Source organism: Chionomys nivalis, chromosome 11 (genome assembly GCF_950005125.1).
Source record: "Chionomys nivalis chromosome 11, mChiNiv1.1, whole genome shotgun sequence".
Taxonomy (NCBI): domain Eukaryota; kingdom Metazoa; phylum Chordata; class Mammalia; order Rodentia; family Cricetidae; genus Chionomys; species Chionomys nivalis.
The window spans coordinates 29,292,848-29,419,883 of NC_080096.1; the positions used below are offsets into that span (position 1 = coordinate 29,292,848).

The window sequence follows — 127,036 nt, forward strand, 5'->3', positions numbered from 1 at the left end:
AATGGTTGTGAGCTGCCATGTGGTTGCTGGGAATTGAACTTGGGACCTCTGGAAGAGCAGCCAGTACACTTAACCCCTGAACTATCTCTCTAGGCACAATGCTTTAAAATTTATGATTCTTTCAAAGAAAATAAATGTCCTGACCACATTTTAACATTCATTCTTGGGGCTGAAGAGATGCCTCTAGGGTTAAGAGCACTTACTGATTTTGCAGAGGACCAGAGTTCAGTTCCCAGCGCTCCTATTGGTCAGCTCACAACTGCCTGTAACTCCAGCTCCAAGTTATCTGACATCCCCTGGTCTCTTCAGGGACCCCCATACTCAGGTGCATGTATGCAAACACACACTCACACACATAAATAAAAAATAAATCTTAAAAAACACCATTCTTCATTTGGTTTTGCATTAGCACCTTAAGTACTTCATTCTGGGCTAGGTGGAGGGGGGCACAGGGGTTTTCGAGGTCACAGACATACACTAGAGGAACCTGGAATGTTAAGCACACAGGGTTGCTCCTTCGTGGGACCAAATGCAAAGCCTGTTTTCCACCCAGAAGCCTGGCGTGGACATGCTTTCTAGACTGGTGACCTTTGCCCACATGTGGCCAAAGATTTTCTGGCAGCGGACCCTTCTCCAGACCCTTCTTGTAAATTTGCTTTGCTTGGTCAATCTACAGGACCTATCTTTATGGAAGGTTGAACTTATATGCGTACTTTACAAAGAGTTTCAGTGTAGTAATTTCTCATCTGTATTTTGCTTACTTTCTTCCTCAGTGAGATTTAGGTATGTCTGCTCTGCACTCAGGATTGAGTTAATCGTCCCAAGAATAGTTTTCACCAGATTGTACATGCTTAAATGTCTCTAAAATAAAACTGCTTGGGATCAGACTCCCAAAGTTTGAACCAACATTTAGCTACTGAGTCATGTTGTGCTGAATTGCTTGTTTTCTTGCCTCTCTGCTCATTCTCTCTGTTATCTGTGATGGTCACAGATACCCCTGAAGCTAGGGCCCATAGCTCAATGGTAGAACACTTGCCTATCATATATGCAGCCCTAGGCTTGATGCCCAGCACCAATAAAACAAAACAAAATAAAGCTATCACTTTTTCAAGGTAGTCAGAATGGTTCTTATACAATAGCAGCAAGAATATAATTCTCTGGGGGCATAGTAGCACAGGACACTAATCCCAGAACCTGAGGAGCAGAAGCAGAAGTATCTCAGTGAATTCGTGGCCAACCTGATCTACACAGCAAGTTCCAAGCCAGCCAAAGTTATAAGTAAGACCCTGTCAAAGGAAAAGAAGGAGTAGAAGAAATAAAAGAATATAATTCAGCAATTATTGAAGAGTAACACTCAAAAAAGAAAGAAAGAAAAGAAAAAGAAAACATTTTTAGCCAGTATAGTGGTACACACTTTTAATCTCAGCACTCAGGAGGTAGAGGCAGGTGGATCTGAGTTTGAGGACAGCTTAGTCTACAAAGAGAGTTCCAGAACAGCCAGAGCTACATAGAGAAACCATATCCTGAAAAACAAAAATATAAATTAAAAATAAATGAAGAAGAAGAAGAGGAGGATAGGAGAAGGAGTAAGACTCATTGTATGTATGGTGGTACAGTCCTATAATCCCAGAACTCATGGTAGAGGGAGGAGGATCCAGGGCTCAAGGTTATCTTCAATTATATAGTGATTTTGAGGCAAACCTGGGCTACCTGCAACCATATCTCAAAAAAAAAAAAAAAAAAAAAAACAAGTAAAGAAGGGGCTAGTGATATATAGCTCAGTTTGTAGAGTGCTTGCCTAGCATGCACAAAGTCAGGAGTTCAACCCTCAGCACAGCTTTGAAAGCAAGATGTTATTAGGCATCTCTGTAATTCCAGCACTCAGAAGGCAGCAGCAGGAGCCTCAGAAGTTCAAGGTCATCTTCAACTAGATAGATTTTGAGGCCAACCCAAGCAACCCAAGCTACATGAGATGTCTAAAAAGAGAAAGGGGAAAAAAGCTAATTGTAATCTATAATTATTTTCATGCTTATTTATTCTAGTTTACTTATTATTGCATATGACAGAAGGCTAGGACCTGCCTATGCCAGGAGGCACACGTGAAAGTCAAGGGACAACTTTGTGGTTCTTTCTTTCCCCTCCATTGGGTGTGTGTGCGTTCTTGTCTGTGTGGATGTGTGTGTGCATGCCTGTGCGTGTCCAGAGACCAGAGCAGGGCATCATGTGTTTTCTGCTGCTTTCTGTCCAACCTTCTGAGGCAGGGTCTCTCCCTGTGGTTTGTGTTTTCTTGGCTAGGTTGGAAGCCAGTAAGCCTCAGTCACCCTCCTGTCTCCAAGTTTTCAGAGCTGGGTTTGTAAGCAAGCACAGGATATCTGCTTTGTTTTATGGACGCTGTGATGCCAACTCTAGTCCTCAGGATTATACAGGCGCTGTCAACTGCTGAGCCAATTCTCCAGTCCCTATTCTTAGGTTTTAATTTTGTGTCTAAAAATTTTAAAATGTACTTATTCATCCGTTCATCCGTTCATCCATTCATTTGTGTGTATGTGCGCGCGCGTGCATGTGTGCGTGCGTGCGTGTGTGTGTGTGTGTGTGTGTACGCGCGTGTGTGTGTACGCGTGTGTGCGCCACAGCACCAGTGTGAAAGTCAGAAGACAACTGGGGGAGGAGGGGGTCATTCTCTTCCTCCACCATGTGGATCCCATGGATGAAACTCAACTCATCAGTCTTCGTAGTGAGTACCTCTATCTGCTCGACCATCTCACTGACCCATTGGGTTGATTTTAAAATGGAGTCTTTAGCCGGGCAGTGGTGGCGCACGCCTTTAATCCCAGCACTCAGGAGGCAGAAGCAGGCGGATCTCTGTGAGTTCGAGGCCAGCCTGGTCTACAAGAGCTAGTTCCAGGACAGGAACCAAAAGCTACAGAGAAACCCTGTCTCGAAAAAAAAAAAAAGGAGTCTTAATTCTGCGCAGTTCAGTTACAAGCGTTCCAGGCACGCACACACTTTCAGTAATGGGAAGCTTTATAACTTAGTTGTATTTCATAAATTTTTTTAAAAAGTTCCTCAATAGCCAACAAACCTTAAAAACTAAAATTTATAGCTGGGTGTGGCGGTGCATGCCTTTAATCCCAGCACTTGTGAGGCAGCTGCAGGGGAATCTCTGTGAGTTCAAAGCCAACCTAGTCTACAGAGCGAGTTTCAGGACAGCTAAGGCTACACAGAGAAATTCTGTCTCGAAAAAAACAAAAGAAAAAAGAAAAAAAATACCCACAAAATTCTTAAGCCAGTCTACTTGCAAAAATAATTAATTAATTAAATTATTTAAATTAATGGGGCAAACAGAGTCTGCAGAGTTTTCAGAGCAGGAAATTGCGGGAAACAGGGCTGCAGGACTGACCTGTTGTCTTCTTTAAAGTGGAATTCATCGGCCGAGCTTAAAGAACACTTTAAAACTACCAAGTGACATTTTCTGATTTGACAGTAATAGTGTTTTGTGAGTGAAAATGAATGTTAGGTTTAAAACAGCGATAGGAACTCTGGGGGATGAGAAATCAAAGGCTTGCGGCTGGCCACAAGACAGTGGAGCCCACTGATAAGAGGAAGGACAGGCCGGGGGGGGGGGGGGGGGGGGCGGGGGTAAGCAAATCTGGTCTTGGCCGGCTCTGATTACACCTGCAGCCTCACCTGTTCCAGGCAGAGAACCTCCCTCCCACAGGCAAGGAGCTAGATCCATGGTAACCTAGGAAACCACAACCGCATCTTGGTAACTGTATCTGTTGTCGGTCAGGTGGCTCCTTTGTGGTTGAACGTCCTTGAAGCTACAGTGAGGCTGTTCCCACCAGAGCAGAAACCAACACATGCAGGCATCCTCCCACATGTGTGCAGTCACGAGGGATCTGCACCCTCAAAAGGCCTGACTCCGTTGTAATATCATTTGCACCCCTCACCTTGTGTGGAGATCATAGTAGGAATTCCCTAAAAGATCTGACCCACTATATTTTGGACAGAAGAAGGGGTCATGTTACTCTATGACTACGCTACTTACCTCATAAATCGTCATACCAAATTCCTTAGCACCCACAATGCAGAGCCCTTTCAGGTCCCCACTTGGGGGCAGTCCATGCCAGTCTGGTTTTAGAGTTCTTGCTTTACTTAGCTTGGCTGCTGCAACTTTGCTACATAAACTTCTGCTCAAACTGTCTCTGTCTCTTGACTGAATTCATTTCTTCAAAAAGATAAAAACCTAGGGCTGGTAAGAAGGTTTGGCAAGCCTAACAACCTTACTCTGTCCCTGAAACTCATGTAAAAAGGGTGAGGCAGAGGTACGTATCTATAATTCCAGGACCCCTGTGGTGTGAGATGTGGGGTGGAAACAAGGAGATGGACCTGGAGTCTCAACTAGCTTAGAATATGCCACCATGGCAGAAGCAAGAAAAACCCTGCCTCAAAGACAAGGTAGAAGGAAAGAGCTGGTTCTCAAAGGTTGTCCTCTGCCCCCACCACTAATACACACACATGATGATGATGATGGTGATGATGATGATGATGGTATGATGATGGTGATGATGGTGATGGTGATGATGGTGATGATGATGATGATGGTGATGATTGTCATGGGGATGATGATGATGGTGATGATGATGATGGTATGATGATGGTGATGATGGTGATGGTGATGATGATGATGGTGATGATTGTCATGGGGATGATGATGATGGTGATGATGATGATGGTATGATGATGGTAATGATGGTGATGATGGTGATAGTGATGATGGTGATGATTGTCATGGGGATGATGGTGATGGTAGTGGTGATTGTCATGGAAATGATGATGGTGGTGGTGGTGGTGATGATGATGATGATGTTGATAAGAATTTTAAAATGGGTTTCAAATGTTTTAGACAGAGTTTCACTATGTAGACCAGAATGGTCTCAAACTTACAGAGTTCTTCCCTTTTGCTCCTTCTCATTCAATGTGGGGATTAAAAGCATGTGCCACCATATCCAGATGAATTTCTTTTAAAATAGAAGCCAAGTTTAATTCCCAGCAACCACTTGATGGCTCACAACCATCTGTAATAAGATCTGGCATCTTCTTCTGGCCTGCAGGCATACATATAGACAGACAGTGTATATATAATAAATAATTTTCTTTAAAAAAATGAAAGAAACCCTGTTTTGAAAAAAAAGTGAAACCTTGCCTCAAAATAAATAAATAACATTCTTTGAAAAAATAGCCAGGCGATGGTAAGCGCATGCCTTTAATCCCAGTGCTCAGGAGGCAGAAGTAGGCAAATCTCTGTGAGTTTGAGGCCAGCCTTGTCTACAAGATCTAGTTCCGGTACAGTTAGGACTGTCTTGAAAAACAAAATCATCATCATCATCATCATCATCATCATCATCATCATCATCATCCACAATAGAACAGTCTTTTTGAATCTGAACTACAAGAGTGCCTCACCTGTGATCCCAGCACCGGGGACCCCGGTGGAAGCAGGAATTTGCTATAGTCTGCCACATTTCTTTCATGTTAAACTCCTGGGGGAACCAGTTAGTGAACTAGTTGCTGATAACTAGGTCACCAAGAAATCAAGCTGGCAAGTATGGTACTCGGACTTACGCATAGGAAGCATCCTTGCTCCCTCAACAGAGCCCTAGTGCATGTGGGTCATAGCAGGGGACTTTGTTTGGTTGATTGGTTGGTTGGGTTTTCAAGACAGGGTTTCTCTGTAACTTTGGAGCCTCTCCTGGAACTAGTTATTTTATTTTATTTTATTTTATTTTTATTGATATTTATTGAGCTCTACATTTTTCTCTGCTCCCCTCCCTACCTCTCCCCTCCCCCTTCAATCCTCCCTCAAGGTCTCCATGCTCCCAATTTACGCAGGAGATCTTGTCTTTTTATACTTTCTACTTCCCATGTAGATTAGATCTATGTAAGTTTCTCTTAGTGTCCACATTGTTGTCTAAGTTCTCTGCGATTGTGGTTTGTAGGCTGACTTTCTTTGCTTTATGTTTAAAAACCACCTATGAGTGAGTATATGTGATAATTGTCTTTCTGTGTCTGGGTTACCTCACTCAAAATAATGTTTTCTAGTTCCATCCATTTTCCTGAAAAATCCAAGCTGTATAAGAATGAAAATAGACCCATTTCTATCACCATGCACAAAACTCAAGTCCAAATGGATTAAAGACCTCAACATAAAGCCAGCCACACTGAACCTTATAGAAGAGAAAGTGAGAAGTACATTTGAACGCATTGGCACAGGGAACCACTTCCTAAGTAGAACCCCAGCAGCACAGAAACTGAGAGAAACAATTAATAAATGGAACCTCCTAAAACTGAAAAGCTTCTGTAAAGCAAAGGACATGGTCAACAAGACAAAACGACAGCCTACAGAATGGGGAAAGATCTTCACTAACCCCACATCAGACAGAGGTCTGATCTCCAAAATATACAAAGAACTCAAGAAATTGGACACCAAAAGATCACATAATCTAAGAAAAAAATGGAGTATAGACCTAAACAGAGAGCTCTCAACAGAAGAATCTAAAATGGCTAAAAAACACTTAAGGAAACATTCAACATCCTTAGTCATCAGAGAAACGCAAATCAAAGCAACTCGGAGATTCTATCTTACTCCTGTAAGAATGGCCAAGATCAAAAACACTGATGACAACTTATACTGGAGAGGTTGTGGGGAAAGGCAAACACTTCTGCATTGCTGGTGGGAATGCAAGCTGGTACAACCCCTTTTGGATGTCAGTGTGGCGATTTCTCAGAAAATTAGGAAACAACCTTCCTCAAGACCCAGTAATACCACTTTTAAGTATATATCCAAAGGATGCTCAATCATGCTACAAGAACATGTGCTCAACTATGTTCACAGCAGCTTTGTTTGTCATAGACAGAACCTGGAAGCAACCTAAATGCCCCTTGATCGAAGAATGGATAAGAAAAATGTGGTACATTTACCCAATGGAGTACTACACAGCAGAAAAAAATAATGACAGCTTGAATTTTGCAAGAAAATGGATGGAACTAGAAAACATTATTTTGAGTGAGGTAATCTAGACACAGAAAGACAATTATCACATATACTCACTCATAGGTGGTTTTTAAACATAAAGCAAAGAAAGCCAGCCTACAAACCACAATCCCAGAGAACTTAGACAATAATGCGGACACTAAGAGAGACATACATAGATCTAATCTACCTGGGAAGTAGAAAGTAGAAAAAGACAAAATCTCCTGAGTAAATTGGAAGCATTGGGAGCTTGGGGACCTTGAGGGAGGATTGAAGGGGGGAGGGGAGAGGCAGGGGGGAGCAGAGAAAAATGTAGAGCTCAAGTAATATCAATAAAAAAACAAAAAACAAAAAAAGATATCACAGTCACATAGCCTTCCTCTTTAGTGACAACTGAATCATTCTGATGTTGCTTTATTAGCTGAACCCTTTAAAACAATGGTTAGACTAGTCACAGTGTTAAACATTAAGCAAAGGCTATCTAAGTACAAACAAAGACAGAAAAAGAAAGAAAGAAAGAAAGAAAGAAAGAAAGAAAGAAAGAAAGAAAGAAAGAAAGAAAACAGAGGAGCCAGGTAATTTTGGTGCACTCCAGCCAAGATAATGAAGAAAAGCCTTTCAAAATTCCTGCTTCGTCGGGCGATGGTGGCGCACTCCTTTAATCCCAGCACTTGGGAGGCAGAGGCAGGTGGATCTCTGTGAGTTCGAGACCAGCCTGGTCTACAGAGCTAGTTCCAGGACAGGCTCCAAAACCACAGAGAAACCCCATCTCGAAAAACAAAAAAACAAAAAAACAAAAAAAAAAATTCCTGCTTCATAGGAATGTCTGCCAGAAATTCTTCAGGACATACTAGAAAGCAACTGTTAAACTTTGCCAAGACTAGGTGAGACAGTCCTTCAAAATTATTGCTTCATAGAAGAGTCTGCCAGATATTCTAGGCCTGTAGGTCAAAGGTGGTTTCCCCAGTGTTGCAAAGGAACCTTGGGTGACTGTCCAGGCAGCCAGATATTTATCATTTTGGAAATGGCTTGCACTGTACTTTCCGTTTACTTAGGTAATACTATATCCTTCTGGGGTCTTTGATGGAGTTGAAGATTAGATAGTTATAGTTACAGTTTTCTTTAGTTGTGATAGAAGGTAAATTAGGAACAAAACTTTGGACTTGGGCTGGAGAGATGGCTCAGTGGTTAAGAGCATTGCCTGCTCTTCCAAAGGTCCTGAGTTCAATTCCCGGCAACCACATGGTGGCTCACAACCATCTGTAATGAGGTCTGGTGCCCTCTTCTGACCTGCAGACATACACACAGACAGAATATTGTATACATAATAAATAAATAAATATTTAAAAAAAACAAAACAAAACTTTGGACTCATCAAGAGAGAACAAATAATGAAGTATTATCTCTGAATTTTCTGAATTTAAATGGACTGGATATTGTAAATGTAATCCTTACTTGATGATCGTTCTTGTTATATAGTTTTACTATACTAAAAACTCTTCCTTTTTATTTAGACAACAAGAAGGAAATGTTGTAGAATATTACTTTAGGTAGGCAAAGATATGTTACATTGGTTTTACTTCATTTGTTCATATAAAGATGTGTTGCTGTTTCACCTTTCCTGCCTAAGACACCCAACTGGTCTAATAAAAAGCTGACCAGCCAATACCTAGATAGGAGAGGGATAGGTGGGGCTGGTGGGCAGAGAGAATAAATAAAGGAGGGAGAGAAGAAGGAGAAGAAGAAGAGGAAGACAATGAAGGAAAAAGAGGGACATGCCCAGGGTCAGAAGCCAGGCAGCCACCAGAGAGTTAGATACAGAATAGAACATACAGAAAGAAAGAAAGGTAAAAAGACCCGAGGCAAAACAAGAGAAACAGGTTATAAGAGCTAGCAAGAAGCAGGGCGGCAGTGGTACACACCTTTAATCCCAGTTCTCGGAAGGCAGAGGCAGGCAGATCTCTGTGAGTTTGAGGTCGGCTTGGTCTATCTAATTCCAGGATATACTCCAAAGCTACAAAGAAACCCTGTCTCAAAAAAAAAAAAGAGCTAGCAAGAAGCAATCCTAAGCTAGGGTCAAATATTCATAACTAATAATAAGTCTTCATGTCATGATTTGGGAGCTGGACTACATAGTAAGACCCTGATGGGAGGAAGAAAGAAGGAATATGAGTATAAAAATTATTTGAATTTGAGACACCTAGTAAACATTGGACATATTGCTTTGTGTTTTAAGGACTGGGAGAGAGGACCTAATTATCTTGGTAAGACTTTGGGTTCAAGCCCTAGTACTGGGGGGTTTAAAAAGTTTTCAAATTGTTAGCGAGTCTGCCTCTGGTTTGTCAAGCACCAAGTGAAAGAGAAGAGGGATGAGGATGTCTCTGTGCCTGGACTAGAATACTCTGCTATCCTCTGGAACAAAGAGCCAGGCCTGAAAACACACCAGAAGCATGCAGGGAGTGATTGCATCCTCTCCTGGAGGGGTGAAGAAAATTCCTGCTTACAGTTCTGGTGCCCCTGGCACTTGGAAATTAGACACTGTCAGGTGACTTGTGTTTGGCAAACTCCCTTCTGGCGCCTGGTGAGAGAAATTGCTCAAGACTTCAAAATAGATCTGTGCTCCCAGAGTGCAGCTGTTAGCACTTTGCTGGAGGCAAGTGAGATCCATCTTGTTGGCCTTTCTGAAGATATCAGTCTGTGTGCGACCCATGCTGAACATGTAACGATTATGCTGAAAGACATCCAGGTAGCACACTACCATGGAGAACATGCTTGAAAAACACAAGACAGAAATCAGGTATTGGCAGCTTTTCCCATTTTCATAGTGATGAATTTTTAATATTAATGGAGGGATATAAAGAATTAACATACATTAACATGTGCCTAAACATGTACATGAGCAGATTTCAGACCTTCCACCTTGACAATGAACAACAAACTCATTCAATTTTTTGTTTTTTGGGTTTTTTTTTGGTTTTTCGAGACAGGGTTTCTCTGTAGCTTTGGTTCCTGTCCCGGAACTAGCTCTTGTAGACCAGGCTGGCCTCGAACTCCCAGAGATCCACCTGCCTCTGCCTCCCGAGTGCTGGGATTAAAGGCGTGTGCCACCACCGCCCGGCTTTTTTTTTTTTTAAGAGACAGGGTCTCTCTGCAGTCCTGGAAGTCCTGGAACTCTATACGTAGGTCAGGCTGGCCTCAAACTCATAGAAATCCACCTGCCTCTGTCTCCCAAGTGCCAGGCTTGAGCATCCAATGTAGCGTCTGCACTATGGGATGGTATGCCAGCCAGGGATTAAGCTGGAGACTTAAAAACACATGCACACGGACAGACAGAGACACGGGGACACAGGTCATCCTTGATACAAGAGTGTCAACTTTATAGTGCTCCAGGGAAGCTTATATAGGGATCCTTAACTGATAGACACACCCAGCTCTCAGGATCTTTCAGCTGCAGGCCTCCTCAGAACCCGTTCCCCTGACATCAAGGTCTCGTGCTCAGGGCACCTGCAGGCACAGGTGTTTTTCTCAGTTCACTACAGCAGGCAAAGGGTCTGAGGCAGGCAAAAAAAGTCAAGGGGCCAGGGGTCTACAGCCCCAAACAATTCCTCCTTTTCTGTATAATTAGACCAGACCTGTCTTGGGTTGCAGAGGCGCATATTCACGTCTTACCAGTCATCAGGAACACTTGCCCCAGCACACAGGCCTCTGTCTTAGGTTGACTGACAGGCTTCTGTCTTACCTGTCTCTAGCTCACTGGTTTTTCCATAGTCTGCTAACCCATACTGCTCTCGGAGGAAGCCCATTTTCTTGGGCAAATAGTGATTTACATCGCTGCTGCTGCTGCTGCTGCTGCCGATGCCTGTTGTAGAGGCAGAGCAACAGAAACCCACCAGCTACACGAGCTCCTTAGGCCAGCTGTTCGGCAAGCCTAGGCCATATGGGAGTGGCTGGACTGGCATGGGCGTGGCACAAATATAATGAAAGGAAAGGGAGCAGCCAACTGCATGCTCTGACTGTTCTTATAAAAGGAGGGCTATAGATCAAACTGAAAAATGCCCTGGCGAAAATTATATAGGGAATTCTAAATCTCTAAGGCAGTGGCAACCTGTCTGACTAGGGGACCAACAGTGCTAGCTGCAGCAGTCGTCTGACTGGTGGCAATTCCAGTTATCTTGGAGGCCACAACAGTGACAATAGCAGCCACCCACGGTGATCCTGAAGTCTCCCCAGGATGGCTCAGCACCAGTTGACTCACTGGAACAGGAGGCACCCAGGCCACAGCGGCAGTCATCTCGTTGGCCCAACAGCTGTTCAAAAGACACAAAACTTGAGAACAGATAAGGGCAGAATCATAACTAGCCACAGACAGCCACAGGAGAAGCCCTATTTTGGCGCTGGTAAACAGGCACGAAGTCCACAGAGATACCATCCCGTGAAGGTAGACACTATACCACATTGGGCTGGATACCGGAAATGAACTCCTGAGAATCCTTGCTAACATTCTTGTAAAGTGATCACGGTCCCCATCGCCATAATGAATAATGTGCTCTGGCCATAAATCATAGTACCGGGCCAGCATTTAGTACAAGGAGAAAGAAAATTCATCAGACATAAAATACAAACTGCCAGATAGTTTCCACATCCCAATAACATTATTGTGTCTCCAGTCAATGGGAATGGCTGGTTGTTCCGTAGCCCAATCAATGGAAAGGAAGTACAGCCACTCATGACTATCCAGGCCTACCGGCATCAGCACCTGTGGATTTCTGACTGGGACCCATTGTACCTGTTGGCCGTGGCTGATGGTCAGAAGAACTGTCCATAGGACACACAAGCCATTCAGAAATCCAAATGGGGCTTTGAATATCCTGCAGAAACACACATACACTTCCACGCCCCCAAGTGAGGACTGGATCAGGCTCCTTCCATGTTCCAGTCAACCCATCCTTCCACTGTACCATCAATGAGTAGAGCCACGGGGCTACCAGTGTCTCTGAGCAGCCGATGTTTGAGCATGTGATTCAACTGCTAGAAAATTTAACATATAGAGAATATTAGAAAAGATATCCCAGGGAGTACTATACTCCCCCTTTTTTGTTTTGTGAATACAGTCTTTGAGAGTTCGGTGAGCCCAGTCCACTATAGCCTGCCCCTGGGGATTGTAAGGAATTCCCGTCTTATGAAGGATGTCATAATTGCCACAGAATAATTGAAAGCCTTTACTGATATAAGTTGGTCTATTGTCCATTTTAATCAATTTTGGGGCCCCCCATGTAGGCAAAAGCTTGGAGGCAATGGCTTTTCACATCCTTCACCTTTTTCCCTGAGTGGGTGGAGGCAAAGAGCATGCCTGAATAAGTAGCCACAGAAACATGTACAAATCCCAATTTGCCAAAGGATGTCACATGAGTAATGTCCATCTGCCAGATATGATTGGGCAAAAGACCCCGAGGATTAACTCCTAGATGAGGAATACAAAGGACATGCTTTGACAATCTTTTTTTTTTTTTTTGGTTTTTTGAGACAGGGTTTCTCTGTGGTTTTGGAGTCTGTCCTGGAACTAGCTCTTGTAGACCAGGCTGGTCTCGAACTCACAGAGATCCGCCTGTCTCTGCCTCCCGAGTGCTGGGATTAAAGGCGTGCGCCACCACCGCCCGGCATGCTTTGACAATCTTAAGAGCTTGTTCCTTAGAAATTTTATATGTGAGCCTCAAAGAAGTAACATTAAGATGGAATTTATCATGAGCCCTCTGGGCAGAGACCAAGGAATCCTGGGGCAGATAACTGTTCTTGCACAAGCTGCTGAGCAGCCGGTAACTTTTCTTCTGATAGGGGCCACTGTTCCACCCATACTGGACTAGTTTCTCTCCATTTGATGGGAACTGCAACTTGTGGCTCAACAGTGGCCCTCAGAATAAATTTTCCAACCTTGTTCTGTCCCCGCCACGTCCCACAGTCAGCCCTTCCTCAGCAACAGCCTGTGGATCCTCCTGAGGATCTACAGCCCCCACCTGAGGCTAAAGCCCTGGTCTGCTAAAGTATGCTGCACAGGTTCAGTGGTCAGAACTGCCCCCATAGCTTGCAAATCCTACCAGCGTGTGCCACCACAACTGGCCAGAGCATCAGGAAGGCTCAGGGAGCAGCAGGCGAGCTCGGGAACCCTCTGCAACTGCAGGGCGGGCTCCTTGGGTCCTGCAGGAAAGCTCACCACTCACACCACTTGGGTACACAAAGCCAGAGACCACTGCCATCTTCTGGGCCTCTTCAAGAGCTCTCACAGCAGCTGGCTGCCCAAAGGGTCTGAGGCAGCCAAAGAAAGTCAAGGGGCCAGGGGTCTGCAGACCCCAACAATCCAAGACCTCAAAGCCCACTCCTAGCCCCACTCCCCGTTTCCCACCTCCTATCCCCCACCCTATGACACACTTCCTCCAACAAAACCACACCTACTCCAACGAAGCCACACCTATTAGTAGTGCCTCTCCCTATGGGCCTAAGGGGGCCATTTTTATTTAAACCACCACAGTGTCCATAAGAGATGGCCCACAGTTGCCTTTAACTCCAATTCTAGGGCCTCGTCTGTCTCCCACATGTGTGGGCCTAAAAAACAAAACAAAACAAGTAAGCTACTTTACTCTCTGCTCAGCTATTTAATATAACAGAATTTTTTTAGTTCTTGTTTTATTTTTAGTTTTTTAAGGCAAAGGCTCACTATGTATCTTTGTTTGGTCTGGAACTTGCTATGTAGACCAGGCTGGCCTTAAACTCACAGAGATTTATGTACATCTGCCTCCTGAGGGCTAAGATTGAAGATATGTACAATCACACCCTATGTATAACTTTTAATGTAACATTTAATTTTTCATATTCCACACAACATGACTTGTGAACTGTACGGTGTTTGGTCCTCTGCTAGTTCACATGTATAAAAATGTACCCTGCCAATCCTCTTGTAGAGCATTTCTACTTTCAAGCTTAACTCAAGTGGGGCATGATGGTACTGGGGAGACAGCAGCAGGCAGATCTCTGTGAGTTCAAGGCCAGCCTGGTCTAGAGAGCAAATTCTAGGCTAGGCCAGGCTACATAGAGAGACCTGTCTCAAGAGAGAAAAAAAATGCAACCTGACTGTATTTGCTTGTTTGGTTTTTTTTATTTCTTTCTTTTAAGACCAAATATTATTCATCTGGCAAAATGGAGCAAGTCTATAATCCCAGCCCATAGAGATTGAGGTAAAAGGATTAGTAGTTTAATGATGACCTCATCTACAAAGTGAGTTTAAGGCCAGCCTGGTCTACATAAGATCTTGTCTCAAAAAACCAAGGACAAGTTTGAGGAGGTAGCACAGTTGGTAGAGTGGTTACCGAGCAGGCACATGGCCCTGGGTTCAGTCTCCAGCATCTCATATAGCCAGCTTATTCTACCTACAATTCTACCATGGGGGAGGTAGTTATAGAAGGATCTGAAGTTCAAGGTCATCCTTGGCTATATAGTAAACTAGACAGCAATCTGGACCATATGAGACTGTTTCCAAAATTCAGAGCAAAACAAAGCAATAACAGAAACACTCTTTCAGCCAAAAAGGCTGACTCTTAGCCGGGCAGTGGTGGTGCACGCCTTTAATCCCAGCACTTGGGAGGCAGAGGCAGGCGGATCTCTGTGAGTTCGAGACCAGCCTGGTCTACAAGAGCTAGTTCCAGGACAGGCTCCAAAACCACAGAGAAACCCTGTCTCGAAAAAGCAAAAAAAAAAGAAAAGAAAAAGGCTGACTCTTGATATACAGGCAAGGCAGATCTCCAAGTCTTTTTTAAAAGCTTGTTAGATTTATTATTTATTATTTGTTTGTTATGGTGTTCATGTGGAGGTCAGAGAACAACTTTTGGAAGTTGGATCTCTCCTTTCTGTAACAGTCCCCAGATCTTCATAGGCCCCCAGACCTCAAGACAACTGACTCCATGATGGTAGTGCCATTTAGTAGTATCATGATAGTCTACTTAGCACGTAGACAGCACTACCAACCAAACTGAAAACATAGGCCTAATCCACCCAAGTCCATAGTCCTGGGAAACTCTCTAAACGTACTGACCTTGCTTTTTGGCTTCTATAGCTCGGCTTCTGGCTAACTGTTCTTGTTAATTGAAGTATGTCAACGCAGGACATGGGTTTTGTGCATAAAAGCTCACCTTGAGAAAGGCTCAGGTTACACTGGGATCCCAGACACTCGGTGTAGTTGCCAGTTGGCTAATAAAGACTTTCTATTGCCTTAAACCCATGTCTGAGAAGTCTTCTCTGGTGGATACCCCACAACATTATCTCCTTAAGGGTTCTGGGCTTTGGTAGCAAGTGCTTTTACCTAATGAGCTATCTCACTGGCTGTTTTGGAGACAAGTTCTCCCTCTGTAACCCAAGCTGGCCTGGAACTCACTATGTGGTTCAGGTTGTCAATTCTCCACCACAGCCTCTGAAGTGTTAGGACGTAGGTAGGCATGAGCCACTACACCCAGCTAGACCCGAAACTGTTAAAAAAAAAAAAAACCATCCTTCCACAATTGTACACGTGTATAGTGACCACATTCTCTAAGACCTCATGTCCTCTCCCTGCCACTGAGTACCTCTTCTGAACAAGTCACTCGCCAAACTCTGCCTAAGAACTGGAACCCTTAAAAAATTAACAGGGGGGACTGGAGAGATGGCTCAGAGGTTAAGAACACTGCCTGCTCTTCCAAAGGTCCTGAGTTCAATTCCCAGCAACCACATGATGACTCACAACCATCTGTAATGAGGTCTGGTGTCCTCTTCTGGCTTGTAGGCATATACACAGACAGAATATTGTATACATAATAAATAAATATTAAAAAATTAAATAAAAATGCTTTTAAAAAATTAACAGGGGATGGAGAGATGACTCAGTAGTTAGTTACACTGACTACTCTTCCACAGGACTTGGGTTCAATTCCCAGCACCCACATGGCAGCTCACACCTGTCTGTAACTCTAGTTCCAGGGCTCTGACACCCTCACACAGACAAACATGCAGACAAAAGCACCAATGAGTATAAAATAAAAATAAATTATATATTTTAAAAATGTACAGGCCTGTAGAGATGGTTCAGTGGTTAGGAGCCCTCCTACAGAGGACTCAGGCCATGGGTTCAGTTCCCAGCACCAACAGGTAGTTCACAACCATCCATAACTCTAGTTCAAGGGATCCAATGCCCTCTTCTAACCCCTGTGGACACTGGGCACTCATGTGCAAGCAAAACACTTACATATACATAAAGTAACATAAATATTAAACCTAAAAAGTATTAAAAGAGAAAATAATTTATTTTTGTTTTATACGCACGACTATTTGCCTGCATGTATGTATGTGCACAGCACATATGCCCACAGATGTGGGAGAGATCGTCAGAACCCTTGGAACTGGAGTTACAGACAGGTGTCAGCTGCTACGAGGATGCAGGGAGCCAAGTAGGCTTTATTACATAGCCCTTGATGACTTGGAACTCACTTTGTAGTCCAGGCTGAACTCCAGCTCACAGAGACGTGGAGATGCAGGGTTTAGAGTTTGCCCTGCTGGTTTTGGTCTTGCTTTGCTTCAGTATTTCCTCCTATGAGCCCTTTCCTCCCTTTTGCAATGATAAAGTATATTCTGTGCCATTGTACGTTAGAAGTATGTGATCTGCTTTTTGATTTTGCTTTTACAAGGAGCTATAATTAAGAGACTGCCATGAGTCTCAGAACAGACTTTGGACTTTTAAACATTATTGAGACTCTGATAGACTATGGGAACTTTTGAAGTTGAAATGAATGCATTTATGCATTATGGCATGACTATAAAACTATGGTGGCGCCGGGCAGTGGTGGTGTACGCCTTTAATCCCAGCACTTGGGAGGCAGAGGCAGGTAGATCTTTGTGAGTTCGAGGCCAACCTGGTCTACAAGAGCTGGTTCCAGGACAGGCTCCAAAGCTACAGAAGAACTCTGTCTTGAAAAAACAGTGGAATATGGTGGTTCAAACGAGAATGGCCTCTTTACAAGCTCATATGTTTGAATGTTCAATCACCAGGGAGCAGATCTGGATTATGAGTTGTAGCCTTGTTGGAGGAGGTATATCACTATGAGGTTTCAAAATATCTCTCTGCCTTTGGATTAGGACGTAGCTAGCTCTCAACTACTCCTCCAGCACCATGCCTGCAATGTCTGCTGCCGTGCTTCCTGCCATAGTGATAATGGACTAAGCCTCTGAAATTGCAAGCACGCCTCCAGTTAAATGCTTTCCTTTATAAGAATTGCTGTGCTCATGATTTCTCTTCCCAGCAAAAGAACACTGACTTAAGACAGAGGTTTAGATGGGAGGGTTGCTGCTTGCTCAAGGCCTGTCTGAGCTACGTAGCAAGACTGTCTCAAAAAGAAGAAAGGAGAGCAAAGACAACCTTTTAAACTGTAAATCTGATGTTACCGCTAGTATCTTGGTTTCACCTCGCCATTTCAAAATGTTAATATGTTTTCATTTAGATAAGAGCACACCAAACATAGGACAAAACCTTCCTGCTATTGGATATCACCAAAGTCAGCTTATAGTCAAGGTCACTGGGATTTGAAGTTCCACAGGGGAGAGAGACCAGCGTTCTAAGTTCATCACACAAAGTTTCTACTTTCTGGGTTTTTTTTGTTTTGTTTTGTTTTTGTTTTTTTTTTTTTTTTGTTTTTTTGTTTTTGAGACAGGATCTTGTCATGCAGCTTAGATCGGCCTAAAACTCACTATGTAGTCCAGACTGGCCTTGAATTCGTGGTGGCATCCTCAATGCTGGAATTATAGCTATGAGCCATCCAACTGGCTAAATGATACTGTTTTGTCTTGGGACATGATTATGAGGTGGTCTGGTCATTGTCACAGAGTGGGTTTACCTGGCATTTATGGTTTTTAAATTTTGTTTTTATTCACCATTCAAACACCATGACTGACTTGTGCGTGCCAGGCTAGTACCTAGCTGTGATACTAACTAGGAGTGAATACCAAGAACAGCCCTAGATGTCAGAGGCTCCTTTCTCTTTCTGTGTAACATTAAGGACATATATGGTAGGGCTGGAGAGATGGCTCAGGGTTTAAGAGCATTTACTGCTCTTATAGAGGAGCTGGATTCCCCAGGACTCACCTAGTGGTTCACAATCATCCATAAGTCCAGTTCTAGGAGATCTGATGCCTTCTTCTGACCTGCACAGGCACTAAACACAGAAGCTGTACACATTCATACATGCAGGTAAAATAATAATACATAAAAGGAATAAATTTAATAAAATTTTTATAGAAAAAATGTACAGCCGGGCGGTGGTGGCGCACGCCTTTAATCCCAGCACTTGGGAGGCAGAGGCAGGCGGATCTCTGTGAGTTCGAGACCAGCCTGGTCTACAAGAGCTAGTTCCAGGATAGGCTCCAAAACCACAGAGAAACCCTGTCTCAAAAAACCAAAAAAAAAAAATAAAATAAAATGTACATGGCTCTTTGATGAGCTGCTCATAATGAGCCCACCATCATTCTTTCATGCAGCAAAGATGGGCTCACGAGACCCTCCTGGTTTCTGGGAATATATAAGCAGTCGCTGGGAGAGGGAAGTACTTTTTTTTGTTTTAGTGATGTAGCCACTCATGAGTTGCTACATATTCATGTGAACAATCCCTTACCTGTGTTCTGTAAGTAGCCCAAAAAAACTGACGCTCTCTCTGTCTCTCTCTCTCTCTCTTCGTCTCTCATGCTATGAATGTATTATGTATTAAAAATAGAAGTCAGTGAGAGGGCTCAGCTGGTGAAAGCACGTGCCACCAAGCCTGATGACCCAAAGATTCCCAGAACCCACATAGTGGAAAAGGAAAAGCAGTTTCCCCAAGTTGTCTTCTGACCCTCCACACACCTTCCATGACATGTATGCATGTGTACATGTATGTGTGTGCACATGTACATGCCTACACACACACATACACACACTAAATCACACAGTAAATAAAGAAGAAAGGGAGCTAGGAATGGTGGGAAATGCTTGCAATCTCGGTACTCTGGATGGAAGAACAGCAAGGAAGATCAGGAGATCAAGGTGATCATTTGCCACATAGCAAGTTCAAGACTGTATGAGGCTATATGGGACCTTGTTTCAAAAAAAAAAAAAAAGAAAAGAAAAGAAAAGAAAAAAAAAGAAAAAAAAGAAAAAAAAGGAAAAGAGAGAAAGGAGAGAAGAAGTATGTTGGGAATGTGTAGTTTATTTGCATAGCATCAGTGAAGTCCTAGGTTTAATCTCTAGTACTGTGTAAACTGGGGATTTGAGCACAGACCTGTAACCACAGGGCTTGGAAGGTTGAGGCAGGAGGATAGGAAGTTCAAGGTCATTCTCAGCTATGTAGGGAATTTGAGGTCAATTAGGACTGTACGAAACCTTGTCTCTTATGATGACATAGGCATAAGAGATCAAGAGAAGAAAAAGAAAAAAAGAAAAAAAAATGAAACCTTGTCTCCGAAAGCCAGATGGAAGGAAGGAGGGAACTGGGTGGTGGTAGTGCACACCTTTATACCTAGCACTCGGGAGTCAGAGGCAGGTGAATCTCTGTGAGTTTGAGGCCAGCCTGGTCTACAGAGTCTGTGCTCAAATCCCCAGGACAGCCAGGACTGTTACACAGAGAAACCCTGCCTCAAACAACAAAACAAAACAAACAATAAAGAAGGGAGGGAGGGGAAAGGAAAGGAATTAGTACAGTGTGGTGGCTCATACCTGTATCCTAGCCTTCTGGATTGGAAGACTTGAGGTCAGGCTACACACTGAGTTGTGTATTTACTATTTACTTATGAGATAGGGGCTCCTGTAGGCCCTGCTGGCCAGGAATTAATATAGCTAAGGAATGACCTACCCCAGGTCTTCCTGCTTCAACTTCCCAAGTGCTGCGATTACAGATTTGGATCACAATGGCTACTTCAAATTTTTTTAATTAATATTTTAGTTAGCATACAAAGTAAGGGGTTTTATTATGACATTTTCATGCATGTATAGCACTTTTTCCCATTTTAATGATCGGAGGCGGGCTGGGGATGTGGCTCAGTTGGCAGAGTGCTTATCTACAGAGTCCTTGGTTAAATCCCCAGCATCACAGAAACTGAATTTGGTGGTACAGGAGGGGGACAGAGGAGCAGGAAGAGTTCAAGGCCACTTTTGGGTTACATAGCAAATTAGAAGTCAGCCAAACTACATGAGATTCCTGTCTCAAAGTAAATAAGGGGCTGGGCCTGGTGACACAGACCTGTAATCCCAACTGCCTTCGGGGCTAAAGCAATTTTACTGAAAGTTCAAGGCTAAGTGGGCTAATGATGAGTTCAAGGACAGCAAATCTGGTAACTTAATGAGAACCCATTTTTGGGCGGGTTGTTTTTTGTTTTTTTTTTTTTGAGACAGAATTTCTCTGTGTAGCCCTGTCTGTCCTAGACTTTGCTCTATAGACCTGGCTGACCTCAAACTCAGAGATCCACCTGCTTCACATCCTAACCCCCCAAGTGCTTGAATTAAAGGCATGTGCCACCGCTGCAAGGCTTGACATTGTTTCAATAAAAAAGAAATATTTTTAAAGGGCTTGGAATGAAGTTGCAGTTCACTGATAGAATGTCTGTCTAGCAAATGCAAGACCTTAAATTCAATCCTCAGTGGACAGGGGAAGGAGGAAAAAAGAGTGAGTGGATCATGTTTGAAATAGAAATAAACACTCAGGAATCAGAAGTAGGAAGGCTGCCCTAAGTTCAAAGCCAGCCTGTTTTATGTAGCAAGTTCCAGGCCTGCCCAGGCTGCTTAGCAAGTCTGTCTCAAAAGTCAAATGATGATGATGATGACAATGATGACAATGATGGTGATGATGATGATGGTGATGATGATGATGGTGATGATGTTGGTGATGGTAGTGATGATGGTGATGATAATGATGATAGTGATGGTGATGATGAAATGATGATGGTGATGATAATGATGATAGTGATGGTAATGATGGTGGTGGTGATGATGATGATGGTGATGGTGGTGATGGTGGTGGTGATGATGGTGATGGTGGTGATGGTGGTGGTGATGATGATGATGATGGTGATGATGGTGATGGTGGTGGTGATGATGATGATGGTGATGGTGATGATTGTGATAGTGATGGTGGTGATGATGATGGTGATGGTGGTGATGATGATGGTGATGGTGGTGATGATGATGAAGAGAGTGGAGGAAGAGTTATGTGAAAGTGGCTTCATTTGAAATTTGCTACATTTTGTTTTAAAGCAGTCCCATCAAGAGACACTGAACTCTTCATGACTGAAAAGATATGAAAAACAAGTGAGAGATGAGCTCTCTTTTGGGATGTGATTGCCTTTGGGGAAATGGAGTGGAGGTCCTTGGAGTTGGTTTCAATGGGCAGAAATGGGAAATTTTTCACAGAATGCTGAGAAAAGCACAAGGGTTATCTAGAAAAAAATTGCAGAGTTCATTCTGGTCCTAACTCATTTTTTATGATTCTATTATTAAAGAATAAATTTGTCACAGGACATGAGAAAGGAACAGTTGTGACTTCTTGAACAATTGTGATTATCAGGCACCATATTAGCATTAGAATCTGTTATCTGATATTATTCTTGCAACCCTGTGTTCAGAAGTACCTGTGACCTTACCAACAGCTAACCCAAGCATAGAATACATTTAGCAGTGCTTGAAAACACAGCACATTCTGGACTGGAACTGTAGCTTAGTAGAATGTTTACCTTATATATGTGAAGCCCTGGGTTTTATCCCCAGTGCTACATAATTTGGAGTTGGTGACTTATGTCTATAATCCTAGCACTTGGGAGGATGAGGCAAGAGGATGAAGAGTTTAAGTCTACCCTTGGCTATATAGTAAGTTTTCAATCTTAGTAACCCTGTCTCAGAAAATAAAAACTAAGAAACAAAACAAACACCTACCCCTACCAAGCTCTGAATAACCCATTTCATGCTTATGTAGCATAGAGGTAAGCTCTCAACCAGATCCCCTCCCTAGTTCCCTGAGAAAGATGAAACTCCCATAAACACTCTGCTGATTGGGAATCAGTTTGTTTGATGTCTAGTTTCTTCCTGAACCCCTGCATATATTTATCTGCGTTTCACAACTCTGATGGGGCCAATTTCAGGGATGATTTGGAGTTCTGTATGTCTTCAGTGTGTTTGAGTAGGTTACAAAGATTCTAAAAGATTCTTAAGCATACCTGGGCCCAGAGTCTGTTGTCTCAGAAACAAGTTCCTCTAGGGGGCAGTGTGGATAAATACCAACCTAAGCAGGTAATTCTTAGCTGATTATCAAAACAGATGGGCACCTAGTCTCCGGAGATCAAACAAACAGACAACAAAAAACACCTTGACCAAATAGAGGGTATAAAATCCCAGCACCTAGGACACTGAAGTAGAAGTACCACAAGTTCTTAGCCATTCTGGGCTAACATCAAGGTCCTCAGAAAAGCAACAAAGCCAGGCAGCATGCTTGCATACTTGGGAAGCACAGACAGGAATATCTGCAATTCAAAACCACTTGGCTATACAAAGAACTCCAGGCCAGCCAAGACTACATAGTGAATTTTTTACTAAAAATAAATAAATAAATAAGAAAACAAGGATTGGAGAGGAGGAGGGCAAGAAGGAGAAGAAAGAAAAGACTGCAGAGCTAACTCAAAGGTTAAGAGAAGCACATTCTGTTCTTCCAGAGGACGCGAATTCAGAATCTAGTACTTGTTATGGTAAAAACAAGATGCTGTGGTTTCCCCGAGGGGTGCAGGAGCAGAAAGGCTGCAGGTCCCTGAGCGGCGGCAGCGGGCAGCATGCCATGAGACCACAACAGGCCACGAAGGCAGCTGGGTCCCACATAGGTAGCCATGTGATGGGCGAGAGCTGCGTGGTGGGGCAGCCAGTCCCAGGAGGAGCCGCAGCCATAGTGGGTGAGAGACAGATAGGCACACCATGCAGAGTGAGGTTGGATATTTATTTAGTGGGTTATGGAAGGGAGGGGGAAAGAGAAGAAGAAGGGGGACAAGGAAAGAAACAGAGAGGGGGGAAGTGGGGGAGAAGAGAGGAGCCACAGTAGCAGCTATCTCTTTTGGAGAGAGACTGAAAAGAAAAAGAGCTCAGGCTGGAAGCAGAAGGAAGATCTGCCTTCCTGGGTGGTGGACAAGGGTAGGGGGGTGAGTAGGGCTTGTTTCTTAAAGGGACAGGAGAGACCATTACATTCCCATCTCTTTTTTTATACTAACAAAGCAGGAGGTTAGGCACAACAGGTTAAAGGAATTGGGGCGGCGGTTTCTCAAGACTGCTTCCTGCTTATTTGTAAGTGTCATCTTGGGGGGGACCTGAGAAAGCTGGGTGCTGGTCACATCCTGGCATAGCTGGTCTGTTTGTTCCTGTCTGGTATTTGTGGCATGGAAATGTTTGATGTCTCTTACACCTGTTTAAGGTATTGTCAGAACAGAGGAAAAAGTTAAGTTTAGGGGAAAAAAAATTTAGGACCAAGGAATTGAGGGGTGTGTATCTGACCTGTTTAAGGTGGATCCTTCAATTTGGCTCCCTGGAACTCACAAGAATTCTTTGAGTTTGTGAAAATGTAAGTTTTAAACAGTAGCATATTTATATCAGAATGACTGTGACAGATATTTTTTGCATAATGAAAAGTATCTTTAAGACTATTGAAGGTAGCAGTTGAGAACTGTTTATTAGGTATAACTACAGTATAGAATAGAAGGAAGATCTGCCTGCCTTGGGGGTGGGGTGGGCAGGGCTTGTCTCTTAAAGGGACAGGACAGACCATTATAGTACTAAAACCTGGTGGCTCACTCCAGCTCCTGGGAACCTGTCACCCTCTGCAGGTATCCATGACCACCCTCACATACATGACATACACTCACATACATACATAAAAATAAAAAAAAAATCTTTGGGGCTAGAGAGATGACTCAGTGGTTAAGAGCACTGGCAGTTCTTGTAAAAGACCCTGATTCAGTTGCCAGCACCCATATGGTGGCTAGTCATTGTCTGCGACTCCAATTTTAGGCACTCAACAGCTTCTTTGGGTACCATGCACACATGTGGTTCATAGACATATATGCAGACAAAATACTCATTCACATATAATAACAATAAGTAAATCTTTTTAAAAGAGGAGGAGGAAAGGGGTGATTATAACTCAATTTAGGCTGGGTGTGAGAGTGATCACAGAGATTGTGTTGTTCCTGCTACACTTACCCTGCCTTCCCTAATGAAACTTCTGTTACTAATTGTGTTCCCAAGGTGATTTTCCTATAGGGATGCCAAAGCTTTCTTAGGATCAGTAAGTAAATTGGACTCTTGTGACTTGATTGGCAGCTAGATGAAAATGTAGACTCAAGTTCTTTTTTTTTTTTTTTGGTTTTTCGAGACAGGGTTTCTCTGTAGTTTTGGAGCCTGTTCTGGAACTAGCTCTTGTAGACCAGACTGGGCTCGAACTCACAGAGATCCGCCTGCCTCTGCCTTCCGAGTGCTGGGATTAAAGGCGTGCGCCACCATCGCCCGGCTAGACTCAAGTTCTTAAACTTACAAAATCCAAAATTGAAGCCTGACCAGCTCCTTTAATGATCCCCAGCACGGACTGTTTCCTTAATCACTTGTTCATGCACAAGACAAAGTCATGAGCACTCGGGAGGCAGAGGCAGGCGGATCTCTGTGAGTTCGAGACCAGCCTGGTCTACAAAGGGAGTTCCAGGACAGGCCCCAAAGCTACAGAGAAACCCTGTCTCGAAAAACCAAAAAAAAAAAAAAAAAAAAAAGTCATGAACACAGTTTCCATGGTGGCTGTTACGTGTGGACAGCCTATAAGAAAGGGGAACTAAAGTCACCCTCTGACAAGGGTAGTGATAACATTTACTATGCATCTGATCCTGTTCTCGGCACTTCCAGTATGGATTTTTCTCATTTGATGTCATAGCATTCCTCTGCTCTGCATATGTCTACCTTAAGGTGAAAAAGAAACCCAGTCTCAATGCTGCTGCTTAGAGAGACAATGCTTATTTTCTCTGGTGTAGAACAGTGACTAAGAGTTCATAGCTGTTTGGCTTAAGGCTTCATATACCCAAAGAGTCTGGAATGTTTGGGTGGAAAGTTCCATCCCACGCCCTCTCCCCTGGGAGTTGCCTCAGTCCAGACTCCACCTCCAAGAAAGCCCGCCAAATGATGACCCCTCCTCAGAGATGCTCAAGACCCACAGGGTCTTTATAAATTGCAACCCAGAGAACAAACATGTGGCTTTCTGGTCCTCCTTACCATCTCCATCCCTGGGGACTGGAAGGTCACCTGGCAGCGTTAGTATCCATTAAACCTGGGCTTTTTCTAATTTGGTTTGATTTAGTCTAATTTGGATTATTGCGTCGGTGGAAAGGTTTATCAGGCAGCAAAAGTTTTTCATCAGCCTTGATCTTGCAACACAAACACTCCAAAGCACAGCTCCACCCCGACGAGCATGACCAATTTACAATATGGATTTTGAGTATCCTCCATGAGCCCATGGCTTGGTCCCCAGGTCAGAAATTTCAGATGAATTAGAAAGGTATTGGAAGGTGTTCAGATCATAGAGAGTGCACCGTAAAGTGGGATTTTGGGACCTAGACCATCTTCTCCCTTTTTATTTCTAGGCTATGTAGTGAGGTTTAATTAAACCGTAAGTTTCCTACCTCGATATGCTAGCAATGGAACCAATCTATTATGGATTGAAATTTCTTAAATAGAAGCCAAATGAGCTTTTCTCTTCATAAGTTAACTTCAGTATTTGTGATAGTGGCATAAAATTGACTAACAGACATGGGTAGTAAAAAAGTTTTGGCACCCCATAAGCCTCTCCGCCGACGCAGCAATCCAAATCAGACCAAATCAAACCAAATTAGAAAAAGCCCAGGTTTAATGGATAAAACACTTTCGGATGATTTTCCAGCCACTCAGAGAGGAGACAGGAAAGAGAGAACAGAGAACCACGTCTATTTTTTGGGGGAGGGGAGCAGTTTAAATACCCGATGGGCGTAGTCTTGAGCATCTCTGGGGGAGGGGTCATTATTTGGTGGGCTTTCTGAAATGTGGCAGGGTTTGGAGAGAGATGAAGGAGGGGGATTGAGATGGAAGTTCCACCAGATCATTCCAAGACTCTTTGGGTATATGGTTGCCAGGGGTTGGGGTGAAGCTTCCACCAGAACATCCCACACTCTGGGTATATAGATGCCAGGGGCTGGGGTGAAGCTTTCACCAGAACAGGTAGGTTGAATGGTCAGTTTATAACTGGTGTTGGGCTGGGTGGTGATGGCGCAAGCCTTTAATCCCAGTACTAGGGAGGCAGAGGCAGGAGGATCTCTATGAGTAGAGAAACTCTTTCTTGAAAAAAAAATTAAAAAACTCTGATTCAACAGTACCCGTTTCTCCTGTTCCACAGTCACCAATACCTCCCTTACTTCAGGACCCAAATCTTCTTAGACAGTTGCTTCCTGCTTTACAAGCCACGCTACAGCTTAATAATTCTAATGCGGATATATCCAAGATAAATGACGTTCTTACAGCAGCTATGACACACGCTTCCCTGCAGTCTATCCTCCACAAGTTTCTTACTGCTGGACCATCTGCCTTCAACATCACCTCCCTGATTTCTCAAGCTGCCCAGCTCTCTACACAAGCCCGGCCATCTAATCAGGCTCCAAGGTCTCTAACGTCCGATGCTTCATCCAAGATCCTATGTGTCTCCAAGAATAAGCACACCTCAGGCTAACACAGTCCCTACCAAACCTTTGATTAGTACTCCACCTGTTTCATCACAGCCAAAGGTTTGTACTCCAGTAGTTAAGCAAGGACCGGTATCCCAATCGGCCACCAGCAGCCTGTAACTGCTGACCAGCAGCAGGGTCATGAGACTGTCTCTCCTCGAAGTCTTCAGCACTAAAGCAGCCAGAGAAGTCCATCACCTGGTCCAAATCATACTTCCAGTAGTAATGTATCAAATGCAACAGTTGTACCACAGAATACATCTGCTCGCCCTGCGTGTTCATTAACACCTACACCAGCAGCACACTTCAATGACAATCTCATAAAACATGTTCAAGGGTGGCCTGTGGACCATGCAAAGAAACAGGCATCAAGATTGCGTGAAGAAGCCCATAATATGGGAAGTGTTCACATGTCAGAAATATGTATTGAATTAAAAAATTTGAGATCTTTAGTTCGAGTATGTGAAATTCAAGCAACTTTGCGAGAGCAAAGGATACTGTTTTTTGAGACAACAAATAAAGGAACTTGAAAAGCTAAAAAATCAGAATTTCTTTATGGTTTGAAGATGTGAATAATTGCACATGATATCCTATAGGAACTGTAAATCTCTTGCCCAATCATGACATTTTGTTAAGCTGAGCAAATGAAATAACAAGGGGCCGGGGATCTGTGAGAGTCAGTTCAGGGGACAGATACAAGACTGATTTGTAAAACCCTTGAAAATTTAGATTTCCTGTAGATGTATCTTCATGTTGTAAATATGTTTGGTAGAGTGAAGCCATGGGAAGCCATGTGTAACAGAGCTTAGACATCCAAAACTAATCAATGCTGAGGTGGCTAAATACTTAGCATTTACATGAAAACCTGTCTGCAAAATTAGTTTATTTTTAAAAAAGAAAAAAAATTTGGGGGGTTAATTTATCATTCAGAAATCTTACATTTTCAAAAACCCAGTGCAAGCGCCAGACGATTTGTGTCTAAGGATATAATTTTGAGCAGTGTACAAATATCATGAGTCAACCGTTCCACACTTGGACCTGACCAGGAGCAGTGCTGCTCCATTTGTTTGCAAATAAATGTTTTTTTTTTTTTTTTCGAGACAGGGTTTCTCCGTAGCTTTTGGTTCTTGTCCTGGAACTAGCTCTTGTAGACCAGGCTGGCCTCGAACTCACAGAGATCCTCCTGCCTCTGCCTCCCGAGTGCTGGGATTAAAGGCGTGCGCCACCACCGCCCGGCAAATAAATGTTTTCGTTTCCTGTTTGTTCCATTCCCTCTGAAGTTCTTGGCCTGATTTTATTCATTTTTTAAGGTGCTCTTCTCTTTTCTTAGGGCACTGTTGCTGTGGTACTTTTCTAGAGCCTTTTCATTCCTGGAAGTTGCAGTGGTTGAGCATAGCCCACGTTTGTATAAATTATTGAAATCCATTTGCACCCTATAAGAATGGACTTAAAAGTACTGCTGGGCAAGTGTGCTGAAAGTACATTGACGGCTCAAATATAAGGAAGTAGCCCAATGAATGTGGTTGTGGGAGGGGAAAAGGAAGCAAAGCTAGTCAGATGTGAATTGCATCTGCTGTAATAAACATGTTGAAAAAAAAAGAACCGGTGTTGGTTCCATCTGCCAGGCCATTCAAAGGATAAGTGAATCCAATGACTATTTTCAGATTAATGTAGAACAGTGGCACTATCTCACTGAATGCCCCCAACACACACACACACACACACACACACACACACACACACACACGCGCCTTTTTAAACAAAGACAGGGTCTCACCATAGAGTCTTGGCTGGCCTGGAACTTGATATATAGACCATTCTGATCTCAAACTCACAGAGATCGACTTGTCTCTGCCCTGAGTGTTTTGACTAAAGGTGATCACACCTGGGTTATGTTCTTATCTTCTAAGTGTTAGTACAAGTGTACTGAGAAATACCCAGCTTCGGTCAAGGAGAACATGTGTAGGATGTTTCTCCTCTCTTCTTGTCTTCTCTCTTCAGAATTCAATTGAGACACATAATTTAAGTTTATTTAGCAAAGCAAAACAAAATACACTCCAGGCAAATGTGGAGCAGGCTGCCAAAAGGGAGAGTGAACAGCAGCCCATTGGGTTCTGCACTGTGGATTTTTAAGATGGTTCTTGTAGTCCCCTCCTGTGATATCATTGTCAGTTCCTTTCTTTGAGTCCTACTCTGATATGCTCCAAAGGTTAAGGTGTCCTTGTGCTCCTTACATTTTCTCCTTATCAAAACGTCCTTCAGTGGTCCTGTATGGTCACTGGGAAAGTGTCATGGTGCCTTTATTTTTGCAGGATGGGAAGAACATATTTGCAGCATCAAAGCCGTCAAGCTACAAAGGGTTATTTCATCTCACCCAGCTAGCAGGATATAGTTGTTTCCTGGGTTAGCGTAGGTCTAAGTCTCTGCTTACCCAATCAGCTGGTCTCTAACTGCAGAAGAGGTGGACAGCTTCCATGCTTCTGCTTGTGTTTACTTAGCTATCTTTTCTTTTTTGTTTTGTTTTGTTTTTCGAGACAGGGTTTCTCTGTGGTTTTGGAGCCTGTCCTGGAACTAGCTCTTGTAGACCAGGCTGGTCTCAAACTCACAGAGATCCACCTGCCTCTGCCTCCCGAGTGCTGGGATTAAAGGTGTGCGCCACCACCGCCCGGCTTTAGCTATCTATTCTAACAGAACTAGGATGCTGGAAGAATTCCTTCCATAGGGAGTCATGAAACAGCAGCTACCCTCTTTATAAGAGCCCATTGACAAACCAAAGCACAATTCTGCCAAAGTCCACCCGGGAAAACCAATGATTTATATTTTTTAAAATTTTATTTATTTATTTTGCCTTTTCGAGGAAGGGTTTCTCTGTAGCTTTGGAGCCTGTCCTAGAACTAGCTCTTGTAGACCAGGCTGGCCTCAAACTCACAGAGATCCACCTGCCTCTGCCTCCAGAGTGCTGGAATTAAAGGCGCATGTCACGGCCCAGCTGAGAACCAATGATTTTAAGGGGCTTATTAACAAAGCATGAATAAGAGTTTACTTGTAAGAGCATGGGTGACCCCAAAGCTACCATACTGGATAGTCTTTTCACCCAGCATAGATGTGGCTTCCCATAGCTGCATAGATGAAGTTCTCTTTAGTGAACCTCCCCCCAGCCTATATCCTCTAACACCAGAGGCCAAGTGCATCTAGGGAAGAATTGCATACAAATGGCTGGAAGGAGCAGCTAGACTCACAGGTGGAGGTCTAATGACCCTCCCACTTTCCCTTTCTATGAAAAGGTGTCAGCAATAAATAAGCTGTTTTCTGAAGGACTCTTAAGAGCAGGAACAGCTTATCTGATGCAGACGTGGCCGTTTTGCTCAGAGGACTGACTTTTATTACACAGGCTATTGTAGGGAGCAGAGGATGCTCTGAGTAAGCAGAGTCCTGAGCAGATGTATCTTTAGATATGGACAAAGCCTGTCAGGGACTTCAAGACTAATTAGTCCATAGAAAATTGGCAAAGCTGAGCTGGGCAGTGATGGCGCTCACCTTTAATCCCAGCACATGGGAGGCAGAGGCAAGCAGATCTCTGTGAGTTAGGCCAACCTGGTCGACAAATGAGTTCCAGGACAGCCAGGGTTACATAGTGAAACCATGTCTCGGGGAAAAAAATAAAAAGTCCAAAAAAGAAAGAAAGGAAGGAGGAAGGGAGGGAGGAAGGGAAAGAAAGGAAGGAAGAAAGGAAAGAAAGGAAAAAAGAAAGAGAAAGAGAGAGAGGGAGGGAGGGAGGGAGGGAGGGAGGAAGGAAGGAAGGAAGGAAGGAAGGAAGGAAGGAAGGAAGGAAGGAAGGAAGGAAGGAAGGAAGGAAGGAAGAAAACCAGTTGGCAAAGCTGCTACCCATAAAGGCCAGGCTAGAGAGAAATATCTAAGTTTTTCTTGGTTAAAAACAATTGATCAGTCTCTGTAAAGACCAGCAACTGCAGTTCCTTCCTCCCGGATGTTTACAAGCCAAGATTGGTCTACAAAGAGACCTCCAACAGAGACTAGCTAACTCCTCCTTCTGAGCTGCAACAACAAACTCCTTCAGATTCCAGCCTTAGAGAGACCACCCACCACACACACCTGATCCCAGTGTGTCTGCGTAGCTGTCATTTTCCTCATTTCCTGGCTCACCCTACCTAGGGTTCCAGGACCCACTTTTCTCGGAATGTGGCAGGGTATGATTACAGGAGGTGTATGCGAATTAACTGTATTGTAACTTCTAGGGAACAAAAAGAATACAAAACTCAGGATGTGTTTTATAGGGCAGAACCAGAAACATATTCCACTGTCAATGAGTGTTTGTTGAACAAATGAAGTGCCACTCAACATTGCCCCAACTCTATCTAGTATGTAGTTTCTCCTATCCTATTCTGAAACAACTTGAACAAGATTTTGTTTCTTTCTCAGGAGCCCAATTTGGCCTTGATGACTGTCCTACTTTTATTGCTATGATCAAAACAATGACCAAAAGCAACTTGGAATAAAAAGGGTTTATCTGGCTTACAGGTCCCAGTCCCGGTTAGTTGATCATTGAGGATCTTCATGGCAATAACTCAAACAGGAGTGGAGGAAGGTTTCTGATTTGCTTTCATGCTCATATTTAGCTACCATCAGCCCAACGGTGGCATCACCGGCAATGGGCTGGGCCATCCCACATCAATCAACATACAAAATGTCACACAGACATGCCTACAGGGCAGTGTGATGAAGGCATTTCCTGTTCCCTCCTCCCTGATGACTCTATTTTTGTATTAAGTTCACAAGCAACTAATTGGCATAGTGACTTGTATTTCATGGGTGGGGGAGCATTTAGGCCATGACTCTCAAATCTCCCATTACTGAATTATACCTTTACCTTCATCTGGACCCAGTTTATAGACTCCCTCCAGTTCAAATAAAAGTGTACCCCTTCATCTGTATACTAGACCAACCCGCTTGTTGTGTTCTGGATACTCTCTTCCCTGGCCTCCTCAAGGGCTTTTGTCCTGCCAGTCCTTTTGTCCGTATCATTTCCATGCTTACACAAATACTCTGTCTCGTTTTCATGGCTTCATTCCACACACGGGGCTCCAGCCACTTTGGCTTTGCCATTCTCCATTTTCCTCTTTGTTCTTCCTTGAATTTCTTTCTTATCCCTCCCTTCATGACCTGGAACACATGCTCCTCCTGGCTCAGTCTCTCACTCAAGTGCTGTGATTGCAGGGGCTTTGCCATTTTTAAACAACAACAACAAAACCTCATGACTTTCATATTTACTGTTTTCTTGCCTGGGAAACTCTTGACTTTGTTTGTTTTCCTTTAAATTTCTTTTTTAAAAAAATCAAATTAGGGGCTGATGAGACAGACGACTTAGAAGTGAAAGCACCTGCTGCCGAGGCTGATGACCTGAGGTGGATCTTCACAACCCACATGGTGAACGTGCACCACCACACCCGGCTTGGTTTCTTTGTTTTTGTTTTTTGATGAGGACCCTGTTGTGCAACACAGAAGCTCTGGCAAGCTAGGGACTTCAGAACTGCCACAGAAACGTGGATATTACAGCTTCTGCTTCTCCTCCTCTTCTTTTTTGGTGGGACAAAGACTTCTTTGCTGTGAAGTCTAGGGTGACCCGAGTTCAGCATCTTCTAGCCCCACTCTCATGCGTGCTAATATTGGGGTGTGCTGTGTTTTGAATATTTTTCCCCCAGACAAGGTTTCTCTGTGTAGTCCTGGCTGTCCTAGAGCTAGCTTTGGAGACCAGGCTGGCCTCGAACTCACAGAGATCTGTCAGCTTTACCTCCCGAGGGCTGGGATTAAAAGCGTATGCCTCCACTGCCTGGCTCGCCTGGCCATTCTTTAAGTCTTTAACCCACAAACTTTGGATATTGATAGTTTATTCATTTACATATTTTCAGGGCGGTGGTGGTGGACACCCTTTAATCCCAGAACTCAGGAGGCAGAGAAAGGTGGACCTTTGAGTTTGAGACCAGCCTGGTCTATAAAATGAGTTCCAAAAAGGCCAGGAAGAAACCCTGTCTTTACCTCCTCAGTCACCGCCCTCCCTCCAAAGTCTTTTTTTTTTTTAATTTTTTTTAGAATCATTTCAACGTCATATATTTTGGCTGATCCCTTTCTCCAGTAACTAGTAATGCCATTCCTATTCTAAAACAAGTTCCTTTGGGCTTGTTTTCAGTTCGGGCCTAACAATCTTTGTTTATTTTCCTCCAACCGGGGGTGCTTTTATCCAGGCTTCATTCATTCAGGGATACCGTTGCCTCGCTCTTCAGCTCGCAGATCGGCTGACACATTCTCTCTCCTATCTCGATTGTCTCTAGGCCCTTGACGCTCCTCGACTCTGAAAGGCCTGTAGAACCCAGGGCCGCTAGAACCTCGCCGTTGCTAGGCTGTAGCTAGGGCGGCTGCGGCGGAAACTTCTGAGAGGAGCAACATTCGGCGTCCTAGTGACGGAATAAAGTTGGCGCCAGCGTCGCCAGCGAGTGCGTCACCATTCACGGGCGACCGGGGGCGGGGCCAGGCGGAGTCACGTGGTTTGGTTGCCTACGCGCTGCTGGGCCGTGGGAAGATGGCGGACGGAAAGGGAGACGCCACCGCCGCCGGGGCCGGGGCCGAGGCTCCGGCGGTCGCGGGAGCCGGAGCCGAGACTGAGTCCATGGCTCGGGGTCATCGGCCTACCTCTCCCGCGCCGGGAGCCCCGGGCCTGCAACCGTGTCTCTGGCAGCTGGAGACCGAGCTTAGGGAGCAGGAGGTGTCCGAGGTCTCATCTTTGAACTACTGCCGGAGCTTCTGCCAGGTGAGGGGCCGACTAGCTGGCCGAGGGTGGAGGGGCGGGGAGGCCTGGGGAAGAGGCCCCGGGTCCGCCTGAGAAGCCGGGGGCTGGAGAAGAAAATGCCACCCCCGTGTTTCGCCGCGCCCCCGGGCCGGGCAGGCCCAGCTCTGCCACAACCCTGACTTCAGTCACTGCCGGGGCGGGTTGCGCTGGGCGGTACTGAGAGCCCAGAAGAGCTCCCTGGAAGGGCTGTGCCCTGTCGCTCTTGCCTGGGTCCTGGCCGGGTGGTTGGAGCGCCACTGCCCCCCTGAGGGATCGATTGCCAGTTCCTGCAGGGAGACGCTGCTTCTTCTTCTTCTTCTTTTTTTTTTTTTTCTGAGTAGAGTGCTGATCTCCAAACTGGAAAGCCCTGGGTTTTCTGAATAATCAGGAGAGGTGGACAGGAGCTAGAGACTTGGCTTTGGAGTCAGCATCTTTTGACTTCGCAGAGATAGGCGGTTGGTTTTGGATGGCTTCTAGAAATTCCGGATTAGGATTACTGAGCCGTTTGGTTGGTTGTGTTTTGTTGTTGTTGTTGTTTGGTTTTCATTTGGGGCGGGCATGAAGAGATCTGTTTATGCCATTCTGTGACCTGTTCTGTATCCGTTTGCGGATTGTACTGCTGGGAACGGGGCTGGTGAGTTCTGTAGTGGGAATCGGACTGGGAGTAGAAGAGTTCGGATGAGAAGGGTATAGAGTGGCCTATTCATCTGGTGTCAGGTGATGGATCGCTTCTCTGCGGGTCCCGATCTATGGGGCTGCATGCTGACGGGTGTGTTTTTAAGTTTGCTCTCCATGATCATATTGCAGTGTTTCGCCATGTTTTCGAGCGCCTCACAAGTGTAAATGACTGCCCTTATTGTTTCTGCTTCTGGTACTTGCACTATCGGGTTTCAGTCATCCCTCTGCTCCTCATTTGGCATACCTTAGAGAATACAAAATAATCGAAGTATGTTGGTACGTGGGCTCTTAATGAGCAGTTGAGCGCTGAAAAATTGTGGTGTTACAAAGTTGTAGTTGGGGCAGGAAACAATTTACTCTGCTAGTCCAGGACAGATTTAAAGTTACCTCGATTGAGTGCTATTCTGTTGGTGTCCACTCTGACCCAGAACCTCGTCTGTTTGGATTTTGGTCTCTGCTAATCTTTTCTGTACATTAGATCATTCCAGTTCCCGTGTGTGTGATGTTCAGCATTTCCATTGTTGTGTGTTTTACTAGTAATGATCATTCTTTTGGGGACGGTCATTTATTCCGCAGACTTTTGCCAACCCTTAGAATGGTGTCAGACGTTTAACCCAGTATTGAGGAACAGTGAATAAGACTTCCCTTGAGGAGACATCAGTATTTGCAAAGCAGGGGGTGGGGAATACCTGTAACTCCAGCAAGGTGGCAGGAAGATCTTTGCAAGTTCAAGGAGACAGTAGGCTTCCAGGTTAGGCTTCTCAGGTACACATTTCAAAAAGAAATGGCAGTATTTCCAGTGCAGTTTTGGTAGCAGTGAGGAAAAGTGTCATACAGAGAGTGTGAGGGGGACATCCTAGTGAGAATGACAGGGAAAAGGTGAATGTAATGGGAGAAGCCACTGGAATAGGATAGACCCTTTGACTTCTAGGCCCCAGCACGGGTGACAGAGGGCGGGCTCAGAAGGCACACAATGCTATGGGACAGGAGGGCATTAATTGCAGGGAGAGTGGGGGAAGGAAAACAACTGAGGATTTGGAGGACAGCTTTTGAGCTTGAGTTACCTGCCAGCAAGGCTAACAAGTGAATGTAGCCAGTTAGGTTGGATCTTGTCAGAATACACTGTACGCAAGTATTCTGGAAAACTGTGACCATGAATTAGGTTGGCTGAAGAGCTTTCTTGGTTTCACTTTTTTTTCCTTTCTCCCCTCTATGTACCCTTGGCTGCCCTGGAACTTGCTCAGTAGACCAGGTTGGCCTTGAACTTCACCTGCCTCTGCCTCCAGATCACAGACATTAAAGGCAGGCGCTACCGCTGCCTGGTTTTGGTTCTGCATCTGAAAGGCAGAAAAAGAAACACTTCATTGTACTACTGAGTGCTGAAGATGAGAAGCTGGGTGCACATAATATATAGATTGGTGATCATTAGTGCATTTTTGTAACGGGCTGACCTGTGCTCTTCCAGTGTTTACCACTACAAATTGTTTTATCGGGTATCTAGCGATATCATCCTAGCCTGGGTGTGGTGGTACATATCTTTAGTCCCAGAGGCAGAAGGGGCAAGTGGGCCTCTGGGTTTAAGGATGCTTGGTCTACATGGACCATTCAGGTGTATAGACTGAAACCCTGTCTCAAAAAGAAAGAAATGCTTAGCCAGGCAATAGTTGCACACTTTTAATCCCAGCACTAGGGAGGCAGAGACAAGTATCTGAGTTTGAGGCCAGTCTGGCCTACAGAGCCAGTTCCAGCATAGCCAGGGCTACACAAAGAAAACTTGTCTTGAAAAAAGAAAAAATGTTCTAAAGACTTAAATTGTACCAATAGTTGTAACATGCTGTTAACCAATAAGAAATAAACCAGGCAGTGATAGCACATGCCTTTTCCCAGCACACGGGGGCAGAGGCTGGTGGATCTCTGTGAGTTCAAGGCCAGCCTGGTCTACAAGAGCTAGTTCTAGGACAGGCTCCAAAGCTACAGAGAGACCCTGTCTCGAAAAACTTAAATTTTCTTTTTTTTATATTTATTTATTTATTAATTATGTATACAATATTCTGTTTGTGTGTATGCCTTCAGGCCAGAAGAGGGCAGAAGACCCCATTACAGATGGTTGTGAGCCACCATGTAGTTGCTGGGAATTGAACTCAGGACCTTTGGAAGAACAGGCAATGCTCTTAACCTCTGAGTCATCTCTTCAGCCCCTTAAATTTTCTTTTTTTAAAAAAAAAAAGATTAATGCTACACTTCTTGTTACTGTTGAAAAAACTGATGATGTCTTTAGATTTTTTTTCCCCTATATTTAGGAAACCAAAATTTTCACAGTCTAAGACAGCAAGGTGATTGAGTGGATGGAAGCTGCTGAGCCTGATGACCTGAGATTGACCAGCGACCCACATGGTAGAATAAGAGGTCCTAATCCCTCAGGTCTTCCTCTGACCTCCACATGCACAGACTAGCATGCCCTTCAGTGAACGGATGAAGGAATGAATAAAAATTTAAAAAACATTTTGAGCTGGGCGATGGTGGCGCACGCCTTTAATCCCAGCACTCGGGAGGCAGAGGCAGGCCGATCTCTGTGAGTTCGAGACCAGCCTGGTCTACAGAGCTAGTTCCAGGACAGGCTCCAAAGCCACAGAGAAACCCTGTCTCGAAAAACCAAAAAAAAAAAAAAAACAAAAAAAAAACAAAAACATTTTGAAAGTCTTAGAACTGGTGGCTCTGTTTGTAACACAAGCTTTGAAGGCTTTTTAACTAAACTTCATTTAGCATACATGAAATTAGGAGGCAGATGAGTGATTCTACTGTAAGAATACCAATGTAATTTTGTGGGTAAACATGTTTCACACTTTTAGATTCTAAGTTTATAGTAACATTGCACGTATTTTTTGTTTGCTCACTTGTTTTTTTGAGACAGAGTCTGACTGTGTAGCCTTGGATACTAGTCCAGGCTGTCCTGCAACTCAGAGATGCCTGCCTCTACCTCACAAGTGCTGGAAATAAAGGCTGTATACTCCCAGCTCAACTTCAATGATTTCTTATGGTTAAAATAAGTACTGCATGTGTCTTTCTGGATTTGTTACCGAGTAGAATGGTTCTGAGTGAAATAGGCCACACAATAATTATCTCTCTATGGGCAGGGTATGCATTCCAAGACTGTTGATGTCTGAAATTGCAGGCACTATAAAACTCTTTGCATACTGTTGTCGTTGTCCCTGCCCTCAGCTCCCCCCCCCCCCATTTACCTATGGAGAAGGTGAAATGGTTGAGTGAGGAAAATCGGAATCGGTTCCTGCAAAGCCTAAAAACCTGTGTTCAGTCCCAAGAATCCACGGTAAGAAAGCACAACTAACTCTCCAAAGCAGTTCTCAGACCTCCAACACACTCACCAACACAAATAGATAGGTAGGCTTACTCTAGAAATCAGGCATAGTAACCCATTATCCTAGAACAGTTACAACAGTAGACTGTAGTGAAGGTTGTCTAAATGGTGTCTCTTTCTCAAGGTGTTATAGCATGTATCCTTCCTGTGATGTCATGAGATGATGAAGTCCCTAAGAGAGGAAATGAAAGATGGGCTTCTTATGACTTACTCATTAGCTTTAAGCTACTATATAAGAATCACTTGAGCATAACCTCCGTAATAACTGAGCTGGCTATCCAGTAACTAACATTGTAGCATGGGTATTTGAACAGAGGGATGTTTATGTCCCTAGTGGAATAGAGATGGGTGTCTCAAGATTTCATTGCGCTACTTAAATCAGTGTGCCATGCCATTTAAAAGTTAATACTTTATTATCATTTGGGGACTCTTCCATTTGATATTTTTGACTAGCCAAAAAAGTAGAGGGGGCTGCCATTCTATCTTCATTTAAATTAGCTCTGTGGCCGGGTGATGGTGGTGCACGCCTTTAATCCCAGCACTCGGGAGGCAGAGGCAGGTGGATCTCTGAGTTCGAGACCAGCCTGGTCTACAGAGCTAGTTCCAGGACAGACTCCAAAGCCACAGAGAAAACCTGTCTTGAAAAACCAAAAAAAAAAAAAATTTAGCTCTGTGGACTTTTGTTGCTGTTTGTTTTTTCCTGAAACAGCATTTGTAGCCCTGACTGGCCTCCAGCTCAGAGATCCACCTGCCTCTGCCTCCCGAGTGCTGTGATTAAAGGCGTGTGCCACTACTGCCCAGCCCAGGTGGGTGTTTGAAATAGAATCTGCTGGTTTGGGTGGCTCAGGCCTTAGTTCCAGCCCTTGGGAGTTAGAGGAAAGGGAATAGAATTTGAAGTCAGCCTGGGCTATAATACAATCTCAAAAACAAAACAAAAACAAAAAAAACCAAACCAAACTGAAATTGGCCTGAGATGTAAATCAGTTGGTAGAGTGCTTGCCTGCTCTGCAAGAAGCCCAGGCATGGTGATGCATACCTGCACTAATTAAATTAATACTCAGGAAGTGGAAGTGAGGCAGGAGGCTAAGAATTTTAAGGTTGGTCTTAGGATGTGGTCTTTGGTAGAATGCTCTTAGCATGCCTGAAGCCCAGGGTTTAGTACCCAGAACCCACTAAACTGGGTGTGGTGTATCCAGGATCAGAGATTTAAGTTAAACCTCAGCTATAATGCCGGTTTGAGGCCAGTCTAGGCTCCAGGAGAACCTGTCTCAAAAACAAAACAAAGCAAGCCTACATCTAATGTTGTGGTGTTGGGATTATAGGACTGTATTGTGAATCAGCCTGCCTGACTGGCTTTTTAAGGCTGGGTCACTATATATATCTGTACATACCAGGTATAGGACTCTTGTGTGTACCAGTCTGTCCTTCAATTTGTGATCCTTCTGTCCCTTTACAAATGCTAGGATTGCAGGTGTGGGTTAACTAGTACAGGAAGTTATTTTTTACTTAGTAGCCTCAATGCTTGACAAGTGTTTACCACTGAGCCCTTCCTTTCAACATGTTTGACATTTAGTTTCAACTGTTATTTTTCTTGACATCATTGTTTTAGTTGGATTTCTCCTATTTGTAGCATTATTTTCACAAATTTCTTGCTTTCTGTTTGGCCTTATCTCTGGTTTGCATTTAAAAAAAATTCCTGTAAAGAGTGTCTTATTCTGTTATCCCCCACACACCACAAACATACACACCCTTGAAGACTGGGTCTAACTATTCTTAGCTGGCCAGGAGCACTTTGTAAACCAGGCTAGCCACACTTGCCTTTGCCTCCTGCATGTGCTGCACGGCTCTCCCACAGTCCTATTGCTTCACCCTCTTGAGTGCTGGGGTTACTGGCATGAGCCACTGCACTCAGCTTTCTTTGTGTTCTTTGTGTTTAATAAGTAGTACAATGCTGACATATAAATGATATATTTAAAAAGATTTGTCCTACTGTGTGTGTGCGCGCTCATATGTTCATGTTTTAATGCTTACAAGTGCCCAAGGCGGCCAGGAGCGGGTGTCAGTCCGATGCTCTGACACTAGAGAAGCTAGAGTTAGAGCCAGCAGGTGTAGCTGCTGGGAACGCTCCTGGTTCTCTGGAAGAGCAGCAAGCTGTTTTAACTGCTGAGCTGTCTTCTGTACCCACCGCCCACTTCAGATAATTAGTGGAATGAGCTAGAGTGTGGGAACTTTGTGGTACTTCCAGGAGACAAGAATTTTAAAAGGAACACCTGTCTGGAGTAAAGAACCAGTAGGAGACTGAGCACTTCCTGGAGAACATTGTCAGCTCTAGCCTGTATTTATATAATGTATACATTTCCCTGTGTTCATTGCGGGGTTAGGGAGGATGGACAGGTAATATGAAAAACATTTTAGTATTGTGGAAGAATTGAATTAGCAAATGAACAGGACGGCAATACAGAGATGCTGAGATAGAAGAGAGCTTGGTGACCATGAAGAATCTTGGGCTCATTATTTTCAGTATATTAAAAGAAGATTAAATCAGGTTGAAGGTGTAACTAGAAGAACATTTGTCTAGCATGCCACATGGTCTGGATTCTATCGTCAGCATCACAGATACATTTGAAAACTTGGATTATTGTGTGTGTATTCATTTTTGTGTGATGTGTATCTATCTAAGTGTAAGTATGCGCTGTCATTGTGCTTGTGGGGGGGGGCATCAGGACATCTCTCAGGGAGTCAGCTCTCCTCCCCCAGTGAACTCTGGGAACTGAACTCAGGTTGTCAGGCTTGAGAGGCTGGTGCTTTTGCTTGCTGAAGCATCTCCTTGGCCTGCAAAAAAGTAATTTCAAACACATTAACTTTTCTTCTGTCTTTGCCTTCTCTTGGGAGATATCTAGATAGAAATTATATGGCAAGCTATTTTCTAAGCAGAAGCTAGCCTTGTAGCTTGTGTAACCCTAACACTGAATAGTGACCTTCGAAGCAGTGGAAACTTTGGTTGTTGTGTCTGCCATGGGGACACTGTTTCTTTTGCTGTTCTCTGTGACATCTGCTGTTCTGTTTCATTCTGTCCACCCACTATTTGAACATTGTTAAAATAAGTAAATAGAAGCACCAATAATTGTAAGACCATGAAGACTGCCAAAACATAGGTGCTTTGTCTCATTCAGATCAAAAGTTTATCACCTCTTCCAGAGCCCTTAACTGTCTTTGGTTCTGAGGAGCCCGTCTCCAGGTTAAGCTCAACCGTTCAGCTGTCCCATGGGAGAAGTAAAGGTGTGAGCCACCACCTCCAGCCCTGGCTGTCTTATCTAAAATAGCACTTTCTGCTTCTCTTCAGGTCACTGCACATCTGATCCTCCTGACCTCGACCTGGCCTGTGTCAGGAAAGTGTTGACTTCAGAGTTGTTCCTAGCACTTTATGGGAATGCAGTAAACATGATAGTTGCTGGTTTTAAATTTTTTTCTTAAAATTTGCTTATGTATGTGTGTGCACTGGGTGAATGTGGGCATGTGGAGATCAGAAGACAATTTTGTGGAGTGGTTTTCTTCTGTGTGGGTTCATCTGATTGAATTCATGTTGTCAGACTTGGTGGTAGGTGCCCTCACCCACAGAGCCATTTCACAAGCTTGTTTTTGTTTGAGACAAGGGTCTCATTGTGAACTGCATTGGCTTGGAGCTCAAGTAGTTACTAGTGCTGGCCCTGGAACTTCTGCTCCTCCTGTTTCTGCCTCCTGAGTGCTGGGCATATAGGTATGGGTCATCACATGTGGTAGAACTATAACTTACCCATCTGTGTTGTTCTTTGATTGTTATCACAGATGTTTCAGAGAACATGCTTGGTTATTTATATCTGCAACATAAATTCCTAGATTAAAAAGAATGTTGATGGGGACTGGAGAGATGGCTGAGTGATTAAGAGCACTACTGCTGAAGTGCTCTGAGTTCAGGTCCCAGCACCTACATGGCTGCTTACGCTGTCTGTAGCTCCAGGAGATCAACACGCTTATCATCATGGGCACTGTACACACACTGTGCACAGATATATTTACAGGCTAAGCACCTATATACATAAAACAGTAAATAATTTTTTAAAGTTTTGGTAGGTTCTAGTCTACCAGTAAATTAAACAGATATGTCCACCAGTTTGTGAGTCCCTATTCTCTGTATAGCCTTACTAATTTGATATTATTAAACTTAATACTTTTTTTTTTTTTTTTTTTGTTTTTCGAGACAGGGTTTCTCCGTGGTTTTGGAGCCTGTCCTGGAACTAGCTCTTGTAGACCAGGCTGGTCTCGAACTCACAGAGATCCGCCTGCCTCTGCCTCCCGAGTGCTGGGATTAAAGGCGTGCGCCACCACCGCCCGGCTAAACTTAATACTTTTAATGTTAAAAGCGTGTTCTCATCTTTCAAATTTGAATTGAAGTAACTTGGAGGTTTTTCCATGTAGTTATTTAAATTTTCTTTAAAAATATTTTTATTTGTTCTTTGAGATCAATATATTTGATCATATTCATCACCCCAGGTTCCTCCAAAATCTATCCCCACCTTTCCACCCACCCAGCTTCTTGTCTTTTTTTTTTTTTTGTCCCCCTCATCCAGTCCAATTTGTGATGTCCAGTTACTCTTGGGTGTGGGAACATTCCCTGGAGCATGATCAATCTACCAAAGGGTCGGTCTTACGCTGACTCTCTTCCAGTAGCTATTGGTTGCTGATAGGCCTTCATTTCGTGCCTGCTAGCCTCCTCCATGCTAGAATTTTGTCTGATTTGAGCTTGTCCAGGTCTTGTTATGTTTTCACAGCCACTAGGCATTCTTATATGGAGCTATCCTGTTTTGTCTGGAAAATACTGTTTCATTGCTGTCATCCACCACCACTGGCTCTTACAATCTTTGTGCTCCAAAGCTACAGAGAAACTCTGTCTTGAAAAACAAAAAAAAACAAAACAAAAAAAAACCTAGATTTTATCTGATCATTAAATTCACCCTGCAATCTTGAGGGTGTTTGTTGTGAGAGAGGGGTCTTATTTTTTAGTTTAGATTTCTAACTTCTTAATGTTGAGATTATAGGTGAGTGTCATGACACCTGGCTCTGATCTTAAAGTCTTGTACTTCAGTCTAAAAAGCAGACATATAAGCCGGGCGGTGGTGGCACACGCCTTTAATCCCAGCACTCGGGAGGCAGAGGCAGGCGGATCTCTGTGAGTTCGAGGCCAGCCTGGTCTACAAGAGCTAGTTCCAGGACAGGCTCCAAAGCTATAGAAAAGCCCTGTCTCGGAAAAAAAAAAAAAAAAAAAAGCAGACATATAGTGTACGATGGCTTACTACTTTACTGTAAAGCAGTAAAGGAGAATCAGGAGTTCAAGGCCAGCCTTAGCTACTTAGGGAATCTAGCCCAAATCACACTGTCTCTAAAACAAAACAAAGCAAACAAATAACAGCAAAGGCAAAGAAGAACATATCCTAAAGTGTTAAAGCACAGAGTCTGCTGAAGCGATTGGGAGGTGATACGATACATTGAGGTGATGGATTGGGGCTGAGAAAGATTTGTCTTTTGTCTTTTTAGAAATGCTTGGTCTCTTAGGTACTGTTCTTCCATTGCTGTGAAGAGACACCATGGCCAAGACAACTTATAGAACAAAGCATTTTATTGGGGGTTTACTTGCAGTTTTGGAAGGTGAGTTCATTGATCTCATGGTAGGAAGAGTGCCCAAGAGCTTACTTAGGATCCACAGGCAGCAGGCAGAGACTGGGGGAGACAGGATCTACTAGTGTGAGCTTTGAAACCTCAAGGCCACACTTCTAATCCTTCTCAAATAGTTCCCCCTGTGGGGGCCATTCTTGTTCAAACCACTTTAATTTCTGACTCCTGCCTGCTGGGATTAAAGGTATGTGTCATTTTACCCTGGTCTGAAGAGATTTGCTTTTTCTGTGTGAGTGCTACTAGCCTCTGAGAGCTCTAAACCGTGGATGAATAATTAGAAAGATCTGTGCTTTCTATTAGCTAACTTCCTTACATTTTAATCTTGTTAGGTTTGTAAATAGGGACATGGGGTACCACTGAAGGGATGCATGCGTGACTTGGGAATTCAGTCAGCTCCAGATATTTGTCTGTTGTATCATTATCAAAGTAATTGAGTGACTCTTTTGTGTGTGAGTGTAGTATTAGGGATTGAACGTGGGCCTTCCTACATGGTACACAGTTTACCACTAATCCTGAACTGTGTATCCCTAGTCTTTAAACTTTGTATTATGAACCTGGATCTCACTACATTGCCCAGACTGCACTTGAACTTACTCAATTACCTGTCCTATCCTTAAAACTGCATTCTTACAAACTACCTAGAATTACATGCCCGTGTCACTAGGCTCAGATATAAATCTTATTTATACCATAATAATAATTTGTATAATTACAGTGCCAAACCAAAAATGTACAAAAGAGATGGTGACCTCTCTCACTCTAGTCCAGGCTAACTTGGAACTCATTTTGTTGCCCAGACTGACCTCAAACTGAGTTCTCTTACCTGAGTCTAGATTGCTGGCATAGTTATCAGAATTCCTGGTCTGTGTGGTGCTTTTGCAGGGTAGACTAGCCCTCTGCCAATCCACAGTCCCCAGGGTAAGATGTTACTTAGCCGTTAACTATTAAGATTATATTTGTGCCTCTGGTGGGTTATCATTTACCCCTCTAGAGTAACCGCCTATCCCAATGGAAGCCTCACTACTAATTTAGCTAAGATTGCTTGTTTACATGAGTTGTTATGCTTACTCTTTTAATTTTTTTTTCTTTGTAGCAAATTCTTGATTTCTACTTTAAAGGACTTGTAAATGCAAATGCTAATTTAGAGCGCATTTTCTCATAACAATCTAGCAGTAAGTGTGGAGAAAATATCATGCATGCTTGGATCAGCCTGGTGTTTTCATGTCATGAACTAGAGAGCATATATATATGTATGTACCTTTGATGTTAGGAGTTTGCACTTAAATCTTCCATTCTCTTTTAAAGATAGATTTATTTGCTCATTTTGCAGTGTTCTGTGTGCATGTATCCCTGTCAGATCGGAAGAGGGTGTCGGATCTCATTACAGATGATTGTGAGCCACCATGTGGTTGCTGGGAATTGAACTCGGGACCTCTGGAGGAGCAGCCAATGCTCTTAACCTCTCTCTGAGCCATCTCTCCAGCCTGAAAGATCTTTCATTCTAATACCTGTTGACCTTCAGCCTTCTGACAGATGTGTATTATCTAGAGTTGGAAGTAATAGACAGCTGCTATGCAGTAGGTGGCTGGGCACATTAAATGGGACCAGATGCTGTTGCTCTTACTATTGCTTGAGTAAAAGATAAGTGTGTTAATTTCTTTCAAAGAAAAAAATTTAAGATAGGATTCTGCTGTGTAGCTCAAGCTGCTCTAGGATTTGGTACTCTCTTCTGCCTCCACATTTAGGGGTTATGACGCGTATATGCTACTGTGCTTAGTTCAAAAAAAGTTTTTTTTTTTTTGTTTTTGAGACAGGGTCTTTATGTAGCCCAAGTTGGTCTCAAACTTGGAACTTCTTATATTTCTGTCTTCCCCAGTGCTGCGATATAGGCTTATACAACCACATCTGGCTTATGGGGTGCTAGGAAGCCAATCCAGGACTTCTTACAGGTTAGGGCAAGCACTCTACAGCCTTAACTATGTCCCTAGCTTCCCAGAAATGTGTGCATGTGTGCGTGTGACTGAGCTGCAATCTTAGCCCCAAAGGATGGGGCAAGAGATTGATTGATATCTGTATACTTTTTTGAATATGTTTGGAGATCAGAGGTCAGCATGTCTTCTTCACTTGCTCTCCAGTTTCTTACTGAGACAGAGTCTCCATCTGCGCCCAGAACTCCTCTTTGGCTCCTCTTGTCTACAGGAATTCTGTCTCTACCTCTCAAGCACTAGGATTACAGACTGATTGTGATATTTGCTTGAGTTTTATGTGGGTGCTAGACATCTGAACTCCTGGTCCTCACAGTTGAGGGGCAAAACATTTTATCCACTGAGCATCACCGTGTCCCCCAAAGACGTTTGCAAAGCAGCTGTCCTTTTTTCTTGTCAGTATATAGCCAACGGAAAGGGAAAGATCCTGGCGTATTGTTGCAGGATGATCACACTGTGAACCCCAACATTGCCATTTACTGAAAAAACCTGTTTCTGATTGTGGTGTGGCTCAGCCGTAGCACGCATGTTTAACCCAAGAGCTTTCTTCTTAAGTAAAGTCAACCATAGATCAAGAAATGGGAGCAAGCAACCAGGAAGGAGCAAGAGGGAATCAGGAAGATGGAGAGGGAGATGCACAGGAAATAGAAGGGAGAGACATTCAATTAGAGGAGGTTGGTTGGAGATGGCATAGGAGAAGGAAGGCTTCTGGGACATGGGCTGAGGAGGGAGGTCAGCTGGGTGCGTTCTCTGCCTCCTGAGCCAGCAGGCTTTCACTCCAGCATCTGGCTCCATAGTCTTTATTGGTGAAATCGAACGATTGAGATTTTGTTGTTGGTGGTGGTGGTGGGGGAACCCAACAGGAGTGTCACAGAACATTTTTTTTTAGCTGCTTTTAGATTTTAGAGACCTATTTCTAAATCTAAAAGAGATTTTATTATGTATTACCAATTACAGTGAACTTCTGTTGTATATAAGTGATAGATACTTGTAAATGCTTGCTGTGAATATAATAGATTCTACCGTTTGTAACCAATAGATTGGTCTCTTTTAAAAAGATTTTATTTTGCTGGGCGGTGGTGGCGCACGCCTGTAATCCCAGCACTCGGGAGGCAGAGGCAGGCGGATCTCTGTGAGTTCGAGGCCAGCCTGGTCTAGAAGAGCTAGTTCCAGGACAGGAACCAAAAGCTACGGAGAAACCCTGTCTCGAAAATCAAAAAAAAAAAAAAAAAAAAGATTTTATTTTCATTTTATATGTACACAAGAGTATAGACCCAGAGAAGCCAGTTTAGTTTCAGGTAATCATGAGCCACCCAAAGTGATAATATAACTCGGGACCTCTACAAGAGCAGTATGCACTTTTACCCATGGAACCACCTCTCCAGCTCCATTTTATTTTATTTTATTTCCTTTTGGTCTTTTGAGACAGGGTTTCTCTGTATAGCCCTGGCTAACCTTGAGCTCACAGAGATCTCCCTGCTTGTCTCTGGAATTAAAGGCATGTGCCACCACACCAGGCTGGCATAGATTATTCTCCTCCCCCCCTCCCCCCCTTAAAGCTTGGCTATCTACATTATGTGTTTCTTTCTCTTTTTCCTCCTTTTGGTTTTTTGAGACAGGGTCTTAGTTCAAGTTGACTCCTGATCCTCCCAAATTGCTGGATTCAGGCATGTATTATGATGCCCAAATATGTGTTTCATTACTTCAAAGTATGCATATATAAAAATTATTTGAATTTATAACCTGCAAATTCATGTCTCTTGGAAAAATAGGGCCATGTTTCTATAATTGTAGAATTTTGTGTTTGAAGTAAGAAAGGACTTTGGAAGTCATTTAGCACATCTACTTGTCAGCTAAAAATGTATTTAAATTTTTAATTCAATTTTTACTGAGAGAGAGAGAGAGTTTGTGTGTTCAAGTCACAATGCACATGTGGAAGTCAGAGGACATCTTTCATGAGTAAGTGTTCTCCTTTCACATTGTAGGTCTCAGGGAGGGATCAAGCTCAGGTTATCAGCATTGGTGAGAAGCATTTTTATCCATTGAGACATATTGCTGACCCTTAAACCCGTGTTTCGTTTTGCTTTGAGCCCAGGATGGTTTTGTGTGATTTAGACTGACCTTGAACTCACTATAGGTTGTTTTACTTTATTTTAGACGTGGTGTTCAGTATGTATCCTCACTGGCGTGGAACTAGAGATGAGCCTGCCACTGTGTTCTTAGTACCAGGATTAAAGGCATGTACCACTCCATCATGCCCACTAAATTTAGTGTAGTAGATGGCATTCTCCAACTGACTGAGCTTATGTGCCTGGAAAATTGTCTTATTACACTTGGAAAATAATTTAGCACATATTTTTTGTTTGTTTGTTTTTTCGAGACAGGGTTTCTCTGTAGCTTTGGAGCCTGTCCCGGAACTAGCTCTTGTAGACCATGCTGTCCTCGAACTCCCAGAGATGCGCCTGCCTCTGCCTCCCGAGTGCTGGGATCAAAGGCGTGCGCACCACTGTTCAGCTCAGAAAGAGATCTTAAAGCCAGGTGGTGGTGGCGCACGCCTTTAATCCCAGCACTCGAGAGGCAGAGGCAGGCGGATCTTTGTGAATTCGAGACCAGCCTGGTCTACAAGAGCTAGTTCCAGGACAGGCTCCAAAACCACAGAAAAACCAAAAAAAAAAAAAAAAAAAAAAAAAAAAGAAGAAGAAGAAAGAAAGAGATCTTAATATGAACACTTAGGTGTAGGAAGTTTGGAATCCTGCACTATTGCCGTATTGTGTGTGTTTGGGGGGTGCGTTTTATATGTGCCTGACACTTGTGTGGAGACAGGGCATCTTGCAGGAGCTGGTATACTCCTTTCACCATATAGGGCCTAGGGGTTGAACTCAGGTCATCAGGTTGGTAGCCAGTGTCATAGTTAGCTATCTTAATAGCCCTATTTGTAGTTCTTTAGACAGGAAATTCCAAGATGGTAAGTTAGAAGTCTTTACAGAAATTATTCTGTAAAAACTTGAGGTCACGTAGAATTCACTCATCATCACGCTGCTTTCTGTACTGTTAGGAGTAGCCCTAACTAGAAGCCTAATTTTATTAGGAACTCGACAGACCAGTTAGAATGTGTTCTCTAGAGGGAAAATGATAATCCTGCCAGTGTGGGGCACAACACATAAAATCATACCAAGTTTATTTGGTTTTGGTTTTTTGAGACAGGGTTTCTCAGTGTAACAGATCTGACTGTCCTGGAACTCGCTTTGTAGACCCAGCTGACCTCCAGCTCACAAAGATACCCCTGCCTGTGCCTCCCTGAATGCTGGAATTAAAGGCATTCACCACCACTTCCCAGCTTCACACACAAGGTTCTTGGTGCCTTTTTTCAAGGAATAAAAGTAAAGGCTCATGTAGATTACAAGAGTAAGAAAGAATACTTTGTTCAAAAGCGAGCTAGTATAGCTCAGGATTTGGCTGTCAAGAGTGACAGTGGGTCATAGGAATTAGAGATGCTCTAGTGTCCCAGGTCATTTCCTGGGGCTTTGCTTACAGGGTGTAAGGGAAAGGAGGGACTGATTGTTACTGGTCATAATTTGGGCTCTTCTCTATTTTGGTTGACAGACTTGAGTTGTCCCTTCTGCTGATGTCTCTGATTTTAATTATATATAGTATATTTATATTTATGCCTAGGGATAAGATGGTAAATAGGAAATTCCCTCTAACAGTTCAACTCAGGACAATTTGCCACATGTCTCTCCATTGTGGATATATTTGGGCGTATATTTGAATAATAAATGTCTACAAAGGGGGAGGAGAAACTCTGTTACTGGGAATATAGTGTGTGTATATGACAACCCTCCTCTCCTTTTCCCTCTTCAATTTAATGTTGTATTAACCAAACTTGCTACTTGTAATTCTACATGAAAGGGGATTCCCAGCTCAGGCATATTATGGCTCTTCAGATTTTGTCCTGTCAGAAGAACCGTTCTGTATTCTGCTAACTCCAGAGGGATGATTCATTATTTGGTGAATATAGAATCCTCTAAACAGCCGGGCGGTGGTGGTGCATGCTTTTAATCCCAGTACTTGGGAGGCAGAGGCAGGCAGATCTCTCTGAGTTCGAGACCAGCCTGGTCTACAAGAGCTAGTTCCAGGACAGGCTCCAAAACCACAGAGAAACCCTGTCTCGAAAAACCAAAGAAAAGAAAAAAAAGAATCCTCTAAACAAACCAGGGCCTAAAAAGACAGTGTGTAAGTGTGTGCTAGGAAAGAAGGAACAAATAGTACTTTTGAGAACAAAAAAGAACAATTTGTTTAATTTTTATTTGTAAAATTATTATTATTATTACTATTTTTTAGACTTTACTGCAATATGCAAGCAACAAGAATGCGTCAGAACACATTGCGTATCTTCTGGAGGTATACCGCCTTGCTATCCAAAGCTTTGCCAGCGCACGTCCATTTTTAACTACTGAATGTGAAGATGTCCTCTTAGTGCTGGGCAGATTAGTCCTGTAAGTTTAAGCACTTAAATTACTTAAGAATTGAGTATTGTTGGTTGTGCTGTTTGCCTGACTTCTCTTTACAGTGACACTGTTTATTATGGAAAAACACCAGTTCCCTTTGCTCTGAGCTTTCACCCCTAAATTCTTAGTAGATAAAGTCTAAGTGAAGCTCCAGCTAAATAAAATCTATAGCTATCTTTAGGGTCTCTTTTCTTACTCAGGCTTGTACCACAAGTCCGATTCATTTCCCTTCTCTTTCTCTTAGTTATGGATTGTATGTTAAACAGTGTTCTGTGACCGTGACCAAATGCCAGAGAAAACCAACTTGAAAAGGATTGTTTTGGCTCAGTTTTGGAAGTTTTAGTTCATCATGAGGAGGAGGCTTGGCCAAGTAAAGCTGTCTCACCCTGAAGCAAGAAGCAGGGCTGACTCCACTATCCTCCTTTAAGCCACCTGATCCTCAGTCTGCAGACAGTACTAGTACTGCTCACCTAATGGAAGTCTCGCCTTAGCTCATCATTTGTGGAAATACTCTCCCAAATACACTTACAGGTGTGCTCTGCCCATTTTCTAGGAATCTCAGTCTAATCAAGTTGGCAATTATCATAGAATTAATTATCATAGATTGAGGATCTGGAAACTGGTGTTTTTGAGAAACACCATATACTTTGGAGAAGAAGATAATGTGAAATCTCAGTTACATCATTTGAACCAAAAATAATTTTACCAACACAAAATATCAGTAAAGTTCATAGATATTTAGCTGTTTTAATATTAGGTTGCCCAATAACAGACAGAATTATACCATTAACATACTTGTTTCATCAACAGCTGTTGAGGTGTAGGCTGGTGCTGCCTTATTTGGACCCTGCATTGTTGACTGAGATCCGTGCTGGGAAGGGTAGTCTGTTACTTCTGTACTAGCCCTACCTGTTTCTATTCTGTTCACTACAGAATAATCTTGGACATCATACTTTTGTGGAAGATTAGCATTCTGCTTTTAATCCGATTGTTCTCCCTACCAGGTCCCACTCACTTCCTACCACTTGATACCAGGCAGAGTGATCATGCTGTAAGGTTTAGGAAAATATGCTGGATTGATATTTTGAGTTGTTCTTTTTTAATGTTTTTCTGAATCTTTTAAAAAAATCTCTTCCTGTTCCTTCTTTTCTGTGCCTGGGGAGTGGTTAGGGTAGAGAGAAGAAATTCTTTTGCTTCCTTTTTAGAAGTGAAGAAATCACTTTGCTGATAGTTCTGCTTCCTTTGCAAGTGATAGGGAACTGATGTGGGTGACAGGCAACTTCTCTTTATCACTATGTCAGCTAAATTCACAGTATCCCCAGATCCTAGTTTTTTTGGTCTCTTGGTATAGGTAACCTTCCAATACCAAGCTGACTTTTTTGGAAGGTTCGTATATTTCTAAACTTTATTAAAATAATAATAAACATAAAGCATTATATTTTTTCTTTTCTGTTTTTAATACTTGAAAAGCCAGAACAATTTCAAAGAAAAATTTAAAGAGGATAAGTATTTAAAATAGTTCGAGCAAGTATAAAAGTCTTGCATATTGCTTTCATGTTGTACTAAATTTTTGCTGTAACCTTCTTAATGTATTTACATAGTTATTTGTATTGTAGGAGTTGTTTTGAATTGCTGCTTTCAGTGCCTGAAAGTGAACTGCCCTGTGAAGTCTGGGTACCATTCCTTCAGTCTCTACAGGTGAGTCAAGTTTAATTAAGAAAAATTCTCTGCTTAATTCCCCAAGACATTTACTCTTAACAAAGTAAACTTTGAAACATAGAGCAAAACAAGCTAATTGCATATTCATATATTTATAATCAAAAAGTAAAATATTCAGATTGTTCATAACACCCTTCTGTCTTGCCAGTCAATATATATCTCTAAATCAGTCAAACTTGTCCTATATATGCTACGCATGCATTATACTCACAGGGGACCATTCAGGTTCTTGTGGGGGAACGGATTAGAAAATGGCGAGTGTCTTGCCCAGCAGCAGGTGTCAAATGATCCATTAGGGTAGAAGCTGAGAACTGGAGAGATGCTTTAACCAGTAAAATGCCTGCCTTGCAAGCTTGAGGACCTGAGTTTGGATCCCCGGAACCCAGGCCCTAAATTCCCAATGGCGAGATGGGAGACAGAAACGAAGAGCCCTTAGAGTGTGTGTCTGCCTAGCCTGTTTGGCAAAGCTCCAGGCCTCTTGAACAAAAGAAATTGGTGAAATGCTTCAGGAACAACATTGACCTCTGTGTGCACACACCTGCCTTTATACACACACACAGAGAGACAGACAGACATCAAATAATTATCAGTCATTTAATTATTGTCAATAATTAAGGGTCACTGCTTTGCACTTTATATCTTTTATGTTCCTTAATCAAGTAAACTTTATAATGTGAAGATTGAGTCCCCATTTACAAACAAGGAGGCACATATAGGAAACTTAGCTTGCCCAGAGTAACACCCACCTTCAGACTCAGAACCTTTATTAACTTTATTATTATCTAGGGCACACATTTCAAAGTAACTTGGACCTGTTTCTTACTTGTGCAGATAAAGATTCGCATATTTAAAACGCACTTCGGAGTATAGGAATCTTATTTCCTCTGGGGTGCATACTAAGAAATGATATGATTGTAATATTTTTCTCCTTGGGGAGAATAAAATTCTTTGTCATATTCCTGGCCTATTTTAAACCCTGTAATGTGGTCCTGACTTCTCATATATACAAACGGCCTTCAGAGTCATCTTTCCTGTCTGGCATGTTGATTTCTGCTTTTGTTTGGGGTTTGTTTGTTTGTGTGTGAAATGATCACACTGTGGCCCTGGTTTAGCTGAAATCCAAGCCCGGACTGTCCTTGAACTCAATCTTTAGCCCAAACAGGCCACAACCTTGTGACAGTCCTTCTCCAGCCTCCTGAGTGCTGGAATTACAGGCATGCTGCACTGTGCCCAGCTGAGATACACGTTCTTGCTGGAGATTATGTGATCTTGCTCGTGTTATGTGAGCACTTGCACACTGAGCTGTATTTCCAGTCTGAAAAGGAATTTTGGTTTTTTGTGGTGTTGTTTTTTGAGATAGTATCTGTGCATGTCATCTAGGATGTACAAGAACTCACGTTTTAGCCCAGGCTAACCTTGAACATACAATGCACAATGCTTCTGTGATAGCCATGCAGCTTGTTCTTGGGTTAGTTTTTATTATGAGCACTTCTCATATATGCAAACCACATGGGATGCTTCTCTGCATATGATCACGCACTATTTGACTAAATATCTTCTACGTGTTTTAATGGTATGAAACTTAATTACTTATGACATTTTAGATTTATAGATTAAAAGTGTGACATTTGTACTTTAAAACTGCTGGCAGGCTAGCTCAGTGGGTGAGAGTGCTTTTTTTTCTGCCAGGCCTGCTGAGTTCAAGCTTTAGAATGCTATGCTGTCTTTTGTCCTGCATGAGAACTCTTTTGCACAGTTATTCCCCGAATAAATAAAACATGTTTAAATTAGAAGAAACATAAATTTACAGTTTTAAATTACCTTTAATGTAATTAATCAAATAACTACTGGCAACAAAAGTTGCTCTCAATGAAGTATATTCTGAGTTAAACAGATGAAAAAGTAAGTTAGTCAATGTGCCAACCCCTGACCTTGGAGTTCCTTTGGAGGCTGAGGATCATTTAAATTTAAGCCTTCAAGTCCTGGGTATCAGTGACAGCCTATCAGCTTTAGAGAGATGGCAGAAAGGAGAAGGTATTCAGATAATGTACATTTCAGTTGCTGTTTATCCCAGTGGTGAAATGTTTCCTGCCAGTGTGTTGTGGAAGAGAGTATAGGTCCAGTGACCTGACAGGAAATTGTGAAATTGTCTCCTAGATTCCTTGTCTTCACTGCAGAATAAATATCTGTCCTGTTTTCAGGAGAAAGGAGTCTGAAGATCTGTCAAGCCGTTAAAGGAAAATTTGCTGTGCTAAAATGCTATTAAACAATTACAGAATGAATATTGGTATTAGTGAACCATTATTACACACACACACACTTTTTTTTCCCCTGAGGTTTTGTGTAGCCAGGTTGACCTTGAACTCTTGATCTTCCTGCCTTTTCACTTCCTGGTTTTGGAATCTGTATCACTTACCAACTTGGATCTCTCTCTCTCTCTCTCTCTCTCTCTCTCTCTCTCTCTCTCTCTCTCTCTCTCTTTCTTTCTTTTTCTTTCTTTTTGAGACTGGATTTCACTATGTGTCCCTGGCTGGCCTAGAACTCCAAATGTTCCTGTCTCTGCCTCTCAAATTTGAGATTAAAGGTATCTGCTAACATACATAGTAACAATTTTTTTGAAATCCACTAATAACCAAGAGCTTATAACATTTTATATAAAGCTACTCTTTTTTTCAATAATAGATTAACAGAAATTCAAATAGTTGGAAATCAGGGCTGGGACTGAAGTTCAGCAGTAGGATGTTTATGTAACATGCACTATCACCCCCCAACCCCCGCCATTCACCAGTTATTGCCATACAGTAATAATTTTTGTTTGCAAGAGTATGCTTGTCTGTATGAATACTGAGCAGGCATTTAAATGAATGCTGTGTCAGTGGTCTTAAAAAAATTAAGTCTGCTACTGCCAAGATTATTGTCTGACCATCTTAATTACTAGGACGTTTCAGATATTCAGTTCAGACTTAAATTGTTTGTAATAAGAATTTTGCATGAGGGAACTTGACAAAAACATTTTAAATGTATTTTGGTTCAAAATATTCCAGTAGAAAAGTACAAACTTCCACAAACCCTCCCTTCATCTCTTTCTCTTAAACCCTTTTCAGTTTTTTGATACTTAACTAGATTGGGAAGGCAAAGCTTTGTTATTAGCTTCTCTTTTAAATATGTTGCTTTTATTTTAGGAGTCACATGATGCATTGTTGGAATTTGGGAATAATAATCTACAAATACTGGTTCATGTTACAAAAGAAGGAGTATGGAAAAACCCTGTTCTTCTTAAAATTCTCTCTCAACAGCCAGTAGAAACAGAGGAGGGTAAGTCTTAAAACTTTATTAACCGTATCAGGTTCTAAGAGAACTGAAATTGGTTATAGATTTGTTTGTTTGGTTGGTTGGTTGGTTCTGTATAGCTTTGGAGCCTGTTCTGGAACTAGCTCTTGTAGACCAGGCTGTCCTTGAACTCACAGAGATCCGCCTGCCTTTGCCTCCCAAGAGCTGCACTGCCTGGCGGATTTAAATTTTGTGCCTGGGGTGTTTTGTTTCGTTTCGTTTTGAGTAGTAAAAAAATAGTTACTAATAGTTGTGTGTGTTGTGTGGTGGCCCACACTGCAGTCCCCTCTCGAGATGGAGATTCTCTGTTAGATGGCACTGTGGAGACCAGCCTGTCACGATGAGAACCTGCCTCGAACAAAATAATGCTTCCTGTTGGATCCTTAATTTTCCCATAAGAATCCTTAGACTTGTGGTGTTGTGAGTGTGCCTTTGCACTTGTTTCCTGTTTCAGTCTGTCACATTGAGTAATGATGCTCATACACAGTTTCTGAGATTAAAAGGGAAGTGGATTTCTAGGGTAACAACATTTCAGAATATCCCAGTTAGCTAACATTGCATTAGGTGTGACTAGTGTGTTTGTATTGTTTAGGCCTTTTTATATAGTAAGAAATGTACATGAGGGTTTTTCCCGCTCTCTAAAATAGAGTTGGGTGGGTACACATGCTGTAGCCTGTGTGTGGAGTTCAGAGGACAGCTCTCTGGACTGGGTTCCTCCTTCCACCTTTTCACTCTGGGGGTCTTGCCTCAGTTTGCCAGGCCATCTTGCCAGCCCTAAGGTGTTCAGATTTTCTATTGGCCATGTGCTTTGATGACTTCTTTGGAAAAAATAATCTCCCTTTGTAAACGCAGACAAATGGAGACTAGCAAAACACGTTTAGTGTCAATAAGCTGTTAGAGGTCATACACTACTTAATGGTGGTATATATTCTAGAATGTTAAGTGTCCTCACGCTGTCACCATTCACAGTGGCCTGCTGCAGTCAAGACTGGGAGGAATTCTGAAGGGCTTAAGATTGGGGCTGACTGGCACAGTACAGCATTTTGTTTTACAATAAACTTTTTTTTTTTTTTGGCTTTTTGTTTTTGTTTTTCAAGACAAGGATTCTCTGTAGCTCTGGCTTTCCTGAAACTCACTCTGTAGATCAGGCTAGCCTCAAACTCAGAGATCCACCTGCCTATGGTTCCCAAGTGCTGGGATTAAAGGCATGCACCACCACTGTCCAGCAGCCTTGCGTTTTTGATCAGCCTCCCAATTGTTCAAATTACAAGCCTGTAGCACATTGCCTAGCTAAGAGCTCCTTTTATTTTGTTTCTTAAAGTTTCAGGGGGAGTTTTTTCTTTTGAAAAATTTACATATAGATGGATATGTGTGTGTGGGTGTGTGCATGTAAGTACAGTGCTCAAGGAGACCCGAGCCATTGGATTCACCCGGAGCTAGAGTTCCAGTTGTGAACCATCTGAAGTGAATTCTGGGAATCGGACTTTGGTCCTCCGGAAGAACAGGATGTGTGCTAGCCACTGAGCACCTCTCCAGCCTTAAGAACTGCTTTTAAATTAAACCTTAAATGTCATTGTTTTCAGATGATAAAGTATAGGTAGGTAAAGTATCACACTGTCAATAACTTTCTTTCTCCTCCTTGGCACCTGTGGCTAGGGAGTAAACCCAGGCCTTGCCCATAATTGACAAGTGCTCTACCTACTTACTAAGCTGCACTCCCAATCACACTTTTATTTTTCTGATTTTTTTTTTACTTACTAATTTATTTGTGTATATGTGTGCCACAGCATGTGTAGAGTTTTTGTTAAGTATTGAAACACATGATTCACACAGTCCTCATTTGTTATCACCAGGCATAAACCTAATATCTTGGACATAAAGGATAAATGCTTTACTGTTGAACTGCCTTTCCAGCCCCTGGATTTCCTTTCAGTAAATACATACATTGACAAGTAAATTTACTAAGAAATATGATAACTTTTTAAGAAAGGAAAAGAAGCTAGGCATGATGGAGCACACTAATCCCAGCATTAAAAGGCAGGGAGGAAGGTGGATAAACCTTTGCTTGAGACAGGCAGGGTTTGGTATTAAACTGAAAGAACAGTGGTGCTGGCTGGCCAGCAGAGCTCTGGAGATCTGCCCATCTCCAAACCTCAGTGGTAGGGTCACTAACACATGCCCACCTTCTATGTGAGCATGCCTGCAGAACAAGTGCTTTTGTCCAGTGAACATCTCCCCAACCCTTAAATGATATTTTTTATGATTTTTTTAAAAAAAAATTTCTATGTATTGTTTTGTCTGCATATATATCTGTGTGAGGGCACTAGAGTTATATGCAGTTGTGAGCTTCCATGGGAATTGAACCTGGGACTTCTGAAAGAGCATCTAGTGCACAGTGATAGAACTGCTTACGTAGCAAACTTGAAGCAGTAAACCTAGCCTCCCCCACCACCACCATACCACACACACAAGAGAAAGTTACAGTAATTGCTTAACCATTGTAATGAATTGAGTAGATCAATTTTTTCTCCTAGAAATAACAACAGTGATACTTAGAGGGCCTGCTCTGTGTTGATATCTCATCTATAGGCAGTTGAGAGCTCACACATGTCCAAGACCATGTAGTTAAAATTATTGAGGTAGGTTCAAACATCTTTAAAAGTATCTTTAAAAAGTGATTTTAAAGGTACCTGAATAAAGGTTAATTGCTGTGTTCATGGTGCTTAGTTCTGTAGAGAATACAGAAGTTAACCCAACATTGTATGGATCACATTGTATTTGGTAGCAGATCACAGATGCTGTCATGTTTGATTTTGTGCTGTTTCTTTATTTGTGCTACCCTTGTTTCATATATGAGTCTGTGATCCCCTTGAGGCAAATGAATTTTTACCAACATTTTGTAGATGAAAAGTTTGGACTTCAGAGTGGTCAGTGAATTTGTGTCAGAGTCAGGCTGAATTCTCAGATATTGATTTTAAAATCTACACTCTAACCCCCGCCCCTACATTACAGCCCCTTATTTTACATTTACAGGGAAGTCTTAGTGTACTAAGAGGTAGAAAGTAGTGTGCAAAATTAGCGGTGCTGTGGGCTTCAAGGTAACATTCCTGTTTTCAAGTGTGTTGCCTTCTATAAGATTCATAAGCTGTTCATAACCTGGGAAGGCAGATGGCACAGGGTCTGATGTTAGGTCAGAATGGGAGGAGACAGGGCAGTAATGAAAAGGGTTTTGAAGAACCACAAGGTCGGGACAAGTTACTCAGTGGTTCCCTGAGGAAAGGAGGACCACAGAAGAACGTTACATAGTTGTTTTGTTCTTTGAATAATTGATATAATATTACTGAAAATAATAAGGAACTAATGATGGGGAAGCTATGGTTATGAATTATTTTGTGGATTTTAATGACTATGACTCTAAAATAGAAAAGGCTGAAGGGTAAATGTGATCTTTTTCCTCCACGACTTTTGACTTGGACTGAATTTTATAGACTTTAAAACCAAAAACATATACTAAAATCCAAGTTCTGCCTGCTAAATCTAAAGTTTCCAGAATTGGAATTCTGAAGTAGTTTAATATAGGTACAAATTCTGGAGAATCGTTTGGCGTATGGGCCAGAACTGTTGAACAAAGCCTGCAACCTGGTAATTCCACTTTTTGGTCTTTGATTTATTTTTTTGTTTTGGTTTTGTTTGTTTGTTTTTTTAATACGCCCATTGGTGAAGTGACCTGTGCACATCTTTGTGAATTGTATCATTATTTTTTTTTTAAAGATTTTTATTTATTATGTATATAGGTTTCTTCCTTCATATATCCTGCAGTACAGAAGAGGACACCAGATCTTATTACAGATGGTTGTGAGCCACCATGTGGTTGCTGGGAATTGAACTCAGGACCTCTGGAAGAGCAGCCAGTGCTCTATTCCTCTGAGCCATCTCTCCAGCCACCGAATTGTATCATTATTGATGACTGCTAAAGATTAGAAACAACGTGTAAATGGAGCAGTTAGGGTCTTCAAGGTGAATTATAGTGAGGTTCTGTTCGGTTGATAACAATAGTAAGGCAATTCATTCTAAGGGTGGAAAAAGCTAGATCATAAACTTAGTTCATCAAAAAAGGGATCATTTCTGGAAGGTACAGAAAAAGTTGAAAAGAATTGTTTCTCTGGGAGGGAAACTAGAGCACTGATGTCAAAATAAGAGAATTTTGTTTGTTTCTTGCTTTAAAAAAATGAATTTTGCAGTTTGGAGAGATGGCTCAGTGGTTAAGCGCACTTGTTGCTCTCAAAGAGGACTTACTTAGATTTGCTTCCCAGCTTATACATGGTGGCTCACAACTCTAACTTTCAGATACTCATGGTATGTGTGTAAATATATAAATCTGAGACAGAGGCAACTGCATCTCTATGAGTGCAAGACCAGCTAGGTCTACATAGCAAGCTCCTGAGCCACCTGGGGCTGCATAATGAAGCCCTGTCTCAAAAAAAGAAAAAGAAAGAAAGAAAAGAAGAAAAAAGCTTTGCCCTATAGTGCATGAAGGCTTTCCCGGAAGTGTTGGCCTTGATTCGGCTCCCCTGCTAGTATTATACGCATGCACCACCATGCTTGGCTTGTACAATGATTTTAGCTGTGTGTGTATATACACATTGTTCATACATATATAGATAGTGAGTTTCCTTATTTTTAAATTACCTTTAAAAAGTAATTTAAAAACCAGGGGGACTTCAACAGAGGGGAGTTAGAAAAAAATTAAAAAATTATGGCACTCGCTTTTAATCTTAACAAAGGCAAGTGAATCTCTGAGCCCAGGGCCCAGGCTAGCCAGGGATATACAGTGAGACCTTGTATTAAAACAAAATATTTCTAAAGAGTCCCATCTTCAGACCTATTTAATCAGAATCTACATTTAAATAAGCTCCCTGGGTGTCTTAGAAAGCATTTTCAAGCCTGAGAAACAGTGTCTTGGATTAACCACCTAAAGCTGTCTTTTAGCTTGCTTGAATGTTGCATTTCAGCCTCTGTTCTTTAGGTGACACTAAGTAATGTCACAGACTTGTTGAGTGCTTCGTGAAGTTGAGGTCTTGGCTGAGCGCTGTAAGTTAGTGCTCCGAGCAGCATTTTCCAAAGTGTGTACTAAGCCAGGTATATGTATTTTACAAGAACTAATATTCACAAAAGGGTTCTCTGGTCAAATCAGCTTGGGAAACAATGGACTAAATACACATGAACAGTTTAGTCATTGCAGGACTGTTCAAAGATTTGACCAAGGAATCCTTTTTTTTTCTAGGACTATCTCTCAGGTCTTTTGTCGGTGGAACACACTTTGAGAAATGCCTGCTTTAGAGGAAACAGCACCACTGGCTTTGGAATCCTTGGCAAGTTACCTAACTTCTCTGAATGTTAATGTTTCTAACCTTAATCTGTGGACATTACTTGCCTTGGTGGTGGTGTGAAGAATAAATGAGGTATATGAGAACGTTTAGCTTAAAACTTGGCACCTCATACTCGTCCAGTTGGTAGTTGTTAATATTGTATAGGTCAGTTATTGCATTTTCTTGAATTTATTTACTCTTATGGTTGATTTTACTTTTCTTTACTGGACTTACCAGTAAGTGAGGGGGGAGATGATTAAATAATTTAAAAATATTGAAAGTTTAATTAATAAGTTTGTTTAGAATAAAACTAATTATAGAAATTGTTAGCTTTATTTTCCTCTTGCTTCTGTTAGAGGAGTCTAGAGACTAGAATAAATACTCATTTATAGCAACTCCCAGTTTAGTAACAGGCAAACTGAAGGTGGAGGCAGGCAGGAAGGAGAATCAGGAGTCAAAGGTCATCTTCAGCTGTGTAGTGAGCTTAAGGCCAGCCTGAGCTCCATGAGACTGTCTCAGAAGAAAAAAGACAAAAGCAACGAAGAAAGATGAGAGGTGTCATCACCACTCTGGCATGTGGTATATTGTCATACTATTGCATTTTTCCTTTCTTCTAGTTAACAAATTGATTGCACAAGAAGGACCTTCCTTTCTACAAATGCGAATCAAACATTTGTTGAAATCTAACTGCATCCCCCAAGCCACTGCTTTATCAAAACTGTGTGCAGAGTCTAAAGAACTTTCCCAGGTGTCATGTTTTCAGCAAGCCTATGTCACATGCTTATGTTCCATGCTTCCCAGCGAAGAGGCTATCCAGGAGGTGAGTACATTAGGTAACTCTTCAGTCTTGCTACAGATGCAAGGTTAAGTACAGACATTGCTTCATTTGTTTCCTCTTGTCAGAGTGAAAGCCAGGATTCATCTTTTAGGCTATGAAAATCATGCTTTAGCTATATGTTTAACTGTTCTTCAGATTAAATATGAAGTTAGTTATGAATGTTGGTGGTTTTCTATAGAAGGGAACTCAGAATGTACAAATGGTGTTTACAGATGTTTGATGGTCTATTCTGGAATCTTCAGATGTGAAAACAGCTTTTCTTCTTACAGTACTAATCTTACTGAATTTGGCAATTAATAAATAATAGGTCAAGAAATAATCCAAGGAGAGTGGGACTTAGTTTCAATTTAGCAGTTTGTGTGTTTACCTCTGTGACACACAAATGCAGAATTCTAAATTCAATTCTGTGAATTGTGCTTTAATAATAATTAACTGGTCAAATAGGATACCATGAAACATAATGTAAATATACATGGTTGAGTCTTTAAAAGCTATTTTATGTTGCATCATTTTTAATGAAATCTGAATCAGTTTCCTTACATAATTTGTAATTAGTTCTCTCCAAATTTTTAATAAATCACACAAAAAAAATTAGGAATGCTTAGGCTTTACTCCATCATCTGCCTTTACTCTGCTGCCAGTTCAAATTTGACCCATGAATTCTTACTTCTACACTGAAGCATCTTTCTTTGTTTATAATTGTGCATGTGTGATGTATTTTTGTGAGCATTTATGCCATGACACTCATGTGGGTGCCAATTTTGGCGTTCTTTCCTTCACCTGGGTTCCAGGGAGCTCAGATCATAGGATTGTGTGACAGGTGCCTTTCCCTGCTGAGCCAGCTGCCAGCCCTGCCCTAAAGTTTGTCTTCTTTCTTTCCTTTTTTTTTTTTTTCTTTTTTTTCTTTTTTTTTAATTTTATGTGCCTTGTTGTGAGGGTGTTTGGTCCCCTGGAAGTAGGGTTACAGACAGTTGTGGGTTGTCATGTGGATGCTCAGAATTGAACCCCAATCCTCTGGAAGAGCAGCCATTGTTCTTAACCTTTGAACCATCTCTCCAGCCCCTAAAGTTGCTTGATAAATGTAGGTATCTCAAAGATCAGATTCCCTAATAGTTCCTAAATTTTAAAATTTTACCTCTCTCCTGTTCTCTTCACTTCATTCTCTTTATTCTATGGACTTTGCCAGCACCAGCCAGAATGTATTGTTCACGTTTTCATCCTGCCTCATCCCCATCATAATCCTCTCCATACTCTGCTTCTTGGTAGTCAGTTGCTGTTTGTGGCATATACTCCTCATGTCCTCTGTTGTTCTTGTCCTTAATTGTGTCTGTTTGACTACCTTCAGTCTTTACCTCCTCTGTTAGATTTACCAGCATCCACAGGGTCAGCCAGGTTGAGAAAAGCCTGCCTCCTAATTCCCCTTTCCATCAGTTGTACTATATGTACCGTAGTCTGCTTACTACCTCACTGTCTTAGGAAATCTCTCTCTGAAACCTGTTGGAGAGGAGCTTCTTCTGTTCTGTAGAAACTGAGGTACTTTGAAGAGATTTTCTGTAAGCGCCTTCTGAATGTCTGTTCATCTCTGTGACTATGAATACGCACCTCTTTTATTATTAGAGATAGAATACTTCTTCGGACTAACTTCTTGTGTACCAGAGCTCATCCACTCTTCGCTGTCCTGGTGGATGATCCGATAGTTCTTCTCTATTCTATTAGAAATCTTTTGTGCCCACTTCCTCTTACAGTGACAATCTAATTTCTTGCCTGGCTTACTCAGCCTCATCCTAGCGAGAGGATAACAGGTATGTACCACTGTGGCTGGTTTTGTGGTACTCAGTACTAAACCAAAGGCTTCATGCTAGGCGACCATGATACAAACTGAACTACACGCTAAATCCCATCACCTTATATTTTCAGTGTGAATTCACTGTGGAATATTTTTCTCCTCTTGAGACATTCATGTTCATTCTTTCTCAGTCTCTTCACCCCCAGTCTCCCTGACTCAGTTTCATATAGCCTGGGTTGGCCTTGAACTCTTGGTCCTCCCGCCTCCAGCTTCAGTGCTAGGGTCACAGGCGTGTTCTACCAAACCCAGTTTTACTCAGTACTGATGGAGGTCAGACACAGGGCTTTGTATATGCTAGGCAAACACTCTACCAATTGAACTAGCTATATTCCCTAGTACCACCTCTCCCGCGCCTTGAACTTGTGATTCTCCTGCTACCCCATCCAGCTATGACTTTTCCATTTCCCTTTTTGAAACAGGATCTCTCTGTGTAGCCCCTGCCAGCTTGGAATTCAACAAAGATCCACCTGCCTCTGCCTCCCCAGTACTAGGATTAAAGACACGGGCTACCACTCCCAGCCCTGACTATGACAGTCTAATATGACATTTGAGTCCCAGCCAGTTACATCACTGAATGAATCAGTGGTGCTTTTTGAGGGTTTTCCCCTCACTAGTCTGTCTCCTTGACTTTGGTTTGTTTTGGTTTTCGTGACAGGGTTTCTCTAGCTTTGGAGCCTGTTCTGGAACTAGCTCTTGTAGACCAGGCTGACCTCGAACTCACAGAGATCCACCTGCCTCTGCCTCCCAAGTGCTGGGATCAAAGGTGTGCACTACCACCGCCTGGCTGTCCCCTTGACTTTTCCTCCTGGGGTTTTTACTTGTCTTCTTGAGGTCCATACACTTCAACTTCCTAACTCTTAGTGATTGTCCCTTCTCAGTTTGGCTGTGCTTTCCCTCGGTTAAGTGCTGCAGCACCCTTGTTGAGTCTTCTCTTTTTTCTGAACTTCTTTTATGGTCCCATATAGCCTAAAGGTTTTAGATACCAACTGTGATCTGAATCCCAAATGTCTTCATAGTCTTCTCTAAACCTAGCCCTCATTACCATTCCAGCTTATATAATTAGTGTCTCAAATCTAACATGCCCATAACTAAGTTTCTGATATTACTATTAGGACCTTGATTGCCTTTATGATTTTCTGAGCTTTAGTTTAGTTTGAGTTTTGAGACAGGTTATTACTGTTGCCCAGACTGGTCTTTGGAGCTCATTGTAGCTCATCCTGGCCACCAGTTCACAGTACTCTGGCCTCCACATCCCTAGTGAGGGGATTGCAGAGGCATGTCACCATAACTTGCCTTGAGCTTGCTTTTAAATCGGAAAAGGGAGAAAGTATATTTCAGTGTTAAGCATTTGCCTAATATTGACCAAGGCCTCTGGACTGATTCTCAATATAGCTAGAAGTAAACCAGTGAGTGAAGTCAGTTGTCTTTCATTTATATATGGAGGCTCTCCATATTGAAGGTGGAAAGACTCAATGAATACATGGCTCCTTGTAGATGAGGCATGCTATATACTTTATCAAATTTCACCTCTCTGACAAAACTCCCTTTTGTTGATAAGGAAAGGGAAGTTTCAATTAAGAAATATGTTGGAGGGCTGGAGAGATGGCTCAGCGGTTAAGAACACTGACTGTTCTTCCAGAGGACCTGAGTTCAATTCCCAGCAACCACATGGTGGCTCACAACCATCTGTAATGAGATCTGGCGCCCTCTGGCCTGCAGGCATCCATGGAGGCAGAATGTTGTATACATAATAAATAAATAAAATCTTTAAAAAAAAAAAATAAAAAAAAAATAAAAAAATAAAAAATAAAAAAAAAAAAGAAATATGTTGGATACTGTAAAGTTAAACTAGTTAATAATGCTGGAGTTTAAACCAAGTTAGGGGTTCTGTTAGTAGTACTATATTGAAAATATAAGGTGATGGGACTTAGCGTGTAGTTCAGTTTGTATCATGTTCGCCTAGCGTGAAGCCTTTGGTTTAGTACTGAGTACCACAAAACCAGCCATAGTGGTACATACCTGTTATCCTCTCGCTAGGGTGAGGCTGAGGCAGAAAGATAGATTTAAGATCATTCTCTTCTTCAGCAGGTTTGAGGACAGCTTGGTATGCATGAGAGCCTGTATAATAGTAATAATACAATAATAATATATTTATTGATCTTGTTGATCTATATCTGATGGTTCATTTCAGATAACATGTGGGGAATTGGAGAGGCAAGGATGAATATCCGAAATTCTGAACTGTTGTGTGCAGTTTCACTCATGGCCTCTGCATTTTATTATGCAGAAGTAGCCAGAAAAATTTCTTTAGCATTTAGGTAAGGCAATTTTCTGTTTAGAACCATCCAATAATTTTCCATTTTCCTCATAATAAATCCAGAAACCTTTATTCTATTTGATGGCCATGGTCTATTTTTCTGACTATCTTGCACAACTTAATGCTCACTGATCTTAAGCTACCTTGTCTCTCCAGTTTAAAAGCAAGCCAATGTCATCTTGCCATAGAGCTTGCAAGTCACCCTGCATGGTTTACCTTCTTGTCCCATATTACCCATTACAGTGCTATGTGAGGCAATGCCCAAGAGACTGCTTAGATGGTCCACCAGATGGCTGGTGGGCAGAGGCACTTGCCTACCCAATACTGTGGTGGGAAGAGAGAACCAACTCATAAAAGTTGTCTTCTGATCTCCACATGTGCTCCAGGCTGCATACACACAAATTACAAAGAAATTTTAAATAAAGTTAGTACCCCATATTCCCTCTTCTATTCTATTTTCAGTAAATACCTGCTATAATGCATGCTGTCAAACCAGCTTCTCTTTGTTTGACTCCTGTTCCAGTGTCTGGGTCAGTAGTTATCTGAAGTGGCTAAACTGTCCTGGGACTTGTAATCCAAGACCCATTTCTGTTTCCTGGCTGTCCAGAACTGAATAATCAGTCACACAGAAACTGTATTAATTACTACACTGTTTGGCCAGTGGCTTAGGCACATTCCTAGCTAACTCTTACATCTTAAATTAACGTATTTCTATTAATCTGCATATCACCACGAGGCTGTGGCTTACTGGTAATGTTCTGGCATATTTCTCCTTCAGTAGCTACTCTCTATCTCTGCTCACATTTCCCGCCTGTCTTTACTCTGCTAAGCCATTGGCCAAAACAGCTTTATTCACCAACCTATAAAAGCAACACATCCCACATCATCTCGTGGTTCGTTATGTCTTGCCTCTTGAGCAGCTACATGGTGTCTGCCTGACTCTGCCTTCTTTCCTCCTCTATCTCTGCTTGGATTTCCCATCTTGTTATATTCTGCCCTGCCATAGGCCAAAGCAGCTTCTTTATTAAACAATGGTAATAAAACATTTTCCTAGCATACAGAGGGAACTCACAACATCAGTGACTCGTGTCTTATGGCCCTTTTGGGAGAAGCTTGTCAACCACGTTGTTGAAATTTAAAGTGTTTCTTACAGGACTGACTCCCATAGCCTGTCCTTCCATCCTGACTTCCATCAACCTTCCTACCGACTTCCTGGTCTTTGTTGTTACTGTTAGCATTTACATGCTCTTTATCCTGGGATGTTGCTTAGCAATATCCCAGTGGGGGCAGTGTAACCTATTAACATATTTCATAGTCTCTTATATCTGGGAAGATTGTCTGGTGTGTAGTATGTGGATAGTGAGTGTGTTGGTCATCATTATTTTGAGCTGTGGTTCCCTAGACTGTCCCAGATAGCATACAAACATGTAACAGCTGTTTGGTGCTGTGGGCACCTGAATATAGTTTTCCAAAATGAAGATTGTCTCAATGACTTTTTACATGATTTAATTAATTGGGCATTATGGTCATAAAGAAATCAAAGGCCTAACTACTTCAACACCATCTGTCTTTTCATACTTCCCACTACAACTTTTAAGGTGCTGACTTTTTTTAAGTGCTGTGTTGTATGGGTCTCCCTGCCCCCCAGTCTTTAAAATGTTTTTGAAGAATGTATTTGTCCGTGAGCGCGCACACGTGTGTGCACATGTGTGTGTGTGTGTGCGTGCATGCATGCGTGCATGAACTTACACATTTGAGCATGACCAGCCAATATAGCCTAATTGGTGAGTTACTGAGCCATAAGAGACCCAGTCTCAAAAGAGGTTGGTCGTGCTAATGAGGATGGCACCCAAAGTTGTTCTCCGACCTGTACATGAACACATTTAAAAGAATCAATTCTGACATACCATAGACACTACAAATATAGACTCTATATAATAAGAATTCTTTGGATCTAGCATGCAGTACTATTAAGAAGACAAGATGCCAGTTTGGGCTATATAACAAGAAACTGTCTTAAGGAAATAGAGGAAAGGGTAATATTGCCATATACATAGAGATAATTGACCTCGTCTGAGTTCGTCTGCATTTTTTTTTAAACATACAATTGTTTGAGTGTGTGTTTGTGTGTGTGTGTGTGTTTGTTTACACTATTGGATAAGTTCAGGACCTGATATTAACTGGAATATTTTGTGTTCAGGAAGCATAAAATTAAGAAACAGCCATTAATCTCTATATTTGAAACTTGCCAGAAGAACTCAGAAACGGTAGCAAAAAGTCTAACTTGGATTTGATTTCTCCTCATTCTATAACATTTCTTTAACCTTGATCATAATTTAAACCTACTTTGATTCTAGTATTGTATTAAGCATTGGCAAATGCAGAAGAGGATATAGCATGTTTGCCAGTTGCTAACTATTAGGCCACTGCTGTGCTCAGAACAAAAGGAGGTGTGGAAACTATCCATGTAAATTCCATTTAAGAACTCCTCTAACAAAACTGCTGCCCGAGTCGGGCCTTGGAGTAAGGGTAGATTGGTGGATAACTGTGTTAAGAACAACTGGCTGGTACTAAGACATAGCAATTAACTTGTGCTTTCAGGAACTCACTAGAAAACACCTGTGTAAGCCAGAGCATGTGTGCTAAGGTCTTGTGGGAAATAAGATCTGTTGGTTTGGGGAAAGCAGGTCTTCAGAAATTAATGGCTTAAGCTTAGGTTGGATGAGGTTTAAACAAGTTATGGTAGCTATCATAATATTTTAGGGGAAGTTTACTGAAAGTATTGGGGTTATGACAAGAGATTGTGAAAAACAACAGCACTCACAGGGCATAAATAGGGGGTAATATACAGATATGACTTCAAGATACTCAGAATAATAGTACGTGGTAGAGCACACCTATAATCCTAGCACTCTGGAGTTTGAGACCAGTGTGGCCTTCTTAAAGAGACACCCTCCTTAGATTAGGGATACAACTGGGGAAGTGATTTCATTTGGTGAAGTGCTGAGGATGTGAATTCAGTCTTCAAAACACAGTTTTTGTTTTTTAAATGTTTGTCTTAGGATTTTTTTTGCTGTTTAAAGACACCTTGGCAACTCTTAATAAAGAAAACATTTAATTGGGCTGGCTTATAGTTTCAGAGGGTTAGTCCGTGTCATCATTGTGGGAAACATGGTAACACACAGCAGACATGGTGCTGGAGGAGCCAAGTCTTCTACATCTGGGTCCACAAGTAACAGGAAGAGAGGGAGACACTGGGCCTGGATTGAGTATCTGAAACCCCAAAGCCCAATGGCACACTTCCTCCAACAAGGCCACACCTCATAATAGTGTCACTACCCACCACATGGATGTTAGTGCAAACTTAGAATCCTTGCACTGAGGAAGTGGAGATAGGTGGACTCCTGGAGTTTGTTGGTCAGCCAGGGCAAGTCCCAGGCCAGGCTAGAACCAGTCACAGAAAAAAGGTGGTACTTGATGAGTGAATGACACTGGAAGATTGTTCTCTAGCCTTCCGTATGCCTGCATATACCCAAAAGAGGCACATAAAGCTTGAGATGTGAGGGTGCTGGCCCTGTGCTGCTGAGATGACAGAGGAGTGGAGAGCCAGGAAGGTCCAGGAAGAGTCAGAGCTGTGGTGGCTGTTGTAATGATGCCGCAGTTGAACCTTGTAGCTGTCAGCTTCGTTTGATCTGTGATTTTTCCTAGTTTACTAATAACAAATTAAGGAACTAGGTTATAACTGCTATGCTAAGCTCCTCAAACCAAATAAGTAAATGGGATTTTTCCTGGAATTACTTAATTGGTTCCTTTTGCTAGTTGCTGAGTTTGCCGGGAACTGCTGTGGGAAATGGGTTTGCTGCTGCTCTGCAGTGTATCTGGATTGGCAGACTGCTTGATGAGAGGATATGTATGGAAAATGTGTCATTAGGCAGTTTCATCTCTGTGCCAGCATTGCAGTGTAGTTACATAATCGGGACAGCATTAGCCTCCTACCCACCCACATAGGCTATTTAGCAGACACTATCATATGCAGTCTGATTAAACTTTATATGGCATGTGAGTGTATCTGTTTTGTGTTTGCTTACCTCAGATAGCGTTGAACATTCTGTGTAATCTAGGCTGACTTCAAACTCTCATTTCTCGGCCTCCTAAATACAATTACTATAGGCATGTACCAACATTTCCACCTCAGTTTTTGAGTTTTTTTGATGTAGTTACTCTTAGCTCTTGCCTGTCTCTAGCTGCTTTTGTGCTACAGTGGTAGGATGCTTACAGTAGAAACTTGTTGGCTAAAGGCTGCAATTATTGTTTGTCCCCCTTTTCCAAAAACATTTTTAGACCCTTAAAATACTGATATTTGTCACCACCATCAGATGACAGTCTCCATGACTACAATTAGTCCTCTATACTCTACCAGTGATGAAATTGAAGCCAATGTGGTAATGTCCCCAAAGCCCTACAGGTATTATGCTAATGATGGTCTGAAGTCAAACTAAAAGGTAGTTCAGCTGGCTCCTTGGTGATTTTTTTTCTACTGTGTGATATATATTCAATAGGTAGATAGAGAATGGCAGTGTCTCTCCCTGCCCCTCTTTAACATTGAGAATTGGATCCAAGGGTTTCATACATACTAAGCAAATATGCAGATAAGTAGTTTTAAGTATTTCTTGTAATGTTGACTAATTTGTTAAATTTATTGTCACACAAAATTATTTTTAAAAAAGCTCTGATTTTTATCTAGTGATGCCTTAATTTGCAGTCAACAGTAGAATTATAAAGAGCCTTTAGTTTGGAAACTAATGATGACTTGCTGCATGTTCAGTAATTGATGATTTTAGTCAGCATATGTTCTAATACAGCATAGTTTTTACTTTTTCAGCTTTCAGGAGAAGAGTTAAATTAACCTGAGCAACAGCTGGGAATAAAAGTTCTTTGTATGTTGGCACCTGTGGGTATCCTAGTAATGGGTGTGTGTAATGAGAAACCTCTGCTGGGGACCATTTTGCCAAACACAATTAAGATTAATTGACTGAGTTATGTGAAAGCCAAAATTCATTGCTGGTGCATAGTTAGGCAAATTAGGAACTGAAGATTTAAAATACAGAATACTTTGGAATCTGGAGTTCAAGGTTGAAACCATTTGTATAGAATTAAATGAGTTGTCGTCATTGGTACTAATGAAAATGGTTTTTAGATTTTTTATGTATATTTTTAAATGAGTGCTGTGCCTGCATGCATGTATGTGTACCACATGCATGTCAGTGTTCGTGGAGGTCAGAAAAGACTGTCACACTCTGGAACTGGAGTTAACAATGATTGTGAGCCACCATGTGGGTACTGGGAGATGAACTTGGGTATTCTGAAAGAGCAGCTTATGCTCTCAACTGCTGGTATATCTCTCCAGTCCCTAACTAAAATTTATTAGATTACATGTATTTACTTATTCATTTATTTGTGTGTGTGTGTGCACGCACGCGCGTGTGCACATATGCATTTGTATGTCTGGCATGTTCCTTGGTATGCAGTGTAGAGGTCAGAAGACAACTTTGGGAGCCCATTTTCTCATTCCACCATTTGTGTGTGAATGGATTTTTCAATGAAAGTAGCAAAGGTCAAGTCTATCTTTCTATATTTTTTTCATTATTAAAAGGGCAAATCGTTGCAAGGACAATGTTTCAAATGTGAAATGCTTATATTACTTTTAAAGAAACAGAAGCCCTACCAACAGAGGTCCTGGGAAAATTAGTAGCTCAGTGTCGATCTGTAAATTAACTGCCTATTTCCTGAGTGTTGTGGTTGGTAGGCACAGTAGCAGTTACTTACCTCTTCTCTTGATGGAGACAAGGAAATGTAAACAGGGTCTAACTAACTCTATTGGGAATTGGCACCATCACTAGTATAAATGATAAACAGCAAATACTTTAAACGGGACCCAGTGGGAATTCAGTTTGGGAGTAGAAAAGTAAACAGGAGAATAGAAATTCTAGGTATAGCTTTAGATTAAATATAAATTAAAACAAAAACAGAACAAGGAGTTGATAGAAAATGTTTAAAAATATGTATGTGTGTCTATAAAATTCTGTTTAATTTTTTTGAGACAAGGTCTTAACTATGTCACCGTGGCTGGCTTTAAAAGCTGTATAGATCAGGCTGGCCTTGAACTCATAGAGAGCCAACTGATCAGATTAAAGGCATGAACCACCACTACTCCTAACTTTAAAATTACAGTCTTTTTGGGATTTCCCCTTCTCTGCCTCCCAAGTGCTGGGATTAAAGGTTTGCTCCACCACTTCCCAGCTAAAATTGCAATCTTAATACTTATATATTTTTTCCATATGGTCATATGAGGAAATAAATATACTCAAGAAATACACTAAGATAAAAAAGTTGTGAAGAATTGAAGACTTACCTATTTAATGTTTTATAAGTAGAGTTTCTCTAAATAGTTTTTAACCCAGGGCCTCGTGCCTGATAGGTAATTGAGCTACCATGGGGCTGTATCCCCAGCCCTAAGCAGTTTTGAAGAGGTGTTTTCCTAGGGCTTAATACAAGTCTGTACTTCACTTCTAGGCTCACTTCTGTGGGTTGTCTTCTACAGCTGTTCTTTCATTGGACTGGAGGATTCACTGCAGAGCCAAACATAATATTTGAGAATCCACCTAGGGGGCTGGAGAGATGGCTCAGTGGTTAAGAGCCTGCTCTTCTGAAGGTCCTGAGTTCAGTTCCCTGCAACCACATGGTGGCTCACAACCATCTGTAATGAGATCTATTGCCCTCTTACGGCCTGCAGGCATACATGCAGACAGAATACCGAGAATACTGTATACATAATGGATGGATGGATGGATAGATAGATTTATTTTAAAGAAAAGATTCCACCTAGATGGTTCATGCAGATAATCCCAGTATTTGGGAAGCTGAAGGGTTAGGATTGCTGTTTATTCAAGTTAGCCTGGGCTACATAGTGAATTCTGGGCCAACCTGGGCTACAGGTTGTATCAAAAATAAAAAAGCTTTTAAAAAGAAGGTTGTAGAAACAACTGAATTGGTAAAGTGCTTGCCGTACAAGAATGAAAACCATTTGGAACCCAGAACCCATTTAAAAAACAAACAACTCTTAGGACTGGGGGGTGGGGGTGGGGGGGGAGGGGAGGAGGTGGAAATTTTTAATAAATAAATTAATTGATTAAAAAAACAAGCATGGTGGCATAATCTTGTAATCCCAGCTTGTTGGCCATGTGAGATTTAGGGGCAAAAGTCTGAATTGGTACCTCTCTTGGAGCAAAGCTGGGTGTGGTTGGTGGTGCACGCCTTTAAACCTAGCACTTTGTGAGGCAGAAACTGGTGGCTCTGTGTGGATTCAAGCCTGCCAAAGCTGCATGATGAGACCCTATCAAAAAACAAACATGAAAACAGATGGGGGGGAATTGAAGGTGAGAATGAAGAAGACTAACTTTTTCAGAGGGCCAGCAAGATAGCTCAACACATGGAGATACGTGTGTGCAGGCCTGACAACCTGAGTATGATCCTGGGTCCCACAAGTTAGTGGAGGGGAACATGCTCCGGAGAGTTGTCCCCAAACTTCCACTTGAGTGATGGTGTGCTTATATAGGTGTGCGCGCACATTTGCACACCAATAAATAAATAAATAACATTTTAAAAGAGGATCTGATTTCAGAACTCTGGAAAGTAAAGGTTTGTAATATTTGGGGCAGTTGACTCACAGAAAGAACACTGAACAGGTCACTCCGTGAGTGTCTTACCTGCAGTGTAGCCTGAATAAAGTTAGGATGAGGAGTTCGTGAGGAAGAGACAAGACAGGATGCAGCGGTGGGCTACTAAGAAGCTTTAGGATGATGAGTTTGAGGCCTTTTTGGGGCAACTTAATGAGACCTATTTCAAAAGGAGGAGCGGAGGGCAGTGCTCTTGTTACTCTCCAACCTTCTGCCCCTTTCAGTGTATTCAGTAGACATACTATTCCTACTAAAAAATGGCGGGGGGGGGGCGTAGCTCAGTTGTGGGGTGATGGTTGAGTGTGCCCAGGACTGGGAGTTTGAGGGGAGAGGTTGAAAATGACAGCTGGTATGTATAATGTGGCTCACTTATGTGGTAGCAGTGCTCATGAATACTGTAAGACTGCAGAGTGTTTAAGTCCATGTTAATGACGAACAGAGTGGGGCTTCCTTCCAAATGCCAGTTTCTCATCTTAGTAATTTGACAAATAAAGTGTTCTTCCCATACTGCTCAGATATTAGTCAGTAAAGTAGTTACTGTGCCTCTAACACTTGTCTTGCCAGTTATCAAAGAAATTACCAAAAATAGAAAATATTACAGAAAAGTTTCCCTTTTACCGAACAAATTTTACAGAAAAAAATCACTATTTTCTTTTTAACTTGGTTATCTCGTTTTTGATAGATTGCAAAGGTGGACTGTAAGGAAGTACTAGACATCATATGTAATTTGGAGTCCGAGGGTCAGGATAACACAGCGTTCATTCTTTGTACAACTTACCTTACCCAGCAGCTGCAAACGGCCAGTGTGTATTGTTCTTGGTAAGTACATTTAGTTTATATATACTTTGTTAGTGCATGGCATAGTATTTAGGGTTTGTGTCAGATTTAAGTCTCAGCATGTAAATAAAATCTTGATTACTAATGAAGTGATTTAACTAAAAATGCTATTGGTTTAATGTAGTCAAGGAAAGGTCAGGTGCTCCTTCCTCTTGGTTGTCCTGTTTCCATAGATGTCTTCTTCCTTGGAGACAACATTATGTCAATATGGAATAGATAGACATTATATTATTTTCCCTTAACTTTTATTAATATCTTCTGGTGCTAACTTGTTCTTATTTGGAAACCCATTAATGAAAAGATCAGATTACCTAGGAGTCTAGCTAAAATTAGCATTAGAAAAGGAAATCTCTTTGAGTGCCGATTTAATTTGCAACCTTGGTCTACCATGTTGCTGACAATGCATTGTTTTTTATTTAATTTTCTTTGTATTTTGTTTACCTGTGATTGCTTAGTTATTAAAAGATAGAAACAAATATATCTATAACCCCTTAATTCTAATTGTATTAGATCACTTAGACCAGAAGGATAAACTTGATAGGCAGGAAACTGCTAAATTACATGTGTCTTCTCAGTGAGTATCTGATTAGTGGTAAGCCCTGGCTGTTCTGAAATTCACTGTGTAGACCATGGTGGCTTCAAACTCGTAGAGATCCTCCTGCCTCTGTCTCATAAGTGCTAGAATTAAAGGCATTTGCCATCATGCCTGGCTGTATATAGACTTTGATTTCAAAAGTTAATAAAATCCTATATAGAATTTTATAGATTCTGTGGTATTATGTGTCTGTTAGGGGGAGAGATGTTTCTGTATGTGTAGCCACTGGCTATGTCAGGCCTGTGGAGATTAGAAGGCAGTCTTGGGCATAGGTTTTCACCTTCCGCTTTGTCTGAGACAGATCTCTGTTGTTTGCTGCTGCATATGTCAGGCTGACTGGCCTGGAAATGTATAGGAATTCTCCTGTCTCTTCCTGGCGTCTTGTAACAGAAGGCCCAGGACTGCAGACTAATATTCTGTTATGTCTGCCTTGCATGAGTTTGGGGAATTCCAGCTCAGGTCCTCATGTTTGTATGACCCAAGATTCTAAGTATTTTCAAACATAAACCCATACATTTACTGTGGAGTTTTTCCTTGTTTTCCCCCTTTGGGTTATTTGTGATAGGAGCTTATTCTGTAGCCCAGGCTAGCCCCAAATATAAGGCACTTCTACTGCCTCTGCCTCCCAAGTGCTAGGATTACAATTTGAGACATTACACCCACACCCAACTTCGGCCTTTTTCCTATTTGCATGTGTGTTTATGTCCATGTGCTCAGAGGGCTTTCTCTCAGTAAACCCACTTTCTGATTGGGCTGCCTGGACTAGCCAGCAAGCCTCAAGGCTCCTGCTGTCTCCAGCTTCCTAGTACTGGGATGCTAAGTGTTCACCACCGTACCCAGCCCTTTTGTGGGTGCTGCAGATCCAAATTCAGGTCTCCATTCTTGGACATCAAGCACCTCACACGCTAAACCACCCCCCAGCCTCCTCCCTCAATTTTTTAGTGTTCCTGACACAAAATTTTATTTTACAGTGGTCTCCCCCCCACTTCTTCACTCAGCCACTGTTGGCATGAAACTACCTGTAGCTGGCTCTAGGATTACGCTGTTCTCTGGGGCCAGGAGGGGGTAATAGGGATTTCCTTTTTTGTCTATGCCAAAAAAGAAATAAAATCTTGTTTACTTAACACTTTATTTGAAAGCTTCTTCTAAGCAATTCAAAGAGAAATAGGATCTAATTACAAACAAAAAAACTTTTCCTCATATTTGTGGGGTAGAGCTAGACTGAAATTAGATACCACCTCACAAAACAGCAAGTTTAAGAAAAACTTAATCTCAGATCATCTGTACAAGAAAGGTTATTTTGTTATGCTCAGGGCTTTTGTGTGTTTAAGGTGGAGAGCCTTTTGTTATTGTTTTGGGAAGTATTTTAAGGCTGGAATCGTGACTCACAGCTGTCATACCAGAATTTGGGAGTCTGAGGGAAAGGGTGGCCATGAGCTTGAGGAAAGCCTGCCTACATAGTGAGAACCCATTTCAAAAGGCAAAGTCTAAGCGACATTTTTGATAAGAGGGATAGCAAGATTAAAAAATACATAAAGGGTTGAAATAACCAAAATAAACAGTCGCATAACACCTGGGCAGTGGTGGCGCACGCCTTTAATCCTAGCTCTTGGGAGGCAGAGGCAGGCAGATCTCTGTTGAGTTTGAGGCTGGCCTACAGAACAAGTTCCAGGACAGCCAGGGCTACACAGAGAAACCCTGTCTCGAAGTCACATGGCTTTTCTAGCACATGCCCTAAGTTTATTCCTAGAAAATTTCATTCTTGAGTTTGTTATCAAGAAAGATAGTATTTGCAATGTGAACTACATAGCTCTATCACCTAGAATATTTTTTTATTCTGAGGAAATTTTCTTCAAAGACATTTAAAAATCCTAATAATTTAGAACAAAAACCATGCAACATTCACCATGCCCTCATTCTTAGAAGCTGTGTCATTAATCCCAGCTGCACACAGTTTGGGGATGGGTGGGGATGTCAAAGAGTGGGACAGGAGTGTGGGCACTGTGGGTGCCCAGCAGTGCTAGTAGAGTCGCCCAGCAAGTGAGAAGGGGCCATTTTGAACACTGCACAACGCGTGTGGTTACTCTCCTGCTTTAGAAATAAAGGCAGGCAGTCAATCCTGACATTTAACACATTTTCTGTTGTAGGTTAGCCTTTGCCTGCACCAGCATTTCTGAACTTAAACTCTGTATACTGAACATTTTGCTATGGTGGAGTATTTACATGGCTGTTCTCCCGCAACTGGACTGTGACATACCCTGGTCTTGTATGTCATGTATTACAGAGTTGTGTCCCTGCACATGGGAAAAGACCAAGATATTTTATTTAGCTTAATTTTGTAGGGAAATTAAAAGAGGACACAAAGACCAGTGCTTGAATAGCCATCGTTAGGATGTGATCCTTAGTTCTTCAGTTTTCTTTTGGAGTTTTAAATACCCTAATCAAAGTGGACCTGTTTAAAATTCTTGTTTAATACATAAATTTGCTCCAAATTGCTTTTCCTACTGTACATAAACTAAAATTCCCTTTTAAAAAAAAGTTTATTTTATGTGCATTGGTCGTTTTTCCTGCATGCATGTCTGTATGAGGGTGTTGTATCCCATGGAACTGGAGCTTTGTGAGTGCCATGTGGGTGCTGGGAATTGAACCTGAGTTCTCTGGCAGAAAGCTGGTGCTCTTAACCACTAAGTCATCCTTCCAACCTCATAAATTTCCTCATTTTTAAAATAAATATTTATATGATATATTAGATAATATGAAGATTTCCTCGTCACTTCACCATTGGAAATACATAGGAAATACATTTGTGTTTGTTTTATGAAGGGACGTACACTGTAGATAGCTTTAAGCTCACTTTGTAGTCCAGGCTAGCCTCAGACTTCAGATGACCTTCCTTCCTCAGCCTCGGTGCTCAGATTATAGTTGTGTAATATTTCATTGTTTTCAGAACTGGGAATAGAACTTGGCCTCATATACAGTAGGCAAGTGTGTCACCAACTAAGCTATATCACCTGCTTGATTCACTTTAAAAATATATGTATTTATTTGCTTTTATGTGTATGGGTGTTTTTATCCTCAAGTCTGTGCGTGCACCAGTGAATTCAGTGCCCTCAGAGGCCTGAAGAAGTTGTCAGATCCCTTAAAACTGGAGTTACAGGCAGTTGTCAGCCATCATGTGGGTGCTAGAAATCACACCCAACTCCTCTGCAGGAATGGCAAGTGCTCTAAACACCAAACCATCTCTCCTGCTCTGCCTTTTCTGCATTTGGGGAGGGTGTTCCTTTTTTTGGAAGCAAGTTCTTGCTGTGTTGTACACTAGACTGGCCTCCAATTCATAGCGGTCCACCTCCTTCAGTCTTCTGAGTGGTGGGATTTACTTTTTTGGTTGTTTCTGGTTTTGTTTGGTTGGTTTGGGGACAAGATTTCACTATCACAGCTCTGGCTGGCCCAGACTCTGAGAGATCAGCCTTCCTCTGCTTCCCAAGTCCTGGGATTAAAGGCAGGCACAGCTGATTTTTACAAAAATTTATGCACCTACACAGAGAAACTCTGTCTTGTGTGTGTGTGTGTATCTGTGACTATGCCACATATGTGGAGGCACCCTCAAGTCCACAAGAGGGCATTACATTCTTTGGAGTTAGAGTTGCAGGCACTTGTGAGCCTCACTTGCCTGCTGGGCTCCAAATCTGCAAGATCAGCAAGTATTTTTAAATGACTAAGCCATCTTTTCAAACTGGTGAGCTTGCGCGCATGCTGTTCATGCATGCCTGTGTCTGTATTTGTGTGTGCTCGGGTATGTGCACATGCATGCAGAGACCAGTATAGGATATAAGGTCCCCTGAAGCTGGAGGAACAAAGCTGCTGTTAGCTTCTAGACATGGATGCTAGAAACAGAATTCTGTCCCTTTGTAGAAACAACAGTACTCTGTTACTGAACCATCTCTCCTGGCCCAAATGGAGATGTCTGTTTAAGGTTTTGTCTTTTGTGTTGTTTTTGAGACTGGCTCTTGCTGTGCATCCTAGCATTAAGCCTTTTTTTTTTTTAATTGTATATTTATTTTTGAGACAATATCTGTCTACAGAGACCTGGCTGGCCAGGAATTGATGATGGCTTTGAGCTCCCAAGTGCTGGGGTTAAAGGTGTGCATCACTGCTCCTGCCTTCAGACATTCTTTTTTACTTAAGATTTGTTTTTATTTTATATGCATGCATATTTCGCCTACATGTGAACCACATGCATGCCTTGTGCCCTCAGATGCCAGGAGAGAGTATAGGATTCCCTAGAATTAGAGTTGTAAGCTGGTAACTGAACCTGCATTTTCTGCAAGAACGTCAAGTACTCTTAATTGATGAGCTGTCTGTCCAACCCTCTCCTCTTTATTTCTAAGCATATGTAATTTATAAAAGTCTCATTATGGTTTTGAAGTTTCTGTTGAAATACTTAAATCTTAATAAAGCAGTTTTCTGATGAAAGTGAACTGTTGGCCAGTGCTCTAATTCCAGCACTAGGGAGGCATAGACATTTTGACCTCTGAGCCATGGTCTGTGTAATGGAATGTAATCTCAGACTAATAATTTATTTCCTTCAATCTTTTTATTACATCCATAATAAATAGTTTTAGAATTTCGGTGTTTTAACTATTTCCCAGAGTGCCATTTTATTTAAGCATTCAGTAACATAGGCCTAGCAGCAGCATCACATTTTGGAGTCAGAAATCAAGTGTCTTTTGGGATGTTGACAGGCTGCATAGATTTCCTTACTGCTTGCCCAGTTAATGAAACGAGGTTTAATTTGCTCTGTATAAGTAATGACCAACGTAAAAGTTAAGCCTTTTAGAACAAGAGGGAATCTAAGTAAAGGGGAAAAGTTAATGTCATAATAGGGAAATAGTTGTTTTTTGTCTTTGGACAGACAAGAAAGGAATCAGAACTTTGAGAACAGAGTCTTCACAGTGTTACTTATTTAGGGGCAAGTAGTGGAAGATGTAGACAGCTTTTCATTTGGTTTCTGTTGTCTGTGTTGTCAGCTTGATTTCATTGACCCAGAAAAAAAAGAGGTGGTCAGGAGTGGGGCAGCAACACCAGTTTTAATACTTAATACAACTGTTTTCTTCCACAGGGAGCTGACTCTGTTTTGGAGTAAACTGCAAAGAAGAATCGACCCGTCTTTGGAGACGTTTTTGGAACGCTGTCGGCAGTTTGGTGTCATAGCTAAAACACAGCAGCATTTGTTCTGCCTGATTAGAGTCATACAGACTGAAGTGAGTAGTTTCTTCCTTCCCTGCTAATCATTAATCATGGCAGTTTCTCAGGGAATTGACTGACCTCTAAGGAGCCACAGGTTTGGTTTGGTTGGTTGAGACAAGGTCTCAAGTAGTGCAGGATGCCACTAAATTTGGTCCTCTGCCTCCTCGTCAAGTGTTGGTTTCTATATGTATACTCCCATGACTGGTTCCTTGGTTTTGAGACCAACCTTGAACTTCACTGCTTGTCTCACTGTTGTCTTTATTGCTAGGATGAGAAACTGGGATCCTGGGAGCTGCAATGTGATGCTGGAATTTAAACCCAGGTTCTTTAGAAAACTGAGCAGTGTGTCCTCTTAACCTAGACTTCTTAACTTAGATTTATGTCTCTTTTTTGTTTGTTTGTTTGTTTTGTTTTGTTTTTCGAGACGGGGTTTCTCTATAGCTTTGGAGCCTGTCCTAGAACTAGCTCTTGTAGACCAGGCTGGCCTCAAACTCACAGAGATCCGCCTGCCTCTGCCTCCCGAGTGCTGGGATTAAAGGCGTTCACCACTATCGCCCAGCAGATTTACGTCTGTTAAAAAAAATAAAAGTTACTTCTGTGTGTATGCACATGGGCATGAGAATATAATGGAATTGGTTCTCTCCTAACATGTGGGCCCTAGGGAATCAACCTCAGGTTATCAGTTTTAACAGCATGTACTCTTGCCTGCTGAGCCATCTTACTGGCCCTGTCTAGATCTAGATGTAAAGAGCCAGTCTGGATAGTGTACTACTGTAAGGTCAACTGATTGGAGACTTATCTGCAAAGTCCCTTTTGTTATTACATGAACACTAACATATTTACACATTCACCCTTAAGAGGGAGAGATTGTGTGAAGTTGAATGCTAACCAAGAGGAGTTGTTTTCTTATTCTTTTTATGGGTTAAAATTAGTTTATGATTATGAGTGTTCTGCACTGTATGTGCACCACATGTATGTCTGGTGCCTGCAAAGGCCAAAACTGGGTGTTGGATCCCCTGGATCTGGCATTTACAGATGGGACTAAAATGCAGGTCTTCTGGAAGAGCAGCAAGTGCTCTTAACCATTGAACCATCTCTCCAGCCCTGTCTAGGTTTTTGTGGGTTTTATTTTTCTTTTTTAAAAAAGGCAAGATCTTGCTATGTAGCCCAAGTTATCCTCAAACTCAAAGCAATCTTGCTGTTTTGGCTTTCCTAATACAGAAATTTTATGTATGAGTCACCAATGACAGCTACTAGGGGTTATTTTTAAATTCTACACAGTTGTAGAAATACAGAGTAAAGGGTAAGCTGCTAGATATTAGAGAAGGTAGGGTTTTTTGGTTGTTTTGTTTTGGGGGGGCCTCACTGAGGAATTTCAGTGCACCTCTAGTATTTTAACTCTCTTGGATATGGGTATGTACTATCCTTGCCTAGCCTTTACACGGTATCCACCTGAAGGACAGAAGAGATATGAAGAGGAAGGAGGAACTGAAGTATAGGCTCTCTTTATTGAGATTCTTAACTCAAGTCTATTGACGAGAGCTATACAGAAATTTTTCTTTCTTTGTATAGCAGTGTGATCTAGGTAGACAGGCCAGGTTGCTTTATAGACTCCATATAGAAAACACACATAGCTTCCATATTAGTCCCATCTTAGACTGTGTGACCTAACTATTCCAATCCTGACATGATGTATCCATTTTAGAGAGCTGGAAAGAATAGGGAGAGGGCAGACACGCCTTCATAACCAAGGCATGAGCACATGCATGTGGCCACATACAACTGCAAGAGAGGTTAGGGCATATTTCATTGTCATAGGTGACTTTGTAACTACTTAAAACTCAAGTGTTGCGGGCTGGAGAGATGGCTCAGAGGATAAGAGCACTGCCTGCTCTTCCAAAGGTCCTGAGTTCAATTCCCAGCAACCACATGGTAGTTTTTGTTTGGTTGCTTGAATCTTCCTGTCTCCATGTTTCAGTGCTAGGATTGCAGGTGTCTGCTAAATACGGAGGCTTAGACTATCCGTTTTACCCAGCATATCACCATTCTTTTTTAATCGGTCACTGAGTTCATTTTCTCCATAAGCCTTTAAACTCATGTGCATTTATTGTTTATATATTTGACTCATGGGTAATTTCATGACGGGTAAGAATTACTTCAGTATACAGTACCATCAGCACAGTGCCTGATGGCATACCACACACTAAGACCATGTCCCAAAACAGCTGGAACATTATACCATGCTGTGTACTGTAAATATACTTTGTTGCATAATTACAGCATGTAGTTCAGTCCTTTGCATGTTGCCACAAAAAGGATCTAAGTATGACTTGGCTCTCTGTGTGGTGGTACATGCCTATGATTCCAACATTTGGGAAAAGGTAGTTTAAGGCCTGTGTGAAACCATGTCTATTTGCATGAAAAGGGGGGGTGAGATTTTAGTTTCGTTGTTGTTGTTTTTTGTTTTTTAAGGTTTTTCTTTTTTCTTTTTTTTTTTTTTTTTGGTTTTTTGAGACAGGGTTTCTCTGTGGTTTTGGAGCCTGTCCTGGAACTAGCTCTTGTAGACCAGGCTGGCTTTGAACTCAGAGATCTGCCTGCCTCTGCCTCCCAAGTGCTGGGATTAAAGGCGTGCGCCACCACTGCTCAGCCTTTTTTTTTTTTCTTAAGATTTACTTAATGTGCATTTGTGTTTTGCGTGTGTGTGTGTGTGTGTGTGTGTATACACATACTCTGTGCGAGGGTGACAGGTCCCCGGGAACTGGAGTTACAAACAATTGTGAGCTGTCATGTGGGTGTTTGGAATTGAACCCTGGTCCTTTCAAAGGACAGTCAGTGCTCTTAACCATTGAGCCATTTCCCCAGTCACTCCTAAGTTAAAGTTTAAGAACCCAAAAGGAACAGGGCAGTAGTGGTGCACACCTTCAGTCCTAGTACTTGTGGGGAGAGGGCAGAGGAAGGCGGATCTCTGAGTTTGATGCTAGCCTGGTCTACATAGAGAAACCCTGTCTCAAAAAATTTTAAAAGGAAAAAAAAAGAACCCAAATGGAATAGTTAGTACTATGTTTTTAGTTGTTGGTTGAGTGGTTAAAAAAAAAATTTTTTTTTTAATGTGATTCATTTACACAATGGAGCACTACACAGCAGAAAAGAATAACGACAGCTTGAATTTTGCAGGCAAATGAATGAGGCTAGAAAACATTATTTTGAGTGAGGTAACCCAGACACAGACAATTATCACATGTTCTCACTCATAGGTGGTTTTTAAACATAAAAAAAAGAAAACCAGCGTACAAATCACAGTCCCAGAGAACCTAGACAACAATGAGGACCTTAAGAGAGACATACATAGATCTAATATACATGGGAAATAGAAAAAGACATTATCTCCTGAGTAAATTGGGAGCATGGGGACCTTCGGAGAGGGTTTAAAGGGGAGGGGAGAGGCAAGGAGGAGAGCAGAGAAAAATGTAGAGCACAATAAAACAAAATAAAAAAATTTAAGGGTAGATTCTTGTTTGGCATTTTAACATGTTCCATTGCTTATGGAACAAAATGTTCTTTTTTCTTGTATGTGTGTGCATATATTTCCTCTTCAATATACATTTTAGAATGATGAATACTAGCCTCTGAATTCCCTTACACAATAAACAGAAAAACATACTGAATAATATAATATAGTTGCAATACTATAACTTATATCTTATTTATATTATTTATATTATATAGCTCTATAGATTGATACCCCCCCTTGGTGGCCATTGCCTTTATCTACTGGGCTATCTCACTAGCCCTGTTTATTTTTGAAACACGCTTTTACTAATATAGTTCAGGCCAGCCTCCAGCTCTGCTTAGTCCTAACTGGTCACTAATAATCCTCTTGTCTTGACCTCCCAAATCTTGGGATTATAGACATGTTCCATGAACTCCAAAGGTTTTGAGAAGAAGTTGAAATGTCTTTGCAACAGAAGTTAATGTAATTTTTTGTGTACAAGATTGACGTTGACTTTCCTCTTTTCCTTGTAGGCACAAGATGCTGGTATTGGGGTGTCAGTTTTACTATGTGTCAGAGCTCTTCAACTCAGATCAAGTGAAGATGAGGAGATGAAAGCTTCAGTCTGTAAAACAATCTCCTGTCTTTTACCAGAAGATTTGGAAGTTAGGCGAGCCTGTCAGCTTACAGAATTCTTAATTGAGCCCAGTTTGGATGGATTCAATATGCTGGAAGAACTGTATTTGCAGCCAGATCAAAAATTCGATGAAGAAAATGCACCAGTTCCAAATTCCCTTCGATGTGAGCTCTTACTAGCCTTAAAAGCCCACTGGCCCTTCGATCCTGAATTTTGGGACTGGAAAACTTTGAAACGACACTGCCACCAACTCTTGGGACAAGAAGCCTCAGATTCTGATGATGACTTGAGTGGCTATGAAATGTCTATTAATGACACAGATGTCCTAGAGTCGTTTCTCAGTGACTATGATGAAGGTAAAGAAGATAAACATTATAGGAGAAATCTGGCAGATCAGAATAAGGAGAAAAGAGATAAAAAGCCCATCGGTTCCTCTGAGAGGTACCAGAGGTGGCTGCAGTACAAGTTCTTCTGTCTGTTGTGTAAGCGGGAGTGCATAGAGGCCAGGATTCTTCACCATTCTAAGATGCACATGGAAGATGGAATATACACCTGTCCAGTTTGTATTAAAAAATTTAAGAGGAAAGAACTCTTTGTTCCTCATGTAATGGAACATGTTAAAATGCCACCAAGCAGAAGAGACCGCTCTAGAAAGAAATTACTGTTGAAAGGTTCTCAAAGGGGTATTTATCCCAAGAGTCCCACCAGAAGTCTGGAACAAAATCAGTCATTGAGTGAACAAGCCAAAGGAGAATCTCATGAATATGTCACATTTAGTAAGTTAGAAGACTGCCGCCTGCAAGACAGAGACCTGTACCCATGTCCTGGTACAGATTGTTCCCGTGTGTTCAAACAGTTTAAATACTTAAGTGTGCATCTTAAAGCTGAACACCAAAATAATGATGAGAATGCCAAGCACTACTTGGATATGAAAAACAGAAGAGAGAAGTGTACTTATTGCCGGAGGCATTTCATGTCTGCTTTTCACCTGCGAGAGCATGAGCAGGTGCACTGTGGTCCTCAACCTTATATGTGTGTTTCTATAGATTGCTATGCAAGGTTTGGATCAGTGAATGAACTCCTTAACCACAAACAAAAGCATGATGATCTTCGTTACAAATGTGAATTGAATGGCTGTAACATTGTGTTTAGTGACTTGGGCCAGCTTTACCACCACGAAGCACAACATTTTAGGGATGCATCTTACACATGCAATGTCCTTGGCTGTAAAAAGTTCTATTATTCCAAAATTGAATACCAGGACCACCTCTCAATGCATAATGTTGAAAGTCCAGGTGAAGAATTAAAGAAATCAGTGAAACTTGAGGAACCTGCAGCAGGTGGAAAGCAAGATTGTATGGACCAGCGTCATCTACTTGACCAAATTGATAAGTCCCGTTCTCCTGAAGACCTTCTTTTCTGTGCAGGATCAGCTAGTGCTCACATAGACACCTCAGAAAACCTGAAGGACAACAGTGACAGCAATTGTAGTGATCAGTTAAGTCACAGCTCTTCCACTTCAATAAATGAGGAATTAATTGACACACTAGATCAATCAGAAACCATGCAGGACCTATTACTATCTCATGAGAAAGTCTTTGTGCCCTCCACTTTAAAAGAGAAGTGCTCTAATGTGGCCATTTGTTTTGATGGAACTAAATTCACCTGTGGTTTTGACGGCTGCGGATCTACCTACAAAAACGCAAGGGGGATTCAGAAACACCTGCGGAAGGTGCACCCCTACCACTGCAAGTCCAGAAAGGTAAAGGCAAAAGACCTCTATACCTGCTTAAATGACAAACATAATGAAGCTGACAAGTTTGATGCAGAACCGAAACCCAGCTCTGATACAAACAGTGACTCCCCGGATGAAGGTCTAGATCACAGCGTCCATGCTAAATGCAAGCGAGACCATCGAAGTTATTCCCCTGAACCTTCCATTTGTGCTTCTAAAAGGCCATGTACAGAGGATACCATGTTGGAACTTCTGTTACGTTTGAAACATTTAAGCTTGAAGAACTCGATAGCACATGTCTCTTTCCCAGGGTCACTGCAGGGGTGCCCATCTAGTGGTGCTAAATCTCTTCAGTCAGTCCCATCTTCCATTGCAGACCTTAACCTTCAGAATGAGGATGAAAATATGCCGAGTCAGTACCTTGCGCAGTTGGCAGCTAAGCCTTTCTTCTGTGAGCTTCAAGGATGCAAATACGAATTTGTGACCAGAGAGGCTTTACTAATGCATTATCTTAAAAAGCATAATTATTCTAAAGAGAAGGTCCTTCAGTTATCCATGTTTCAGCACCGGTATTCTCCATTCCGATGTCATATCTGCGAAAGGTCATTTACGAGAAAAACACACCTTAGGATTCATTATAAAAACAAACATCAAATTGGCAGTGACAGGGCAACTCACAGACTGTTAGACAGTGAGAAATGTGATCATGAAGGGCCATGCTCAGTAGATAGATTGAAAGGTGACTGCTCTGCAGAACTCGGTCCCAACAGTAACTCAGAGACTCCATGCCATTCCAAAAAAGATGAGTGCAGCTCGGAAACAGACTTGGAGTCCTCTTGTGAGGAATCAGAAAGTAAGGTATCTGGTATTTCATCACCAATTGGCAGCCACAGAGAAGAGGGAGAGGGGAGAGAGGGGAGAGGAAGCAGGCGGACTGTTGCTAAAGGAAATCTGTGCTATATATTGAATAAATACCACAAACCATTCCATTGTATCCACAAAACTTGCAACTCTTCATTTACCAATCTTAAAGGCCTGATTCGCCACTATAGAACTGTGCATCAGTACAACAAAGAGCAGTTATGCTTAGAGAAGGATAAAGCAAGAACCAAAAGGGAACTTGTAAAATGTAAAAAGCTGTTTGCTTGTAAATATAAGGACTGTAACAAGCGCTTCCTGTGCTCCAAGGCCTTGGCTAAGCACTGCAGTGACTCTCATAACCTAGACCACATTGAAGAGTCTAAAGCGCTTTCTGAGACCGAGTCTGCAGCAAGGTTTTCTTGTAACCAGCCTCAGTGCCCTGCTGTTTTTTATTCATTCGGTAAGTTGAAGCACCACCTATTAGAACAGCATAATATTGAAGGAGAGATCCATTCGGATTATGAAATCCATTGTACTCTTAATGGCTGTGGCCAGATTTTCAGCCATCGAAGTAATTACTTCCAGCACGTCTACTACCGACATAAGGACAGTTATGGCAGCCTGTTCAGCAGCCAGAAAGTAGCGAATGAGCGGCTCCTAAGGAGTGAAAAGGTGTGTCAAACAACTGAGGAGCAGGGGCAGACACATACGCAGGGGCAGACACAGGGACAGGAGCAGCAGACTGCCAAAAGGCCATTGAATACTAAAGCTAAAAAATGTGGTGGCTTACTCAAAGATAAGAAAGCTCCAATTAGCTTTAAAACAAGAGCAGAAGCTATCCATATGTGCGTTGAGCATTCTGAGCACACGCAGTACCCATGCATGGTCCAGGGATGCTTGTCTGTGGTGAAGCTGGAGAGCAGCATCGTGAGGCATTACAAACGTACCCATCAGATGAATAGTGCCTATTTAGAGCAGCAGCTGGAGAACCTTGTGGTCTGTGTGAAGTATGGGACCAAAATTAAGGAGGAGCCCCCTTCTGAAGTAGAGCCCTGTGTAAAGAAAGAGGAAAATGCTAGCTGTGAGTTGGTGCACACAGAGCACCGTTCCCCAGGTGACAGCAGTGTGCCCCACCAGAACACTGATTCCACTTGTCCAGCTGAACAGGATGGTGGTCAGAAAAGGTGTACAGAAAGAAACCCGGCTCTTGACACAGACGCTCTGCTCTACAGGGGATCTTTGAAATGCAACCATACTTCAGAAACCACTTTGGAACAGTGTGGTACAGTTCAGTCTCCTCCCTGTAAAATAGAAAGCCCCATCCCTAATCCCTGTGAAACAGAAAGTGGTACTTACTTCACAGACTTTCAGCTGCCTTTATCAAGGATCAAAGAGGAACCTGGACAACATAGTTCAGGGCAAGAAAACACTGTCAAGAATGCAACCCAGGTCCCAAAAGAAAATATTAGGAAGCATTCTCAGCCCAGGTCATTTGATCTGAAGACTTACAAACCTATGGGATTTGAATCTTCCTTTCTGAAATTTATTCAGGAAAGTGAGGAGAAAGACGACGATTTTGATGACTGGGAGCCTTCAGAGCACTTGCCGTTGAGTAACTCCTCTCCGCCCACTAATGACTTGACAGGGAATGTCGTGGCGAATGCCGCAGTGAGTGACAGCGACCCTCCAGTTGACATACCTCATTCTTCCAGTGAGCCTCCAGTTGCGGAGAACCTGACTGCAATCGCACCATTAGTAGTCGCTGAAGCAGCGGCGGTCCCTTCCTTGGAAAACCTGAGGGTGGTACTGGACAAAGCATTAACAGACTGTGGAGAGCTTGCCTTAAAGCAGCTTCATTATCTCCGCCCCGTGGTTGTCCTTGAAAGATCTAAGTTCTCCACACCGATTTTAGACTTGTTTCCAACTAAGAAGACAGATGAGCTTTGTGTAGGAAGTTCCTAAATCACTGTTTTGTTTTCGAAGCAACTAGCTCCAGCACTGCAACGTGGAGACACTTGCCAGCGTGAACAAAGGCTGGGTACCAGCCACACTTGCTTAGGGTAGAATAGGCTGTATTTACATGAATGTACAATATCTATGTCAGCAGTATTGGCGCGTCCAGTAGCTCTCCAGTTGGTTTTTTGATTGGGATTTTTGTTTGTTTGTTCGTTTGTTTATTAAAAAATGGAACTGTACTCTTGTTTGGTGCTAATTAATACATCAAAATAATACTGGGGCTTCCTTTTTTCCAATTATGTGTGCATGATTGTATATGGAACATATATTAAGGTCCCAGGGTGGGAGGGCTAGGGAAATGGTAGGAAGTTCTTACTTGACTTGAATGTGCACCCAAGGGTGCTTTGTGTAATATATTGTACACTACAGCATCTTATATTTTTTGAGTTGAGTTTCAATAAATTACAATTTTTCACCCACTTCTTGTTTACTCATAATGAGTTTTCATGCCCCGTGCAAACAGCAATTGCACCCGTGTTTTCTGGGGTGTGTCACATTTTACTCCAGTGGTTTTCTGCTAAATAACCGTTCAGATCATATTTCTTTTTTGGATGACCCTTGTTTTAACGTTTTTATAGAAAGAAAATTCTGAGATTTGAGTTATTTGCCTTAATAGTCAAGATAGCTCCCAGACAAGAAAGGACAGAGGTTGGCTGTGTAGACAGCCAGGCTAAACAACAAGGATGTAGCAGACTCGGAAGGAGGCAGGTTCCCAGCAGACTACAAATGATGTCATGCTGGTGTAAGAGGGGCGGGGCAGGAACTTAGGAAGCCGGAATTAAGGAGTTGTGCTTTATACATAGCTGAGAGCCTCAGAAGGATGGTGAGCAAAGCGGCACATTCACATGTATAGATGTATTATGGAATGGCATTTGAGTATGAGAATGGATAAAGGAGGTAATTAAATAATAGGAACTCAGCAGTTAAGAGTGCTTGCTGGTCTTGCTGGACCTGGGTTTGGTTCCCAGGATCTGGCACATTTTCCTGGCTTCTGCTGTCAGCAGACATACATGTGGTGCTCATACATATGTGGAGGCAGAACACAAAAATTAGTCTTTGAATAGTTGAGGGTATGATGGTCTGTGCAGACGGTTGCAGTGTAGGGAATAGATGAAGTCAAAGTTCATAAAGAGGGGCCAGGGAGATGGCTCGGTGGTTAAAGGGACTTGCCGCGTCTAACAACTGAGTTTGATTCCTGTGACTACCTGGTAAAACAGCCAACTCCTACAAGTCCTGACTGACCACAGTGGCATATGCACATAAGTAATTTTTAATCCTTTTTAAGGTAGGTAATGACACAGGACTATCGAGAATTAGAACAAGAAAAGCATTCGGGGGGGGGGGGGATGCCCAGCCAAGTTGGGAACATAAAAGGGAGTGGGTGTTTGGGAAGAAGCCAGGTTCAAGGTGAGTCTGGTTTTGGATGTTTGCAGTGACTGGGACTTCTAGGTCTGGCAGCAAAACGATACAGGGTTTGATTGGTTTTGTGGGGTGTTTTGCAATAATAATCTGTTCTGCAGCTTCAAACTAGATCTTCTTGCCTGGTCCCTCCTGAGTGATAGAATTCATTTAGTGTACCAGCTTTTGGGGTTTTGAAGCACTGTCTCCAGCGTGGCTTCCAAGTCAACCCACTAAGTTGAATAATAGCCTTGAGCTGTCATCCCCCTGCCTCTACTTCCTGAGTGCTGATGACTGACTTGTTCTATTCCTAGTTTACAGTCCTGTTCCCTGTCTCCTTGACAAACACTACCAATTGAGTTACATTTTCAATTGTGTGTGGTCTAAGCTGTCCTCAAACAAATCCTCCTGCCTCGGCCTTCCTAAAACTAATTACAAGTTCCCATTATGCCCAGTTCAGTACTAAATTTGTTGTTGTTGTTGTTGTTGTTTTTGTTTTTTTTTTTTGAGACAGGGTTTCTCTGTGGTTTTGGAGCCTGTCCTGGAACTAGCTCTTGTAGACCAGGGTAGACCAGGCTGGTCTTGAACTCGCAGAGATCCGCCTGCCTCTGCCTCCCGAGTGCTGGGATTAAAAGCGTGCACCACCACCGCCCGGCCAGTACTAAATTCTTAACAATACATTAGTATCACTGTCCCGAAGACAAATTAGTCTTCTAATCAGCCACTCTCATTAGTTAGCAATGAAATGACAGGTATATCCTCTTGTCTTCCGTGGGGTTACTTCTCAACATCATCCCATTCTGAAACCAACTGTTTGGACAGCTCGTCATTTGCTTACTCGTGTGTATTGTATAAAATAATGGGGCTTGTTTTATTTATTTTGAAGCAAGACTTTGTTATTAAGCCCGGGTTGGCCTTGGATTTGATTGACATCCTCCAGCCTTAGTCTCACAAGCACCATAATTACTGTCATGTACCACCTTGAAATTTGAATTGAATTTGAAATGTATGCCCTGACAATCCTGAAGAGTATGCCTGGGCAGCCTGTAGATGGCGGTTCTGTTAAACTTGTCCATATTGGGTTTCATGGTCTAAGTTGATCTAATGGTCTAATCAGGTCTCTTCCTTAAGAGGACACCAGCTCTCACTCATTACAGATGGTTGAGAGCCACTGTGTGGTTGCTGGGAATTGAACTCAAGACCTTTGGACTGAGTGTACTAGGATTACAGATGCCTAGCTTACAACTGGTGCCTTTTTCCTTCTTCCTTTTTGACAAGGTTTCATTATGCAGCCCTGCCTGGCCTGGAACTCAGAATCATTTGCCTCTGTCTGCCTCCCAAGTGCTCAGATTAAAGGCATGTGCTACCACACCTAGTCAAGCTAAAACCTTTTTAAAATATAGATTCTATATATCCAAGGAAATGTGATTATTATTCTGAATCTGGCATATTTCACTTTACATGATAGTATCCAACCCACCTTTGTACAAGCATGATTTTAAACTACACCATTGTGTATATATGCCACGTGTTCATGACGCATTTGTCTTTAGATTGGGCCCATAGTTTGACTGTTGTGAACAGTGCTGCACTGAGCAAGGGTGAGCAGGCATCCCTAGTCTATGTTGACCTTCATTCATAGCCGTGAGTGCTCACCCGGAGCCTTTAGTTTCTTTTTGCTTTAATTCTTTGGGCATTTAGTGCAGGTATACTATGTGTTTTGTGACCAGCCTCTACTCCGCTCTCTAGCTTCCCTCAGATCCCTCAACCCATCCTCTTCCTTTTTTCACATCCTCTGTTTTCATGCCCTGCCCCCCCCCCCATATCCTATTGAGTCCAATCCATGCTACCCTTGTGCAGGTGGGTGCGGGGCCAACCACTGGCGCATAGGCACCCTACTGGCAGCCACATCCCCTGGTAGCCTCCCCTGGTAGCCATCAACTACCAATAGCTCCTCATGCTTCGTGGCTTTAGGGTTTTGAGATGGAGTCCATCTAACCCAAGCTGTCCTCAAAATTTAAAATCCCAAGTCTGGGATTACATAGTATACTGCCATGCCTGGCTGTTTGTTTCTTTTGAGACCAGACTGGCTTGGAACTCGGATCCCATGCCTCTGCCTCTTGGTTACTGGATTAAAGGTGAGAGGAAAGTATGTGCCACTCTTTGCGGCTATTTTTTTTTTTTTTTTGGATTTTCGAGACGGTTTCTCCGTAGCTTTTGGTTCCTATCCTGGAACTAGCTCTTGTAGACCAGGCTGGCCTCGAACTCACAGAGATCCGCCTGCCTCTGCCTCCCAAGTGCTGGGATTAAAGGCGTGCGCCACCACCGCCTGGCTTCTTTGCAGCTATTCTTAGTTTTGTTTTGATTTTGAGAAATGAGAACACTGATTTCCGTAGTGGCTGAACTAGCTACTGTCCCCCAGCAGTGTATGAGGGTCATTTTTGCCTCTTCACCAGCGCTTGTTATTTTTTGCTGGTGGTGGTGTCTAGTTTTGGTAATTGTCTTTCTGGCAGAGGTGAGATGGGATCATGCATATAGTTTTGGTTTGCATTTTCCCAGTGGCTAAAAATGTATTTTTTTAAATATAATTACTGGTCTGTACTTTTGAGAATTGTTAAGTTCAATGTCCATTTTATTGGTTGAATCCTTTTATGTTTAGTTTTTTGAGTTCTTTTTTATTTGTAGGGGGGAGTTCAAGACAGGGTTCCTTTTTTAATGTGCATTGATGTTTTGCCTGCATGTATGTCTGTATGACAGTGTCAGATCCCCTGGAACTGGAAATACAGACAGTTGTGAGCTGACATGGTTGCTGGGAATTGAACCCATCCTCCAAAAGAGCAGCCAGTGCTCTTAACCTCTGAGCCACCTCTCCAGCCCCCAACAGGGTTTCTTTGTATAGCCTAGGCTGTACTGGAACAAAGCTCTGTAGACCAGCCTGGCCTCAAACTCATAGAGATCTACCTGACTCTGTCTCCTGAGTGCTGGGATTAAAGGCGTGCGCCACCACTGCTGGGTCTGCATTTTTAATTTTTTAAGTTCTTTATGTATGCTGGTTATTTTTTCCCCTACTGGATGAATAGCTGGTGAAGTTTTTCCCCCTTCTTTAAATTGTTGCTTCACTCTGATGCAATTCCATTTGTTGATTTTCTTCTATTTTTTCTTTTTCAGTGTGGTGCTTTGGAACAGGATCTTGTCATATAGCTCAGGATGGCCCAGAGCCTTCCCTCCTTCCTCCCAATGTTAGCATCCCATGGTAACGTGCCCACTCTCATTGTTTGTGTAGCTCTATTTTAGTCCTGTTCGGAAGGGTTGAGACCTATGCCTACATTTGAAATCTTTCTTTCATAGCTTCTAAGGCTCGCATTGTTCTTCTGTGCGCCTTGAGTTGGTTTTTGTGTACGTTGAGAACTAGTTGTCTGCGTGTCAGCACCCCATTTTCCCAGCACCATTTGTTAAAGAAGTTGCCTCTTCGGCTTCTGTTTCAGCACCGTTTTTGAGAATCAGACGACAGCATGGGGTTATTTCTGGACTCTTCCATTCCATTGATCTACATAGCATGCCATACTGTTGGTTATCATGGCTCAGTAGTATGGTTTGAAACCAGGCTTTGTGATATCTCAGCATGGCTGCTGTTTCTCAGGATTGCTGTGGCTATTTGGAATCTTTATTTAGGGTCTTCTAAATAAAGATTTGTAGGGTTTCTCCCCCTAGATCTATTAATGTCACTGAAGTTTTGATAGGTTTTCTATATACGCCAGGATGATAATTCCCAGAGTCACTTTAAGCTTTAAGTAATTCCAGCTTCATGTCAAATTTGGAATTTGACACAAACATGAAAGCACTGACTGTTTCAAGAATTTTTTCCCAACTAAAACCAACAATAGCCTGCTATCTGTATGCTTGCCTCTCACCCGGACTCACTCCAGTTTTCCCCAGTCCTCACCAGGATGTGTGGAGAAAGGTTTTTCTTAGCTTCCTAGAAGTCTTCATGCCCAACCTGTTCTCTCAGGCAGGTCCTGGATTGCCCACTTCTGCACTGTGCCTCAGAGGCGTTGTGGGATGTGGTCATTGACCAGATAAGTATAACGTTTTTGTGTTGTTGGTAAGGACAGAGTTCCCAGGGTCTTGTTCATGTTAAGACGACACTCTACCACCCAGCTGTGTTCCTATCCCACCCCTTATTTAAGACAAAGTCTCACCATGTAGCCCAGGCTGGCCAAGATGAAATGTCTTTCCTGACTTACAGACTGAGCTCAGTTTCTGACCTAACTAGGAGGCTGGCAGAGTACATTAAATGGTAGGAAGTGCAGGTGGAAAATGGTAGGAGCATGAGATCCCACTTCTCTGTAAGTCAGCCGAGAGTAGTGTGGGCCACGTGAGGAGCGGGATGGCACTGAGAGTGGGAGTGGCCAGCTGTAGCGCGAGCACCAGCCTTGTTTCCTCCTGTAAGAGCAAAGGCGGAAAGCTGTTGCGTGCAGTTTCTGTCAGCGATGGAACACATGAGGACGGCAGGCTTGCTCGCACTCTGGAGTGAGAACAGTTGCTCCTCTTCGGTTCACACCTCTACATGGACTATGGTGTTTCCTGGCAAACTGCTGCTCTATACCATGTGTATGTAGCTGTTCTAGAAGGTCTAGCCTACTCTACTCAGCCTGCCTGGGCTAAACCTCAGGAATGATAGATTGCATTTGGAGGTCTGAACCCCTTCAAAATAGCTAAGCTAAGTAGAAGAGTTTGAAATCTGTCAATGGAGCTGTGGCATAGCTCGGTGTTAGAGCACTTGCTAAGTAAGCCTAAGGCCTTGCGCTCAATCCTTAGCACTGCAAAAAGAAAAAATGTGTTTGTCAGTCATGGTGTTAATCTCCATCAATCCCAGCACTTGGGAGGCAGAGGTCAGCTTGGTCTATGTAGCAATTTTCAGGCCAGGGCTATGTAATGACCTTGTCTCAAGCAAGCCAAAATCAGATTTACTCAAAAAAAAAAAAAAAAAAAAGCACTTTAAGAAAATCACCTAAAGCCGGGCAGTGGTGGCGCACGCCTTTAATCCCAGCACTTGGCAGAGGCAGAGGCAGGCGGAGCTCTGTGAGTTCGAGGCCAGCCTGGTCTACAAAGAGAGTTCCAGGACAGGCTCCAAAGCTACAGAGAAACCCTGTCTCGATTAAAAAAAAAAAAAAAAGAAAAAAAAAAAAAGAAAATCACCTAAAATTTAAAATGCAAAGTATTTACTATGTGTATATGCTGTGTCGGCCTCTGGGCAGGATGGTGCTGAATGAGATGTTTTAGTTTCTGGCATCCTGCCAGTGGAGCCTGGTAGGGAAACTGACATGAGGCAGAACAACACGGAAGAAAAAGCTGCACAAAAAACGACATGGGAGCCAAACAGTGTTACAGTACGAAGGCGATGTTGAGACAAGCCCGAGAGGGGCAGCCAGGCGGAGAGGGCAGTCCCGATCCGTGCCAGGGCTTTGTGGCGCAGCAGCTTTATCTGTGATGTGGACGAGAATTTGGAAAAATAGGGAAGAGGGGACAGTTGGGTAAGTAACAGGGCAAGTACCATGGCTCAGGCTGTGCTCCGTATCTGGGGGAAAGTTTCTTTGAAGGAGCTACTGAAGGCTGGAGAAGCATGTGTTGCTCACATCACTGCTACGGTGTGGAAGATGACCAAGCAGTCACGTTGGTGGTTGGGAGGGTGGCACTGAGGAGCTAGGCTGACATGCCTTCTAGTTATTGTAGGCCCATATTTCTGTATGGCACAAGAGCCATTAGCCCAGTCTGAGCTGATCACATAGCTCTGCAGACAAGCTGTCTCTGCTTAGCAGTAGCAAGGATGTACTTGTTAGAAATGTAGATCTCCTGAGGAGAGGTGTTGGCTGAAACTGGTCAGCATGTTTGGTGCTTAGTTCTTGGTAATTTGGAGGAAGCCGTATAGAGATGCTAATTCATGGCCTACGTGACTGCTAGCATACAGGTAGATGCGGATGTGACAGAAGGCATTCACCTGGTTACCTAGGATATGAGTCTAATGTGTTCTCCCGCTCAATTTATGTGATGATGTATAAAGTGTTTGGATAATAAAGAGGAGGTCTTCGGAGAGAGATCTTGCCCTTCCAGGATGACCGTGTAAGCTGCGTCAGTTTATTCCTTCGTTCCAGTCCAGTTAGGGAATCTGTGCTGGACCCACACGGGCTTCAACAAGTTATAACTGCATCTTCACCATTGAAAGGGCCAAGTGTCCAAGAGTCAAAAGACTCAAGTATATATGCTTCTGCATTTATAAAACCATGTATTCTTGCTGGGCAGTGCAGTGGTGGTACACACCTTTAATCTTAGCACTCAGGAGGCAGAGGCAGGGGATCTCTGTGAATTTGAGGCCAGCCTGGGCTACAAGACCTAGTTCCAAACCAGCTAAGGATGGTTACACAGAGAAACCCTGTGTCAACAAAACAAAAGACCAAGTGTTCCCATAAGTGTCACTAGTAATAATCATTCTCACCTACATGTGTGAGATAAGCTCTTTGCTTTTTGCTTTTTATTTAGGTCAGTTTTATTTAAGTATTTCCAACAGTGACAACTGACATAAAACATCCAAGCACAGGAAGTCACAGCCCGCAGCAAGCAGCATTCTTGTGTGTAGCTAACTCATGTGAGACACCTGCTGTCTTTGAGATACCTGAGCCCACTGCTGAGCTCTGCTTCCAGTTCTCGTCAAAGCGCATCACAAGCCCCACCCAGACTCTCAGCTCATCAGCCTCAGTGCACATTCCCATACTTTCAGATCAGTCCCAGGATGCACAGCATACAACATCCACAGCATCCCCCCCACCGCAACGCGGGTACAAGTACCATTTCTTTTTTTTTTTTTTAAATATTTATTTATTTATTTATTTATTTATTATGTATACAATATTCTGTCTGCGTGTATGCCTGCAGGCCAGAAGAGGGCGCCAGATGGTTGTGAGCCACCATGTGGTTGCTGGGAATTGAACTCAGGACCTTTGGAAGAGCAGGCAATGCTCTTAACCGCTGAGCCATCTCTCCAGCCCCCAAGTACCATTTCTTAACACATTCAACTGAAGTAGTTTTTCCAAGAACAAAACTCAACATTCAAAAAAACAAACAAACAAAAAAAACAAAACAAAAAAAACCCACAACGTTCTAACAGATGTGGCTGTTCTTTGATTTTCAGGTATCTCTTCTCATTGCTCTCTGCACACGGTCATCAAAGCTACAGGATCAAGGACACCACATTTCTGCTACACCCTCTCCCTTTCATGCCTTGGCACCACTGTCAGTCCCACAGGGTTTCAATAAACTGTCCTCTGGTTCCATATCCCAGCCTTGCAATCATAGTGTAGACCCCACTCCGGGAAATACAGAGTAGAGGGTGAAAATGGAATACCCATCATGATGAATTCTGGGATGAGGAAACTCAGAGACAGGAGTGTGCCTATGGTGCAGTATGCACAGCCCTGCTGTCCGTGAAGTACAACATTGAAAATGAGATGGACGGCAGAGATTAAATAACAGCTTCAGATTCACTTTTATTCTTGAAAGAAAACAAGTGTTAAGAACAAAACCACAAGAACTAAATCCATGACACCATGACCTCCCAAAAGGAGATTCTACTAAAGGAAAAAAGTCTATAGGGTGGGATTCAAAATAAGAAATTAATACAGTTCTAATCAGTGCTTTCCACATTGGACATGCCGAGGATCTCTTCAGTCCAAAGGTAGACTGTCTGAGAAGCCTATGGTGGATGGTAATGTGTTGTTTCCCAGCCAGACACACAGCAGCTCTCTTTCGGCCACTCAGTTATTTTAACCCTTTATGTAACAACACAAGATTCCTTGATCTCTTCATTTTTCCAAAGAAAGTGTGTCAAAAAGTACTGCTGCGTATACTCCACACTAAGCAAGCAAATTTTTAAAAATTACTACATATGTTTTTACAAGGAGCTTTCTGTGGCTTTAGAAAATTTTGAATTCCCACCATTATATACAAACCAACTATATCGACCTTCTCCAGCAAGGGGATATAGACTCTACACTTGAGCCAAAGCCTCCTCAGAGTCATAGCCACTGCCTGGCCCTGCATTTGATGCCAGCCCCCAACCGAGATAGGCACGAGAGTTAGGATGGCTGTAAGAGCTATTTCCAGAGCCAAAGGTTGGTTTGGCTCACTCTGCATACTGCCCTGGTTTTAGTTTATTACCTGATGAGCCTGACTTCTTCTCAGCTGGCCCACATACCCATCCTGCACCCAACGTAGCCCATGGCTGCTGTATTGATGCGGAGGGCTCCAAAGTTCATCCCTCCACCCCGTATCATCCCTTCAGTTATTTCCCAAGCCAACTCCACTCCCTCAACTTCTACCCAACCCACCATGATTCCCAAAGCCATGTGGGTTACAACCAGATCTTCCACTTCCTTCGTTTATTGCTGCTGTGTTAAGGTTCAGGTTACATATGATCACTGATTCACTTATCGAGTCCTCTCCACAGGGTCTGCATGGTCTGATCACCTGCAGATGTGACAAAGGCCCGGAATAGTTTGGGAATGAAGACACCGGCCACTTCTGTGCTGATGACTCAGCTCTTCTGTAGTGCTGTTCTCTATCCAATGAGCAAATACGTGTGCCTACAAAGCATCGTCTGGGCCTGATTACTTGGAAGTTTTCAGTCGTACCTTTGCACATCCATCACACATCACTATAAAATACTTCCCTTTGGGCTTCACAGCCCTTTGATTAATTGATTTTGAGATATTTCTTGATCTACATCATAAGAACCCCAAAAGAAGCCGGGCGGTGGTGGCACACGCCCTTAATCCCAGCACTTGGGAGGCAGAGGCAGGCGGATCTCTGTGAGTTCGAGGCCAGCTTGGTCTACAGAGCTAGTTTCAGGACAGCTATGGCTGATACACAGAGAAACCCTGTCTCAAAAAACAAAACAACAACAAAAAAAACCTCCAAAATCAATCTTTAAAATCCTATTAATTTGTTCTCCATGGCATCTCAGCACCGTTTAATCAGATGTTTTTGGGCTGCTCCGTCCACTTTAACTTCCAGGAGACATCTGACTCCTCCATTTTCCTTGGTGTCTTCAAGGTAGATAACAATATAGACCAAAGTTCCCCAGTCAGCATGAGGGACGTGTGGAACTGTCCACTGGATACCCTTATACACTGGATTCCTGTAGCACAGGCCACATTCCCCTGGAAACTGCCCATAACAATAGACAGAAACACTGTCCTGTTACAGCTAGGTGTGCAGCACATGCCTTTAACCCCATCACTCAGGAGGCAGAAGTCCAAGGATCTCTAAGTTTAAGGCCAGTCTGGTTTACATAGCAAGTTCCAAGTCAGCAAGAGCTACATAGTGAGACCTTGTTTGAAAAAATAAAACAAACACCCTAAACCTTTCTCATCATCTCATGGTATTTAATGGGCTCATCATTCCCATTTTCTGCTACCTCAATATATTCAGACAACTCTGCTTAGTTCTCCACTAGCCTGTTGCTAGGAAGTACAATGAGAAACTGAGGCAGCAAGGGGTCTGAGAATCCTTTGTCTTGGGATAGCCTTGATATATAGCCTAGGCTGTGCCCTCCCATCTCACTCTCCCAAGTACCGAGTATAAGTGTACTGAGATTGTGCAGTTCTTTTACAAAAAATATTGATGATGATGATTGTGGGGGTACACATGAGCCACCAGAACATACGTGGAGGCCAGAAGACAGCTTTGTGGAGCCAATTTCTCTCCTAACTTTTTTTTCTTTTAAGAAAAGGATTCTCTGCAGCACTGACTGTCCTAGAAGCCGCTCTGTAGATCACGCTGGCCTCAGACTGAGAGATCCACCTGCCTCTGCCTCCTGAGTTCTGGGATTAAAGGCGTGAACTACCATGCCCAGCTTCTTCTACCTTTATCTGGTTCTGGGAATCAAACTCAGGTCACCAAACTTGCAGAGCAGGTGCCCTGCTGAGCCGTCTCTCTAGCTCCTGAGCTGCTGTTCTTGAATGCTTTCAGGCCTGTGCTTGGCCTGTGGCAGTCACATCTCGGGTCATCTCTGGGTCATTCCTTGCTAGAATGGACTGTGGCTGTGGTCAGTCCCTTATAAACAGTGATTAGCACTTAATTCTCCTCTAATTCCTGTTGTGGGGTATCCACCAGAGAAAACCACTCTGACATGGGTTTAAGCCAACAGAAAGTGTTCATTAGCCATCCAGAGACTACACTGGGTGTTGGGGATCCCAGTCTAGCCCCAAACCTTTCTCAGAGTGACCTTTAAAAAAAGATGTATTTATTTTTATGTGCATTGGTGTTTTGCTTACATGTATGTCTGTGTGAGGGTACTGGGTCCCCTGGAACTGGAGTCAGACAGTTATAAGCTGCCATGTGGGTGCTGGGAATTGAACCTAGGATCTCTGGAAGAGCAGCCAGGGCTCTTAACCCCTGAACCATCTCTCTAGCCCCCTCAAGGTGAGCTTCAAAGCACAAAAACCATCCTGGGTTGACATCCTTCAGTTAACAAGCACAGTCAGCCAGACGCAGAACTGCAGAAGCTAAAAGGCAAGGCTAGTACATTCAGAGACTTCCCCAGGACTATGGACTTCGGTGGATTAGGTCTTCATTTTCATTTTGGCAGGTGGTGCTGTCTGCCTGCTGAGTTTTATGGCCTGAATGGTAATTTCCATCATGGAGTCAGCTGTGCTGAGGTCTGAGGATTGTTACAAATCCTTCAGTCATTTTACTCTGAAGTAAACTCCTTCTGCAGTAGCAGCATCAACCTGATTTTCTCATGTGCCCTTGGCAAGTCAAGAAACATACCGGGCTGGAGAGATGGCTCAGAGGTTAAGAGTACTGACTGTTCTTCCAGAGGTCCTGAGTTCAATTCCCAGCAACCACATAGTGGCTCACAACCATCTGTAATGAGATCTGGTGCCCTCTTCTGGCCTGCAGGCATACATGGAAGCTGAACACTGTATACATAATAAATAAATAAATCTTTAAAAAAAAAAAGAAACATACCATCCCTTCTCAGTCTGCTGCATAGACGAGGATTTCCTTTCTTCTCCAGCCACCAGGCCTCTCTGTCCTGCTCTCTGCCTCTCTGTCATTTAGAATGGATAAATCAGAGCCTACCGTGTCTGTGTCTCTACTTGTATGTCAGACAATATTTTTAACCAATAATATTTATCATAGCTCTTCCTTTCTTATACATTAACTTTATTTGAGTGAAATAGTAAATCTTTTTAAATTTTTGTTTTTATTTTTTATATACAGGTGTTTTGCCTTCTGGTGTGTCTGTGCCCCATGGGGGCCAGAAAAGGGAATCAGATCCTTTGGAATGGGAATTACAAATGGTTGCAAGCCTGCATGTACATGCTAGGAATGGAACCCGGGTCCTCTGGAAGAGCAACCCGTGCTCGTATGCTCTGAGCCATCTCTTCAGCCCCCAACTGATCCCGGTTTTTTTTGTTTGTTTGTTTTTCGAGACAGGGTTTCTCTGTGTAGTCCTGGCTGTCCTGGAATTCGCTCTATGGACCAGGCTGCCCTCACACTCAGAGATCTGCCTGCCTTTACCTCCAGGGTGCTGGGATTAAAGGTCTGCACTACCACCACCAGGATAAACTGACCCTTCCCTGTTGTGTTTCTGTTCCTCTTGTTGCAAGCTTTTGGATTCTTGCATGCTTGTTTGTCTCATTTTTCAAAATATGGAACATTTGACAGACTCGTGTGTCATCCTCGGACGGGGCTATGTACTGTCCCGATCACTTAATGTGTGTGTACCAAAGCAAGCACCCTGACTGTCTTTCCAATCTGGCCTCACAGTTGATTCTTTTGTATGTGAACTAGCTGGTTCATGAAACCCTTTGGGGAATGTGCTGACTAGATAGGGAGAAGGCAGAACAACAGCTCTAATGATGCTATGTGGGTTACGGGACAGCATGCTACTCTCACAAAACACTGGGGAAAACCTTTATTTGTTCTTAATACAAATCTGGTGAAGGAGGTGGAGTCCCCTTCTGTAGGCTCATATGCAAATGAGGCACAAACATGTGGTGAGACTGAAAGTGACAGAAAGTGATGTCATCATCATGCATAATTAATATATGCTAATAAAAACTCCTTAGAGATAACTCAAAAAAGAAAAGAATTCTACAAAATGACAAGGAAATAACTATTTTCAGTATTTGTCAAGAAAGCCTGAAGGGGGGCCCTGCAGGTGTCCAACCAAGAAGCAAACCCCAAGAAGAGATAAGAATGAAAACCCTGTGCAGACTGACTTAATTGACCTGGATCAGACGCAGGGAGTCTAATGCAGGCGGTTCCCTGTCAGCAGATCTAAACACAGAACAATCTGGGAATAGGTTTCCAGGCAACAGTCAGTCATCTTCCAGGTGAACAATGAAGCGTAAGTGTCGCTACACCATGAGTCCTAGCTAAAAGGCCTGGAATCTAGTGTCGGTCAAATAGCACAGATCAGAGGGCCATAAGGTACATGGGACATCTCCCCTAAGGATGGGGAATGTTCCAGGGAGGGGAGAGTCTGGAGTAACCCATTCTGAGAAATTAGGATGAGGTCCATCTCTGCAGGAAAAGGTGGATGGGATCTGCCTCCAGATAGCAAAAAGGTCACCAGGTTGTTAACAAAACCCACTCCCAGCCTTCTGGGCGGGGGGGGGGGGGGGGGAGGTCCTTTATCTCCTCCACTGGGAAGAGGTCCCTGAGTGTTTAGTATTCCTGGGGTTTCTTTCTTTCTTTCTTTCTTTCTTTCTTTCTTTCTTTCTTTCTTTCTTTCTTTCTTTCTTTCTTTCCTTTTTTTGGGGAGGGGGTTGTTTTGGTTTGGTTTTTCCAAGACAGGGTTGCTCTGTAACTTTTTGGAGCCTGTTGTCCTGAAACTCACTCTGTAGACCAGGCTGGCCTCGAATTCCAGAAATTTGCCTGCCTCTGCCTCCCGAGTGCTGGGATTGAAGGCGTGCGCCACCACTGCCCGGCACCACCCTGCTTTTTCTTAATGTTTCTCTGTGAGTACAAGGACCTCCATGCCCCAACATCTCCCTTCTAATTTTCTTTTAAGAAAAAATAGTGTCTGTAGTAGACGTCAAGGTTGAACGCGTTCCCTCTGTAGCTAGTCTAATTAATACAGGCAAGCGGAAAAGAGTCAGAGCTAACAGAGGACTGAGGAAAAGGGAACGCCGTCCTCAATTCAACCATCTCTTGATTCGTTTCTACTAGTATTTCTGCTGTGAGCAAAATGGGTGGAATACGGTCTATTCCAAGCTTCATAAAAACCTCAGTATGGCAAAGCTATCATGCTGTCTCCTAGCACAGGTGTGTCTTTTGGCCCCCTGACAAAAGGCATTTGGATAGAGTCGTTAACATGGCAGTATTGTGCTTGCCTTAGTCCTTGTTGTTTTCCCCAAAGTCTCAGCATGATGAGTTAAAGTTCTGATGTTCCCCAAGGTATCCGCTTACTTTCCTTCTTGGGACATCTCCTCTTGATGGATGTGTCATCTGCCTTCGGACGTTTCCTTCGTCTGGTGCCCTCTGGATGTCCTGGTCAGATGCACCAAATCAGGACTTTGTTTATTTTCTGAAAAGAGATAAGGATGACCTCACCTTAGTGTTAGGACATCTGGCAACATAAGGATGACCTGGCCTCAGTGTTAGGACATCCGGAGACACAAGGGTGACCTCGCCTCAGTGTTAGGACATCCGGAGACACAAGGGTGACCTCGTCTCAGTGTTAGGACATCCGGAGACACAAGGGTGACCTCGCCTCAGTGTTAGGACATCCGGAGACACAAGGGTGACCTCGCCTCAGTGTTAGGACATCCGGAGACACAAGGGTGACCTCGCCTCAGTGTTAGGACATCCGGAGACACAAGGGTGACCTCGCCTCAGTGTTAGGACATCCGGGGACATAAGGGTGACCTCGTCTCAGTGTTAGGACATCCGGAGACACAAGGGTGACCTCGCCTCAGTGTTAGGACATCCGGAGACATAAGGATGACCTCGTCTCAGTGTTAGGACATCCGGAGACACAAGGATGGCCTCTCCTCAGTGTTAGGACATCTGTAGACATAAGGATGGCCTCTCCTCAGTGTTAGGACATCTGTAGACATAAGGATGACCTTACCTTAGTGTTAGAACATCTGGTGACATAGGATGACCTCGCCTCAGTGTTAGGACATCCAGCTCTTTCTTTTTATTTAGTATATATTTTAGGTGGTGTCTCCTTTAAGGAAAATGCTTTCGGGCGGCAGAAAAAGCATTATTCTTTAAAATGAAAAAAAATAATTTAAAGTTAGCATAACTTAATAGTATGTAAGGATTTAGGTAGGTGTTGATACCCTTTTTGTTTATCTTTTAAATTTGTCAATTAAGTATCTGATGATGTCATTCCATAATAGCTTTACCCTGTGGATAGAACGGGATTTTAGTAAGATGATTAATATTAAAATTCCTCAAATCATTTGCTAGCGTAAGTAGAACCTGTCTTAGTTAGGGCTTCTATTGCTATGAAGAGACACCATGACCGTGGCAACTTTTACAAAGGAAAACATTTAACTGGGCTGGCTCACTTACAGTTCAGAGGTTCAGTCCACTATGATCATGGTGGAATATGGCAGTGTGCAGGCAGCTACTGAAGAAGTAACTGCGAGTCCTACACCTTGCAGGCAACAGGAAGTGGCCTGAGCATATATGACACCTCAATGCCCTCCTCCACAGTGACACATTTCCTTCAACAAGACCACACCCCCAATAGTGCCACTCCCTATGAGATTATGGGGGGCCAATTACATTCAAACCACCACAGGGCCATTATCACTTTTTAGTTGTAAGGGGTCCTGGAAAGGAAAGGTATAAAGAGCTACCTGACAAAGCTAAGTTTCAGATATGATATAATGGTCTTTCACTGGAGATTTCTGGGCCCCATGCTGTGCCTGGGGCGAGGTTGTAGAGCTGACAAGTTAGGGAGAGCAATGGTGCATGCCTGGAGTACACTTTAAGCACAGATCTTTACATACCCTACACGCTTCAGACAGCAATATTTTCAGATGTCCAGCTCTTGTCCGTTCACTACCAGCCATGCCTTAGACGTGTGGGATGCTGGATGAGATTGGTCTCTATGCTGTGTAAAACAAAGCCTTTGAGAAAGCCTAGGCTCTCGAGAGCCTCCTTTGACTTTCTCTCTTGCCAGAGTCTGATCTTTTATCAGACCAAGGGGAAGCATAAAACTAAGAAACAAACAAAATTCACTCAATTAACAGTGGTCATTAACTTTTAAAGACTTAAATTTAAGGCTTTTAATTTAAGATTTGGTGTCTTTAAATTTTAGGACAATTTTAGTTATGAGCTTAAGACTTTTTTTTTTTAAATTAGATAACAGGATATTTAGAAGTAACTAAGAAATAATTATAGAAAACCCTGAAGTACAAAACGATTTTTTCACAGAGAAACCCTGTCTCGAAAAAAACAACAACAAAAAAAAATAATGATTTTTTTTTTCCATGCAAGCATTCAGATTCAAACGATGCTGGAAATGAAACAAAACTGTGAACAATACCAAAGTCTAACAAACAGTTCCACAGAAGACAGGCTTCTTAGAGGGTCCTGGTTGTTGTTGTTGTTTTTGGTTTTTGGAGACAGGGTTTCTTTGCAGCTTTGGAGCCTGATCTGGAACTCACTCTGTAGACCAGGCTGGCCTCGATCTTACAGAGATCTGCCTGCCTCTGCCTCCCGAGTGCTAGGATTAAAGGCATGCGCCACCAACGCCCAGCTAAGATAAAATTTCTTATTTTGCTACTGTTGCTAGTGCATCATTGGATGGATGCATACTTTAACCAGACAATCATATATTAAGTATACCTGATTTTAAACAAACTTTGCTTTTAGTTTCTTTGTTTAGCTTTAACCACCTTGAAAACATGTGTGTGTGTGTGTATGTGTGTGTATGTGTGTGTGTGGTGAGTGTGTGTGTGTGTATAAACAAACCTTTTTTTTTTCCTATTTTTTTGGTTTTCTGAGACAGAGTTTCTCTGTGTATCCCTGGCTGTTCTTTCGAGGTCTTTGAAGAATTTTGCTGGGATTTTGATGGGCATTGCGTTGAATCAGTAGATTGTTTTTGGTAAGATTGCCATTTTTACTATGTTAATTCTGCCTACCTAAGAGCATGGGAGATCTTTCCACTTTCTGGTGTCTTCTTCAATTTTTCTTCAAAAATTTAAAGTTCTTGTCATACAAGTCTTCCACTTGTTTAGTTAGAATAACTCCGAGATATTTTATTCTATTTGTGGCTATTGTAAAGGGTGTTGATTCTCTGATTTTTTTCCCCAGCCCTTTTATCATCTGTGTACAGGAGGGCTACTGTTTTTTTGAGTTAATCTTGTATCCTGCTACATTGCTGAAAATGTTTTTTTTGTTGTTGTTTTTTGTTTTTTTGCTTTTTGTTTTTTGTTTTTTTCGAGACAGGGTTTCTCTGTAGCTTTGGTGCCTGTCCCGGAACTAGCTCTTGTAGACGAGGCTGGCCTCAAACTCCCAGAGATCCGCCTGCCTCTGCCTCCCGAGTGCTGGGATTAAAGGCGTGTGCCACCACCGCCCGGCCTGAAAGTGTTAATGAGTTGTAGAAGTTCCTTGGTAGAATTTTTGGAATCACTTATGTTAACTATCATATCATCCGCCAACAGTGAGAGTTTGACTTCTTCTTTTCCAATTTGTATCCTCTTGATCTCCCTTTGGTGTCTTATTGCTCTAACTAGAATCTCAAGAACTATATTGAATAGATATGGAGAGAATAGACAACCTTGTCTTGTTCCTGATTTCAGTGGAATCACTGGGAGTTTCCATTTAGTTTGATGTTGGCTGTTGACTTGTTATATATTGCCCTTATTATATTAAGTTTAGGTATGTTCCTTGTATCCCTGCTCTATCCAAGACCTTTATCATGAAGGGCTGTTGTATTTTGTCAAAAGCTTTTTCAGCATCTAATGAGATGATCATGTGGTTTTTATTTTTCAGCTTGTTTATATGGTGGATTATGTTGACAGATTTTCGTATGTTGAACCATCCCTGCATCTCTGGGATGAAGCCGACTTGATCATGGTGGATGATGGTTCTGATGTGTTCTTGGATTCGATTTGCCAGTATTTTATTTAGTATTTTTGCATCAATGTTCATGAGTGAGATTGGTCTGTAATTCTCTTTCTTAGTGATGTCTTTCTGTGGTTTGGGTTTCAGGGTAATTGTAGCCTCATAAAAAGAGTTTGGTAATGTTCCTTCTTTTTCTATTGTGTGGAATAATTTGAGAAGTATTGGTATTAGTTCTTCTTTGAAAGTCTTGTAGAATTCTGAGCTGAAACCATCTGGTCCTGGGCTTTTCCTGGTTGGTAGACTTTTGATGACTGCTTCTATTTCTTCAGCAGTTATATGTCTGTTTAATTTGCTTATCTGGTCTTGATTTAATTTTGGTAAGTGATATTTATCCAGAAAGTTGTCCATTTCCTTTAAGTTTTCCAGTTTTGTGTAATACAGGTTTTCGAACTTTGACCTTATGATTCTCTGTATTTCCTCCATGTCTGTTGTTATGTCCCCCTTTTAATTTCTGATTTTATTAATTTGGATATTCTCTCTCTGCCTTTTGGTTAGTTTGGATAAAGATTTGTCTATTTTGTTGATTTTCTCGAAGAACCAACTCTTTGTCTCATTGATTCTTTGTATTGTTTTTTGTTGTTGTTGTTTCTATTTTGTTGATTTCAGCTCTCACTTTGATTATTTCCTGTCGTCTAGTTCTCTTAGGTGAGTTTGCTTCTTTTTGTTCTAAAGTTTTCAAATGCTCTGTTAATTCACTAGTGTGGGATTTTTCCAGCTTCTCTATGTAAGTGTTTAGTGCTATGAACTTTCCTCTTAACACTGCTTTCTTTGTGTTCTATAAATTTGGGTATGTTGTGTGGTCATTTTCATTGAATTTTAGGAAGTCTTTAATTTCTCCCTTTCTTTCTTCCTTGACCCATTGATGATTCAGGTGAGCATTGTTTAATTTCCATGTGTTTGTGGGTTTTCTGGAATTAGTATTGCTGTGGACTTCTAGTTTCATACCATGGAGATCTGATAACGTATATTGGGTTATTCCAATTTTCTTGTATTTGTTGGTTTGTTTTGTTACTGAGTATGTAGTCAATTTTTGAGAAGGTTCAATGAGGTGCTGAGAAGAAGGTATATTCTTTTCTGTTTAGATGGAATATTCTATAGATGTCTATTAAGTCCATTTGAGTCATAACATCTGTTAGTTCTTTTATTTCTCTGTTCATTTTTTGTCTGACTGACCTGTCCAGTGGTGAGAGGGGAGTGTTGAAGTCTCCCACTATGTGTGGGGTTTAATGTATGATTTAAGCTTTAGAAGTGTTTCTTTCACATACGAGGATGCCCTTGTATTTGGGGCATAGATGTTCAGTATTGAAATTTCCTCTTGATGGATTTTTCCTGTGACTTCTTTATCTCTTTTGACTGATTTTAGCTTGAAGTTTATTTTGTCAGATATTAGGATAGCTACACCTGCTTGTTTCTTAGGTCCATTGATTGGTATATTTTTTCCCAACCCTTTACTCTGAGACGATGTCTGTCTTTGAGGTTGAGATGTGTTCCTTGTATGCAGAAGAAGGATGGATTCTGTTTTCGTATCCAATCTGTTAGCCTGTGCCTTTTTATAGGGAGTTGAGTCCATTTACATTAAGGGATATTAATGACCAGTGGTTGCTATCTCCTGTTAATTTAGTTTTCATCATTGGTAATGTTAATTTGTGCACTTTTTTCTTCTTCGGGATTTGCTGTAATGAGATCATCAATTGTCTGTGTTTTTGTTGGTGTAACCATCTTCCTTGGGTTGGAATTTTCCTTCTAGTATTTTGTGTAGAGCTGGGTTTGTGGCTAGGTATTGGTGAAATCTAGATTTATCATGGAATATCTTGTTTTGTCCTTCTATGGTGATTGACAGTTTTACTGGGTATAGTAGTCTGCAGCCCCTATTATTATTTTTTTAAAGCAAGGAAACTGAGCTGAAGGTTCATAAAGCCCTTTTCCCATTTTTGTCTCCTTTCCATGTCTACTCCTTTTTGCAATGTTTCCTTTCCATTCTCGGGGCATCTCTGCCCTTCGTGTGCTAATTTATACCTGAGGTCGCGAGCCTCGGTCTTCCTTAAGAATGCCCATTTCGGATGAGGAGGTCTAAACTGGGGTTCTAAAGCTATCCATTATGACTAGAAGACTCTGATTCTTCTTAGTCCATCCAATAAACTGTCAACCAGACTTAAGGATCAGCAGAGTCAGATAAAATAATAATCTGCAGTCAGTTAGACTAGTAAAGGCTGATTGGTTACAGAGAGTTTAGACTTTTGAGCTGTAGAACCCAGAGTGGGCGCAATCTTTTTGTGGAGCATGTGGAATTTGTAAATACGCTCATGGTCCTTTCCAAGAGCTATCTAAAAAAACATCAAAAAGCGATCTCTATAGGATTTTAAGATGTAATTTTAGGCAATACCATTGGGTATTTTTGTAAAATCTTAAAAGGAGGATTTTTAAAAATAGATCCTGAGTAACATGTTAATGTGACCTGCCAATTATTAACAGCGTGGAGCAAATAACTTGCCTGCATTTTATTCAGTAGAAAAATAATTTTTGTATGTTCTTTATCAGTAAGGGATTATTTCTATGAGTTATTGCCTTAGCAGTCACATTACTAAGTAAGCTAATAACCTGCTGTTTCAGGTGTTACATTTTTATAGAATTTAACTGAGTTTCCAGAATGCAACTTAAAGAGCCAAATCCTGTGGTGTGTAAATGACAGGAATGCTAACTCAATGATAGTTCAACATTATGAATTTTGATCTGTTAGTTTATTTACTATGAAAATTAAGCATTCATTTACATATTATTAAATGATCAGGAGAAGAGAACATCCTCTATTCAATGAATAATTAATATCCCTGGAAATTTAAACAACATTGGCTTAGTGCTTTATGCTCTAGTTGTGATTGTTTTTGTACTAGAAGTTGAGCTTGTTTTGATTTTTTTTTCTCCCATGAAGGGACCATTGATACTGAGTTAATCCCTCTATTAGGGAAGGAAAAAAAACAAAAACATTTCAACAAAAATGAAGCAAACAAATGCTTAATGATTTTTTTTTTTTTTTTTTTTGGTTTTTCGAGACAGGGTTTCTCTGTGGTTTTGGAGCCTGTCCTGGAACTAGCTCTTGTAGACCAGGCTGGCCTCGAACTCCCAGAGATCCGCCTGCTTCTGCCTCCCGAGTGCTGGGATTAAAGGCGTGCGCCACCACCGCCTGGCTAATGCCTAATGATTCTCTGTGAGTGCAAGGACCTCTGTTTCCCTAACAAAAGCCTTTCCTAGCCCCGTGGTGGTGGTGGTGCTTTAATTCCCCACACTCAGGAGGCAGGGGCAGGTAGATCTCTGTGAATCCCAGGCCAGCCTGGTCTACAAAGCGAGTTCTAGCACGGCCAGACCTGTTACTATCTCCTTCAAGTTCCTCTCAGCCTTAATTTGGGCTTCCTCATTCAGAAAAAAGTCACTGCTACCCTGTGTGTTCAAAGTGCCGGAAATGTTCTGTATGGGCATGATATAAGAAGTGCTCGTGTGGCTGTTTAAATTTAAATAAAGCTGAAATGTAAAACCAGTCCTTCTTCAACACTATCTAATTTTGTTGTTTTGATGCGGGGTCTCATGTAACCCTATCTGGCTTGTAATCTTTATCGATCCTAGAATGACTTGGAATTTTGCACCTTCTTCCCCAACCTCTTCAGCGCTGGGATTGATTGATAGGCACGTGCCACCACTGCCTCCGCTAATTTTGCTTTGGGCTTTTTGTTTTTGTTTTGTTTTTCAACTTGAAATAAGATGGGCTCATCTAGGTAGAAGAAATCTCAATTGAGAAGATGCTTTGCCTGCAGGATTGGTGATTGTTGTTGGCAGGCCCAGCTCACAGTGGGAAAGTGCCACCCCTCAGCTGGTGGTCCAGGATTGAAAAGAAAGCCTGCTGAGGGGTGGAGAGATAGCTAGCTCAGCCATTAGGAACACTGACTACTTGTTTGGACTCCCACCACCTACAGGGGATCCAATTCCTCTTTTGGCCTGTACAGGCATACTTGCAGGCAAAATACTCATACACATTAAAAGAAAAAAAAATTCTGAGCAAGCCACGAGGAGCAAGCTAGTAAGCAGCGCTCCTCCATGGCCACTGCTTCAGTTTCTAGTTCCTGCCCCGACATCCCTTGAGCATGGGCAATAGTCTGCTAGGTGAAATAACCCTTTCCACCTCAAGTTGCTTTCGGTCACATTGTTCATCACAGTCATAGAAACCAAACGAGGACAGCTACCATGGCTTGTTTCTGTAGTGCTTGGGATAACCCTAAGCTTTGTGTGTAGTAGGCAAGAACAATACCAACTGAGCTACACTCCTTGCCCCAACTGTTCCCATTTTGAGTGATAGCAGCTGCTATATCAGACAAGGCAGACACAGAGCGTCTCCATCATCACAGAAGGTGCTACGAGGGGACTGCTATGCCAGAACCAAGACGAGCTAAAGAGCAGAGAAAATGGTATGGATGAACTGAACTCTGCAGCCTACTTGCTCTTGAGTGAGAAGGGTCATTGGTGAGCCTCCTGAGCGGTGACATCACAAAGCATAGCTCATAATGGCTCCAGAACACCCGAACTCCCTGAGCACTTTCCCTAACTTATGGCTAGATTCCTGAAGCCTCTGCACATGTAGTTCCTGCAGCTGCCGTTTTAAAAATGCCAATATCTCCAACGGCAACTTCTTCCTGGGACAACCTCTTAAATGCTCTTGCTCGCAGCTCAATATGGAATTGGTTACAAGCAACTTTTGTGGGGGAGACTAGTGTGCCTCAGCCAACAAATTTGGGGGTACTCGATAATCTCGCACCAGCAGTGCAAATCATCCTAGGGATCTCTTTTTTGATTTTGTTGGCAATTGGATTATTTTCCTTATGGAAACGAAGCGTTCGATCAATCCAGGTTGTATTCGTAGAAAGTTAAGTCTTTTGTGTCTGGTGAGAGATGTGTTTGTTGGGTTTTGCTGTTCTAATACAGGGTGGTAGTTTAGGCTGGCCCTAAACTCAGGGTAAAAACTTGTGGGCCTCCTGCTTCATTAAGTCCTTACCCCAAACTCTCACCCTGAGGGCTGACACACACCACAATTTCTGGCCAAAGAGTCAACTTTGGTTACTTCTCTTTCATATTGCTTCTGTTTAGTTTTGTAAGTTTATGTAAAGGATCAAGGAAGGGGGGAGGTTAGCTATTGTCTCTGCCTCTTGAGTTGTTTGAAACTACACTTTCCTTAGGTGAAAAAGACAAGATCTCCTGAGTAAATTGGGAGTGTGGGGTCACGGAAGAGGATAGAAGGGGAGAAGGGAGTGGAGAAAAATATCTAACTCAATAAAAACAATAAAATAAAAAGAAATAAACTTTCTTCCTTAAAGAGGAAGGAAGGAAGGAAGGAAGGAAGGAAGGAAGGAAGGAAGGAAGGAAGGAAGGAAGGAAGGAAGGAGAAAGAAACTACACTATCCTTGAAAACCTCCACCAATTAGGTTGTAAACATAAAAATACTTTCTCACAATGGTGTTTGGCTTGTCTCTATTATAAAATAGATTTGGACAAGTTCATCACTTGAGAAAGTCATCTGGCTCAAACTTAGTTGATCACTTGTCTCTGAGAACATACCATGTTCATAGAATAAGCAATGTGGGACAACCAGGCTCGTGTGTGTGTGTGTGTGTGTGCGTGTGTGTGTGTGTGCGCGTGTGTGCGCGCACGTGCATGTGTGTGCGTGCGTGTGTGTGTGCATGTGTGTGTGTGTTATTCATACTTTCTCTTTAACTGAGAGAACTGTGTGAGTTAGAGCATCCCAGTGTTTTCTTCATTGTTTTAACAAGCTAAGCCCCAGAAACATACAGGGGCTCTTTAGTGGGATGGAAATTTAACAGGCTTATTATAAGGAACATTGGGAATGTGTGTAATTTTGTTTAACCTTCAGTAATAATCATAGCTCACCAGGCAGTGGCAGCACATGCCTTTAATCGCAGCAGCTTGATCTCTGAGTTCTAGGCCAGGCTCATCTACAGAGAGAGTTCTCGGACAGAGAAACCCTGTTGAAAACAACAATAATAACAATGATAATTCATTTATAGCATGGTTCTCAATGTTTTGGGAAATCTGAATAACTCCATGAAATAGTTTGTTTTCACATGACAAATGAGGAGAGTAAGGTACATAGAGGCTCAGTGGAAATTTAAGGAGGTAGAATTTAAAAGAGGGCTTTTGTTTTGTTTTGCCAAGAAGAACCCCCCACCCCCCGCACTTAGGCTGACCTCGGATTAGCTGGATAGTAAAAGCTCCCTAGCACCCTCATTCCCCCTTTCAAGTGTTTGAATTACAGTCATGAGGACTTTATTTCTTTTTTTTCTTTTTTTTTTTATATTTATTTATTATGTATACAATATTCTGTCTGTGTGTCTGCCTGCAGGCCAGAAGAGGGCACCAGACCTCATTACAGATGGTTGTGAGCCACCATGTGGTTGCTGGGAATTGAACTCAGGACCTTTGGAAGAGCAGGCAATGCTCTTAACCACTGAGCCATCTCCAGCCCCCGAGGACTTTATTTCTTACTTTTGGTTTTTCAGAACAGAATTTCTTAGTAGCTATGGTGACAATGCTGGAACTCGCTCTGTAGACCAGGCTGGCCTTGAACTCACGGACAGCTGCCTGTCTCTGCCTCCAGAGTGCTGGGGTTAAAGGCAGGTCTGTTTGATAAGTATACAGAGAAGCTATTACTAGATCATTTCATAGCTTTTCTTTCTTTTCCAGTTAGGAATCATGGCTGAATGCACATTCAAGTTTAACTTTGGAAAGCTCTGCATAACAGGCAGTACAGGGATTATCATGGCCACTTAGTTGCTGCCCAGGTTCACATGGTTTTGTTAGAGCTTGGGAAACTGGAGCTAGAACCCAATGTTTAGGATTTCAAATTGAATTTTTGTTCAAAAGCTCATAAAATAGAATTCAACAAATAAACATGACTCATCAATACAAGATTGTGTGCGCACATCAACACATCTCAGTTACGTAACGCTAGAGTGGAAGATGGCAACACAAACTTGGCTCGGTGCAGTCAGAGAGATGAGCTTTCAGACTCTCGAACAGTGCAGGCAAAAGTATCAAACCAGAAACCAGCTGTGGCGATGCATGACTGTAATGCCATCATTTGGAAGGTGGGGGTAGGGTGATTGGAAATTTAATACCAAGTTGTAGGGCCAGCCTAGGATACACGAGACCCTATCTCTAAAAGAAAAGGAAGAAAAAGGAGCAATATAACAGAATGAGTAACCGTGTGGGCTCAGGAGTCGGACTGCTTGGTAGACATTTTTGCGAACTATCTGCTCTGTGAACTGATATCACTCACTGGACCTTTAGCTCAGTTCCCTTGTCTGTAAAATGGTCTTAGTGGAATGTCTTATGGGGTTGTGGTGAAGTATAAGAGACTGTGTATCAAGCCTAACCCATGCGTATTCATTAAGCAGTGTTAATTGCTCTGAGGAAAACAGTGATGGGTTTGTTTTTAACCTACCAGGAATCTAAATAGGTTAAAGCAGTTTTTCCATGACCAGTGTGTTAGTTTGGGGAAGGGGCTATCGGCTGTGCTGAAACACCATGAGCAGGGCAGCCTGGAAGGAGAGGGTTTATTTGGCTTACTTCCACATCACAGTTCATCATGGAAGTCAGGACAGGAGCTCAAACAGATCAAGAGAAACCATGGAGGGTGCCGCTTACTGGCTTGGTCTTTATGGTTTTCTCAGCCTGCTTATAGAACCCAGGACCACCACCCCAGGGATGGCACCACCTACAATAGGCTGGGCCTTCTCCTATCAAACGCCAACTAAGAAAATGACCTACAGGCTTGGCGACAGCTCCGTTTTATGGAGGCCTCTTCAGTGCCCTCCTCTCAGATGACTTTATCTCATGTCAAGTTAACATAAAACTAGCCAGCACTACCAGAAAATCGACTTTTTAGACCTCTTTACTTGGGAGAACTCCTGGATTCCAGTCCTGGCTTTATCAGTTCCAGTCTGTGACATTGAACATTGACAGGGTTCACACTGGAAGGTGTGAACTAGTGTGAACTAGTGGATGGGTGCATCTATTCTGGGTTTTCCTGCATGAGTTAGCATGGAGCCCACCACATGGTAACAAACTTGAGCAAATGGAAGTTACTGTTATGCTTTTTTTGTTTGTTTGTTTTTGTTTTTCAAGACAGGGTTTCTTCTGTAGCTTTGGAGTCTGTCCTGGAACTATAGACCAGGCTGGTGTCAAACTTACAGAGATTCACCTGCCTCTCCCTCCCAAGTGCTGGGATTAAAGGCGTGCGCCACCACCGCCCGGCCTATTATGCTTTTTATTTTCGTAAGTAGAAATCAAACCCCTGCCACTCTGGTGACAGTGAACAAGAGTAAAAGTAGGAGGGCTGGAGAGATGACTTGGCTAGGTCAAGAGCACTGGGTGCTTTCACGGAGGACCCAGTTTTGATTCCCAGCACCCACATAGTCGCTCACAACCATCTGTAACTCCAGTTCCAGGGAATCCCATACCCTCTCTTGGCTTCCTTGGGCGCCAGCAAGGCATATAAGTGCTATATCTATATACATGCAAGCAAAGCACTCATACACGTGACAATGTCTTTAAAAAGATTAAAAGTCGGTGCGAAATGTTTCGTTAAAGGAAAAGCTTGGCTTAGGAATGAGGGAGTGTCATCACTAGAAGACTGTTGTTCTGTTTGGGGTGTGTAGTTGCTGTGACTTTTCGCTTGCATGGCCAAGTAACACTTGTTTTGTTTCATTTCAGAAAATAGTGGTGTTTGTGATCACACTCTACCAACTTTACAAGAAAGGTTCAGATTTCTTTCAGGCTTTGCTAGCCAACCCAGAAGGAAGCGGTCGCCAGATTCAAGACAATAGTAATATCTTCCTGTCTTTGGGTCTGCAAGAGAAAATCTTGAAAAAGCTTCAGATGGTGGAAAACAAAGTGAGAGACCTGGAGGGAATTATTGTTGCCCAGAAGCCCTCTGTGAAGCGGGACTGCTCCTCTGAGCCCTACTGCAGCTGCTCCGACTGCCAGAGCCCCTTGCCCACATCAGGGTTTACTTCCACATCTGAAATGTGATGGACTCCAATCTTTTCCATAAAAGCACTGCTTCCCTCGTGTGTGCAGTGGTGTATCAATAAAACAGAGAACTATATTGAAATTACCCAGCAAAGATCTGATACCCTCTTCCGCAGGGCCCAGAGTCTACCTTGTGTGTGTAGGGTCATGTGGGGTAATGATAGTTGAAAATGTCTCTGAGCATGGGGGCTGGGAAGTCATTTGCCTGGCATAGACAAGTATGCTGCTGATTCAGCAGGCTGGAGACCATAGCGTAAGCAAGATAGCCAGACTGGAGGGAAAGCCGATGTAGAAAGGAGGAGGGTGCTCAGGGCTGTAGCTCTGAGGTCCATGCTAAAGACACTGGAGAAGATGTGATGTAAGCCAGTCACAGTTTGAGGGCCACAGTGTGTGAACAGACTGCTCCGTGCTAGTCCCTGTCATAAGAAAAGTGTGCAGGGGCTGGAGAGATGGCTCAGCGGTTAAGAACACTGACTGCTCTTCCTGAGGACCCGAGTTCAATTCCCAGCACCCACATGGCAGTTCACAACTGTCTGAAAATCCAGTTCCACCGATCTGACACCCTTACACCTATGCACATAAAATAAAGTTAAATAAACCATAGAAAATTAAAAAAAAAGTGTGCAGTCCAGTAACCCCTGAATTTTTCGGAGGTGAGCAACGGGGATAGTATTTATAAAGGAAGATATTGTGGACTTGTTTGTTTTCTGGGCAGGGTGTCACTAGGTAGCTCAGCATGCCCTGGAACTGTGTGTGTCTGTGTGTATGTGTGTGTGTCTGTGTGTATGTGTGTGTGTCTGTGTGTTGGGGCAGGGAGTGGGAATGGAAGTGTGTTGCCTGCACATCTGTACACTACTTTCTTGCTTGGTATCCACAGAAGCCAGAAGCAGTACCCTAGGACCAGAGTTACAGGTAGCTGTGTGTAGCTAACAGGGTCAGCCTCCAGTCAGCACCAAGGTAAATAAAATCCACAAAGGCGGTGGGGGGCTAGACTTTTTCTATCTGAGGGGAAAAATAAGTAAACATATGCTATCTGCTGGTAACATAAGAGGAACATGCACATGCTGTCCGGATGGTCACCTTCTTTTTATCTTAAAATAATCTCTTTCTGCCGGGCGGTGGTGGCGCATGCCTTTAATCCCAGCACTCGGGAGGCAGAGGCAGGCGGATCTATACAATATTCTGTCTGTGTGTATGTCCGCAGGCCAGAAGAGGGCACCAAACCTCATTACAGATGGTTGTGAGCCACCATGTGGTTGCTGGGAATTGAACTCAGGACCTTTGGAAGGTCAGGCAATGCTCTTAACCACTGAGCCATCTCTCCAGCACCCAATAATCTCTTTCTTCCTTTCTTTCTTTCTTTCTTTCTTTCTTTCTTTCTTTCTTTCTTTCTTTCTTCTTTCTTTCTTTCTTTCCTTTTTTTAAACACTTTTTAAAAAAATATTTATTTATTATGTATACAATATTCTGTCTGTGTGTATGCCTGCAGGCCAGAAGAGGGCACCAGACCTCATTACAGATGGTTGTGAGCCACCATGTGGTTGCTGGGAATTGAACTCAGGACCTTTGGAAGGGCAGGCAATGCTGTTAGCCACTGAGCCATCACTCCAGCACCCAATAATCTCTTTCTTTCTTTGTTTCTTTCATAAACACTTTTTTAAAAAAATATTTATTTATGCCGGGTGGTGGTGGCGCACACCTTTAATCCCAGCACTTGGGAGGCAGAGGCAGGTGAATCTCTGTGAGTTCGAGACCAGCCTGGTCTACAAGAGCTAGTTCCAGGACAGGCTCCAAAGCCACAGAGAAACCCCGTCTCGAAAAACAAAACAAACAAACAAACAAACAAATTATTTATTTATTATGTATACAATATTCTGTGTGTATGCCTGCAGGCCAGAAGAGGGCACCAGACCTCATTACAGATGGCTGTGAGCCACCATGTGGTTGCTGGGAATTGAACTCAGGACTTTTGGAAGAGCAGGCAATGCTCTTAACCTCTAAGCCATCTCTCCAGCTCCCCAATAATCTTTCTTGACACTCTCTCTGCACAGTTTCATTCCATCTACATTCACATGGTTACACATCTTTAACATACATTTCTATTTTCTACATATCTTGCAGCTTCATCTTCCCTGCCTCTACACAGTCACAGATCTCCACAAGGCCACAGTCGTACATCTAATTTACATGTCCTCTCACCGTACGGCAATTTAGACAGCTCCTAGGTGCAGCTTCTCTACGTAGCAGTAGCAGCAGCAGCGCTCACACTGCGCTCTCTGTCACACTCACTGCTTCTACATTACCCACACGCTCTTTGCTCACTCACTCACGCTTCTCTCATTCAGCACACACACACACACTGCGGCAGCTCTCACATAGCTCTGCACAGCCGTCTCTCTCCACACCCGCTCCGCCTACCCTCTTATACAGCCAAACTCTGGACAATTAGAAGTTACATCTTCAGGGCCCGACCCATTCTCATAACACAAGATTAAGTCACCTAGTTTCTCCTAGGCTAGCGATGTCACATTGATCCTTGGACGTAGCTCTAAGTTGGTGAGGGTTCCCAGACAGTAAACAACTGGCTGGACCTTGATGTTGGGGAGGACATGCAGATGAAAGTTGCTTCAAACTCTAACCTTGAATCAGAAAAACAAAGCCTGGGAAAATGATCTGGTGTATTTGCCTCTAGGGGCAACCAGATATTTGTCTCTAGGGGCGACCAGCCTGCTTTGAATTTGTTCTGAAGTCCAAAATTAGCTGTCTGTGTAAAAGACTGCCTTTGTGACTGAGAATTCTGTCAGTCTGAGTAATGTAAAATATCCTAGTATTATTTGTACCCATCAAAATTGTGCAGGATCATCTTCCTGACCATCCACAGCTATATGTGAGCCCAATAAGTGTAAAAGACACCCCCAAAGGGCTGTGGAAAGAGCCCCACAGCTGTTCTTAGGGAAGAAATGCAGTGGCTCACGAGAGAAACCACAGCGAGCCGGGCGGTGGTGGCGCACGCCTTTAATCCCAGCACTTGGGAGGCAGAGGCAGGCGGATCTCTGTGAGTTCGAGACCAGCCTGGTCTACAAGAGCTAGTTCCAGGACAGGCTCCAAAACCACAGAGAAACCCTGTCTCGAAACCCCCCCCCCCAAAAAAAAAAGAAAGAAAGAAAGAAAGAAAGAAACCACAACGACAAACAGTTCTCTACAGCCAGTGACCCCACAGCCTTGCCGGGTGGGGCTTCCCATCAAGAATCATACGTCTGGTGGGTCAACCTGTTAAACACTGATTGTCACTGATTTGTACATTCCCACGGCCCCCTGAAGTTGTGAGACCGCATGTGGCCACTAGAAATCAAACTTGGATCCTCTGCAAGAGCAACAAGTGATCTTAACTGGTGAGTCATCCCTCCATCCCCAAGTGCGTGCGCTCTTAATTTTATAAACTATGATTTACCCCAGCCCACCCATCTCATTAGCAGATTGATGATAGAATTTTACCATTTATGTTTATTATTATAAAATTTATAGTTGTTTTATTTTGATCAGCTATATATAAAAATTGTAATAACAATCGGAAGAATTCTAATTTTTGTTTGTTTGTTTTCAAGACAGGGTTTCTCTCTGTAATGACCTTGGATGTCTTGAAACTCTTTGTAGATTAGGCTGGCCTTGAACTCATAGAGATCCACCTGCCTCTGTCTCCTGGAGTGCTGAGATTATAAGTGTCATTTTGATTAGCTATACATAAAAATAATTTTAATGATAGTTCTAACAGTTTCCATTTACAGGGAATTTTTATTATTTTTTAGATAAGGTCTTTGCTATGCAGCTTAGGCTGGCCTCAAATTTACTATCCTCCTGTCCCTGCTTCTCAAGTGCTACAATTACAGATGTAAGGCCAACCTGATCTACATAGCAAGTTCCAGGTTAGTTGGGGCTATGTAGTGAAACTCGGTCCCCAAAAAATTTTATTTACAAGATATGTAAACATAATGTATGCTTTACAATATACATTTTTTTTTTTACTGCTCAGAGAGGGTTTTGTTTGTTTGTTTTTCCCAGACAGGAAAGCCCTGGCTATCCTGAAACTTGCTAAGTAGACCAGGCTGACCCTAAATTCAGAGATCTGTCTGTCTCTGCCTCCCAAGTGCTGGGATTAAAAGCATGTGCCATTATTGCCTCTCACCAAGCTGAGGTTTTAAAAATAGAAAAATATTACATTTGAACCCTTAAGGAAAGTAGAACCTATTATTATGTATGGTGAGAAAAACAATGTTGAGGTCCTGATCTATGTCGCTCTCAACCTGGGTCATTGAAGCTACTGTTGCTTCTTCCACGACTTGATCATAATTCTAAATTTTCTTTAAGTCCCCATAAAATTATCAGCACCCCCAATCAGCAGAAAGCAGCCTGGAAAACTACGCCCACATTCCCAAAAAATGAACTATGTATATTTTCCTTTGTTTAGACTGTTGGTTACAAGTTATTATGGATAATGGTCAGGAGAAAAGCTAAACAAAGGATATTAGATTCAGAGTTCTTGTTAAAAATAGTGGGGGAGGAAGTGCTGTGACACAATGGTCTTTTATACTGTCACTTGTATTATTTTTAATAAAATGCTAATTGGCAAGTAGCCAGGCAGGAAGTAGAGGCATGGCAATGAGAATTATGGGAAGAGGAAAGAGTCAGTCTGCAGTTGTCACCCAGACAGAGACAGAGCAAGCAAGATGTGACTGCCTCACCAAAAAAGGTACCAAGCCACGTGGCTAACACAGGCAAGAATTATGGGCAAACATAAGAGTTAATAAGAAGCCTGAGATACTTGGCCAATGAATTTATAATTAATGCAGACTTCTGTGTGATTTCTTTGGTACTTAATGACTGTGGGATCAGGCAGGACAGAAAACCTCTGTCAATACCTCCTCCTTCTTCTCTTCTTCTTTTTTTTTTTTTTTTAAGAATATTTATTTATTAAGTATACTGTGTTCTACCTGCATGTATGGCTGCATGGCAGAAAAGGGCACTAGATCTCATTACAGGTGGTTGCGAGTCACCATGTGGTTCCTGGGAATTGAACTCAGGACCTCTGGAAGAGCAGTCAGCGCTCTTAACTGCTGAGCCATCTCTCCAGCTCCTCTTCTCTTCTATTTTAAGATTTATGCTTTTCACATATATGAGTTCTCACTCTGTATGTACATCTACATGCCAGAAAAGGGCGTTGGGTCCCATTATAGATGATTTGAGCCACCATGTGGTTTCTGTGAATTGAACTCAGGACATCTAGAAGAGCAGCAAGTGCTCTTAACTGCTGAGGTATCTTTCTGTCCCAGAGAAACTTCTTTTCCTTTCAGTGGGTATACAGAGACGTCTAGCTGGTCAAGCTACTAAAAATAATGACTATGAGCGCTCAGCTCTAAATGGGACACACTGCCTATCACCATCCTGCCCTCAAGGCTCAGGGGACATCAGGACACACTATCACCATCCTGCCCTCAGGGCTCAGGGGGACATCGGGACCTACAACCTGTAGTGGGAGCTGCGGGCTGCATTCCTGCCACCCAGCTCCCGGCCGCTTGGCTAGCTTATGCTCCGAAATAACAACACACAAACTGTATTCTTTTAAACACTGCTTGGCCCATTATATCTAGCCTCTTCTCGGCTAACTCTCACACCTGGACTAGCCCATTTCTAATAATGTGTGTAGCACCCCAAGGTGCGCTTACCGGGAAGATTCTAGCCTACGTCCATCCTGGGTCGGAGCTTCATCGCATCTGCTCTGGAGAGGAGAGCATGGCGTCTGAGTTCATTTCCTCTTGCTCCCAGCATTCTGTTCTCTCTACTCCACCCACCTAAGGGATGGCCAATAAATGGGCCAAGGCAGTTTGTTTATTGACCAATGACCTTCCTCCATCAACAACCTATTACCATCCTGCCCTCGAGGTTCAGGGGATATCAGGATGCACTATCACCATCCTGCCCTCGAGGCTCAGGGGACATCAGGACACACTATCACCATCCTGCCCTCAGGGCTCAGGCGACATCAGGACCTACAACCTATTACCATCCTGCCCTTGAGATTCAGGGGACATCAGGATACACTATCACCATCCTGCCCTCAGGACTCAGGGGGACATCAGGACACACTATCACCATCCTGCCCTCAGGGTTCATGGGATATCAGTACACACTATCACCATCTTGCCCTGGAGATTCAGGGGAACATTGAAGAAGAGGGAGTGGAAAGAATGTGAGGACCAGAGATGGCAGGAGTGTTCTAAAATGCTCTCTGCAGAAATGACATGGCCATCACGCTCACAAACTCACAGTGGCTACTATTACCTCTATAAGATCAATAGAGTCAAAATTCTAGTATGGATGAGGGTGAGACTCACCAGGCCTCATTCTTAGCTTAGAAGCTTGTTGTAAGGAAGCTGCTTGTTCATTTCCCGCTGCCCAGACTCCTGAAATAACCACACAGCCATTAATCTGTGTATCACCACAATGATATGGCTTGCCGGGTAAAGTTCCATCTGGCATCTGTCTCCAGCAGGGCTACATGGCTTCTCTCTCACTCCTCCTCCTCCTTTCTCCCAGCATTCAGCTTAGTTTTCCCTGCCTACCTCTATTCCCTGCACAGGCCCAAGACAGTTTCTTTATTAACCAATGGCATTCACAGCATACAGAGAAGAATCCCACAACAGCAGTTTTTGACACTTACTGGCTGCTATGGAATAGAGAATCATTTTCTTTGGAGGTGTGGCCACTGGTAGGTTGCCCATGTTCTTTTTTTTTTTTTTTTTTTTTTTTTGGTTTTTCGAGACAGGGTTTCTCTGTGGCTATGGAACCTGTCCTGGCACTAGCTCTTGTAGACCAGGCTGGTCTCGAACTCACAGAGATCCGCCTGCCTCTGCCTCCCGAGTGCTGGGATTAAAGGCGTGCACCACCACTGCCCGGCTTTGCCCATGTTCTAATAGATGGCCCACACCCACACAGGCAACAATAATTGGTATCATTGGTTTTCAAAAGGAAGACATGGGCCTTTAATCTCAATACTCTGGAGACAGAGGTTTGTCGTTGATGGAGGAAGGTCATTGGTTAAATAATAAAGAAACTGCTTGGCCCTCATAGGTTAGAACATAGGTGGGTGGAGTAAACAGAACAGAATGCTGGGAGGAAGAGGAAGTGAGCTTAGATGCAGGGCAGCTCCTCTCAGAACCAGACGCGATGATGCTCTTCTCCGGGGCAGACGCGGTGAAGCTCCAACCCAGGATGGACGTAGGCTAGAATCTTCCCGGTAAGAGCACCTTGGGGTGCTACACACATTATTAGAAATGGGCTAGTCCAGGTGTGAGAGTTAGCCGAGAAGAGGGCCAAGCAGTGTTTAAAAGAATACAGTTTGTGTGTTGTTATTTCGGGGCATAAGCTAGCCAGGCGACCAGGAGTTGGGGCGGCAGGAACACAGCCCGCAGCTCCTACTACATGTTGTGGAATATTAGTTTAAGGCGCGTTACATTTGTTTGTTTATGATATGGAACATTTGTTTAATGATGTAAAGATGTGTTACATTCTTTTATGTTGCATTTGTTTAATTTTATAAAGGTATTACTTTGCCTGTCTAAAATGCCTGATTGGTCTAATAAAGATCTGAATGACCAATAAGTTAGGCAGGAGAGAGGGATAGGCGGAGCTTCCAGGTGGAGAGAATAAATAGGAGGAGAAATCTAGGCTCTGGAGAAAAGAAAAGGAAGAGGAAAAAATTAGAAGGTGAGGACGCCAAGGGACAGCCACACAACCACACAGCCAGCCACAGAGTAAGGACAAAACAAAGAAAAATGAGTAAAGAAAGATAAAAAGCCCAAAGGCAAAATGTAGTTAAAGAAACAAAACAAGCTAAAGCCGGATATTCATAAGTAAGAATAAGTTTCTGTGTATTTATTTGGGAGCTGGGTGGTGGGTCCCCTAAGAACAAAAACAAACAATTTGTTTTTTTGAAACATGGTCTATGTAGCTTTCATTGTCCTGGAGCTCACTATGTAGACCAGGTGTCCTCCAACTCACAGAGATCCTCCTGCCTCTGCTACCCAATTGCTGGGATTAAAGTGTATGCCATTGCACCCGGATCTGTATACACATTTTTGTTTTAAAGATAGAGAGGAGCTGGGCAGTGGTGACACACACCTTTAATTTCAACACTTATGAAGCAGGGCAGGCAGATCTCTGTGAGTTTAAGGCCAGCCTGGTCTACAGAGCAAGTTCCAGAACATCCAGAGCTGTTACACAGAGAAACCCTGTCTTAAAACTCCCCCTCCCACATAAAACTAGAGATAGGGGCAGAGAACAGACATGAAGTCGGGTACAAATTGTTCCCTCCCTGTTTAAAAAGAGAACCATCTTGAAAATTTAGGAATACTTTCTAATAGACGGGGGTGATTATTTGTTATGGCTTAGATATGAAATATTTCCCATAGGTTCATGTGTTTCATCCTTATACAATGTTTTGGAAGATTAGAGATTATAGGGTCTTTAGGATTTGGGTCTTTACTGGAGGAAATCGGTTGCTAGGGCCTTATATTGTTCTGGCCTAAGTCCTTTATTTCCTGGTCCACTGAAGTGTGAACAAGCAGCCTCATGCTCCCGCTACCACAGAACCAGCTACTTCAGATACCCTGCCTACCCCACCCCAATGAACTGTACCTTCTCAAATCCATAAGCAAGAGATCCCCAGTTGCTGCTTTCTGGGATTTTGTCAAAGTAACTAATACAGAAAATCAGTACCAGATGTAATCTTCATTATGATAAACCCGACTTTTATTCGTCAGCCTTTCTAACTGGTTCATAGGAGGAATGTGGATGAGTTTCATGCTGTGTGCTAGAGGAGTTCTGGAGTGTCATAGCAGAACTTATTCTGATGAGAGTTTGGAAGAGCAGACCGTCAATGCAAATGCAATCAACGGAGGCCATGCTTCTGAGGTTTCAGAGGGGAACAAGAACTCTATTGGGAATTAGACACGCGTACTTGTGTTTCACTATAATGAAGGGACTCTATATTACATGCTGCTAATTAGCTGTCAGTCTAGGGAATTCAAGAGCAACACAAGATTCAGTGGCATTGGTGTGTGTGAACCTTCCCCCTGCTACACAGAGAATGGAGGTGATGAGGAAGAAGGCTCCAGCAAAATGAATCTCAGAGACAGAACAGACCACCTCACCAGAGGGGCAAGACTAAGATGATTGACCGCTTGTTTTCCTCCCATGTATAATCTGCTGGCTGAAAATGAGGTGTTGGGGGGAAAAGATGTTAGAGCCTTAGAATGTTAATCTACTATTTTCGGACAGCTGGCTTTCATCATAAAACACAAAGATCCAACCGGGCGGTGGTGGCGCATGCCTTTAATCCCAGCACTCAGGAGGCAGAGGCAGGCAGATCTCTGTGAGATCAAGGCCAGCCTGGTCTAGTTCCAGCTAGTTCCAGGACAGGAACCAAAAGCTACGGAGAAACCCTGTCTCGAAAATCAAAAAAAAAAAAAAAAAAAAAAAACCCACAAAGATCCAGTGCCTGGCTTTTGCTTATGTGGCAGGTGGCAGGGACTTAAAATTGGGGTTTTCCCATCAAGTCATGTTCCTGCTTCCTGCATGTGTATTTCATACTGCTAAACCAACAGGGTCAATTCACTTTTGCTTCTTGTTTTGTTATAAGCGTTAAGAGCTATTTTATTTTACGTGCATTGGTGTTTTGCCTCTATGTATATCTATGTGAGGGTGTCAGATTCCCTGGAGCCAGAGTTACAGACAGTTGTGAGCTGCCAGGGGAGTGCTGGGAATTGATCTTGGAACCTCTGGAAAAACAGCCAGTGTTCTTAATCCCTGAGCCATCTCTCCAGTCCCAGGAAGTACTTTAATAACTAGATAAGAATGGGGTACTGGAGCAATAGCTCGGCAGTAGGTACTAGCTACTCCTGAAGCCCACCAGGGCTCAATTCCTAGCATCCATATGGCAGCTCACAACCCTCCTACAGCTCCAGTCCCAGAGGATACGATGCCTTCTGTGGCTCCTACGAGCACTGCACGAGGGTAATGTACAGACATACACACAGGCAAAACATATATACACACAAAAGAATTTTTAAAATTTTTTTTAAAATGGTAGTAGTTCTTGATAATGTCAACCAACTGTTTACTCTTGTTACATTCTAAAACTCGAAGTTCTGCTGACAGTTAATCAAGCACACCACTGATTTTGCTGAAGCAAAAATTCCCCAAAGAACATTTGGTTTGCAAAAGAGTTTGTGATTCTATTATACTGAAATAATTCACAATGTCTGGTGGCTTATACTGATTACTCTCAGGTGGATGAATTTAGGCACAGTTGAGAAATTTGAAACCTTGTTAATCTCAACACATCTTTAGCATTACAATTAAAATATAATTTACATATATTTTAGGTGAAGCTACAGACTTAGCTCAATTCACTATAAATGATTATGCAAATTAGCAAAATCAGTTTTTAGGAACTATTAACTAAATCGTATTTACATTTACTTTTGTTCAGAAAAAAAATCTGACTTCACTTTTCAAGTAAATTCAATGTATTAACAGGGGTCAGTGACTCCATTTCATTGATGAATTTCAAGGCAAAACTGTACTGAGTTGTTTGAGTGTGTGTGGGGGGGAGAGTGTTGGAGGAGGCGTTTGAAACAAGGTCTTGCTGGGATTTCAGACAGTGGCCACCAAGCTCACCCTGCCTGTTTGGGGTTAGAAATGCTATCCATAGTTGCCTTGTCCCAGGACACACAGGCAATATGCCCCCTCTGACTGCACTTGGGGAGAATAAGATGAAATGTCTAAATAAAAGTCCTCATCAGTAGTGTAATTTTCACCCTCTCTAATACTCCCGAAGTCTGGA

General features: G+C 42.5%; 2 protein-coding genes and 1 pseudogene across 2 annotated transcripts; all 3 read left to right on the forward strand.

Moving 5' to 3' along the window:
• The first annotated feature begins 11,759 nt into the window (after positions 1–11,759).
• LOC130883623 (WW domain-containing adapter protein with coiled-coil-like) lies at positions 11,760–27,391 on the forward strand (annotated as a pseudogene).
• A 6,028-nt stretch (positions 27,392–33,419) lies between these two features.
• Positions 33,420–88,767, forward strand: Rlf (RLF zinc finger). The gene is made up of 8 exons (XM_057784901.1): positions 33,420–33,647; positions 49,755–49,909; positions 51,538–51,619; positions 54,823–54,955; positions 60,957–61,159; positions 73,759–73,895; positions 79,628–79,769; positions 83,779–88,767. Exons 1-8 carry the CDS (start codon positions 33,420–33,422, stop codon positions 88,438–88,440), a joined length of 5,742 nt encoding a protein of 1,913 aa, XP_057640884.1. The 3' UTR covers positions 88,441–88,767.
• A 22,929-nt stretch (positions 88,768–111,696) lies between these two features.
• Positions 111,697–116,136, forward strand: Tmco2 (transmembrane and coiled-coil domains 2). The gene is made up of 2 exons (XM_057783502.1): positions 111,697–111,939; positions 115,819–116,136. The coding sequence occupies exons 1-2, from the start codon at positions 111,697–111,699 to the stop codon at positions 116,134–116,136; spliced, it is 561 nt and encodes a 186-aa protein (XP_057639485.1).
• Positions 116,137–127,036: the final 10,900 nt, after the last annotated feature.

What these genes read in the sequence shown, in the direction of transcription:
- Rlf (XM_057784901.1), top strand. Translation starts at nt 33,420, where the DNA reads ATGGCGGACGGAAAGGGAGACGCCACCGCCGCCGGGGCCGGGGCCGAG. An exon ending in GTGCTGGGCAGATTAGTCCT is followed by an intron (nt 49,910 to 51,537) that starts GTAAGTTTAAGC and finishes TTTGTATTGTAG; the next exon opens with GAGTTGTTTTGAATTGCTGC. An exon ending in GCGAAGAGGCTATCCAGGAG is followed by an intron (nt 61,160 to 73,758) that starts GTGAGTACATTA and finishes CGTTTTTGATAG; the next exon opens with ATTGCAAAGGTGGACTGTAA.
- Tmco2 (XM_057783502.1), top strand. Translation starts at nt 111,697, where the DNA reads ATGCCAATATCTCCAACGGCAACTTCTTCCTGGGACAACCTCTTAAAT. An exon ending in GAAGCGTTCGATCAATCCAG is followed by an intron (nt 111,940 to 115,818) that starts GTTGTATTCGTA and finishes GTTTCATTTCAG; the next exon opens with AAAATAGTGGTGTTTGTGAT.